The sequence below is a fragment of the Pogoniulus pusillus genome, chromosome 30 (assembly GCF_015220805.1).
Source record: "Pogoniulus pusillus isolate bPogPus1 chromosome 30, bPogPus1.pri, whole genome shotgun sequence".
Taxonomy (NCBI): Eukaryota; Metazoa; Chordata; class Aves; order Piciformes; family Lybiidae; genus Pogoniulus; species Pogoniulus pusillus.
Genome location: NC_087293.1, coordinates 18,193,499 through 18,322,766, shown reverse-complemented (window position 1 = coordinate 18,322,766; position 129,268 = coordinate 18,193,499). Strand labels below are relative to the sequence as shown.

Sequence of the window (129,268 nt, the reverse complement as noted above, 5' to 3'; positions counted from 1 at the left end):
TCCCACTCCCTTCCCGTTCCTCTGAATCCCACCACTCACTCCCAACCCCTTCCCAGTCCCTCACTATCCATTACACTCCTTTCCCACTACATCCCACTGCCTCCTAGTCCTTTTCAGTTTCTCCAGTCCCAATCCAGTCCTTTCCAGCTCATCCCAGTCCTTCCACGCTCTGTCAGTCCTCCTAGTCCCTTTCTATTGCCATTCCACTCACTCACAATCCATTCCAGATCCATTCCCAATCTCTCCCACTCCATCCCACTATCTCCCAGTATATCCCAGTCCCCTCCACTAACTCCGAGCCCCTATCCCTCTCTCCCAGGCCCTCCACATCCCTCCAAGTCCCTCCACTCCATCCCTCATCCTTTCCCACTTCCCTCCACTACCTCTCAGTCCCTCCAAGTCTTCCTCCCACGCCTCACCAGTCCCTCCAATCCCATCCCACTTCATCAGTCCCTCCCATTCCCCTCCCTGTCCCGTCCCAAGACCTCCCAGGCCCATTCCTCTCCTCACCACCTCTCAGGCCCCTTCCAGTCTCACCCAATCCCTCCCAGACCCACTCACTCCTTCCCAGATCCCTTCCCAGTCCATCCCACCCCCTCCATCCCCTCCCAGTCTACTCACAATCCATTCCAGTCCTACCCAATCTCTGGTCTCCTTCCAGTCTTCCTCAGTCCTTTCCAGGCCTCTCCCAATCCAAATCCAGTCCTTACCAGCCCTTCCACTCCCCTTCCATCCCTTCCCTTCCACCAATCCCCTCCAGTCTCTCTGCCCCTCCCAGTCTGATCCATTTCCTCCCAATCCCTCCAGTCTCACCCAGCCCCCTTCCAATCCTTCCCAGTCCATCCCACTCGCTCCCAGTACATCCCAGTCCCCTCCCAATGCCTTCCAGGCACCCCAAAGACCTTTCACCCTCCACTACCTTCCCAGTCCCTCCCAGTCACTCACATCCATTCCAGATCCCTTCCCATTCCCTCCAATGCCCTCCCCAGGTCACTCCTCCCTGACACCTCTCAGGCCCCTTCCACTCCATCCCACTCCCACTCCATCCCAATGCCCTCCAGTCTCCTCCAAGTCCTTCCCAGTTCCTCTCAATCCTCCCACTCCCCCTCCCAGTCCCTTCCTGGCCTCTCCAGTTCCCTCACAGTCCTCTCCCAGTCCCAATCCAGTCCTTATCAGATCCATCTCAGTCCCCTCCCAGTCTCTCTCAGTCCCTCCGGTCCCGTCCCAGTCCAACTCCAGTCCCGTCCCAGTCCTCTATCACTCCCACCCAGCCCATCCCAATCCTTCCCAGTCCATCCCACTAGCTCCCAGAATATCCCAGTCCCTTCAGTCACCTCCCACTCCTTCTAATCCCTCCCAGTCACTCACAATTCATTGCAGATCCCGTTCCATTCCATCTCATTCCTCTCCACTTCCCATCAGTCCCTCCCATTCCCTCCTGTCCAAATCTCAGCACCTCCCAGTCCATTCCCTCCCTGACACCTCTAAGGCCCCTCCCACTTTAGCTCAGTCTTCCCAGATCCCTTCCAGTCCATCTCACTCCCTCCCACTCCTTCCCCGTGCCTCTGAATCCCACCCACTCCCTCCCAGTCCCATCCACTCTCCAATCCCATTCCACTCATTTCCAGTAACATCCCACTCAACACCCAGACCTTTTCAGTCCCTTCAATCCTCTCCCATTTCCCTCCAGTCCTCTCCCAGTCCCAATCCACTCCTTTCCACGTCCATCCAGTCCCTTCCCAGTCTCTCTTGGTCTCTCCAGTCCCTAGTGCCATTCCATTCCTCTCCAGTCACTCACAATCCATTCCAGATCCCTCTCCATTCCCTCCAATCCACTCCCACTCCATACCACTATCTTCCAGTATATCCCAGTCCCCTCCACTAACTCCAAGCCCCTATCCCTCTTCCTCCCACATCCCCTCCCAGGCCATCCCAGTCCCTTCCAATCACTCCACTCCATCCCTGATCCTGGGGGGCAGGTCCCAAACTGGGACGCACTGTTCCCAAACTGGGACGCACTGTCCCAAACTGGACGCACTGGTCCCAAACTGGGACGCACTGGTCCCAAACTGGGACGCACTGGTCCCAAAATGGAGGTACTGGTCCCAAACTGGGACACACTGTTCCCAAACTGGGGGGGACTGGTCCCGAACTGGGACGCACTGTTCCCAAATGGGGGGACTGGTCCGAACTGGGACGCACTGTTCCCAAACTGGGGGGGACTGGGTCCAAACTGGATGCACTGTTCCCAAACTGGGGGGACTGGTCCCGAACTGGGACGGCAACTGTTCCCAAACTGGGTGGGGCTGGTCCGTACTGGGACGCCACTGTTCCCAAACTGGGTGGGCTGGCCCAGCGCAGCCAATGGAGCGCTGCTGCCCGAGCCCCACTGGCCAATCAGAGCGTGGCCTGGCCCTCCTGCTCTGTCAGCGCCGGGAGGGAGGGAGGGAGTGAGGGGGAGGGAGACCAAACGGCAGCAGGGGCACAGAGGAGGCTCCCAGCGCCCGGGGCGGGGGGGGGCCAGAGCAGCTCCCAGCGCCTCCAGGTAAGATTCCCAGTCCCCATCAAGCCCCTCCAGTCCCCCTCCCAGTTCCCTTCCAGACCTCTCCAAATCCTTCCCCAGCCCTCCCCAATCCTCTGCAGTGCCTCCCAGTTCCTTCCCAGACCTCTCCAGCCCCTCTCTAATCCCATCCCCGGTCCCTGCCCAATCCTGCTCCAGTCTCTCCCAGACCCCTCTCAATCCTCCCCAATCCATCCCAGTTCCTACTAGGATCGCTTTCAGTTCCCATCCAGGCCCTTCCCATGCCTCCCCTTCCAGTCTTTCCCAGTACAACTCACAGTCCTCACCCAGTCCCAATCCAGTCCTTACCAGGTCCATCCCAGTCCTCTCCCATTTCCAACCCAATCCCCTATCAGTCCCATCCAGCCCCCTCCAAATCCTTCCCAGTCCATCCCACTAGGCTCCATACAATCCAGTCCCCTCCAGTTATTCCAGGCCCTTCCAACTACCTTTTAGACCTCCCAGTCCTTTTCATTCCCTTCCCAGTCCCTACTAAGTCCCTCCCTCTCCCGCCCAGTCCCCTCCCACTCACTCACAATCCATTCCAGCCTTTCCATTCCCCTCCCACTCTCTGTCAGTCAATCCATTCCCTCCTGTCCCCTCCCACTCCCTGTCAGTCAATCCCCACTCCCCTCCCTGTCAGTCAATCCCATTCCCCTCCCTGTCTCACCCTCCTGTCAGTCAATCCCATTCCCCTCCTGTCCCACCACTCTCCTGTCAGTCAATCCCATTCCCCTCCCTGTCCACGCCCACTCCTGTCAGTCAATCCCATTCCCCTCCTGTCCCCGCCCACTCCCTGTCAGTCAATCCCATTCCCTCCCTGTCCCCACCCACTCCTTATCAGTCAATCCCATTCCCTCCCTGTCCCCACCACTCCCTGTCAGTCAATCCATTCCCGCCCTGTCCCGTCCCAGTTCCTTTCCATTCTTCGCACCATATCCAGCCCTTCCAGTCCTCCCTTCCCTTCCCAGTCCTTCCAAATCCCCTCACAGACTCTTCCAGGCCCTTGAGTACCTTTCAGACGTTTCCATCCCCCTCCCCTACCTCCCAGTCCATCCCAGTCACTTCCAATCCCTCCACTCCATCCCTGATCCTTCCCACTCCATCCAATTCCACTCCTTTCCCAGTACATCCCCCCCTCTAGTCCTTCTCTGTCCCTTCCAGTCCTCTCCCATTGCCCTCCAGTCCTAATCCAGTACTTTCCAGGTCCATCCAGTCCCAGTCCTCTCCATTTCCTCTCAATCACTCCAGTCCCACCAGCCTCACCCAATCCTTCCTAGTCCATCCCACTAGCCCAGTATGTCCCGCTCCCCTTCCATCACCTCCCAAGTCCCTCCCAGTCCCCTCCCACTCCTCCTAATCCCCTCCAGTCCCCAGGCCCTCCAGTCACTCACAATCCATTCCAGATCCCTTCCCATTCCCTCCAATCCCTCCACTCACTCCCATTCCTCCCACTTCCACCAGTCCTTCCCATTCCCCTCCCTGTCCATCCCAGCACCTCTCAGTCCCATTCCCCTCCCTGACACCTCTCAGGCCTTTCCCAATCCTCTCCCACTTTTGCTCAGTCCTTACCAGATCCCTTCCAGTCCATCCTACTCCTCCACTCCATCATCCTCATTCCTCTGAATTCCACCCACTCCCTCCAAATCCCCTCCCAGTCTCTCACAATCTCATTCCTCCTTTCCCAGTACATCCACTCCACCAGTCCTCTCTCAGTCCTTCCAATCCTCTCCCATTTCCCTCCAGTCCCAATCAGTCCTTTCCAGGCCCATCCCACTCTCTCCCAGTCTCTCCAGTCCCCAGTGCCATTCAGTCCTCTCCCAGTCACTCACAATCCATTCCAGATCCCTCTTCATTCCTCCCAATCTACTCCCACTTCATTCCACTATCTCCCAGTATTCCCAATCCCCTCCACTAACTCCCAAGCCAGTGCATCCATTCCTCTCCCAGTTCCCAACAGTCCTTCCATTACTCTCCTGTCCCTCCCAGTCCCATTCCCTCTCTGTCACTATCAGTCTCCTTCCCAGAGCAACCACTCTCTTCACTCCCTCCCAGTACCATCCCAGTTTCACATAATCCAATTCCACTCCTTTCCCAGTACATCACACTCCCTCACAGTCCTCTCCCACTGCCCTCCCAGTCTAAGCCAGTCCTTTCCAGGTCCATCCCAGTCCAGTCCTCTCCCATTTCCTCTCAATCCACTCCCAGTCCCACCCGGCCTCACCCAATCCTTCCAGTCCATCCACTAGCTCCCAGTATGTCCCACTCCCTCCAGCCTTCCAATCCTCTCCCATTTCCTCCCAGTCCAATCCAGTCCTTTCCAGCTCCATCCCAGTCCCCTACCGTCTCTCCCAGTCCCTAGTGCCATTCCAGTCCTCTCCCAGTCACTCAAAATCCATTCCAGATCCCTCTCCATTCCCTCCCAATCCATTCCCAATCTATTCCACTATCTCCCAGTATCCCAGTCCTCCACTAACTCCCATGCCCCTCTCCCTCTCTCCCAGGCCCTCCACATCCCTCCCAGGCCATCCAGTCCCTCACAATCCCTCCACTCATCCCTCTCCTTTCCCACTTCCCTCTCAGTCTCCTCCCACTCCTCCCAGTCCCTCCCAATCCCATCCACTTCCCAGCTCTCCTCCCATTCCCCTCCCTGCCTCTCCCACTCACTCACAATCACCCTAGTCTGGAAGGGGATGGGGATACAGGGAGACATGGGAAGGACTGGATTGGGACTGGGGGTCTGGGAGAGGACTGGGAAGGAATGGGGCAGGACTGCGAGGGACTGAGGACTGGGAGGGGACTGGGATGAGTCCTTTCCAGTCCAACTCCAGTCCCTCACAGTCCTCTCCCATTTCCTCCCAGTCCTCTATCAGTCCCACCCCGCCCCCTCCCAATCCATCCCAGACCATCCCACTGGCTCCAGTATATCCAGCCCTCCCATGCCACTCCAACTACCTTTCACACACTCCCCTACCTGCCCCAGTCCCCTCCCAGTCACTCACAATCCTTTCCAAATCCCCTCCCTGTCCCATCCCAGTACCTCTCCAGTCCAATTCCCCTCCTGACACCTCTCAGGCCCCTTCCAGTCCTCTCCAGTTCAGCTCAGTCCTTCCCAGATCCCTTCCCAGCCCATCCCCACTCCCTCCCACTCCATCCACTCCTTCCCGTTCCTCTGAATCCCACCACTCACTCAACCCCTTCCCAGTCCCTCACTATCCCATTACACTCCTTTCCCAATTACATCCCACCGCCTCCTAGTCCTTTTCAGTCTTCTCCCAGTCCCAATCCAGTCCTTTCCAGCTCCATCCCAGTCCTCTCCCACTCTGTCAGTCCCTCTATAGTCCCTTTCTATTGCCATTCCACTCACTCACAATCTATTCCAGATCCATTCCAATCTCTCCCACTCCATCCCACTATCTCCAGTATATCCCAGTCCCCTCCACTAACTCCGAGCCCTATCCCTCTCTCAGGCCTCCACATCTCCCAGTCCCTCCACTCCATCCCTCATCCTTTCCCACTTCCCTCCCACTACTCTCAGTCCTCCAAGTCTCCTCCACGCCTCACCAGTCCCTCCCAATCCATCCCACTTCCATCAGTCCCTCCCATTCCCCTCCTGTCCCGTCCCAAGACTCCCAGGCCCATTCCTCTCCTCACACCTCTCAGGCCCCTTCCCAGTCTCACCAATCCCTCCAGACCCACTCACTCCTTCCCAGATCCTTCTCAGTCCATCCCCCTCCCAATCCCTCCCAGTCTCTCACAATCCCATTCAGTCCTACCAATCCTCCTGGTCTCCTTCAGTCTTCCTCAGTCCTTTCCAGGCCTCTCCAATCCAAATACAGTCCTTACCAGCCTCTTCCCACTCTCCTTCATCCTTCCCCTTCCCGCCAATCCCTCCAGTCTCACCCAGCCCCCTTCAATCCTTCCCAGTCCATCCCACGCGCTCCAGTACATCCAGTCCCCTCCCAATGCCTTCCAGGCCACCAAAGACCTTTCACACCCTCCCACTACCTTCCAGTCCCCTCCAGTCACTCACAATCCATTCAGATCCCTTCCCATTCCCTCCAATGCCCTCCCAGGTCACTCCTCCCTGACACCTCTCAGGCCCCTTCCCACTCCATCCCAATGCCCTCCCAGTCTCCTCCAAGTCCTTCCCAGTTCCTCTCAATCCCTCCACTCCCCTCCAGTCCCTTCCTGTCTCTCCAGTTCCCTCACAGTCCTCTCCCAGTCCCAATCAGTCTTATCAGATCCATCTCAGTCCCTCCAGTCTCTCTCAGTCCCTCCTGGTCCCGTCCAGTCCAACTCAGTCCGTCCAGTCCTCTATCACTCCCACCCAGCCCCATCCCAATCCTTCCAGTCCATCCCACTAGCTCCTACAATATCCCAGTCCCCTTCCAGTCACTCCACCCTCCTAATCCCCTCCAGTCCCCAGTCCCTCCCAGTCACTACAATTCATTCCAGATCCCTTTCCCTTCCCTCCCAATCCCTTCCACTCCTCCCATTCATCTCATTCCTCTCCCACTTCCAGCAGTCCCTCCCATTCCCTCCTGTCCCATCCCAGCAACCCCAGTCCCATTCCCCTCCTGAAATCTCAGGCCCCTTCCAGTCCTCTCCAGTTCAGCTCAGTCCTTCCCAGATCCCTTCCCAGCCCATCCCACTCCCTCCCACTCCATCCCACACCCTTCCCGTTCCTCTGAATCCACCCACTCATCCCAACCCCTTCCCAGTCCTCACTATCCCATTACACTCCTTTCCCAATACATCCACCCCCTCCTAGTCCTTTTCAGTCTTCTCCCAGTCCCAATCCAGTCCTTTCCAGCTCCATCCCAGTCCTCTCCCGCTCTGTCAGTCCCTCTAGTCCCTCTTCTATTGCCATTCCACTCACTCACAATCTATTCCAGATCCATTCCCAATCTCTCCCACTCCATCCCACTATCTCCCAGTATATCCCAGTCCCTCTCACTAACTCCGAGCCCCTATCCCTCTCTCCAGGCCTCCACATCCCCTCCCAAGTCCCTCCACTCCATCCTCATCCTTTCCACTTACTCCCACTACCTCTCAGTCCCTCCAAGTCTCCTCCCACGCCTCACCGTCCCTCCCAATCCCATCCACTTCCATCAGTCTCCCATTCCCCTCCCTGTCCCGTCCCAAGACCTCCCAGGCCCATTCCTCTCCCTCACACCTCTCAGGCCCTTCCCAGTCTCACCAATCCCTCCCAGACCCACTCACTCTTCCAGATCCTTCCCAGTCCATCCACCCCCCATCCCTCCCAGTCTCTCACAATCCATTCCAGTCCTACCCAAATCCCTCTGGTCTCCTTCCAGTTCTCCTCAGTCCTTTCCAGGCCTCTCCCAATCCAAATCCAGTCCTTACCAGCCCCTTCCCACTCCCCTTCCCATCCCTCCCAATCCCCTCCAGTCTACCCAACACCCTTCCAATCCTTCCCAGTCCATCCACTCGCTCCAGTACATCCCAGTCCCCTCCCAGGCCACCCAAAGACCTTTCACACCTCCCACTACCTTCCAGTCCCCTCCCAGTCACTCACAATTCATTCCAGATCCCTTCCCATTCCCTCTCAATGCCCTCCAGGCCACTCTCCTCCTGACACCGCTCAGGCCCCTTCCCACTCCATCCCAATGCCCTCCCAGTCTCCTCCAAGTCCTTCCAGTTCCTTCAATCCTCCCAGTCCCTTCCTGGCCTCTCCCAGTTCCCTCACAGTCCTCTCCCAGTCAGTACTTACCAGGTCATCTCAGTCCCTCCCAGTCTTCTCAGTCCTGCCCAGTCCCCTTCCCAGTCAACTCCAGTCCTGTCCCAGTCCTCTATCACTCCCACCCAGCCCATCCCAATCCTTCCAGTCCATCCCACTAGCTCCCACAATATCCCAGTCCCCTTCCTCTCCTCCCACTCCCTCCTAATCCCCTCCCGTCCCCAGTCCCCTCCCAGTCACTCACAATTCATTCCAAATCCCTTTCCCTTCCTCCCAATCCCTTCCACTCCTCCCATTCCATTTCATTCCTCTCCACTTCCCAGCAGTCCCTCCATTCCCCTCCCTGTCCCATCCAGCAACTCCCAGTCCATTCCCCTCCTGACACCTCTCAGGCTCCTTCCCAGTCCTCTCCCAGTTCAGCTCAGTCCTTCCCAGATCCTTCCCAGTCCATCTCACTCCCTCCCCCTCATCCATCCTTTCCCGTGCCTCTGAATCCCACCCACTCCCTCCCAGTCCATCCACTCTCTCACAATCCCATTCACTCCTTTCCCAGTACATCCCACTCGTACCCAGTTCTTTTCAGTCCTTCCAATCTCTCCATTTCCCTCCCAGTCCTCTCCCAGTCCCAATCCAATCTTTCCAGGTCCATCCAGTCCCTACCAGTCACTCCCACTCCCTCCTAATCCCTCCCTGTCCCCAGTCCTCTCCAGTCACACAATCCATTCCAGATCCTCTCCATTCCCTCCCAATCCACAATCTATTCCACTATCTCCCAGTATATCCCAGTCCCCTCCATAACTCCGAAGCCCCTATCCCTCTCTCCCCAGGCCCTCCTCCCCTCCCAGTCCTCCACTCCATCCTCATCCTTTCCCACTTCCTCCCATACTCTCAGTCCCTCAAGTCTCCTCCACGCCTCACCAGTCCCTCCCAATCCCATCCCACTTCATCAGTCCTCCCATTCCCCTCCCTGTCCCGTCCCAAGACCTCCCAGGCCCATTCCTCTCCCCACACCTCTCAGGCCCCTTCCCAGTCTCACCCAATCCTCCCGACCCACTCACTCTTCCCAGATCCCTTCTCAGTCCATCCCACCCCTCCCAATCCCCTCCAGTCTCTCACAATCCCATTCCAGTCCTACCAATCCCTCCTGGTCTCCTTCCAGTCTTCCTCAGTCCTTTCCAGGCCTCTCCCAATCCAAATCCATCCTACCAGCCTCTTCCCACTCTCCTTCCATCTTCCCCTTCCCGCCCAATCCTCCAGTCTCTCTCTGTCCCTCCCAGTCTGATCCCATTTCCTCCCAATCCCTCCAGTCTCACCCAGCCCCCTTCCAATCCTTCCAGTCATCCCACTCGCTCCCAGTACATCCAGTCCCCTCCCAATGCCTTCCAGGCACCCAAAGACCTTTCACACCCACTACCTTCCCAGTCCCTCCAGTCACTCACAATCCATTCCAGATCCCTTCCCATTCCCTCCCAATGCCCTCCAGGTCACTCCTCCCTGAACCTCTCAGGCCCCTTCCCACCATCCCATCCCACTCCATCCAATGCCCTCCCAGTCTCTCCAAGTCCTTCCCAGTTCCTTCAATCCCTCCACTCCCCCTCCCAGTCCCTTCCTGGCCTCTCCAGTTCCCTCACAGTCCTCTCCCAGTCCCAATCCAGTCCTTATCAGATCCATCTCAGTCCCCTCCCAGTCTCTCTCAGTCCCTCCGGTCCGTCCCAGTCCAACTCCTGTCCCGTCCCAGTCCTCTATCACTCCCACCCAGCCCCATCCAGTCCTTCCCAGACCATCCCACTAGCTCCCACAATATCCAGTCCCTTCCAGTCACCTCCCACTCCTCCTAATCCCCTCCCTGTCCCATCCCAGCACCTCTCAGTCCCATTCCCCCTCCCTGACACCTCTCAGGCCCTTTCCCAATCCTCTCCCACTTTTGCTCAGTCCTTACCAATCCTTCCCAGTCCATCCTACTCCTCCCACTCCATCCCTCCTCATTCTTGAATTCCACCACTCCCTCCAAATCCCTCCCAGTCTCTCAATCTCATTCCCCTCCTTTCCCAGTACATCCCACTCCACACCCAGTCCTCTCTCAGTCCCTTCCAATCCTCTCCCATTTCCCTCCCAGTCCCAATCCAGTTTTCAGCCCATCCCACTCCTCTCCCAGTCCCAGTGCCATTCCAGTCCTCTCCCAGTCACTCACAATCCATTCCAGATCCCTCTTCATTCCCTCCCAATCTACTCCCACTTCATTCCACTATCTCCCAGTATATCCCAATCCCCTCCACTAACTCCAAGCCCAGTGCATCCCATTCCTCTCCCAGTTCCCAACAGTCCTTCCCATTACTCTCCTGTCCCTCCCAGTCCATTCCCTCTCTGTCACCTATCAGTCTCCTTCCACAAACGCAACCACTCTCTCTCACTCCCTCCCAGTACCATCCCAGTTTCAATAATCCAATTCCACTCCTTTCCCAGTACATCACACTCCCCTCCCAGTCCTAAGCCAGTCCTTTCCAGGTCCATCCCAGTCCCAGTCCTCTCCCATTTCTCTCAATCCACTCCCAGTCCCACCCGGCCTCACCCAATCCTTCCCAGTCCATCTAGCTCCCAGTATGTCCCACTCCCCTCCAGTCCCTCACAGTCCTCTCCCATTTCCCTCCCAGTCCCAATCCAGTCCTTTCCAGCTCCATCCCAGTCCCCTACCAGTCTCTCCCAGTCCCTAGTGCCATTCCAGTCCTCTCCCAGTCACTCACAATCCATTCCAGATCCCTCTCATTTCCTCCCAATCCACTCCCAATCATTCCACTATCTCCCAGTATATCCCAGTCCCCTCCACTAACTCCCATGCCCCTCTCCCTCTCTCCCAGGCCCTCCACATCCCCTCCAGTCCATCCCAGTCCCTCACAATCCCTCCACTCCATTACCTCATCCTTTCCCACTTCCCTCTCAGTCTCCTCCCACTCCTCCCCAGTCCCTCCAATCCCATCCACTTCCAGCTCTCCCTCCCATTCCCTCCCTGCCTCTCCCATCACTCACAATCACCCTAGTCTGGAAGGGGACTGGGGCATACTGGGAGACACTGGGAAGGACTGGATTGGGACTGGGACGGTCTGGAGAGGATGGGAAGGAATGGGGCAGGACTGCGAGGGACTGAGGACTGGGAGGGAACTGGGATGAGTCCTTTCCCAGTTCAGCTCAGTCCCTCACAGTCCTCTCCCATTTCCTCCCAGTCCTCTATCAGTCCCACCCAGCCCCCTCCCAATCCTTCCCAGACCATCCCACTGGCTCCCAGTATATCCAGGCCCCCCCACGCCACTCCAACTACCTTTCACACACTCCCCCTACCTGCCCAGTCCCCTCCAGTCACTCACAATCCTTTCCAAATCCCCTCCCTGTCCCATCCAGTACCTCCCAGTCCAATTCCTCCTGACACATCTCAGGCCCCTCCCATTCCTCTCCCAGTTCAGCTCAGTCCTTCCCAGATCCCTTCCCAGCCCATCCACTCCACTCCATCCCACTCCCTTCCCGTTCCTCTGAATCCCACCCACTCACTCCCAACCCCTTCCCAGTCCCTCACTATCCCATTACACTCCTTTCCCACTACATCCCACTGCCCTCCTAGTCCTTTCAGTCTTTCTCCCAGTCCCAATCCAGTCCTTTCCAGCTCCATCCCAGTCCTCTCCCACTTGTCAGTCCCTCCTAGTCCCTTTCTATTGCATTCCACTCACTCACATCCATTCCAGATCCATTCCAATCTCTCCCACTCCATCCCACTATCCCAGTATATCCCAGTCCCTCCACTAACTCCGAGCCCTATCCCTCTCTCCAGGCCTCCACATCCCTCCCAGTCCTCCACTCCATCCTCATCCTTTCCCACTTCCCTCCCACTACCTCTCAGTCCTCCAAGTCTCCTCCACGCCTCACAGTCCCTCCCAATCCCATCCCACTTCCATCAGTCCTCCCATTCCCTCCCTGTCCGTCCCAAGACCTCCCAGGCCCATTCTCTCCCTCACACCTCTCAGGCCCCTTCCCAGTCTCACCAATCCTCCCAGACCCACTCACTCCTTCCCAGATCCCTTCCCAGTCCATCCCACCCTCCCAATCCCCTCCCAGTCTCTCACAATCCCATTCCAGTCCTACCCAATCCCTCCTGGTCTCCTTCCAGTCTTCCTCGTCCTTTCCAGGCCTCTCCAATCCAAATCCAGTCCTTACCAGCCCTTCCCACTCCCCTTCCCCTTCCCTCCCAATCCCTCCCAGTCTCTCTCTGTCCCTCCCAGTCTGATCCAATTTCCTCCCAATCCCCTCCCAGTCTCACCCAGCCCCTTCCAATCCTTCCCAGTCCATCCCACTAGCTCCCAGTACATCCCAGTCCCCTCCCAATGCCTTCCAGGCCACCCCAAAGACCTTTCACACCCTCCCACTACCTTCCCAGTCCCCTCCAGTCACTCACAATCCATTCCAGATCCCTTCCCATTTCCTCCCAATGCCCTCCCAGGTCACTCCTCCTGAAACCTTCAGGCCCTTCCCACTCCATCCCACTCCCACTCCATCCCAATGCCCTCCCAGTCTCTCCAAGTCCTTCCCAGTTCCTCTCAATCCCTCCACTCCCCTCCCAGTCCCTTCCTGGCCTCCCAGTTCCCTCACAGTCCTCTCCAGTCCCAATCCAGTCCTTATCAGATCCATCTCAGTCCCTCCCAGTCTCTCTCAGTCCCTCCCGGTCCCGTCCCAGTCCAACTCCAGTCCCGTCCCAGTCCTCTATCACTCCCACCCAGCCCCATCCCAATCCTTCCCAGTCCATCCCACTAGCTCCCACAATATCCCAGTCCCCTTCCAGTCACCTCCCACTCCCTCCTAATCCCTCCCTGTCCCCAGTCCCTCCCAGTCACTCACAATTCATTCCAGATCCCTTTCCCTTCCCTCCCAATCCCTTCCATCTCTCCCATTCCATTCATTCCTCTCCCACTTCCCAGTAGTCCCTCCCATTCCCCTCCCTGTACCATCCCAGCAACTCCCAGTCCAATTCCCCTCCCTGACACCTCTCAGGCCCCCTCCAATTCCTCTCCCAGTTCATCTCAGTCCTTCCCAGATCCCTTCCAGTCATCTCACTCCCTCCCACTCATCCCACTCCTTCCCGTGCCTCTGAATCCCACCCACTCCCTCCCAAAACCCCTCCCAGTCCCATCCACTCTCTCACAATCCCATTCCACTCCTTTCCCAGTACATCCCACTCCGCACCCAGTTCTTTTCAGTCCCTTCCAATCCTCTCCCATTTCCCTCCCAGTCCTCTCCAGTCCCATCCAATCTTTCAGGTCCATCCCAGTCCCTACAGTCACCTCCCACTCCCTCCTAATCCCCTCCCAGTCCCCAGTCTCTCCCAGTCACTCACAATCCATTCCAGATCCCTCTCCATTCCCTCCCAATCCACTCCCAATCCATTCCACTATCTCCCAGTATATCCCAGTCCCCTCCACTAACTCCCATGCCCTTCCCTCTCTCCCAGGCCCTACATCCCTCCCAGGCCATCCCAGTATCTCACAATCCCTCCACTCCATCCCTCATCCTTTCCCACTTCCCTCTCAGTCTCCTCCCACTCCTCCCAGTCCTCCCTCCAATCCCATCCACTTCCCAGCTCTCCCTCCCATTCCCCTCCCTGCCTCTCCCACTCACTCACAATCACCCTAGTCTGGAAGGGGACTGGGGCATACTGGGAGACACTGGGATGGACAGGTAAGGACTGGATTGGGACTGGGACGGTCTAGGAGAGGACTGGGAAGGAATGAGACAGGACTGCGAGGGACTGAGGACTGGGAGGGGACTGGGCTCTCTCAGTCTCTCCCAGTCCAACTCCAGTCCTTCACAGTCCTCTCCATTTCCTCCCAGTCCTCTATCAGTCCCACCCAGCCCCCTCCCAATCCTTCTCAGACCATCCCACTGGCTCCCAGTATATCCCAGGCCCCTCCACGCCACTCCAACTACCTTCACACACTCCCCTACCTGCCAGTCCCCTCCAGTCACTCACAATCCTTTCCAAATCCCCTCCCTGTCCCATCCCAGCACCTCCAGTCCAATTTCCCCTCCCTGACACTCTCAGGCCCTTCCCAGTCCTCTCCCAGTTCAGTCAGTCCTTCCCAGATCCCTTCCCACTCCCTCCCCGTTCCTCTGAATCCCACCATCACTCCCAATCCTTCCCAGTCTCTCACAATCCCATTCCAGTCCTACCAATCCCTCTGGTCTCCTTCAGTCTTCCTCCGTCCTTTCAGGCCTCTCCCATTCCAAATCCAGTCCTTACCAGCCCCTTCCCACTCCCCTTCCATCCCTTCCCCTTCCCCCCAATCCCTCCCAGTCTCTCTCTGTCCCTCCAGTCTGATCCATTTCTCCCAATCCCCTCCCAGTCTCACCCAGCCCCCTTCCAATCCTTCCCAGTCCATCACTCGCTCCCAGTACATCCCAGTCCCCTCCCAATGCCTTCCAGGCCACCCAAAGACTTTCACACCCTCCCACTACCTTCCCAGTCCCCTCCCAGTCATCACAATCCATTCCAGATCCTTCCCATTCCCTCCTAATGCCTCCCAGGTCACTCCTCCCTGAAACCTCTCAGGCCCTTCCCACTCCATCCCAATGCCCTCCCAATCTCCTCCAAGTCCTTCCCAGTTCCTCTCAATCCCTCCCAGTCCCTTCCTGGCCTCTCCCAGTTCCCTCACAGTCTCTCCCAGTCCCAATCCAGTCCTTATCAGATCCATCTCCGTCCCCTCCCAGTCTCTCTCAGTCCCTCCTGGTCCGTCCCAGTCCAACTCCAGTCCCGTCCAGTCCTCTATCACTCCCACCCAGCCCATCCCAATCCTTCCCAGTCCATCCCACTAGCACAATATCCCAGTCCCCTTCCAGTCACCTCCCACTCCCTCCTAATCCCCTCCCAGTCCCTCCCAGTCACTCACAATTCATTCCAGATCCCTTTCCTTCCCTCCCAATCCCCTGCCACTCCCTCCCATTCCATCTCATTCCTCTCCACTTCCCAGCAGTCCCTCCCATTCCCCTCCTGTCCCATCCCAGCAACTCCCAGTCCAATTCCCTCCTGACACTCTCAGGCCCCTTCCCAGTCCTCTCCAGCTCAGCTCACTCCTTCCCAGATCCCTTCCCAGTCCATTCTCACTCATCCCACTCCTTCCCGTGCCTCTGAATCCCACCCACTCCCTCCAGTCCATCCCACTCTCTCACAATCCCATTCCACTCCTTTCCCAGTACATCCCACTCCACACCCAGTCCTTTTCAGTCCCTTCCAATCCACTCCCATTTCCCTCCCAGTCCCAATCCAGTCCTTTCCAGGTCCATCCAAGTCCCCTCTCAGTCTCTCCAGTCCCTAGTGCTACCAGTCACCTCCCCTCCCTACTAATCCCTCCCTGTCCCCAGTCCTCTCCCAGTCACTCACAATCCATTCCAGATCCCTCTCCATTCCCTCCCAATCCATTCCCAATCTATTCCACTACCTCCCAGTATATCCCAGTCCCCTCCACTAACTCCCAAGCCCTATCCCTCTCTCCCTCCACTCCCCTCCCAGGCCATCCCAGTCCTCCCAATCCCTCCACTCCATCCCTGATCCCTTCCCGCTCCATCCCATTCCCTCCCAGTCCGTCCCAATGCCCTTCAACCTCTCCCAATCCCTCCCAGTCTCTCCAATCCCCACACAGTCACAACCAGTTCCCTCCCAGTCCCTGACAATCCCTCACAGTCTGCACCCTGTGCCCATCCCTGCCTGTCACACCAGTTCCATCCCAGTCCCTCCCAGTTCCTCCCAGTCAGGCTCCTGGGAGGGGCTGGGAGGGAAATGAGAAGGATTGGGATAGAATTTGGAGGGCCTGGGAAGTTGTGGGATGGAAATGGGAGGGGACTGGGCGGGGGACTGGGAAGGAAGTGGGAGGCATTGGGAGGGAGTAGGAGAGAACTGTTAGGGACTGGGAGCGAGTTGGGAGGGAATGGGGGTACTGGAAAGGGTTTGGAGGGACTGGGAGGGGAGGGCTGGGGACTGGAACCGAAGTGGTAGGGACTGGGACAGACTGGGAGGGGACATGAAGGTGTGTTGGAGGTACTGGATGGAATTGGGAAGCACTGGGATGGGACTGGGCAGGAACTGCGAGGAAACTGGGGGGTGTGGGAGGGAACTGGCAAAGACTGGGAGGGACTGGAGGGGACTGGGAAGAACTGGATGGGGAGTGGGAGGGACTGAAACAGAAGTGGGAGGGAATGGAAGGGACTGGGAGGGAACTGGACCCAACTGGGGCAAACTGGGCCCAAACGGGGACACACTCAACCCAAACTGCAGGGGAGTGGTCGCAGACTGGGGGGGTCTGGTCCCAAACTGGGGGGGACTGGTCCCAAACTGGGACGCACTGTTCCTGAACTGGGGGGGACTGGTCCCGAACTGGGATGCACTGGTCCCAAACTGGGGGGGACTGGTCCCAAACTGGGGGGGACTGGTCCCAAACTGGGGGGGACTGGTCCCAAACTGGGACACACTGGAACAAAAACTGGGGGGGGGCTGGTCCGAACTGGGACACACTGTTCCCAAACTGGGAGGGGCTGGGCCCGAACTGGGACGCACTGTTCCCAAACTGGGAGGGGCTGGTCCCAAACTGGGGGGACTGGTCCCAAACTGGGACACACTGGAACAAAACTAGGGGGGACTGGTCCCGAACTGGGACGCACTGTTCCCAAAACTGGGGGGACTGGTCCCGAACTGGGATGCACTGTTCCCAAACTGGGAGGGACTGGTCCCCAACAGGGCACACTGTTCCCAAACTGGGAGGGACTGGTCTCAAACTGGGGGGACTGGTCCCAAACTGGGACGTTACTGGAACAAAACTAGGGGGGACTGGTCCCGAAGGGATGCACTGGTCCCAAACTGGGGGGGGACTGGTCCCGAACTGGGACACACTGTTCCCAAGGTGAGGGGACTGGTCCCAAACTAGGGATGCACTGGAACAAAACTGGGGGGGCGGGTCCCAAACTGGGACGCACTCTTCCCAAACTGGGGGGCTGGTCCCAAACTGGGACGCACTGTTCCCAAACTGGGGGGGCTGGTCCCGAACTGGGACGCACTGTTCCCAAACTGGGGGGACTGGTCCTGAACTGGGACACACTGTTCCCAAACTGGGGGGCTGGTCCCGAACTGGGATGCACTGTTCCCAAACTGGGGGGCTGGTCCTGAACTGGGACGCACTGTTCCCAAACTGGGGGGACTGGTCCCGAACTGGGATGCACTGTTCCCAAACTGGGAGGGACTGGTCCCGAACAGGGACACACTGTTCCCAAACTGGGAGGGACTGGTCTCAAACTGGGGGGACTGGTCCCAAACTGGGACGTACTGGAACAAAACTAGGGGGGACTGGTCCCAAACTGGGACGCACTGGTCCCAAACTGGGGGGGACTGGTCCCGAACTGGGACACACTGTTCCAAGGTGAGGGGACTGGTCCCAAACTAGGGATGCACTGGAACAAAACTGGGGGGGCGGGTCCCAAACTGGGACGCACTCTTCCCAAACTGGGGGGGCTGGTCCCAAACTGGGACGCACTGTTCCCAAACTGGGGGGACTGGTCCCGAACTGGGACGCACTGCTCCCAAACTGGGGGGGACTGGTCCCGAACTGGGACGCACTGTTCCCAAACTGGGGGGACTGGTCCCAAACTGGGATGCACTGTTCCCAAACTGGGGGGCTGGTCCTGAACTGGGACGCACTGTTCCCAAACTGGGGGGCTGGCCCAGCGCAGCCAATGGGAGCGCTGCTGCCCGAGCCCCACTGGCCAATCAGAGCGTGGCCTGGCCCTCCTGCTCTGTCAGCGCCGGGAGGGAGGGAGGGAGGGAGGGAGTGGGGAGGGAGACCAAACGCAGCAGGGGCACAGAGGAGGCTCCCAGCGCCCCCAGAGCAGCTCCCAGCGCCTCCAGGTAAGATTCCCAGTCCCATCAAGCCCCCTCCCAGTCCCTCCCAATTCCTCTGCAGTGCCTTCCAGTTCCCTCCCAGACCTCTCCCAGCCCCTCTCTAATCCCATCCCAGTCCCTGCCCAATCCTGCTCCAGTCTCTTCCAGACCACCTCCCAGTCCCTCCCAGTCTGTCACAGTTCTTCCTAGGAGCACTTTCAGTTCCCATCCAGGCCCCTTCCAAGTCCTCCCATTCCAGTCCTTTCCCAGTACAACCCAGTCCTCACCAGTCCCAATCCAGTCCTTACCAGGTCCATCCCAGTTCCTTTCAGTCTCTCTCTGTCCCTTCCAGTCCCTTCCAACTACCTTTCAGACCCCCCTGTTCCTTTTCATTCCCTTCCCAGTCCCTTCTAAATCCCCTCCCAGTCCAGCCCAATGCCCTCCCAGTCACCCACAATCCATTCCAGATCCCTTCCCATTCCCTCCAAGTCCCCTCCCACTCCATCTCAGTCAATCCCATTCCCCTCCCTGTCCCATCCCAGCACCTCCCAGGCCCATTCCCCTCCCTGACACCTCTCAGGCCCTGCCCAGTCCCACCCAATCCCTCCCAGTCCCCTCCCCAGTTCCGCTTAATCCTTCCCAGTCCATCCCACTCCCTGCCACTCCATCCCAATGCCCTCCCAGTCCTTCCCAGTCTCCCACAGTTCCTCTGAATCCCACCCACTCCCTCCCAAATCCCTCCCAGTCCCATCCCTGTCTCTCACAACCTCATTCCACTCCCTTCCCAGTACATCTCACTCCCACTCCTCTCCGATTGCCTCCCAGTCCTCTCCCACTCACAACCATTCCAGATCCCTTCCCATTCTCTCCCAATCCCATCCCACTTCCATCAATCCCTCCCATTCTCTTCCCAGTCCCATTCTAGGACCTCCCAGTCCCATTCCCCTCCCTGCCACCTCTCAGGCACCTTCCCAGCCTCACCCAATCCTTCCCAGTCACTTCAGTCATTCATAGATCCCTCCCCAGTCCATCCCAGTCCTTCCCACTCCCAGTCCTCCCCGCCCCTTCCAGGCCTCTCCCAGTTCCCTCGCACTCCTCTCCCAGTCCCAATCCAGTCCTTACAGGTCCATCCCAGTCCCTCCCAGTCTCTCTCAGTCCCTCCCGGTCCCTTCCCAGTCCAACTCCAGTCCCCTCCCATTTCCTCCCAGTCCTCAATCACTCCCACCCAGCTTCCTCCCACTCCTTCCCAGTCCATCCCACTAGCTCCCAGAATATCCCAGTCTCCTCCCAGTCACCTCCCACTCCCTCTCAGTCCCCTCCAAGTCCCTTCCAGGTCCCTCCAACTACCTTCCCATTCCCCTCCCAGTCTGCTCCCACTCTGGCCCAGTCCCCTCCAGTCACTCACAATCCATTCCAGATCCCTTCCCATTTCCTCCCAATGCCCTCCTACTCCAGCCCAGTGCATCCCATTCCTCTCCCAGTTCCCAACAGTCCCTCCCATTACCCTCCCTGTCCCTCCCTGTCCCATTCCCTCTCTGTCACCTCTCAGTCTCCTTCCAGTCCCAACCACTCTCTCTCACTCCCCTCCCAGTCCCATCCCAGTCTCTCATAATCCAATTCCACTCCTTTCCCAGTACATCCCACTCCCTCCAGTCCTTCTCTGTCCCTTCCAGTCCTCTCCCACTGCACCCGAGTCCTAATCCAGTACTTACCAGGTCCATCCCAGTCCCAGTCTTCCCATTTCCTCTCAATCCACTCCCAGTCCCACCCGGCCTCACCCAATCCTTCCCAGTCCATCCCACTAGCTCCAGTACATCCCAGTCCCCTTACAGTCACCTCCCAAGTCCCTCCCAGTACCCTGTCCCCTCCCAGTCACTCACAATCCCATTCCTCTCCTTTCCCAGTACATCCCACTCCCCTCCCTGTCCCTTCCAATCCTCTCCCATTTCCCTCCCAGTCCCAATCCAGTCCTTTCCAGCTCCATCCCAGTCCCCTACCAGTCTCTCCCAGTCCCTAGTGCCATTCCAGATCCTCTCCCATCACTCACAATCCATTCCAGATCCCTCTCCATTCCCTCCCAATCCTCTCCCACTCAATTCCACCATCCTCCCAGTATATCCCAGTCCCCTCCACTAACTCCCAGAGCCCCTATCCCTCTCTCCCTCCACATCCCCTCCCAGTCCTCCCACTCCATCCCTGATCCTTCCTACTCCATCCCATTCCCTCCCAGTCTGTCCCAATGCCCTCCCAGTCTCCTCCCAATCCCTCCCAGTCTTCCCATCTCTCCCAAATCCCCACACAGGTCACATTCAATTCCCCTCCCTGACACCTCTCAGGGCCCCTTCCAGTCCTCTTCCAATTCAGCTCAATCCTTCCCAGAATTCCCTTCCCAGCCCATCCGACTCCATCCCCACTCCATCCCCATTCCTCTGAATCCACCCCACTCACTCCCAACCCCTTCCCAGTCCCTCACTATCCCATTACACTCCTTTCCCAATACATCCCACAGCCCTCCCAGTCCTTTTCAGTCTTCTCCCAGTCCCAATCCAGTCCTTTCCAGCTCCATCCCAGTTCCCTCCCACTCCCTCCTAGTCCCTTTCCATTGCCATTCCACTCACTCACAATCCATTCAGATCCATTCCCAATCTCTCCCACTCCATCCCCACTAGATCCCACTATATTCCAGTCCCCTCCACTAACTCCTGACCCCTATCCCTCTCTCCCAGGCCCTCCACATCCCCTCCCAGTCCAGCCCAGTCCCTCCACTCCATCCTCATCCTTTCCCACTTCCCTCCCACTACCTCTCAGTCCCTCCAAGTCCTCCTCCCACCCTCACCAGTCCCTCCTAAATCCCATCCCACTTCCATCAGTCCCTCCCATTCCCCTCCCTGTCCACATCCCAAGGGCCTCCCAGGCCCATTCCTCTCCCTCACACCTCTCAGGCCCCTTCCCAGTCTCACCCAATCCCTCCCAGACCCACTCACTCCTTCCCAGATCCCTTCCCAGTCCCATCCCACTCCCTCCCAGTCTCTTCCAGTCCTACCCAATCCCTCCTGATCTCCTTCCAGTCCTCCTCAGTCCTTTCCAGGCCTCTCCCAATCCAAATCCAGTCTGTACCAGCCCCTTCCCACTTCCCCTCCCATCCCTTCCCCTTCCCTCCCAATCCCCTCCCAGTCTCTCTCTGTCCCTCCCAGTTTGATCCCATTTCCTCCCAATCCCCTCCCAGTCTCACCCAGCCCCCTTCCAATCCTTCCCAGTCCATCCCACTCGCTCCCAGTACATCCCAGTCCCTTCCAGTCACCTCCCACTCCCTCCTAATCCCCTCCCAGTCCCCCGTCCCCCTTCCCAGTCACTCACAATTCATTCCAGATCCCTTTCCCTTCCCTCCCAATCCCCTTCCACTCCCTCCCACTCCATCTCATTCCTCTCCACTTCCCAGCAGTCTCTCCCATTCCCCTCCCTTCCCACCCCACCACCTCCCAGTCCCCACCCAATCCCCCCCAGTCCCCTCACAGTTCCACTCACTTTTTCCCAGATCCCTTCGCCAGTCCTTCCCAATGCCCTCCTGGTCCTCCTCTCAGTCTTTCCTAGTCTCTCCCAGTCCTCTGAATCCTACCCACTTCCCGTCCCAATCTCCCAGTCCCTTCCAGGCCACCCAACTACCTTTCACATCCTCACACTACCTTTCCACTCCCTGCCAGTCTCTTCCCAGTCCCTCCCGAGTCTCTTCCCAGTCCCCTCCCAGGCACTCACAATCCATTCCAGATCCCTTCCCATTCCTTTCCAATCCCCTCCCACTCTACCTCCTTCTTCTTCTTCCTTCCCATCAGTCCCTTCCCATTCCTTCCCTGCCACCTCTCAGGCCCCTTCCCAGTCCACCCAATCCCCCACAGTCCCCCTCCCCACTTCTGCTCCTTCCCAGATCCCTTCAGATCCCTTCCCACACCATCCACTCCCTCCCAGTCCATTCCAATGCCCTCTCAGGCTCCTCCCTGTCCTTCCCCGTTCCTCTCAATTCCACCACTCTCTCCAATCCTCCTCCCAGTCCCTCCCAGTCTCTCACAATCCCACTCCAGTCCTACACAATCCCTCCTGGTCCCCTCCCAGTCTCTCACAATCCCTTCCAGTCCTTTCCCAACACATCCACTCCCCTCCAGTCCTTTCCAATCTCCGCCCAATCCCGCTATCAGTCCCACACAGCCCCACCCAATCCTTCCCCACTCCATCCAACTAGCTCCCAGTATATCCCAGTCTCCTTCCAGTCCCCTCACACTCCCTCTCAATACTCTCCCAGTCCCATCCCAGTCTCTCACAATCCCACCCCAACTACCTTTCACACCCTCACACTGCCTTCCCATTCCCCTCCCAGTATCTTCCCTGTCCACTCCCACTCTGGCCCAGTCCCCCCAGTCACTCACAATCCATTCCAGATCCCTTCCCATTCCCTCCCAATGCCCTCCTACTCCAGCCCAGTGCATCCCATTCTCCCCCAGTTCCCACCACTTCCTCCCATTACCATCCCTGTCCCTCCCAGACCCATTCTCCTCACGCCACCTCTCAGTCTCCTTCCCAGTCCCATCCCAGTCTCTCATAATCCCACTCCAGTCATTTCCCAGTACAGTCCCACTCCCCTCCTAGACCTTCTCTGTCCCTTCCACTCCTCTGTCATTTTTCTCCCAGTCCTAATCCAGTCCTTAGGCAGGTCCACCTCAGTCCCCTCCAGTCTCAGTCCAACTCCAGTCCCTCCCAACCTCTCCCAGTTCCTCTCAATCCACTCCCAGTCCCACCCAGCCTCACCCAATCCTTCCCAGTCCATCCCACTAGCTCCCAGAACATCCCAATCCCTTCCAATCCCCTCCCACTCTGGCTCAGGTGCCCTCCCAGTCACTCATAATCCATTTCCAGACCCTATCACATTCCATCCCAATCCCCTCCCACTCCCTCCAAGCCCAGCCCATTCCTTGTTCTAACTTCCCATCAGTCCTCTCCCATTCCCCTCCCTGCCCCCATCCCCACTACCTCCCAGTCCCATTCCCTCCCTGGCACCTCTCAGGCCCCTTCCCAGTCCCCTCCCAGTTCAGCTCAGTTGTTCCCAGTCCCACCCACTCTCTCTCAGTCCCCTCCCAGTCCCAGCCCAGTCTCTCACAATCCAATTCCACTCCTTTCCCAGGACATCCCACTCCCCTCCTGTCCTTTTCAGTCCCTTCCAGATCTTTCCCAGTTCCCTCACAGTCATCTCCTAGTCCCTCCCAGTCTCAGTCCAGTCGTCATCAGGTCCATCCCAGTCTTCCCAGTCCTCCCAAGCCCCTGTCAGTCCCACCCAGCCCTCCCCCAATCCTTCCCAGTCCATCCCACAGTCTCCCAGTATATCCCAGTCCCCTTCCAGTCCTTTCCCATTCCCTCCCATTTCTCCACAAGTTCCCATGAGTCCCTCACAATCTCCTCCCTATCCCATCCCAGTACCTCTAGTCCCACTTCCCTCCCTGCCACTCTCAGGCCCCTTCCCAGTCCCATCCAATCCCTCACAGTCCCCTCCCAGTTCCACTATTCCCAGTCCACCCCACTCCCAGTCTCCTCCCGGTCCTTCCCAGTACCTTTGAATCCCACCCACTCCCTACAACCCCCTCCCAGTCCCACCCCAGTCTCTTTCAATCCCTCCCACTTCCTTTCCCAGTACATCCCAGTCCCCTCCCACTTCTTCTCAGTACCCTCCAGGCCTCTCCCAATCCAATCCTCACCAGTCCCTTCCCAGTCCATCCCAATCCCCCCTAGTCCCCATCCAGTGCCCTCCAACTACCTTTCACACCCTCCCACTACCTTTCCACTCCCCTCCCACTCTGGCCCAGTCCCAATCCATTCCAAAACCCTTCCCATTCCCCCCAATCCTCTCCCGGGCCCAGTCCCCTCCCTGCCACCTCTCAGTCCTCCTCAGTCCCTTCCAGGCCTATCCCAGTTCCCTCACAGTCCTCTCCCAGTACCTCCCAGTCCAAATCCAGTCCGTACCAGGTCCACCCTGGTCCCTTCCCAGTCCCATTCCAGTCCTCTCTCCATTTCCTTCCAATCCTCTATCACTCCCACCCAGCCCCTCCCAATCCTTCCCAGTCCATCCCCCTTCTCAGACCCTTCCAGGCCTCTCTTAATACCCTCCCAGTCCTCTCCAGTCCCAATCCAGTCTTTAACCAGGTCCAACCCATTCCCTCCCATTCTCTCTCTGGGCCTTCCCCCCCCTTCCCAGTTCCACACCAGTTCCTCCCAGTCCATCCCATTGCCCTCTCAGTCCCTTCGCAGTACCTCCCAGTCCCCATACCCCTCCATGCCACCTCAGTCCCCTTCCCAGTCCATCCCAGTCCCCTCGAGTCTCTCCCAGATCCCTTCCCAGTCCATCCAACTCTCTCCCAGTTCCTCTGAATCCCACCCACTCCCTCCCAGTCCCTCACAATCCCATTCCACTCCTTTCCCAGTACTTTCACATTCCCATCCTTCCCAGTCCCTTCCAGGCCCATCCCAGTTCTCTCCCAGTCCTAATCCAGTTCTTGCCAGGTCCATCCAGTCCCCTCCCAGTCTCTCCCAGTCCTTTCCCAGTTCTCTATCACGTCCCACCCGTCCTCTCCCAATCCTTCCAGTCTATCCTAATGGCTCCCAGTATACCCCAGTTCCCTTCCAGTCCCCTCCATCAGCTCCCAATCCCCATCACTCTCTCCCAGTCCCTCCAAATCCCCTCCCAGTGCCTTCCCACTGCCTCCCAGCCCTCCCAGTCCCTCATCCTTTCCCACTTCCCTCCCACTACCCTCGCAGTCTCCTCCCACTCCTCGCCATCCCTCCCAATCCCATCCCACTCCCCATCCGCCCCTCCTGTTCCCCTCCATGGCTCTCCCAGTCACTCACAATCACTCCCAGTCCCCTCATTCAATCCCTTCCCACTCCATCCCACTCCCTCCCAGTCGTCCTCCCAATCCCTCCAGTTCCTCTGAATCCCCCCCCAGTCTAGCCTGGTCCCCTCCTTGTCCTTCTCAGTGTCTCCCAAACCCCTCCCAGTCTGGCTTAGTCTCTCCAAGTCCCTCCCAGACCATCCCATTCCTCTTCCAGTTCCAAGTAGTCCCTCGCAATCCCCTCCCAGTCACTCATTTATTCCTTCCCACTCCACCCCAGTCCCTCCCAGTCTCTCTGAATTCCTCCCACTCTCTCCCAATCCCTTCCAGTCCCTCCCAGTCTCTCCAAACTCATTCCACATCCCTCTCACTCTCTCCCAATCCCTTCCAGTCCATCCCAGTCCCCCTCCCATTTCCTCCCAGTCCCCATCAGTCCCACCCAGCTCCCTCCCAGGTCCATTCCTCTACCTCCCAGTATATCCCATTCCCCTTCCAGTCCCCTCCAGGAACTCCCAATCCCCTATCACTCTCTCCCAGTCCTCTGCAGGCTTCCCACTCCCTCCCAGTTCTTCTCAGTGCCTCCCAAACCCCTCCCAGCCTGGCTCAGTCTCAGCCTCTCCAAGTCCTTTCCCAGTCCCTCCAAGTCCATCCCATTCCTCTCCCGTGTCCCATCAGTCCCTCCCATTCCCCTTCCTGTCCCATCCCAGGACCTCCCAGTCCCATTCCCCTCCCTGACACCTCTCAGTCCCATTCCAGTCCATCCCACTCCTTCCAGTCCATCCCAGTCTCTTGCAATCCCCCCAGAGCCTTTCCCAATACCCTCCCATGCCAAATTCCCTCTCAGTCTCTTCCAATTCCTTCTGATCCCTTCCAGATGCCTTCCCACTCCCTCCCATTGCCAGGCCAGTCCCCTCTCAGTCCAGCCCAGTCTCTCTCAGTCCTTCCCAGTCCCCTTCCAGTCCACCCAGCCCCTCACAATCCCTCCCTGTCCATTCCACTATCTCCCAGCATATCCCAGTCTCCTTCCAGTCCCTCAGTAACTCTCAATCCCCTATCACTCTCCCAGTCCCTCCAATTCCCCTCCCAGCCCCGTCCCAGTCCCCTCCCACTACCTCCCAGGCCTTCCCCATCCCAATCCCTTCAGGCCATCCCTGATGCCTTCCCAGACCCCTCCCTCTCCTCCCAATCCCTCCCAGTCACTCTCAGTTCCACTGAATCCCTCCCACTGCCTCCCAAACACCTCCCAGTCTGGCTCAGTCTCTCTCAGCCTCTCCAAGTCCCTTCCCAGTCCCTCCCATTCCACTCCCAGTTCCCATCAGTCCCTCCAAATCCCCTCACAGGGCCCTTCCCAGTCCATCCCACTCCTCCCACTCCATCCCAATGCCCTCCCAGTCTCCTCCCAATCCCAGTCTCTCCCACTTCCACTAAATCCATCCCAATCCCTCCCAGTCTGGCCCTGTCCTCTCCCACTTCCCTCCCCATTGCCTTCATTCCCATTCCTGTCCTTTCCTCCTCCATCCCATTCCCCTCCCAGCCCCTCCCCAGTCCATCCCAGTCTCTCTCAGTCCCAGTCCCTTCCAGTCCTCTCCCATTTCTTCCCAACCCCCTTCAGCCCTACTCATTCCCCTCCCAGTCACTCACATTCCCTCCCAGGCCCTCATGCATCCCTTCCCACTCCATCCCAATGCTCTCCCAGTCTCCTCCCAACCCCTCCTGGTGTCTCCCAGTCCCTCTGGACCCCTCCCAGCCGGGCAGCAGAAAGGCAGCAGCAGGAGCACATCCCAGCAGTAAAAGGATGTTAAATCCACCCCGACACAGGCACACAAAAGCCTCTGCAGGCAGCACAGCCTCGGCCCCTAGCCCAGCCCCTGCTCAGCTGCCCTGGCACCACTGCCTCTGGGGCTCCACTGCCATCAGCCCAGAGCCAAGCAGCAAAGGCTGCACTGCACCAGCACCAACTGCACTGCGGCACAGGCTGCTGGCACAGCTGCCTCTCTGCCCAAGCACAGCCCTGAGCAGCAAGTGGCACAGCTGCACAAGTGACCTGCTTTGGCCAGCACAGCAACGAGGCCCAGGCAGCTCTGCTGCCTTCTGGCTGCCACCTCCTGCACAGTGCCCCCAGAGTGCCCCTGAGGGGAACAGCTCCCCGAGGGAGACCTTAGCTGCAGCAGCACTGCCCAGCAGCCTCTCCAGGGGCAGAGGCCTCTCCCCACACCTGAACACCCCCTTCAGTTTTCACTCCCTCACACCCTGAGCTTCTCCTCTGCAACCATCAGCACACTGAAAGGCCTAAGAGAAGGCTTTAAGCAAGGCTGGCACTTGGCACCAACTCACCACAGAGACATTTCTGCCCCCACAGCCACAGGAAATCCATTTCTGAACCAGCTGCAAGCAGCAATTGCATTTCAAAACAGCTCCACGGCCTGGTACCAAAGCATCCCACCCTGCCAGGGCTTGGGGCTGAGGCTGAGTGCAGATCTGCAGCTGGGCTGGGGCAAAGCAGTTCAGCTCCCTGCAAAAAGAGAGAACAAACACAGCAGAGAACTCTCACCCAGGGCACAAACAACAGAGACAGAAAGAGGGAGGCAACCTCCAGAGGACCCCAGGCCAACTTAGATGCCCACAATGCCCCTTCTGATGCCCCTGAACCCTGCGCATCACCCCAGGCCCATTTTACCTGTCCCCAGACCCTTTTGAGGGCCCCCAGGCTCACTGCAGATGAGCCCAGAAGCCTCTAGCACAGCCCCAGACCCTTCTAGAAACCCCCAGAACCCCTCCCAAATCTCTCCCAGGGGCCCCCCCATAAGGCCCCCCAAATCCTTCCCCAGGTTTGTCCCCCCCAGGGACCCCCAAACTCCTCCCCAAGACCCCTCCAAAGCCACCCAAGGACCCCCAAATCCAACCCAAGGACACCCCCAAAGACCCCCCCCAGGGACCCCCAAATCCCTCCCCAAGACCCTCCCCCAAGGAAACCCCCCCCCCAAGACCCCCCCAGGTCCCCCCCAAAGAGCCCTCCAGGGACCCCCCATACTCCTCCCAAGGACCCCCCACAGAAACCCCCAAATCGCTCCCCAGGTCCCCCTCGAAGACCCCCCCCAGAGACCCCCAAACCCCTTCTCAGGTCCCCCCCAAAGAAACCCCCCCAGAGACCCCCAAATCCCTCCTCAGGTCCCCCCCAAGGACCCCCCCCAGAGACCCCCAAATCCCTCCCCAGGTCCCCCTCGAAGACCCCCCCCAGAAACCCCCAAACCCCTCCCCAGGCTCCCCTCCAAAACCCCCCCCCAGAGACCCCCAAATCCCTCCCCAGGTCCCCCTCGAAGACCCCCCCCAGAGACCCCCAAACCCCTCCCCAGGCTCCCCTCCAAACCCCCCCCCCAGAGACCCCCAAATCCCTCCCCAGGTCCCCCCCCAGGGACCCCCCCCCAGAGACCCCCAAATCCCTCCCCAGGTCCCCCTCGAAGAACCCCCCCACAGACCCCCAAACCCCTCCCCAGGTCCCCCCCAAAGACCTCCCCCAGAGACCCCCAAATCCCTCCTCAAGTCCCCCACAAAGACCCCCAAATCCCTCCCCAGGTCCCCCTCGAAGACCCCCCCCAGAGACCCCGAAACCCCTCCCCAGGTCCCCCCCAAAGACCCCCCCCCAGAGACCCCCAAATCCCTCCCCAGGTCCCCCCCACAGACCCCCAAACCCCTCCCCAGGTCCCCCCCAAAGACCTCCCCCAGAGACCCCCAAATCCCTCCCCAGGTCCCCCTCGAAGACCCCCCCCCAGAGACCCCCAAACCCCTCCTCAGGTCCCCCCCAAAGACCCCCCCCCGAGACCCCCAAATCCCTCCCCAGGTCCCCCTCGAAGACCCCCCCCCAGAGACCCCCAAACCCCTCCCCAGGTCCCCCCCAAAGACCCCCCCCAGAGACCCCCAAATCCCTCCCCAGGTCCCCCCCAGAGACCCCCAAACCCCTCCCAGGCCTCTCCGCCCCCCCCCCCTCCCATCAGGCCTCAGCCTCTCCCACCCCTTCCAGGCCCAGGCCCAGGCCCCGCGGCCTCGCCCCCAACTTCGACTCCCCAAAACTCCCCCACGGCCTCCCGGACCCCCCCCCCCCGGGTATGTGTCCCTGCCCCTCCCCCTCCTCCCCTCCCTGTTCCCTCCAGGCTGCTGGGGACGCTCCAGGCCCTCCCCCCACTGCCCCCCGCCCCCCCCCCAGCGGCCACCCCCACCCCACACAGACCTCTCCCCTCCCTCTCCGACCCCCACTCACCACCTCCGGGGCCCAGACGCCCCCCGGGCAGCCTTCAGAGTGGCTCTATCCCCTGCGCCCCTCCCTGCGGCCTGGCCTGAGCGCTCTGCGCATGCGAGAGGGGAGGGGCGGCGGGAACCGCCCCCGGAGCCACCTTGGTGAGGTCACCGCCGAGCCTGCGCTGCCGGCGGCGCCGTCATGGTGAGGGCACTGCCAGCCTAAGAGCGGGCGGTGCCAGCTCACGGAGGGCGGCGCCAGCTTGCAGAGGGTCACTGCCAGCCTACGGCGAGCGGTGGCGACTCGGTGAGGGCATTGCCAGCTTGCTGCGGGCAACGCCAGGACCGCGGCGTTGAGCGCCATATTGGTGAGGTCACCGCCGCTTGCGGAGTTTCGGCGCTTATTGATGAGGTCACTGCCACTCGTCGCGCTTTGGCGCCATCTTCATGAGGTCTTTTCAAACCGGTCGCACTCGGCGCCATCTTGGTAAGGTCAGACCAACTCGACGCGCTCGGCGCTGCATTGATGAGGTCACAGCAAGTCCGTCGCTCTCGGCGCCTTCTTGGTGAGGTCACTACAACTCGGTGAGACTAGTGCCAGCTTGCAGAGGGCCACTGCAAGCCTGCGGCGACTGCTGGCGACTCAGTGAGGGCATTGCCAGCCTGCCGCGGCCAGTGCCTCCAGCCCCCCGGGAGACCCAGAGCCTGCGGGGGGAGGTCTCCTCCTTCCTGGAGCTGCTGGGGCTGTGCTGGAGACCATCGAGCGCTTCGGAGGGGCGGGGCAGGGGCAGGCCCCGCCCACGCCAGAGGATGCACCAATCAGCTGCTGACCCTCCCGATCCTAACCAGTTTCCCCCCCCCCAATAAAGCACCAAACTCCGCCAGGTGGACCCTGCCTTCATTTATGCAAACGAGGGAGCGGGGCACAGGGGTGACCATGCCCACAGCCCCCACAGGATCCACCAATCAGCTGCTGACCCTCCCGGTAACCCCTCCCCAACCCCCAACCCATCTCCAAGGTACTCAAAGGCAGAGCCTGATATTGAAATGTATGCAAATGAGGGAGGCAGAACAAGCGGCAAACCACGCCCACCACAATCCACCAATCAGCAGCCACCTCCTGAACTCCTCCTCCAAAGGAAGCTCCAAATCTGTCACCCCGAGCCGGCCCGAGCGCCGGCCCGCCCCCCCTGCCTGCCGCCTTTAACTCCTCACTCCAATACTTACAAATCCAAACCAGCTCTCAGCTCTCCCTCCCACCTCTCACCTTCCCCTCCTCTCCTCCCCTCCCCTCAGCTTTCAGCCACTTCAATCGTGCACGGCCTTTAGAGACGAGGCAGGAAAATGGGGGACCGCCGCGGCTGAGGAAATGCAGTGTGGACAAGCAAACACACGGTGGCAGCACTGAGCACCGGCGCCACACCGCAGCCGCCACACAACTGCAGTACCCACGAGCAAACACCGGGGGGCAGCACACACAACCGAGAGCGCCTCTGCGCCCGGCCGGGGGCAGCGCCTTCAGCCCAGCGCCGCTCTGCCTATTGCCTTTGCCAACAGCACACCGCACGCAAGGCACAGCCCACGCTCTGCCACTCCTACACACTCAGTTTATAGGGACAGCTCTCAACTCCAGCTGGGGCTACTCAGCACTTCCTTGATCTACTCTTGAGGGATTTAGAGACAGCAGAGGAGACACAGGGGGAGCTGCTGACACCAGAATTAAGGCCGTTCTGCAGGAGCTAGAGGAAAAACACAGCTCTTCTGCCAGATGAGGGCCACAAAGAGGAGCAGAGGACTGCAGCACCTCTCCTGGGAAGCAGGACTGAAAGAACTGGGGCTGTGGAGGCTGCAGAAGAGAAGGCAGAGCTTCGAGCTACGCTGCAGTATCTGAAAGGGACCTGCAGCAAAGCTGGAGGACTGTCTAAAAGGGCCTGTGCTGATACTCTGTGCATTTAAAAGGATTGCAGTGAAGCTGCTCCAAGAAAAACTTTAGAGACTGAAGAAATCAAAAACCAAACTGCCAGATTCCCTCACACAACTTCCTACATGACCTCAGCAAACCCCTTTCACTTCACATCGCTTCTGACACCCACTCTGGGAGCTGGACACTCCTTCTCTCCCTGAAGCCGGGAGAAAGATCTGGTGAACGTGGCAGCACGTGGCAGAGGGTCAAGACTTAAGCAGACACCTGATTGCTATCACAGCTCAGAAACGACTGAGACACATGCCCTCCTCCCAAACCTAGCAGTTAGGAAGTGCTACAGCTGCACCAGATCACACTGGGATCTGCTTCTTGCACAGGATGCAGCAGATTCTGGTCCATAGCTCAGAGAGGATTGCTTAGCTACTGCTGTTTATAAACACGAACCAAAAACAACCACAACAACAAAGGCTCAGAGCTGGAAACAGTTCTCAGCAGTGCAGCAAAATCCCTTTCTTTTATTCCATAGAGAGGTGCTGCAGTGACCTCAGGGGTTTTTAAGTCAAAAGCTGCTTGCTGGAATCATAGAATCAGTCAGGGTCAGAAGGGACCACAAGGACCTCGTTCCAGAGACACTTCACACTAGCCCGAGCCAAAACTAGAACGGTAGGAAAAAAGGCAAATCACAAAACACAGGACTGCCTTAACTGTCCTACATTGTAACTAGCAGCACCAAGTCCCAATCAATTCAGAGCCTTGGCACTGTTTCTCCTTGAAGATTTTAACCCTGGACACAAAGGAGTCCTGCTCTCAGCCATGGGATTACAATAAAAGTGACTCAAATGACTCAAAAGGGTAACACAAATGCCTTTTCCTGACCAATCTCTCTACATGTTCCTATGATGCTCCACTAACTCCCTCCTTCAGAGTGGCTAACAGTCTCCAACAGACACTGCACCAGCAGCTGCCTTGAAGATCTGTAACCAGCTGAGTGAAGGGCTGTAAAACAAATTCACCTCCTTCAGAAAGCTTCTCATCAGTTACACAGAGCAGTCAGAGCCTGCTTCCATTCACATCTTTCTTTATCAGGTTCCACTGTGGAGTCAGAACACTTAAAGTTCACTTAGTCACAGGTTAAGTCGACTCTGCTGTTGGTATCCAACCCCATGCTGCTGGCTGAAGCAAAGTATTCCAGGGCTTGAAGTTGAGACTGCAACACGAGAGACCTCCTGTGCCAAGTGCTGCTTTGGGTTTCTGGGGTTGGGGTCAGGAGGGGATGGGTGGCAGGTGGCTGACTCCTGCTTTCTGCAAACAGAAACAGGCTAAGGTAATTGTGCACTGCAGGATCTCATTTTGTATTTACCTCTTGATCTCAACCCAGAGGGTTTTTCCTTGGCTGTGTTACTTTTGCCTCACTTCTGTGTTGGAGGGAAACAGGAGGCTAAGCCATTACAGCACTGCAAGTTGTTCAGGCACTGGGAAAACAATTCAACAGGCCCCTGCGTTCCAGGAGGTTTATCAAGTAGCCTGCCAACATTTTCAGGTGCTAAAGAACTAATGAACATTCCATTTAGGAAACAGCTCCCTCAGCTCATAGCAAGCAAACATTCCCCACTGTCACTAATCCTAGGAGCTGATAAAAGACTTCATTGAATGGTTTAGGTTGGAAGGGACCTCAAGGATCATCCAGTCCCAACCCTCTGCTCTAGGCAGGGATACCTCCCACTGCAACAGGCTGCTCAGGGCCTCATCCAACCTCAATTCATATTCATTTACACCAAAGCTGAGAAAATAGAAAGGTCTGGGGCAGTTGTTTTGGCTTTGGCATCAAACCAATGCACAACAGGTAGAATGGGACTTCTTGGGGAAACTAAACTGTCTTTAGCTATGAGGCTGAGAAAGACTTTTCCTATCTCTTCAGCCTTCATTTCACCTGACTCTGTGTTCAGCTGGGCTGTGTTAGGAGCAGTTCACCACATGCAGCAAGGCCAAGGGGCACTACCTTGATCTCGCTGGCAATGACCAATTCAAAACTCTCCAAACAGGGTCACAGAGTTGTTACCTGCAAAGCTCTTTCAGTCGCACTTGCTCTTGGTTTATCTGTTAAAGACAACCAAGAGAACATCCATGGGTTGGGGTTTTCCCCCCCCATCAATTTCTGAGGGGCCTGGAGTTACAGGCAAGCCCAAACCACCCTAACGCAAACCAAAAGGTCCTCTCTCATGATGACAATGACCAACAAATGACTCCCTTCAATAAATAAGCGACTTGGGAAATTCCAGAGAGTACTTTTGCTAAACAAGTTAGTCTCTTTTCTTTTCCATCAGGTCTTTCTGTTGAAGCTCAGCACCTGAAAGCTCTGTACCTCTTCCCTGCCCTCCTGCCGCTGCCCTCCACCTTTCCCCGGGCAGCCCCTGCCGTCCTGCCCCCACTCTCTGCCTTCCCCCGGGCAGTCTCTGCTGCTTTCCTCCTCCTCCTCTCCACTCTACGTTACCAGCTTCTGCTCCATTACCAGTTCCATTACCAGCTGCTGCTGCTGGTCCGTTACCAGCTCCAGTTAGTGCTCCTGCTCCATCTTTGCCTCCATCGCAGAACCCAGAGCAAAACCCTCGAGGATCCAACCTCCTAGAGAAACCTCAGCCTCAGTAGCAACACAGACTTAGCACCCGTGAGCTAAGGGGGATGTTGCAGTGGGTCAGTAGCCCAGCCCTAAGGTGGCCCTAGCTAGCCAGGGGGCCAGCCAGGCCCCCCGGCCTTTGAAACCCTCCACCACGCACCGGGTGCTCACCCGTGCACACTCACCAGGGATGCCAGGCGGAGGATCCCTTGGCCCGCAATGGGCCCAGCTTGGGGCTGGGCTCCTCCTGCTCTGCTTATAAAGGGCACTGAGCAGGGAGGGCAAAGTGGCCACAGCTGGGGTGGGAGGAGACTTCAATTGACCTCCCCTTTTTAAGCTGCCCCAGGAGAGGCAGAAGCCTTTGCTGATCCCCTTTGCGGGGGTAGGTTGGCTGTGTCCTTTGTGGGGTGGTGTTTTGGCTGTGTGCTTTGTGGGGTGCTTTTGCTTTTCTCTAAGCCACTCCTCCCCTTTGCTCTGCTTGGGATTTCTGTTCCTCCTTGGTATGCTGTGCTTAAAGCTGTGCTTGAAGTTGTGCTGTTTCCTTCATGAGAGAGGTTTGCTTTTGTGCTTCCTGCCTTGCTCCTCTCTTGTTTTCACCTGTTGGGGGCCAGACTCTCCCTTCCTCTTGTTGCAGCCTGGCCGCAAGAGTCAGAGTCCCTACAGCATCTCGTTGCCTACTTTGCCCTTTGCTTGCTGAGACAGCACAGCTCTGGCCTCTGGTGTGGCTCTCGTTATTGTGGGGGGGAGAGCGAGAAGGAGGGGGGTGGGGGGGAGAGCGAGAAGGAGGGGGGTGGGGGGGGAGAGCGAGAAGGAGGGGGGTGGGGGGGAGAGCGAGAAGGAGGGGGGCTGTTTAGTGTGGGGAAGAGAAGGGATCTCCTTAACGTCTATACATTGCCGAGGGGCAGGGGTCAGCACCAAGGTGCCAGCTGCTGCTTGGTGGTGCTCAGCACTAGGACAAGTAACAACAGACAGAAGCTGCTCCGCCTCACCAGGAGCAGAGATTTCTTGGCTGGGAGGCTGACAGAGGACTGGGACAGACTGAAACCAAAACATTGCTCAGAACACAAAAGAACCTCTGAAGCGATGGCAAAAAGCTCAAGGAAAAGAGGTTGGATTTTCATGATTCTGTCCCTTAAAATACATCAGACTAACAGCAGAGTGAAAAACGTGAAATTCATGCAGGTGGAACAGTTAGAACTGTGGCAGACATGATTGGCTGTTTTAATCCAGAAGTTCATTTGGTTTAAGCCTAGTTCTAAATAGTGACAATAGATACACTAGGCACAGCATAGCAACAAGCTTACATCAAAGCATTTCTAAAGCCTCTGCAACTAAGTCCTTCTTGACTGACAAGAGCATCACCTCACTGAATAAGCAATGAACTCTACCATTACAGCAGCCTTGGCCTCACAGAGGACTCTCTTGCTTCGTTGCAGAAGTCCATCACCAGCCTGTGCCTGCAATGTCAAATGGAACCATGTCAAAACTGCTGACACTTTGCAGTTATGATCCCAACAGTTCATTCCTCAGACCTCCCAACCCTTAAGTCCCTTAAGAAGGAAGTGAAAAGCAATTGCTCTTGCATTTCATGCTGCCCAGACGCTCCCAGCTCCTCCAGTAAGGCTAAGCATTCCAACAGGCTCAGGCCAAACTCTCCCACAGTTGTTTGAGACCATCACAGCAAACTAACAGCAAGTTGCTGCTCTGCTCTCAGACCACAGAGGCTGCCTAGGGAGTCGCCGTCCCTGCAGCTGCTCAAGAAAAGCCTGGATGAGGCACTTAGTGCCATGGCCTAGCTGACTGGAGAGGGCTGGGGCTAGGTTGGGCTGGATGAGCTTGGAGGTCTCTTCCAACCTGGCTGATTCCATGATTCTAAGTGTACAAATACCCCAGCTGTGTGCTTTGAACCTTGTCAATAAGCTTTCTGCAGAGACTGAATGATAAGAAACAGGTTGGTTGTAGTTATTAACAACCTTTGCCTGGATACCAACATTAATATTGGTTATTAATTGTGCATCACTCATAACGCACCCATTCCATGGCTCTTGGAGTTCCCACAGTGAGAACAGCAAAGGATGGCACACCCCAAGCACTCCTCACCACGTATTCACTGCCAGCACCCAGCACGGGAAGACAGCCAGGACAGGAAGATAAATCACACGGCGTAACAATCGGAGCCACCGCAGCTAAGGGGGGAAAAACCAAACACCAACCAATATATCTCAAGCCACAACAAAGACTTACTTCAGCAGCACCATCCAAGATATCCTTCATGAACTTAACCATGTCCTCTGTCTTCTCCAGGTGTCTGTCTGGCAGCAAACACTGCTGGTTGGAGGCATTCAAGGCGACGGTAGTACGGATGGTCAGCTCGCTGGCAATGGAAAGCAGATGGGTTACAGGTTTGAAGAGCCACAGTGTAAAACACTGCAAAGCAAAGAATTCCTACAGCATGTCAGAGGGCGCTCAGTGAGCTTCTCCCTGTGTGTGTTCCCTTAAAGGCAAGAGGGGAAGGGGGAAGAGAATGGTACAAAAAAGCTTCTCAGCAGTACTTTGTCCCCTCACATCCGTGCAGGCAACGCGATGGAAGCTTACTGCATTTCACACCCCCACAGGTAGCTCATGACTTCCCCAGCAGCAAGAGATCACAGACAGGAACCTTGCACATGAAACGTACTACTAAGGTAACACAGGAAGTCTTTCAGCATGCAAAGGCAAAAGCACAACCCAAAACATTCCACATGGCCACATCCAGCTGAAGAACGAAAAACTGCTGGAACCAGTTCAGAGCAGGACCACGAGGATGAGCCAAGGGCTGGAGCACTTCTAAGAGGATAGGCTGAGGGAGCTGGGGCTGCTCAGCCTGAAGGGGACAAGACTCCAGGGAGACTTTAAAGCTACCTCCCAGTACCTGAAGGGAACCTGCAGCAGGAAGGCTGCAGAGGGACTTTTTCCATAAGGGTGTCTAAAGACAGGGCAAGGGGAATGGTTTGAAGCTGAGGGAGAGCAGGGCTGCTTAGAGTGGATCTGAGGAAGAAGTTCTTCAGCATGAGAGTACTTTGGCTTGCAGAGACAGAAACACTGTAATGCCTGTTCATGAATTTACAGCCAAGGTCACAAGCGTGCTTCTGTCAGCAATTACTGCTTCTATGCCCACCAATCACACAGTAGTGTGTCCTTTGTGAACAAACAGCATCTGAGGCCAGCTGCACCAAGTATTCAGCGACAAAACAAAGCAAATCAACAAAACAAATCTCCTACTTACCCAGCCCAAAAAGCAAACACTTCTCTGCCAGAGAAACAGGCAGAAACATCTCAGCAGACAGACAGAAGAGCTTGCACAGGAGAAGCAGGTGAAGAAGGTCTCCTTTTTGGCACCTATAAAGCACCAGATCAGTCACATCACTTTAACTTCAAATGAGAGACAGCTGCTTTTAGATTCACTGCACTCAGGTGTTCATCTAGAGACAGCCCACAGAAATCCAGAACTTGTGCTCCCTGAGTCCCCGTGAAGCTCCTAGAATCTTCCAGAGCACAAGCACAGGATGTTGTGCATGCTTTGATCACCCAGAGAAAACTTACAGAGCTGACATCTTCAACTCTGGTTTTTCCCTTCCTTCACTCCAAAGGCCAGAGAAGAAGTAGTCAACTGCAAATGCCAAGCAACTTCACTCCCGAATGATGCATTTGAAGACAATGACCATTAAGGGCAAATGTCAAGCATCTTGTTAACCTACTCCAATGTGCCTTGTCTGTACTGAGTGCAGCCAGCATCCTTCATGCACTTCATGCTGCTTCTCTGAGGGAGCTCAGTTGTATGCCTCTCTTAAAGAAAGCATCAAGAATGAAATGGGACTCTCCTGAAATCAGAAGCACAGGCAATGCATAACCATTCTTTACAGCCCCAGTTACAAACTGGGCAGGCTGCAGAGGTGCGCCCAGGCCAACCTCATGGCATTCATCAAGGCCAAGTGCAAGGTCCTGCACCTGGGTGGGCACAATCCCAAGCACAACTCCAGGCTGGATGGGGAACGGCTGAGAGCAGCCCTGAGGAACAGGCCCTGGGGGTCTGGGCTGATGCAAAGCTCAAGAGGAGCCTGCAGTGTGAGTGCAGCCCAGACAGCAACCCTGTGCTGGGCTCCAGCAAGAGCAGTGTGGGCAGCAGGGCAAGGGAGGGGATTCTGCCCCTTGCCTCTGCTCTCCTCACACCCCATCTGCAGTCCTGGGGGCAGTTCTGGAGCCCCCAGCACAAGAAGGACATGGAAGTGTTGGAGCCAGTGCAGAGGAGGCCACCAAGATGCTGAGAGGGCTGCAGCAGCTCTGCTCTGAGCACAGAGTCTGATCAGTGACCTCACTGCTGGCTGCAGCTACCTGGAGGGAGGAAAAGTCCTACAGCTGTGCTGCTCAGGGACATGCTTTAGGGGTGACCTGGCAGTGCTGCCTTAAGGGCTGCCCTGGATGATTTGGAAGCTCTTCTCCAACAGCAACCACTCCATGCTTCTACTCCTCAGAACCGGTGCACCTGACTGCCAGAAGGAGCACAAACTCCACACAAAGCCTTACCTGACCCAGCCTCTTTGGCCACCTGCGTCTCGTGGGGGATGTTCCTCAGCATCTGCTCCTCCCGCATGAGCTGGTGCTGGGCTGAACCCTCCTGCTGCCTGGGGAACGGCCATGCTGCTCCTGCTGCTCCTTCAGCTCATGCCATGCTTGCTGGAGAGAGCTGCAGAACCCAACGGCAGCACAGATTGACACGGAGGGGCTCTGGCAGCAGCAGCAGCTTGAGTGCAGGCAAATCCATCCCTGCAGCTGAGCACAGACATTGCTTTGGCCCAGAGCCGCTCGCAGTGGCGCCTGGAGGACCTCGGCAGGCCTAGAGCGGCTTTGACCAGCGAGAGGAGAGGCCCAGAGCGTCGCCTGCCAGCCGGAAGTGACGGCACGGAGGCAAGATGGCGGCGCGGAGCGAGCTGCTGCGGCTGTACCCAGCCCCGGGGGGGTCTTAGGCGGAGTTGGGGGGTCCCGGGAGGGGTCCGAGAGGGCTCGGGGGGGGCGGGGGAAGGGGCTGGGGGGGTTTGAGGAGTCCCGGGAGGGGGGATGAGGTGGCTGGGGGGAGGCGAGCAGTGGGGGGAGGGTCTGGGGATGAGTCAGTGGTTGCCAGGGGCGCTTGGGGGGGTCGCAGGGGGATTTGGGGGGGGTCCGAAGTGGCTGAAGGGGGTAGGGAGAGGGTCTGGGGGTGTTGTAGGCGGCCCCGGGGTTGGGGGGGTTTGGGGGCGCCTTGGGAAGCGTCCGAGGTGGCTGGGGGGAGGGGGCAGTGGAGCAGAGGAAGGGTCTGGGGGTGCCATGGGGGTCCCCGGGTGAGGTTTTGACGGGGGTCAGAGGTGGCTGGGGGGGAGGGGAAGGGTCTGTGGGTGCCGTAGAGAGCCCCAGGGGCCATCTGCAAACACGCTGCCAGTGCACCTCTATCTCATTTGGGACAGTCACACTTTAGAGACACTGGACAAAAGTGTCCTGGAGCCAAAGAACTCCTTCACTGAATGCAGACACCTACAGACCCTCCACACCTTTAACAGACCACTGCAGAACTCTGTAGAGCCCTCCAGACCTCCACAGACCCATTAAAAGGCACCTCCAGACCCAGCAGACCTCTACAGAGAACTAACAGAGCCCTGCAAATCCCTACAGGCATCTACGGACCCCTGCAGCTGCCTGCAAACACATACAGACCCCTACAGAGCTCCCCACACCCATCCAGACCCCTCCAGATATTTAACAGACCCCTGCACACATCTACAGACCCCTCCAGAGCCTTCAATGATGCCTGCAGGCACCTACAGACCCACACAGAAACCTCCAAACACCTACTCAACTCTACAGACCTCTGCAGACTCTCTCAGACCCTGACAAATAGCTACAGACCCCTTCACACCTCTGCAGACACCCACACTCACCTACACACCACCACAGACATGGACAAAGCTCAACAGGCACCTGCAGACCCCTCCACACCTTTAAAAGCTGCCCAGAGACTCCTACAGAACCCTGCCAAAATCTACAGACCCTGACAGAGCTCTGCAGACCCCTCCAGACATTTGAAAGGTGCCTGCAGACCTCCACACCCCCCTAGAGACAGCTGCAGGCACCCACATTCCTCTACAAAGCTCTAGAGACCTCTACAGACAGCTACAGACCCCTCCAGACATTTAAGAGGTGCCTGCAGACCCCTGCAGCACCCTAGAGACATCTACAGACAACTTCAGACCTTTCCAAGGGGTCTGCAGACCCTTAGAGATCCCTGCAAATTCTTCACACCCCTCCACTAACTCTAACCTGTCAGCACCTCCCAGCAGCAGGGAACAGAGAGAAGCACTCCACAGCCGTTTGCACGAGAGGCTTTCTGCTCATCCAGCTGCTCTGTCAGCATCTGCACTGGACAGAATCTTCAGCTACTAGGTCAGAGCTCTGACTGAGCAATCTCCTTTTCAACCCTTCCCTCCTGGCAGACACAGACAAACCCTACCTGGAGCCCACAGGAGCCGAGCCAAAGGAGATCACCCTGCCAGGCTGCAGGGCCAGGCTGCAGCGGCACCAGCGTCCATGCTGACGGATTCACCGCAGCAGCTGGGGCCCTCGTGCCCATCCTGCTGCTGCTGCACATCTGGCTGGCTTGGCCAGTGGAGTGGAAAGCAAAGTGCAAACCTGCCAAGAGTGAAACAACCAAGGACAAAGCTCAGTTACTCACACTGTGAAGGTGAGGGCACGCTCCTATGCCCCCAGTAAAAACACTGCCAAAGCATTTCATTTTCCACTGCCATGCACTGACCTTGCAGAGCTCTGAGCTGATCCCACTCCAACACTCCACCTCCAGTGCACACAGTCAGCTCTGACTGCAGGGTGCTGCCATGTGGGCCATGCACACACAGGAGGGACGCCTGGCCCCCAGCACTGCCCAGCAGACATGCTCCTGAGCTGCCAGGGACACGTACCAGTGACAGCCAGACAGAAATAAAGCACGTCAGAGCACCCCACCAGAAGATGGGAAAGACAACCCCTGACACTTGGTTGCCTTTTTCACACACACAACAAACGAGCTGCTCCGAGAGCCCTGACAAAGGCTTTGCTCTTTGGCAGTGGCTGCTCAAGCCATGCAGATCAGGCTGGAAGTGACACGACTGTAACTTTTTTGGTAAAGCTTCATTTATGACAGAAAAGGGATCAGTGAGATCAGAGACGGCCCAGATGCTTTGGCACCTGGGAAAAAAACAACCAAACCCAAACCAACCAACCCAACACAAACCCACCCTCAAATTAGTCCTCAGTGCTGCAGTCCCCAGAGGAGCGGTGGATCTGAAACGTTTGGCCCCACTGGAGCACGGAGAGGAGCAGGTGCTGGTGACAGCTGCACTCTCACAGCCATGCCCTCACCTCTGAGCCGAGGCTGTGCTTAGCTCCGATGGGCAGCTGCTGAAATGCAGGCACTGCTGCGGGGCCTGTGCCTCTCCGTGGCAGGGTTTCAGACCTGCTCGGGCCTGTGGGAAGAGTGAGATTTGTCTCAGGGCCACTGCTTTGCATTTCCTCCCCTCTCTCGGCATGGCTCAGTTACTCCACTGGCATGACAAGTGCCAGGACAGCTGCCACATGGACGAAGCAGACAGGAGGAGGCTCCACGCTGCTCTCCCTGTGTCTGGGAGGCAGACACCATTTGATCCTCCTGCAGCAGCTCCAGCACGCTGCGGAGCTCTGAAAGCTGCTCTCTAGCACTGTGACGAGCAGAGACAGCTGAGCTCTCCCTGTGCAGGCAGACAGACCCCCAGCTCCCTTCACACCTCCCACAGATGCGCTCTACCAACCAACACCTTCCCAGGGGCTGCAGAACGCAGCTGGATGGAAGATGCAGCACAAACCTTCCAGAGCTGCTTTCTCTACTTTAACTGCACCAACGCTGCAGGAAGACTCCAGATACTCACAGCAGCTGCTCTGAAAGGTGTCTCAGATCCATCTCACCTGCTCAGCTGACCTCCCGAATCCTTGCAGGCACCCAGGGCTGCTCCCAACCCTTCCACACGCTGAGTCTTGGGCTCCCCGGGCCGCGGCTGCCTGCAGCCACCACAGGCCATTGGAGCAGCACTGCAATCCAGGGACCTGTCCTCTGAGCGTGTGCTGCAAGGAGAAGCAGCAGCTCTGCAGTGCTTCGGCTGGACAGCAGCACACACTGACTGCACCCCAGAGCAAACCACACCTAAAGCACACACACACAAGCAGCCTTGCACAGCAAGCACAGCCTCCACCTTTGCATCTCGCCAGACCCACTCTAGGTGCCCACGGACCCCTTTACGAGGGTCCCTGACCCCTCTACATGGCCACAGGCCTCCTTTAGATACCCACAGACCCCCTCCAGCTCACCCCTGACGCCTTTAGATGCCCCCAAAGGCCCTTTCGATACCCCCAGACCCCTGGAGCCGTGGCTGGGGGGGCCGAGCCAAAGGGGACACCGAAACCCAGAGTGAGACCCCCCAGAGCCTGCCAGAGCGCAGAGGCTGAGCGCTTCCCGCCCAAACGCCGCTGGCCAATCAGAGCACGGCCTGGCTTTCCCGCTCTTTCCCCTCACGGCGCCGGGAGGGAGGGGGGAGGGAGACAAAACGGCCGCAGGGGGCTCCGTGGCGGCTCCCAGCGCTCCCAGCTCAGCTCCCAGCGCCTCCAGGTATGGATCCCAGTACCTCCCAGTGCTCCAGGACAACGCACAGTGCTCACAGGATGGCTCCCATGCTCTCCTCTGCTCCCAGGCCCACACAGATACCGCCCGGACCGGCCCAGTCCCTCCCAAACCCCTCCCAGTTGATCCCAGCCCCGTCCCTATCCCTTCCAGTCCCGCCCAGATCCCAGCCCCGTCCCTTTCGTTCCTCCCCATCCCTTCCAGTCCCTCCCAGTCGCTTCCAGATCCGATCCCTGTCCCTTTCGTTCCTCCCCATCCCTTCCAGTCCCTCCCAGTCGCTCCCAGATCCAATCTCAGTCCCTTCCGTTCCTCCCCGTCCCTTCCAGCCCCTCCCAGTCGCTCCCAGATCCAATCTCAGTCCCTTTCGTTCCTCCCCATCCCTTCCAGTCCCTCCCAGTCGCTCCCAGATCCAATCTCAGTCCCTTCCATTCCTCCCCGTCCCTTCCAGCCCCTCACAGTCGCTCCCAGACCCGATCCCAGACCCCTCCATTCCTCCCCGTCCCTTCCAGTGTCTCTCAGTCTCTCCCAGATCCGATCCCAGTACCTCCCAGATCCACTCACAATCAATTCCAGTCTCTTGCAGATCCCCTCCCAGTCCCCGACACTTCCATCCCTGGAAGGACTGGGAACGACTGGGAGGTGACTGGGAGGTAGTGGGATGGAAATGGAAGGGGCCTGGTAGAGACTGGGAGGTAGTGGGATGGAAATGGGAGGGGACTGGGAGGGCTTGGGATGGAAGTGGTCCCATACTGGGACAAACTGGGCCCAAACCAGTAGGAACTTGGCCCAAAGTGCACACCAAGTGGGGGAATTGGGCCCAGCGCAGCCAATGGGAGCGCTTCCCGCCTAAGCCCCGCTGGCCAATCAGAGCGCAGCCTGGCTTTCCCGCTCTTTCCCCTCACAGCTTCAGGGAGGGAGGGAGGGAGACAAAATGGTGGCAGGGGACACAATGGCGGCTCCCAGTTCAGCTCCCAGTGCTTCCCAGATGGCTCCTAGTGCCTCCAGGATGGCTTCCCAGATGGCTCCCAGTGCCTCCAGGTACGGATCCCAGTCTCAACAAGTCCTCTCCCAGGCCCATTCCAGACTTCTCCGAATCCCTCCAGTCCCTCCCAATTCCCTTGCAGTCCCTTCCACTTCCCTCCCTCTGCATCCCAATTCCCTCCACTAACTCCCAAGCCCCTATCCCTCTCTCCCAGGCCCTCCACATCCCCTCCCAGGCCATCCCAGTCCCTCCCAAATCCCTCCACTCCATCCCTAATCCTCTCCCATTTCCCTCCCAATCCTCTCCCAGTCCCAATCCAGTTCTTTCCAGCTCCATCCCAGTCTCTCCCAGTACCTAGTGCCATTCTAGTCCTCTCCCAGTCACAATCCATTCCAAATCCCTCTCCATTCTCTCCCAATCCACTCCCACTCCATTCCACTATCTCCCAGTATATCCCAGTCCCCTCCACTAACTCCATGCCCCTATCCCTCTCTCCCAGGCCCTCCACATCCCCTCCCAGGCCATCCCAGTCCCTCCCAATCCCTCCACTCCATCCCTCATCTTTTCCCACTTCCCTCCCACTACCTCTCATTCCCTCCAAGTCTCCTCCCACGCCTCACCAGTCCTCCCAATCCCATCCCACTTCCATCAGTCCCTCCCATTCCCCTCACTGTCCCATCCCAAGACCTCTCAGGCCCCTTCCCAGTCTCAACCAATCCCTCCCAGTCCCACTCACTCCTTCCCAGATCCCTTCCCAGTCCATCCCACTCCCCCCCAATCCCCTCCCAATCTCTCACAATCCCATTCCAGTCCTACCCAATCCCTCCTGGTCTCCTTCCAGTCCTCCTCAGTCCTTTCCAGGCCTCTCCCAATCCAAATCCAGTCCTTACCAGCCCCTTCCCATCCCTTTCCCTTCCCACCCATTCCCCTCCCAGTCTCACCCAGCCCCCTTCCAATCCTTCCCAGTCCATCCCACTAGCTCCCAGTACATCCCAGTCCCCTCCCAGTCCCTCACAATGCCTTCCAGGCCACCCCAAATACCTTTCACACCCTCCCACTCTGGCCCAGTCCCCTCCCAGTCACTCACAATCCATTCCAGATCCCTTCCCATTCCCTCCCAATGCCCTCCCAGGCCACTCTCCTCCCTGACACCTCTCAGGCCCCTTCCCACTCCGTCCCACTCCCACTCCATCCCAATGCCCTCCCAGTCTCCTCCAAGGCCTTCCCAGTTCCTCTCAATCCCTCCCACTCCCCTCCCAGTCTCTTCCTGGCCTCTCCTAGTTCCCTCACAGTCCTCTCCCAGTCCCAGTCCAGTCCTCACCAGGTCCATCTCAGTCCCCTCCCAGTCTCTCTCAGTCCCTTCCCAGTCTCCTCCCAGTCCTCTATCACTCCCATCCAACCTCATCCCAATCCTTCCCTGTCCGTCCCACTAGCTCCCAGAATATCCCAGTCCCCTTCCAGTCACCTCCCACTCCCTCCTAATCCCCTCCCTGTCCTCTCCCAGTCACTCACAATTCATTCCAGATCCCTTTCCCTTCCCTCCCAATCCCCTGCCACTCCCTCCCATTCCATCTCATTCCTCTCCCACTTCCCAGCAGTCCCTCCCAGTCCACTCCCTGTCCCATCCCAGCACCTCCCAGGCCCATTCCCCTCCCTGACACCTCTCAAGCTCCTTCCCAGTCCTCTCCCACTTTAGCTCAGTCCTTCCCAGATCCCTTCCCAGTCCATCTCACTCCCACTCCTTCTCCGTGCCTCTGAATCCCACCCACTCCCTCCCAAACCCCTCCCAGTCCCATTCCACTCTCTCACAATCCCATTCCACTCCTTTCCCAGTACATCCCACTCCGCACCCAGTCCTTTTCAGTCCCTTCCAATCCTCTCCCATTTCCCTCCCAATCCTCTCCCAGTCCCAATCCAGTCCTTTCCAGCTCCAGCCCAGTCCTCTCCCAGTACCTAGTGCCATTCCAGTCCTCTCCCAGTCACAATCCATTCCAAATCCCTCTCCATTCCCTCCCAATCCACTCCCACTCCATTCCACTATCTCCCAGTATATCCCAGTCCCCTCCACTAACTCCCATGCCCCTATCCCTCTCTCCCAGGCCCTCCACATCCCCTCCCAGGCCATCCCAGTCCCTCCCAATCCCTCCACTCCATCCCTCATCCTTTCCCACTTCCCTCTCAGTCTCCTCCCACTCCTCACCAGTCCCTCCCAATCCCATCCCACTTCCCAGGTCTCCCTCCCATTCCCCTCCCTGCCTCTCTCACTCACTCACAATCACCCTAGTCTGGAAGGGGACTGGGGCATACTGGGAGACACTGGGATGGACAGGGAAGGACTGGATTGGGACTGGGACGGTCTGGGAGAGGACTGGGAAGGAATGGCACAGGACTGGCAGGGACTGAGGACTGGGAGAGGACTGGGATGAGTCCTTTCCCAGTCCAACTCCAGTCCCTCCCAGTCCTCTCCCATTTCCTCCCAGTCCTCTATCAGGCCCACCCAGCCCCCTCCCAATCCTTCCCAGCCCATCCCACTGGCTCCCAGTATATCCCAGTCCCCTCCCATGCCACTCCAACCACCTTTCACACCCTCCCACCACCTGCCCAGTCCCCTCCCAGTCACTCACAATCCTTTCCAAATCCCCTCCCTGTCCCATCCCAGCACCTTCCAGTCTCATTCCCCTCCCTTAACACCTCTCAGGCCCCTTCCCAGTCCTCTCCCAGTTCAGCTCAGTCCTTCCCAGATCCCTTCCCAGCCCATCCTACTCCCTCCCAATCCCTCCACTCCATCCCTCATCTTTTCCCACTTCCCTCCCACTACCTCTCAGTCCCTCCAAGTCTCCTCCCACGCCTCACCAGTCCTCCCAATCCCATCCCACTTCCATCAGTCCCTCCCATTCCCCTCCCTGTCCCATCCCAAGACCTCTCAGGCCCCTTCCCAGTCCATCCCACTCCCTCCCAATCCCCTCCCAATCTCTCACAATCCCATTCCAGTCCTACCCAATCCCTCCTGGTCTCCTTCCAGTCCTCCTCAGTCCTTGCCAGGCCTCTCCCAATCCAAATCCAGTCCTTACCAGCCCCTTCCCACTCCCCTTCCCATCCCTTTCCCTTCACTCCCAATCCCCTCCCAGTCTCACCCAGCCCCCTTCCAATCCTTCCCAGTCCATCCCACTAGCTTCCAGTACATCCCAGTCCCCTCCCAGTCCCTCACAATGCCTTCCAGGCCCTCACAACTACCTTTCACACCCTCCCACTACCTTCCCAGTCCCCTCCCAGTCACTCACAATCCATTCCAGATCCCTTCCCATTCCCTCCCAATGCCCTCCCAGGCCACTCTTCTCCCTGACACCTCTCAGGCCCCTTCCCACTCCGTCCCACTCCATCCCAATGCCCTCCCAGTCTCCTCCAAGTCCTTCCCAGTTCCTCTCAATCCCTCCCACTCCCCTCCCAGTCCCTTCCTGGCCTCTCCCAGTTCCCCCACAGTCCACTCCCAGTCCCAGTCCAGTCCTTACCAGGTCCATCTCAGTCCCCTCCCAGTCTCTCTGAGTCCCACCCAGTCCCTTCCCAGTCCCATCCCACTCTCTCACAATCCCATTCCACTCCTTTCCCAGTACATACCACTCCGCACCCAGTTCTTTTCAGTCCCTTCCAATCCTCTCCCATTTCCCTCCCAGTCCCAATCCAGTCCTTTCCAGCTCCAGCCCAGTCCCCTCCCAGTACCTAGTGCCATTCCAGTCCTCTCCCAGTCACAATCCATTCCAAATCCCTCTCCATTCCCTCCCAATCCACTCCCACTCCATTCCACTATCTCCCAGTATATCCCAGTCCCCTCCACTAACTCCCATGCCCCTCTCCCTCTCTCCCAGGCCCTCCACATCCCCTCCCAGGCCATCCCAGTCCCTCCCAATCCCTCCACTCCATCCCTCATCCTTTCCCACTTCCCTCTCAGTCTCCTCCCACTCCTCACCAGTCCCTCCCAATCCCATCCCACTTCCCAGCTCTCCCTCCCATTCCCCTCCCTGCCTCTCCCACTCACTCACAATCACCCTAGTCTGGAAGGGGACTGGGGCATACTGGGAGACACTGGGAAGGACTGGATTGGGACTGGGACGGTCTGGGAGAGGACTGGGAAGGAATGGGGCAGGACTGCGAGGGACTGAGGACTGGGAGGGGACTGGGATGAGTCCTTTCCCAGTCCAACTCCAGTCCCTCCCAGTCCTCTCCCATTTCCTCCCAGTCCTCTATCAGGCCCACCCAGCCCCCTCCCAATCCTTCCCAGCCCATCCCACTGGCTCCCAGTATATCCCAGTCCCCTCCCATGCCACTCCAACCACCTTTCACACCCTCCCACCACCTGCCCACTCCCCTCCCAGTCACTCACAATCTTTCCAAATCTCCTCCATATCCCATCCCAGCACCTCCCAGTCCAATTTCCCTCCCTTGACACCTCTCAGGCCCCTTCCCAGTCCTCTCCCAGTTCAGCTCAATCCTTCCCAGCCCATCCTACTCCCTCCCACTCCCTCCCCGTTCCTCTGAATCCCACCCACTCACTCCCAATCCCTTCCCAGTCTCTCACAATCCCATTCCAGTCCTACCCAATCCCTCCTGATCTCCTTCCAGTCCTCCTCAGTCCATTCCAGGCCTCTCCCAATCCAAATCCAGTCCTTACCAGCCCCTTCCCACTCCCCTTCCCATCCCTTCCCCTTCCCTCCCAATCCCCTCCCTGTCACTCTCTGTCCCTCCCAGTCTGCTCCCATTTCCTCCCAATCCCCTCCCAGTCTCACCCAGCCCCCTTCCAATCCTTCCCAGTCCATCCCACTAGCTCCCAGTACATCCCAGTCCCCTCCCAGTCACTCACAATGCCTTCCAGGCCACCCCAAATACCTTTCACACCCTCCCACTCTGGCCCAGTCCCCTCCCAGTCACTCACAATCCATTCCAGATCCCGTCCCATTCCCTCCCAATGCCCTCCCAGGCCACTCTCCTCCCTGACACCTCTCAGGCCCCTTCCCACTCCGTCCCACTCCCACTCCATCCCAATGCCCTCCCAGACTCCTCCAAGGCCTTCCCAGTTCCTCTCAATCCCTCCCACTCCCCTCCCAGTCTCTTCCTGGCCTCTCCTAGTTCCCTCACAGTCCTCTCCCAGTCCCAGTCCAGTCCTCACCAGGTCCATCTCAGTCCCCTCCCAGTCTCTCTCAGTCCCTTCCCAGTCTCCTCCCAGTCCTCTATCACTCCCATCCAACCTCATCCCAATCCTTCCCTGTCCGTCCCACTAGCTCCCAGAATATCCCAGTCCCCTTCCAGTCACCTCCCACTCCCTCCTAATCCCCTCCCTGTCCTCTCCCAGTCACTCACAATTCATTCCAGATCCCTTTCCCTTCCCTCCCAATCCCCTGCCACTCCCTCCCATTCCATCTCATTCCTCTCCCACTTCCCAGCAGTCCCTCCCATTCTCCTCCCTGTCCCATCCCAGCACCTCCCAGGCCCATTCCCCTCCCTGACACCTCTCAGGCTCCTTCCCAGTCTTCTCCCAGTTCAGCTCAGTCCTTCCCAGATCCCTTCCCAGTCCATCTCACTCCCTCCCACTCATCCCACTCCTTCTCCGTGTCTCTGAATCCCACCCATTCCCTCCCAGTCCCATCCCACTCTCTCACAATCCCATTCCACTCCTTTCCCAGTACATCCCACTCCACACCCAGTCCTTTTCAGTCCCTTCCAATCCACTCCCATTTCCCTCCCAGTCCCAATCCAGTCCTTTCCAGGTCCATCCAAGTCCTCTCTCAGTCTCTCCCAGTACCTAGTGCCATTCCAGTCCTCTCCCAGTCACTCACAATCCATTCCAGATCCCTCTCCATTCCCTCCCAATCCACTCCCACTCCATTCCACTATCTCCCAGTATATCCCAGTCCCCTCCACTAACTCCCATGCCCCTATCACTCTCTCCCTCCACATCCCCTCCCAGGCCATCCCAGTCCCTCCACTCCATCCCTGATCCCTTCCCACTCCATCCCATTCCCTCCCAGTCCGTCCCAATGCCCTCCCAGTCTATCCCAGTCTCTCCCTATCCCCACACAGTCACAACCAGTTCCCTCCCAGTGCCTACCAATTACCTCCCAGTCCCTGACAATCCCTCACAGTCTGCACCCTGTGCCCCATCCCTGCCCGTCACACCCAGTTCCCTCCCAGTCCCTCCCAGTCAGGCTCCCTGGGAGGGGCTGGGAGGGAAATGAGAAGGATTGGGATAGAATTTGGAGGGCCTGGGAAGTTGTGGGATGGAAATGGGAGGGGACTGGGCGGGGGACTGGGAAGGAAGTGGGAGGCATTGGGAGGGAGTAGGAGAGAACTGTTAGGAACTGGGAGCGAGTTGGGAGGGAACTGGGAGGTACTGGAAAGGGATTTGGAGGGACTGGGAGGGGAGGGCTGGGGACTGGAACCGAAGTGGTAGGGACTGGGACAGACTGGGAGGGGACATGAAGGTGTGTTGGAGGTACTGGATGGAATTGGGAAGCACTGGGACGGGACTGGGCAGGAACTGCGAGGAAACTGGGAGGGTGTGGGAGGGAACTGGCAAAGACTGGGAGGGACTGGAGGGGACTGGGAAGAACTGGATGGGGAGTGGGAGGGACTGGAACAGAAGTGGGAGGGGAATGGAAGGGACTGGGAGGGAACTGGACCCCAACTGGGGCAAACTGGGCCCAAACTGGGACACACTCAACCCAAACTGCAGGGGAGTGGTCGCAGACTGGGGGGGTCTGGTCCCAAACTGGGGCACACTGGAACAAAACTGGGGGGGGACTGGTCCCGAACTGGGACGCACTGTTCCCAAACTGGGAGGGGCTGGTCCCGAAATGGGACACTCTGTTCCCAAACTGGGAGGGGCTGGTCCCGAACTGGGATGCACTGTTCCTAAACTGGGGGGACCGGTCCTGAACTGGGACACACTGTTCCCAAACTGGGGGGGCTGGTCCCAAACTGGGACGCACTGGAACAAAACTGGGAAGGGCTGGTCCCAAACTGGGACGCACTGGAACAAAACTGGGAAGGGCTGGTCCCAAACTGGGACGCACTGGTCCCAAACTGGGAGGGGCTGGGCCCGAACTGGGAGGGGCTGGGCCCGAACTGGGAGGGGCTGGGCCCGAACTGGGAGGGGCTGGGCCCGAACTGGGGGGACTGGTCCCGAACTGGGATGCACTGTTCCCAAACTGGGGGGACTGGTCCCGAACTGGGATGCACTGTTCCCAAACTGGGGGGGACTGGTCCTGAACTGGGACGCACTGTTCCCAAACTGGGGGGCTGGCCCAGCGCAGCCAATGGGAGCGCTGCTGCCCGAGCCCCACTGGCCAATCAGAGCGTGGCCTGGCCCTCCTGCTCTGTCAGCGCCGGGAGGGAGGGAGGGAGGGAGGGGGGAGGGAGACCAAACGGCAGCAGGGGCACAGAGGAGGCTCCCAGCGCCCCCAGAGCAGCTCCCAGTGCCTCCAGGTAAGATTCCCAGTCCCATCAACCCCCCTCCCAGTCCCTCCCAGTTCCCTTCCAGACCTCTCCGAATCCTTCCCAGTCCCTCCCAATTCCTCTGCAGTGCCTCCCAGTTCCCTCCCAGACCTCTCCCAGCCCCTCTCTAATCCCATCCCAGTCCCTGCCCAATCCTGCTCCAGTCTCTCCCAGACCACCTCCCAATCCCTCCCAGTCTGTCCCAGTTCTTCCTAGGATCACTTTCAGTTCCCATCCAGGCCTCTTCCAAGCCCTCTCATTCCAGTCCTTTCCCAGTACAACCCAGTCCTCACCCAGTCCCAATCCAGCCCTTACCAGGTCCATCCCAGTCTCCTTTCAGTCTCTCTCTGTCCCTCCCAGTCCCTTCCAACTACCTTTCAGACCCTCCCAGTTCCTTCTCATTCCCTTCCCATTCCCTCCAAGTCCCCTCCCACTCCATCTCAGTCAATCCCATTCCCCTCCCTGTCCCATCCCAGCACCTCCCAGGCCCATTCCCCTCCCTGACACCTCTCAGGCCCCTGCCCAGTCCCACCCAATCCCTCCCAGTCCCCCCCCCAGTTCCACTTAATCCTTCCCAGTCCATCCCACTCCCTGCCACTCCATCCCAATGCCCTCCCAGTCCTTCCCAGTCTCCCACAGTTCCTCTGAATCCCACCCACTCCCTCCCAAACCCCTCCCAGTCCCATCCCTGTCTCTCACAACCTCATTCCACTCCCTTCCCAGTACATCTCACTCCCACTCCTCTCCGATTGCCTCCCAGTCCCCTCCCAGTCACTCACAAACCATTCCAGATCCCTTCCCATTCTCTCACAATCCCATCCCACTTCCATCAATCCCTCCCATTCTCTTCCCAGTCCCATTCCAGGACCTCCCAGTCCCATTCCCCTCCCTCACACCTCTCAGGCACCTTCCCAGCCTCACCCAATCCTTCCCAGTCACTTCAGTCATTCATAGATCCCTTCCCAGTCCATCCCACTCCTTCCCACTCCCAGTCCTCCCCAGCCCCTTCCAGGCCTCTCCCAGTTCCCTCGCACTCCTCTCCCAGTCCCAATCCAGTCCTTACAGGTCCATCCCAGTCACCTCCCAGTCTCTCTCAGTCCAACCCGGTCCCTTCCCAGCCCAACTCCAGTCCCCTCCCATTTCCTCCCAGTCCCTCACTATCCCATCACACTCCTTTCCCACTACATCCCACTGCCCTCCCAGTCCTTTTCAGTCCTTTCCAGCTCCATCCCAGTCCCCTCCCACTCCCTCCTAGTCCCTTTTTATTGCCATTCCACTCACTCACAACCATTCCAGATCCATTCCCAATCTCTCCCACTCCATCCCACTATATCCCAGTCCCCTCCACTAACTCCCGAGCCCCTATCCCTCTCTCCCAGGCCCTCCACATCCCCTCCCAGGCCATCCCAGTCCCTCCCAATCCCTCCACTCCATCCCTCATCCTTTCCCACTTCCCTCCCACTACCTCTCAGTCCCTCCAAGTCTCCTCCCATGCCTCGCCAGTCCCTCCCAATCCCATCCCACTTCCATCAGTCCCTCCCATTCCCCTCCCTGTCCCATCCCAAGACCTCCCAGGCCCCTGCCCAGTCTCACCCAATCCCTCCCAGTCCCACTCACTCCTTCCCAGTCCCCTTCCCACTCCATCCCACTCCCACTCCATCCCAATGCCCTCCCAGTCTCCTCCAAGTCCTTCCCAGTTCCTCTCAATCCCTCCCACTCCCCTCCAAGTCCTTCCCAATCCCTTCCTGGCCTCTCCCAGTTCTCTCACAGTCTTCTCCCAGTCCCAATCCAGTCCTTACCAGGTCCATCTCAGTCCCCTCCCTGTCTCTCTCAGTCCCGCCCAGTTCCTTCCCAGTCCAACTCCAGTCCCCTCCCATTTCCTCCCAGTCCTCTATCACTCCCACCCATCTCCCTCCCAGTCCATCCCACTAGCTCCCAGAATATCCCAGTCTCCTTCCAGTCACCTCTCTCTCAGTCCCCTCCAAGGCCCTTCCAGGCCCCTCCAACTACCTTCCCATTCCCCTCCCAGTCTGCTCCCACTCTGGCCCAGTCCCCTCCAGTCACTCACAATCCATTCCAGATCCCTTCCCATTTCCTCCCAATGCCCTCCTACTCCAGCCCAGTGCATCCCATTCCTCTCCCAGTTCCCAACAGTCCCTCCCATTACCCTCCCTGTCCCATTCCCCTGTCTCCTCTCAGTCTCCTTCCCAGTCCCAACCACTCTCTCTCACTCCCCTCCCAGTCCCATCCCAGTTTCTCATAATCCAATTCCACTCCTTTCCCAGTACATCCCACTCCCCTCCCAGGCCTTCTCTGTCCCTTCCAGTCCTCTCCCATTTTCCTCCCAGTCCTAAGCCAGTACTTACTGGGTCCATCCCAGTCCCAGTCCTCTCCCATTTCCTCTCAATCCACTCCCAGTCCCACCCGGCCTCACCCAATCCTTCCCAGTCCATCCCACTAGCTCCCAGTACATCCCAGTCCCCTTACTGTCACCTCCCAAGTCCCTCCCAGTCCCCAGTCCTCTCCCACTCCGACCCAATCCCCTCCCAGTCACTCACAATCCATTCCAGATCCCTTCCCATTCCCTCCCAATCCCCTCCCAGTCTCTCACAATCCCATTCCACTCCTTTCCCAGTACATCCCACTCCCCTCCCAGTCCCTTCCAATCCTCTCCCATTTCCCTCCCAGTCCCAATCCAGTCCCCTCGCAGTCTCTCCCAGTCCCTAGTGCCATTCCAGTCCTCTCCCAGTCACTCACAATCCATTCCAGATCCCTCTCCATTCCCTCCCAATCCTCTCCCACTCCATTCCATCATCTTCCAGTATATCCAAGTCCTCTCCACTAACTCCCAAGCCCCTATCCCTCTCTCCCTCCACATCCCCTCCCAGGTCATCCCAGTCCCTCCCAATCCCTCCAGTCCATCCCTGATCCCTTCCCACTCCATCCCATTCCCTCCCAGTCCGCCCCAATGCCCTCCCAATCCCTCCCAGTCTATCCCAGTCTCTCCCAATCCCCACACAGTCACATTCAATTCCCCTCCCTGACACCTCTCAGGCCCCTTCCCAGTCCTCTCCCAGTTCAGCTCAGTCCTTCCCAGATCCCTTCCCAGCCCATCCTACTCCATCCCACTCCCTCCCCATTCCTCTGAATCCCACCCACTCACTCCCAATCCCTTCCCAGTCCCTCACTATCCCATTACACTCCTTTCCCACTACATCCCACTGCCCTCCCAGTCCTTTTCAGTCCTCTCCCAGTCCCCTCCCACTCCCTCCTAGTCCCTTTCTATTGCCATTCCACTCACAACCCATTCCAGATCCATTCCCAATCTCTCCCACTCCATCCCACTATATCCCAGTCCCCTCCACTAACTCCCGAGCCCCTATCCCTCTCTCCCAGGCCCTCCACATCCCCTCCCAGGCCATCCCAGTCCCTCCCAATCCCTCCACTCCATCCCTCATCCTTTCCCACTTCCCTCCCACTACCTCTCAGTCCCTCCAAGTCACCTCCCACGCCTCGCCAGTCCCTCCCAATCCCACCCCAGTCCTACCCAATCCCTCCTGGTCTCCTTCCAGTCCTCCTCAGTCCTTTCCAGGCCTCTCCCAATCCAAATCCAGTCCTTACCAGCCCCTTCCCATCCCTTCCCCTTCCCTCCCAATCCCCTCCCAGTCTCACCCAGCCCCCTTCCAATCCTTCCCAGTCCATCCCACTAGCTCCCAGTACATCCCAGTCCCCTCCCAGTCTCTCCTAATGCCTTCCAGGCCACCCCAACTACCTTTCACAACCTCCCACTACCTTCCCAGTCCCCTCCCACTCTGGCCCAGTCCCATCCCAGACACTCACAATCCATTCCAGATCCCGTCCCATTCCCTCCCAATGCCCTCCCAGGCCACTCTCCTCCCTGACACCTCTCAGGCCCCTTCCCACTCCATCCCAATGCCCTCCCAGTCTCCTCTAAGTCCTTCCCAGTTCCTCTCAATCCCTCCCACTCCCCTCCCAGGCCCTTCCTGGCCTCTCCCAGTTCCCTCACAGACCTCTCCCAGTCCCAATCCAGTCCTATCTCAGTTCCCTCCCAGTCCTCCCCCACTTCCTCTCAGTCCTCTATCACTCCCACCCAGCCTCATCCCAATCCTTCCCAGTCCATCTCACTAGCTCCCAGTATATCCCAGTCCCCTTCCAGTCACTCACAATTCATTCCAGATCCCTTTCCCTTCCCTCCCAGTCCCCTTCCACTCTCTCCCACTCCATCTCATTCCTCTCCCACTTCCCATCAGTCTCTCCCATTCCCCTCCCTGTCCCACCCCACCACCTCCCAGTCCCACCCAATCCCCCCCCAGTCCCCTCACAGTTCCACTCACTTTTTCCCAGATCCCTTCCCAGTCCATCCCAATGCCCTCCTGGTCTCCTCTCAGTCTTTCCTAGTCTCTCCCAGTTCCTCTGAATCCTACCCACTCCCTCCCAATGCCTTCCCAGTCCCTTCCAGGCCACCCCAACTACCTTTCACATCCTCACACTACCTTTCCACTCCCCTGCCAGTCTCTTCCCAGTCCCCTCCCAGTCACTCACAATCCATTCCAGATCCCTTCCCATTCCCTCCCAATGCCCTCCTACTCCAGCCCAGTGCATCCCATTCCTCCCCCAGTTCCCACCACTTCCTCCCATTACCATCCCTGTCCCTCCCAGACCCATTCTCCTCACTGCCACCTCTCAGTCTCCTTCCCAGTCCCACATAATCCCACTCCAGTCATTTCCCAGTACATCCCACTCCCCTCCTAGACCTTCTCTGTCCCTTCCACTCCTCTCCCATTTTCCTCCCAGTCCTAATCCAGTCCTTAGCAGGTCCACCTCAGTCCCCTCCCAGTCTCAGTCCAACTCCAGTCCCTCCCAACCTCTCCCAGTTCCTCTCAATCCACTCCCAGTCCCACCCAGCCTCACCCAATCCTTCCCAGTCCATCCCACTAGCTCCCAGTACATCCCAATCCCTTCCAATCCCCTCCCACTCTGGCTCAGTGCCCTCCCAGTCTCTCATAATCCATTCCAGACCCCATCACATTCCCTCCCAATCCCCTCCCACTCCCTCCAAGCCCAGCCCATTCCTTTCTAACTTCCCATCAGTCTCTCCCATTCCCCTCCCTGCCCCATCCCACTACCTCCCAGTCCCATTCCCCTCCCTGGCACCTCTCAGGCCCCTTCCCAGTCCCCTCCCAGTTCAGCTCAGTTGTTCCCAGTCCCACCCACTCTCTCTCCGTCCCCTCCCAGTCCCAGCCCAGTCTCTCACAATCCAATTCCACTCCTTTCCCAGGACATCCCACTCCCCTCCCTGTCCTTTTCAGTCCCTTCCAGATCTTTCCCAGTTCCCTCACAGTCATCTCCTAGTCCCTCCCAGTCTCAGTCCAGTCGTCATCAGGTCCATCCCAGTCTCTCCCAGTCCCTCCCAAGCCCCTATCAGTCCCACCCAGCCCTCCCCCAATCCTTCCCAGTCCATCCCACAGTCTCCCAGTATATCCCAGTCCCCTTCCAGTCCTTTCCCATTCCCTCCCATTTCTCCACAAGTTCCCACGAGTCCCTCACAATCTCCTCCCTATCCCATCCCAGTACCTCCCAGTCCCACTTCCCTCCCTGGCACCTCTCAGGCCCCTTCCCAGTCCCATCCAATCCCTCACAGTCCCCTCCCAGTTCCACCCTCTCCTTCCCAGGTCTATTCCCAGTCCACCCCACTCCCAGTCTCCTCCCGGTCCTTCCCAGTTCCTTTGAATCCCACCCACTCCCTACAACCCCCTCCCAGTCCCACCCCAGTCTCGTTCAATCCCATCCCACTCCTTTCCCAGTACATCCCAGTCCCCTCCCACTTCTTCTCAGTACCTTCCAGGCTTCTCCCAGTCCCAATCCAATCCTCACCAGTCCCTTCCCAGTCCATCCCAATCCCCTCCTAGTCCCTTCCAGTGCCCTCCAACTACCTTGCACACCCTCCCACTACCTTTCCACTCCCCTCCCACTCTGGACTAGTCCCCTCCCAGTCCCAATCCATTCCAAACCCCTTCCCATTCCCCCCAATCCTCTCCCTGGCCCAGTCCCCTCCCTGCCACCTCTCAGTCCCCTCCCAGTCCTTCTCAGTCCCTTCCAGGCCTATCCCAGTTCCCTCACAGTCCTCCCCCAATACCTCCCAGTCCAAATCCAGTCCATACCAGGTCCATCCCGGTCCCTTCCCAATCCCATTCCAGTCCTCTCCCATTTCCTTCCAATCCTCTATCAGTCCCACCCAGCCTCCTCCCAATCCTTCCCAGTCCATCCCCCTAGCTCCCAGTCTATCCCAATCCCTTCCCAGTCCCCTCCCACTCTCTCACAATCCATTCCAGATCCCCTCCCATGCCATCTCATTCCTCTCCCACTTCCCATCAGTCCCTCCCATTCCCCTCCCTGTCCCATCCCAGTACCTCCCAGTCCCATTCCCCTCTCTGACAGCTCTCTGTCCTCTTCCCAATCCCTCCCAGTCCCCTCACTCCTTCCCAGATCCCTTCCCAGCCCAGCCCACTCTAAGTCCATCCCAGACTCTCCCAGTTCCTCTGAATCCCACTCACTCCCTCCCAATCCCCTCCCAGTTCCATCCCAGTCTCACAATCCCATTCCAGGCCTTTCCCAGTACATCCCAGTCCTTCTCAGACTCTCCCAGGCCTCTCCTAATACCCTCCCAGTCCTCTCCCAGTCCCAATCCAGTCTTTAACCAGGTCCAACCCATTCCCCTCCCATTCTCTCTCTGGCCTTCCCCCCCCTTCCCAGTTCCACACCAGTTCCTCCCAGTCCATCCCATTGCCCTCTCAGTCCCTTCGCAGTACCTCCCAGTCCCATACCCCTCCATGCCACCTCAGTCCCCTTCCCAGTCCATCCCAGTCCCCTCGAGTCTCTCCCAGATCCCTTCCCAGTCCATCCAACTCTCTCCCAGTTCCTCTGAATCCCACCCACTCCCTCCCAGTCCCTCACAATCCCATTCCACTCCTTTCCCAGTACTTTCACACTCCCAGTCCTTCCCAGTCCCTTCCAGGCCCATCCCAGTTCTCTCACAGTCCTCTCCCAGTCCCTCCCAGTCCCTTCCCAGTCCCTCCCAGGTCTCTGTCACTCCCACCCAGTCCTCTCCCAACCCTTCCCAGTCTATCCTACTGGCTCCCAGTATATGCCAGTCCCCTTACAGTCCTCTCCATCAGCTTCCAACCCCCTATCACTCTCTCCCAGTCCCTCCAAATCCCCTCCCAGTCCCTTCCCAGTCTCCTCCCACTGCCTCCCAGTCCCTCCCAGTCCCTCATCCTTTCCCACTTCCCTCCCACTACCTCTCAGTCTCTTCCCACTCCTCGCCAGTCCCTCCCAATCCCATCCCACTCCCCATCTGCCCCTCCTGTTCCCCTCCATGGCTCTCCCAGTCACTCACAATCACTCCCAGTCCCTCATCAATCCCTTCCCACTCCATCCCACTCCCTCCCAGTCTCCTCCCAATCTCTCCCAGTTCCTCTGAATCCCCCCCCAGTCTAGCCTGGTCCCCTCCTGGTCCTTCTCAGCGTCTCCCAAACCCCTCCCAGTCTGGCTCAGTCTCTCCAAGTCCCTCCCAGACCATCCCATTCCTCTTCCAGTTCCAAGTAGTCCCTCGCAATCCCCTCCCAGTCTCTCCCAATCCCTCCCAGTCACTCATTTATTCCTTCCCACTCCACCCCAGTCCCTCCCAGTCTCTCTGAATTCCTCCCACTCTCTCCCAATCCCTTCCAGTCCCTCCCAGTCTCTCCAAACTCATTCCACATCCCCTCCCACTCTCTCCCAATCCCTTCCAGTCCCTCCCAATCTCTCCACATTCATTCCACATCCCCTCCCACTCTCTCCCAATCCCTTCCAGTCCCTCCCAATCACTCCACATTCATTCCACATCCCCTCCCACTCTCTCCCAATCCCTTCCAGGCCCTCCCAGTCTCTCTGGATTCCTCCCAATCCCTTTCACTCTCCCAATCCCTTCCAGTCCCTCCCAATCTCTCCACATTCATTCCACATCCCCTCTCACTCTCTCCCAATCCCTTCCAGTCCATCCCAATCTCTCCAAATTCATTCCAGATCCCCTCCCTCTCTCTCCCAATCCCTTCCAGTCCATCCCAGTCCCCTCCTATTTCCTCCCAGTCCCCATCAGTCCCACCCAGCTCCTTCCCAGTCCATTCCTCTACCTCCCAGTATATCCCATTCCCCTTCCAGTCCCCTCCAGGAACTCCCAATCCCCTATCACTCTCTCCCAGTCCCTCCAATTCCCCTCCCACTCCCTCCAAATCCCCTTCCAGTCTCTCTCAGTTCCTCTGCAGGCTTCCCACTCCCTCCCAGTACTTCTCAGTGCCTCCCAAACCCCTCCCAGTCTGGCTCAGTCTCAGCCTCTCCAAGTCCTTTCCCAGTCCCTCCAAGTCCATCCCATTCCTCTCCCTGTTCCCATCAGTCCCTCCCATTCCCCTTCCTGTCCCATCCCAGGACCTCCCAGTCCCATTCCCCTCCCTCACACCTCTCACTCCCATTCCAGCCCATCCCACTCCTTCCCAGTCCATCCCAGTCTCTTGCAATCCCCCCAGAGCCTTTCCCAATACCCTCCCATGCCAAATTCCCTCTCAGTCTCTTCCAATTCCTTCTGATCCCTTCCAGATGCCTTCCCACTCCCTCCCATTGCCAGTCCAGTCCCCTCTCAGTCCAGCCCAGTCTCTCTCAGTCCTTCCCAGTCCCCTTCCAGTCCCACCCAGCCCCTCACAATCCCTCCCTGTCCATTCCACTATCTCCCAGTATATCCCAGTCTCCTTCCAGTCCCCTCAGTAACTCCCAATCCCCTATCACTCTCTCCCAGTCCCTCCAATTCCCCTCCCAGCCCCTTCCCAGTCCCCTCCCACTACCTCCCAGGCCTTCCCCATCCCGATCCCTTCAGGCCATCCCTGATGCCTTCCCAGACCCCTCCCTCTCCTCCCAATCCCTCCCAGTCACTCTCAGTTCCACTGAATCCCTCTCACTGCCTCCCAAACACCTCCCAGTCTGGCTCAGTCTCTCTCAGCCTCTCCAAGTCCCTTCCCAGTCCCTCCCATTCCACTCCCAGTTCCCATCAGTCCCTCCAAATCCCCTCACAGGCCCTTCCCAGTCCATCCCACTCAATCCCAATGCCCTCCCAGTCTCCTCCCAATCCCAGTCTCTCCCACTTCCACTGAATCCATCCCAATCCCTCCCAGTCTGGCCCTGTCCTCTCCTAGTTCCCTCCCCATTGCCTTCATTCCCATTCCTGTCCTTTCCTCCTCCATCCCATTCCCCTCCCAGCCCCTCCCCAGTCCATCCCAGTCTCTCTCGGTCCCAGTCCCTTCCAGTCCTCTCCCATTTCCTCCCAACCCCCTTCAGCCCTACTCATTCCCCTCCCAGTCACTCACATTCCCTCCCAGGCCCTCATGCATCCCTTCCCACTCGATCCCAATGCCCTCCCAGTCTCCTCCCAACCCCTCCTGGTGTCTCCCAGTCCCTCTGGACCCCTCCCAGCCGGGCAGCAGAAAGGCAGCAGCAGGAGCACATCCCAGCAGTAAAAGGATGTTAAATCCACCCCGACACAGGCACACAAAAGCCTCTGCAGGCAGCACAGCCTCGGCCCCTAGCCCAGCCCCTGCTCAGCTGCCCTGGCACCGCTGCCTCTGGGGCTCCACTGCCATCAGCCCAGAGCCAAGCAGCAAAGGCTGCACTGCACCAGCACCAACTGCACTGCGGCACAGGCTGCTGGCACAGCTGCCTCTCTGCCCAAGCACAGCCCTGAGCAGCAAGTGGCACAGCTGCACAAGTGACCTGCTTTGGCCAGCACAGCAACGAGGCCCAGGCAGCTCTGCCTTCTGGCTGCCACCTCCTGCACAGTGCCCCCAGAGTGCCCCTGAGGGGAACAGCTCTCCGAGGGAGACCTTAGCTGCAGCAGCACTGCCCAGCAGCCTCTCCAGGGCAGAGGCCTCTCCCCACACCTGAACACCCCCTTCAGTTTTCACTCCCTCACACCCTGAGCTTCTCCTCTGCAACCATCAGCACACTGAAAGGCCTAAGAGAAGGCTTTAAGCAAGGCTGGCACTTGGCACCAACTCACCACAGAGACATTTCTGCCCCCACAGCCACAGGAAATCCATTTCTGAACCAGCTGCAAGCAGCAATTGCATTTCAAACAGCTCCACGGCCTGGTACCAAAGCATCCCACCCTGCCAGGGCTTGGGGCTGAGGCTGAGTGCAGATCTGCAGCTGGGCTGGGGCAAAGCAGTTCAGCTCCCTGCAAAAAGAGAGAACAAACACAGCAGAGAACTCTCACCCAGGCACAAACAACAGAGACAGAAAGAGGGAGGCAACCTCCAGAGGACCCCAGGCCAACTTAGATGCCCACAATGCTCCTTCTGATGCCCCTGAACCCTGCTGCATCACCCCAGGCCCATTTTACCTGTCCCTAGACCCAAGACCCCTCCAAAGCTACCCAAGGACCCCCAAATCCAACCCAAGGACACCCCCAAAGACCCCCCCGCCAGTGACCCCCAAACCCTTCCCCAAGACCCTCCCCCAAGGACCCCCCCCCAAGAGACCCCCAAAGACCCCCCAGGTCCCCCCCAAAGAGCCCTCCAGGGATCCCCAAACTCCTCCCAAGGACCCCCCCCAGAGACCCCCAAATCCCTCCCCAGGTCCCCCCAAAGAACCCTCCAGGGATCCCCCCAGAGACCCCCAAGGACCACCCCAGAGACCCCCAAATCCCTTCCCAGGTCCCCCTCGAAGACCCCCCCAGAGACCCCCAAACCCCTCCCCAGGTCCCCCCCAAAGACCCCCCCCAAGAGACCCCCAAATCCCTCCCCAGGTCCCCCCCAGGGACCCCCCCCCAAGAGACCCCCAAATCCCTCCCCAGGTCCCCCCCAGGGACCCCCCCCAAGAGACCCCCAAATCCCTCCCCAGGTCCCCCCCAGGGACACCCAAACCCCTCCCAGGCCTCTCCCCCCCACCCCAGCAGGCCTCAGCCTCTCCCACTCCCCCCAGGCCCAGGCTCAGGCCCCGCGGCCTCGCCCCCAACTTTGACCCCTCAGGACCCCCCCCGCCAAAACCAGGCCCTTGCCCACTCCCCACCCCCCCCGGGTACGTGTCCCTGCCCCTCCCCCTCCTCCCCTCCCTGTCCCCTCCAGGCCGCTGGGGACACTCCAGGCCCTCCCCCCACTGACCCCCGCCCCCCCCCCAGCGGCAACCCCCACCCCACACAGACCTCTCCCCCCCCGCTCCGACCCCCACTCACCACCTCCGGGGCCCAGACTCCCCCCGGGCAGCCTTCAGAAAGGGGAGGGGCGGCGGGAACCGCCCCCAGAGCCACCTTGCTGAGGTCAGCGTCGCAGGCGGGACGTCGGCGCCATCTTGGTGAGGTCACCGCCGAGCCTGCGCTGCCGGCGGCGCCGTCGTGGTGAGGGCACTGCCAGCCTAGGAGCGGGCAGCGCCAGCTCACGGGGGGCGGCGCCAGCTTGCAGAGAGTCACTGCCAGCCTGCAGCGAGCGGTGGCGACTCGGTGAGGGCATTGCCAGCTTGCTGCGGGCAGTGCCAACTCGGTGAGGGCATTGCCAGCCGGCCGCGGCCAGTGTCAGATTGCTGCCTGCAGCAGCAGCCCGCGGCGCCATATTGTTAAGGTCACCACCGGCTTGCGGTGTTTCGGCGCCGCATTGATGAGGTCACAGCGAGACCGTCGTGCTCAGCGCCATCTTGGTAAGGTCACATTCAGCCTGTCGCGCTGGTCGCCATATTAGTGAAGTCTCTTGCAGACCTTCGCCCTCGGCGCCATATTGGTGAGGTCACCGCCGGCTTGCCGCCGCTCGGTGTCAATTTGGTGAGCTTAATGTCAACTCCGTGAGGGCAGTGCCAGCCTGTGGCGAGCGGTGGCGACTTGGTGAGAGCATAGCCAGCCTAGCAGCGGGCAGCGCCAGGACCGCGGCGTTGAGCACCATATTGGTAAGGTCACCCCCGGCTTGGGCGTTTCGGCGCCTTGTTGATGACGTCACAGTCAGACCGTCTCGCTCGGCGCCATCTTGGTAAGGTCACATGCTGCCTGTCGCGCTCATCGCCATATTAGTGAGGTCACATCCAGGCCGTCGCTCTCGGCGCATACTGGTGAAGTCACACCAACCCGTCGCGCTGAGTGCCATATTGGTGAGGTCGCTTCCAGTCCGTCGCGTTTGGCGCCATATTGGTAAGGTCTCCTCCAACCCGTCGCGCTCAATGCCATCTTGGTGAGGTCAGTGCCCACTCGGTGAGGGCAGTGCCAGCTTGCAGATGGCCACTGACAGGCTGCGGCGAGCGGTGGCGACTCGGTGAGGGCCTCAGCAGCACCCCCAGGCCAGGCTGAAGTGCTGCGGGGACAAGCTGAGGGCCTGAGTGGGCACTGGGGGGCGCTGGGCGGGGACAGGGAGGGGCTGGGGATTAGTGGGGGCATACAAGGAGGTGAGTGGGGGTCTCTGGGAGGCCAGTGGGCGGGTCTGCGGGTCCCTGGGTGGTCCCTAGGAGGGTCTGGGGGTCCCTGAGCCCTCCCCCCGCAGGCTCTGGGTCTCCCGGGGGGCTAGAGGCCTGCGGGGGGGTGTCCTCCTTCCTGGAGCTGCTGGGGCTGTGCTGCAGACCATCGAGCGCTTCGGAGGGGTGGGGCAGGGGCAGGCAGGGACTAGACACAGCATGGGGAGAGGGCGTGGCTATAGAGGGGGCGGGGAATAAGCATTGCACTGAGTGGGCGTGGCTAAGGAAAAGGGGCGGGGACCAGACACAGAACAGGGAAGGGGGCATGGCTCAGAAAGAAAGGGGCGGGGACTAGACAGCAAGGGGACAGGGGGTGTGGCTATGCAAATAAACAGGCAGCAACCAGAGCCAGGCAAGAAAGGCCAGGGAGGGGGCGTGGCTCCGCAGCCCGGGGGGCGTGGCTCCGCCAGCCCACTCCTCCCGCAGCAGCAGACCTCTGCAGAGCCCTGCAGTGCCCTAGAGACATCTCCAGACTCCTGCAGACAACTTCAGACCTTTCCAAGGGCTCTGCAGACCCTTACAGACCCCTGCAAACTCTTCACACCCCTAAGACCTCTACACACAGCCACAGCCTCCTCTGCAGAGCCCTGCAGCCCCCTCCACACCTTCAATGGATTCCTGCAGACACTTAACAGATGCCTGACAGAGCTCCACAGACCCCTGCAGACCTTTACAAGATGCCTGCAGACACCTGCGGGCCCAGAACAGAAACCTCCACACACCTGCTGAATGCTACAGACACTTGCACACCCCTCCAGCCTCCTAGAGACCTCTAGGGACCCCTCCCGACCTTTCCATAGAGCCCTGCAGACCCCTGCATGTCTTTAAGAGGCCCCTAGAGACCCCCACAGACCTCTACAGACTGCCAGAGAACCCTGCAGACCCCTACAGACACCTCGAGACCTTTGCAAGGCACCTCAAGACCTTCACAGCCTTTTGAGACACCTACAGCACCACAGACACCCCTACAGACCCCTAACCACCTCCACAGACACCCAGAGAGCCCTCCAGGCCCCTAAGGGTACCTACAGATGCCTCCAGACCCCCGCACACGTGCAGACAGCGCCGCAAAGGCTACTTACGGCAGCTGCGCTAAAACGCGTCTCCGATGCGGCGCCGCTGCCGAGCAACTCACCTGCCCGAACTCCTCTGCTGCGAGAGACAAAGAACGCAGCTCTGCCGGGGAACGCGGGAGGCTTCCCTCTGGCCCGAAACGCCCTGCCCGCCTGCCTGCCTGCCGCTCTGTGCTCGCCGCCATTCCGCTGCAGCCTGCTCAGCGCCACTGCGGCCCGCCCCCCGAGCGCCGGCCCGCCCCCCGAGCGCCGGCCCGCCCCCCGAGCGCCGGCCCGCCCCCCGAGCGCCGGCCCGCCCCCCGAGCGCCGGCCCGCCCCCCGAGCGCCGGCCCGCCCCCCGAGCGCCGGCCCGCCCCCCGAGCGCCGGCCCGCCCCCCGAGCGCCGGCCCGCCCCCCGAGCGCCGGCCCGCCCCCCGAGCGCCGGCCCGCCCCCCGAGCGCCGGCCCGCCCCCCGAGCGCCGGCCCGCCCCCCGAGCGCCGGCCCGCCCCCCGAGCGCCGGCCCGCCCCCCGAGCGCCGGCCCGCCCCCCGAGCGCCGGCCCGCCCCCCGAGCGCCGGCCCGCCCCCCCTGCCTGCCGCTTTTAACTCCTCACTCCAATACTTACAAATCCAAACCAGCTCTCAGCTCTCCCTCCCACCTCTCACCTTCCCCTCCTCTCCTCCCCTCCCCTTCCCTCAGCTTTCAGCCACTTCAATCGTGCACGGCCTTTAGAGACGAGGCAGGAAAACGGGCGACCGCCGCGGCTGAGGAAATGCAGTGTGGACAAGCAAACACACGGTGGCAGCACTGAGCACCGGCGCCACACCGCAGCCGCCACACAACTGCAGTACCCACGAGCAAACACCGGGGGGCAGCACACACAACCGAGAGCGCCTCTGCGCCCGGCCGGGGGCAGCGCCTTCAGCCCAGCGCCGCTCTGCCTACTGCCTTTGCCAACAGCACACCGCACGCAAGGCACAGCCAACGCTCTGCCACTCCTACACACTCAGTTTATAGGGACAGCTCTCAACTCCAGCTGGGGCTACTCAGCACTTCCTTGATCTACTCTGGAGGGACTGCGTGAACACTGGGGCCACACTGGAAGCACTGGGAAAGAGATATGTGGGTTACTGGAAGCACTAGGAGAACTGGAAGGGCACTGGTAGCATGAGGAAGAGCATCTGGAATTACTGGGAGGACACAGGGGCCATACTGGAAACACTGGGAGAGATGTGGATGGCACTGTGTGTGAGAGCACTTGGAAGGATTTTTGATGTTAATGGCACAGACTGTAAGGGACTAGAGCACTGGAAAGCAGATTTTTTTGCTCACAAGAACACTGGGAGTCACTGTGTCATACTGAGAGGCACTGGGAAGATTTTGGGGTTACTGCGAGGGCATTGGAAGCACTAGGAATGAAATTTGAAGTTACTGAGAGTATACTGGGAGTGACTGGGATGACACAGGAATACACAGGAGCACTAGGAAGGGTATTTGGGGGTTGCTTGGAGCACTGGGAGGGACTGAGAGAACACTGGAGCCACACAGGGAGTACGAGGATGGACTGGGAGTGCAGGTAGTGTTAGTGGGAGGACTTGGATGAGATTTTGGAGTTCCTGGGAGCACTGACAGGTCTGGAAAGGAACTGGGAGGTCTGGGAATACTGGGAAGGGATTTCGGAGTTACTGGGATCAGTGGGGCAGGCCAGGGGGCACTGAGTATTAATGGGAGCCCTGGGAAAGAGTTTTGGAATTATTTTGAGCACTGGGATGGACTGGGGGGCATTGAGTTTGGGATATTGGGAGAAACCAGGAAGTCACTAGGGTCACACTGAGAGCACAGGGAAGGAGATCTTGGGGTTAACTGGGACTGCTAGGAAAAATGGGAGGGCATTGGGACCACTAGGAAGGCAATTTGCAGTTACTGTGAGGGACTGGGACGACACTGGGTGTTACTGGGAGACCTGGGAATAGGTTTTGGAATTACTGGGAACACTAGGAGGGACTGAGAGTGCAAACAGTGTTACTGGGAGGACTGGAATGTGATTCTGGAGTTACTAGGAGCATCGTGTGGGACTGGGGGGCACTGGGGCCACACTGGGAGGCATTGTGTGTTACTTGGAACACCAGGAGGGACTGGAAGGCACTGAAGCCATACTGGGAGCACACATAGTGTTACTGGGAGCACTTGGATGAGATTTTGGAGCTCCTGGGAGCACTTGTGGCTCTGGGAGTACTGGGAAGGGATTTTGGAGTTCCTGGGAGCAGCGGGAATGACTGGAGGGCACTGGGTATTACTGGGAGACCTAGGAAAGGATTTTGGAATTCCTGGGAGCACCAGGAGGAACTTGAGGGCACTGGATATTACTGGGAGAGAAAGGACAGCACTTGATCTTACTGGTAGCACCAGGAAGAGAGTTTGGGATACTGGGAGGAACACTGTGGCCAAACTGGGAGCACTGGGAAGGAATTTTGGGGTTACTGGCAACAGTAGGCACAACTGTGTAGTATTGGGAGTCATCGGAAGGCACTGGATAATACTGCGAAACAGCACCAAATAATGAAAACCTGCCGGGTCTGGTCTGGGCAAACTCAACCTGAATCTGCAAACAGCCTGGGGCTAAAATTACTCTTTGAGAGTGCAGAGCAGTACAGCTGGCATGCGGCAGAGCTGTGTCTTCCCCGCCCCGCTCTCGGCCACACGGCGGCAGCAGTGAGGCGGAGAGCACGAGGCACCGGGGCACATGCGCTGCGTCCGCAGCAACGCTCAGGGCTTCAGCACTGCCGGCAGGCGGAGCGCCTATTTGGGCCAATCGGTCCCGAACCGGGACGGCAAAAGAGAAAAATGAGAAGTGTGAGCTTGTGAAACGGCTTCCCTACCGGGGCCAGAGAAACATTTAAAGGGGAGGATTAAGGTTTTAAATCCTTGCTATAAATACCATTTATGGGCAGTTTAGAAACCCCCTTAAAATTAGGAATTAGGCTGTTTAGGCTGTCTAGTTAACACTTATCTACAATCTCTGGGCTGCACAGAACAGCTGCTTAGACTGACTACGGAACACAGGAAGCGCAGACAGCTCCGTTCCTGCTGTTTTTCTGTTGAAACTAAAAGGAAGCTCTCTGTGGAGCAATTTCAAAGTCCATTACTTACGCGAGCTGTTCCAAAACGTGTCTCAGATCCGCCGCTGCTGATAATTGATTCGCTGAATCTTCCTGCACGAGAGAAAAAACCCCAAATCTCTCTCAATAAATACGCGAGCTTTTCCTTTACCCCCGAGTGGACGGTGGCTCCATGCCGCTCGCCTCCTTCGGTTCGGCTAGGCTCCATCCGTAGTGACTCGGGCTCGCTCCTTCATTCGTTTCGTTTCGTTTCGTTTCATTCCGTTCCGGCTTCGCACGGCTCAACTCAGCTCTGTCCGTCGCCGCGTGGGGCCACCGGCTCGGCTTGGGCTCAGCTCCGTTCCGCTCGACTCGGCTCAGGCTACCTCCGCCTCCAGAGCGCATGCGTGAGTACGCACTGCTCTAGGACGCATGCGGCGAATCCATAGCACTGCGCCGCTATACAACGCATGCGCGGAGACCCTAGCAACGCGCCGCTCCGCTCGCATGGCAACGAGGGCTTCTGCGGCGCACGCGCCAACTCGCTCGGAAGGCGTCGGGCCCCGTGCAGCAGGGGTTTCGATCTTCTAAACTCCTTTTTGGCATACAGTAGATACAGACTTGTTATTTTTAAATCCTTTTCAACTATAAAGGAATCCAAATTTTTATTATCCACACGCAGACGTCTGATGGGACAGCACTCTCCGCCGCAGAACTGCAGTGCCAACAATTTAACACTAGATGGTAGCACTGAACGCCGATGGGACAGCACTCTCCGCCGCAGAACTGCAGTGCCAACAATTTAACACTAGATGGTAGCACTGAACGCCGATGGGACAGCACTCTCCGCCGCAGAACTGCAGTGCCAACAATTTAACACTAGATGGTAGCACTGAACGCCGATGGGACAGCACTCTCTGCCGCAGAACTGCAGTGCCAACAATTTAACACCGGGTGGCAGCACTGAGCCGCTCAGCAGGCTCTGTTCCGTTTTGCCATTTACATAAATCAAACGAAGTATTTAAAAAAACACACACAAAGGAAAATCCACTATTTTTAATCTCTATATATACACGATTCATACTTATATCAACTGGATGATCTTAGGGTTGGACTGGACGATCTTTGAGGTATCTTCCAGCTGGATGTATTCTGTGAAATCTACAAGCCTCTATACAAAGAGGAGATATCGGGGAGTAATTTCAAAATCTTTTTCACATATAAATTAGTACAATTCTTCAATATCTGGATAAAAATGAGATATTTTTCTCTACTGGAACACGTTGCACTAATTCTTACAATTTCAAATCTTTTTTTTTCAATCCCCTCCAAGAATTTTCATTAATTTGGAGCATCTAGGTCTGCAACCACCATTTTTGGGAGGCTGCTCCCTCACCTGCTCCTCTGCTGCATCACCCCTCCCCCAATATGACATCATCACTCCAGGAAGAACATCCGCAATCCCTTTTATTCACTCTAAAAAAAGGCACAACATGAGGGAAATGGCCCAGTCAGCAGCTTACTACGTTAACTCTTTTATACATGTACACATTCCCTTTCCCCCAGACAGGGACCTCCGCTAGAGAGTGGTAGAGGCAAGAGGAACAACACCTTCCCAGCCCAGAGAAAAGGTGGTGGGTGAGATGAGGGAGCAAGCTAATAGCAGGCTCACAGTATTTGCATGGTGACTAATGAGAAGGCAGGCACAATGGTGTATGGGGAGATGATAAGGAGCGATGGATGTAAAGTGGAATAAGAGAGATGTGTATTTCATATAAGAAGAAATCTTTTCATAAGGAACATTGAGCACTAGAACAGAGAAACCAGAGAAGTTGCACAGTCTTTATCTTCATCCTCAGTTTTCAAGGCCAGGCTGGATAAAACCTTGATATACCTGGTCTGATCCCATAACTAAACTTGCTTTAAGCAGGCAGCTGGACAAGAACAACCTTCTGAAGCCTCTTCTGACCTGAATTATTTTGTGATCCTATGCCTTATACCTATTTTTTTTCTGAAGTTGGGCCCACTGCTGCCATTGCACATCCTTTACCTGAATACCTTTCCATTTAACAGTATGCCTTATTTTCCCCCACTGATTCAAGTTTTGATGCATCTATAGAAAAAGTACAGGCAACAGTGGTCTTACATGATACTGCTGGTATCTTGGTCTGAATAGCCTTGTTTCCCAAAATTCCCCTGCCAGACTACTCTACCTTTGATCTTCTACCCAGCTAAAACCAAGTGGAAGGAGGTTCTTACGCATTGGTATTTTACATGCCAGTTCATTAGAGTATGCCTTGCACTCCTTTCAGTACCTCCCACAACTCCCTCTATCATTAACTCCTGTGCTGCTATTGGAACAGATAGTTACACTGCAGCTGTTGCTACGTCAGCTCTGCCCTTCTTCCTTACCTGAATCTCATTGTGCTTCTATCAGAAGGCTTCTAAACTCCTTGTCACTGCTCTTCCACCACAACACCTCTTTCAGTTATACCCTCCTCAGAATCTCTTTTTCCCTCTCTCATTTACATTTGTCATGCTGGCATGTACTGTGCAGTAAACATGCATTCTCAATGTCTCATTATCACTTGAACAAAACTATACTGTCAGCATCTATTCTTTATTGTTTCTCTTGCTGATAACAGTTTCTAGTTCCTCCAATAAAATGCAAACATATACCTTGTGCCAGTGATCCCATGGTCTTGAACTTTGGAGCAGCAGTGCATCACGTTCCATTTCAGGAAAACATAACTATTAAAATACTGTGCAGGAGTTCTGCTGACTACTACCCCACCCCCCCAGTCCCCATTCCCTCCATCTTATCCTGAATCAGAGATGACCTCTGAGAAGGTGCATCTCCTTTCCTTCCATTTGCTTTGCTCCAGTAATTTACAACAAACCTTTGAACAGTGAGTGATTTGCTCATTTCTGGACACATGCTTCTATAAAAGGCTTTTCCTGGGCACGCACAAAGGCTATCCTGAATCATCTGGACAAAATATGAAATTTGTTGGAACAGAAGTTTCTTTCTTCATTCTCTTCACCCACACTGCTCTTTGGAATGCAGGTGAGTGACTTTCAAAAATTTTGCTTCTTTTAACTACAGATTTCATTGACTTCCGAACTTCAGAATGCACTCCTTGGTAAGAAATTACTGACACCACTTGTGCAAGCTAAAACAAAGGCATACAAACTGGCTTTTGCCAGAACCAAGTCTCTTTAACGCCTTCCTCTGTAATTTCCAAAGGATAGTGGGTCTTTCTTTTCTGTAAATAAAAGACAATCCAGAGAACGTACAGAACAGCTTTATCTCACCCTATATTGAACAAGCATCATGGGCAAGTTTTCTGCTGTAGAATGAAGGCTGACATTTATTTCTGACTCACTACCGTTCTTGCTCTTTTCTGTCGATCTCTCACGTGCTATTGCAGGATATAGAAGGAGGGCCAGCAAAGAGAGAAAAACAAAGATTTTACTATTTTTCAATTTTCCTGATCTTTCAATCCTACCAGAAACCCCTAGTCTCCCACAGTGCCAGCAATCTCCTGCCCCCTCCCCCCCAACACTCAGCAATATTTTCTGATTTCAGCAGAAGCTGCCATACCTGGAAGTGCAAGCATTTGCTCTTCAGCAGCCCCATGAGGGCTGACTCTAAATTCTTTCTTCTTCTCATAATCTTGTTCATACGTTGTTAATGACCTTTAAGGACTAGGTGAAATCCTCCAGCTTTTGGGACACAGTAGATGTCTCATTCCCAATCCACTAGTGTCATATCTACTGTCCTCTCAGATTCAGGAAATTCCTCTGGTCTCAGACCCACAGATGTGGATAGTGCTGTCCCTGCTTGTAGGTACAGTCTGGAGGCTGAACCTCTATTGCAGCAAGGCAGATACACGTCCGGAACCATCACATTAACAAAGCCAGCGAGGCTAAGCCAGAGCAGTGCTTTTTACAGGCATCCAAATAAACACAGATAGCACTCTCATAAATCTATGTGACACTCAGTTCTGTTCCTCCTCTCCTGCTAATGCAGGGTCACTAGCAAACCCAGAAATATACCATTTCTCTCCCCATTCACAGGCCCACCACAGTCACTGACACCTTGTGTACTAGCATAGGCTTTAAATATGCCTATTAGCTAAGCCCAGATCCCAAGTCCCTTATGTGGTCACAACAGTTCAGACCTTAGGTGTTTCCAAGTGCAGGTGTCCTTCTACTGACTGGCTGGTTCATGTATGAAAACATGTATGTGCGTGCACACACAGGAGAGAGAAGCGATACAGAAAACAGCACCAGGATTTAACAAATTGGCTGTGGTGATCAGGGGCAGGAGTCAGTCAGAGAAGCACACAGGCCAGTAGCTTGCTTATGTGTGGTTGGCTCCTTTTGTGTTCCCTTCTCTCCATTTTCTAATGCTAGTTCTTCAGCAATCACCTAAACTAGCACAACCAGTCTACTTCATTTGTTTGCAGTAGTCTTTTAGATGATGTACTTCTGTTTCAGGGAACATCTAGAAGAGTCCAATAACATTCCTGTTTGTATTTTTCTTTTCCTTTAACAAGGAGCTCAAGACTCTTGCTCACATCGTTGTGGGGAGCTGCTTGATACCTGTTCCTGCCAGGTGACATGCCAGTCCTTGCAGATTTGCTGCCCTGATTATAAAGAATTCTGTCTTCAAATTTCTCCATACTCAGGATCTCTGATGGGAGGCAAAGACTTTTTGATTGAAAATACAGCTTTTAATGCCTCTTCTGTGCTAACATGCAGGTGGGCCATGATTTTATGTTCCTCTGCCAAAGGGAGGTGAGCCTTTCTAATGTCACTTTCCAATAACAGCTAATTACCATAAAACAAGACTAGTTTATAAACTAGTGAAAACTTTCTTTGCAAAGCTGTCAGAATCCTGAAACATGCAAAGGTTCTGCTAACCTTCACCCTCAAGGGCACGTGTCATCTCTGTTTCCACACAGGATCATTTCATCTAGGTCAAGTTATTGTGCAATGCAATGATGACTCTGCTAGTTTCTCCATTAATATATCAAAGCAGCGACTTATCAGAGAGTTTTCTTGTGGGACTCTTTGTTGCTGACATGTTCCAGGATTTCCCTGTTGTGAAAAAAAAAAAAGAAGTATTCAATTTTTAATGTGAATGAGAAAGCAATGAGAGAGAAATGTAGGTAGGGCACCTCATTTTTCTCACGTAAGGTGAGACTGCAGATCTTACACATGCCATCCTGTGGCACGCTCAGGTGCATGTGTCACACGTGCGATACTTATGCACACTGAATTTGACTGACCCCACTCAATGTCCTGGCATTCTTTCTGCAGAAGAATCTGAGTGAGGTTTTGGAACTCTTCTCATCTGGATAGCAGCACCTGAAAGGGTTTTCAGTTCTTCATTAGGAAAACCCAGGCGTTCATTCTGTTAGACCACAACTACAACTGTTTAATTACTTGCACAACTGTATCATCACAGCCAGCATAACCTTCAGTGCATACAGCAGGCCCTGCCTCCTTATGGTACTAGAAGTAGCTGTACGGTCACCCTGCATCAGCCCTGAAAAACATGGTGAGGTTGCATTTTAGCACACTGGCCAAGAGCCCTATCTGGAAGCAGATGCTTAAATAATGGGCAATGACTTCTGAGTTAATCTTTGCAACAGAAATTCTAGAACAGTATGAAATAACTTTTGTTGCAGTCACAAGACTTACCAGCAAAAAAAATTTCACAACACCAGAAATGTGCAATGCCTGCATATCACGGTCCATGCCAGCCACTCTGTAATCCTGTTAATCCTATAATGTGACATTTGCCTTTCTGATGGGCTTTTTGTTATTTGTTGCTAATTTATCACACATCCCTCCCCCAGAAATTAAATAGTAGGTCTAAGGCACACAGATTGCTGTGCATTAGTGCAGTGCACAGCAGAATCCACATTGGTGTAATAAGCACAAAGTACACACGTTATTCTTCTAGTTTGTGTTCACTGATACAAGCTAAACAGCCACAGGACTTGGAATGATCTACATATAACACAAGGTTCTTTCTTGAAACACAGCCAAGACATTCAGAAATTTCCTTCTCTCAGTGGTGACACTAAAAAGTGTTGTCAACATCAACAGGTTCAAGCAGGAAATTGAAACCAGTGGCTATGTTGATAAGAATGGAAAAGCCCACTGCATCTCCCCATTGCTGTATGAGACTGGTTTCATCCTTTTTGAAGTTTCTACAGATGGTGGGCAGACGTTTCCATACTCTGGAACTTGGCTATCAGGTTGGTTACTTAAATCTACAGTATGTACCTTCTTTCTATATTCTTGCTCCATGGATGCAAGTATGATATAAGTCTTTCCCTTCTGACCACTTTTCTTCTTCCCGAGCAAGTCATCTGACCTCACAAAAGTCATTCTTACTGCTTCGTGTTAATCCAGATTTTTAGAGATGAATTTTCACAGCAACTGAGTTCTGCTGCTATACAGCAGCAGCATTAACTCATGAAATTATCCTGCTTAAAAACGAGGTTGACCCAAACAGTAACCTTATATAACTACTCTTGGGAAATAACTGCATCATAGCGTAGCAACCTAAGGACTATACACATTAGTAAAGGTTGCATTCTTGCAGCTTCAGCTTACTCTCCTTATATTGTGCACCACATTAGAAAACATACACAGGGGAAATACTGCTAATTCTTAAATAACATACCGGCACTGTCTCAGAGCTCTGCCAAGCAGAAGTGTCACTGGTCCTTCTTTCTGTTCTATAATGCAGTACATCACAGCAAAGCTTCAGAAGGAGAAAAATGCACATTGGTAAATGAGACAAAATGGCAATACTATGGCACTCCCAATACTGATGGAAACTTAACTGTCATCTGGACACAACAGACACTTGTAGCAACCCACGTCAACATAGAAGTCTGGGGATATCAGGAAACAGGTAAAGTGACACTTTTCCTACCTGCACACAAGCAGTCAGCACATGTAAGTCACATGCAGAGGTCTGCACAGCAAGCAACCACTTTCACTGCAGTCTCAAGAAAAGATATGCAAGTATAAATAACTCATGGCTATAATGTTTCTGTCTCCATTTACATGGAGACACCTGATTTGAATCTTGTGATAACTGCACTCAAAACAATTTGTTTTCTCTATGTGACAGGTGATAGTTACTCAGAAAATTGGTTGGCTGAATGGAAATATCTTTATACTTTGGCAAGAGAAATCCCCAATAGTGGGGAATTTTCTTTCATTCCCATACCAGCTAAAGGAGATTACAGCATATGGGACTTTGGAATTTTGAGGATTACACACGGCAATTATTCTGATGGGCAGAGGCAAGTCATCACAATGTTATTTTACCATGGGTGCCCTATTGCTTCCTGTATTAAAGCTGTCATCTCCTTTGATATTAAATCTGAGACTCATGCTCCATTTCACATGGAAAAAATGGAGGGAGAATTGGAAGGGCAGAAGTGAGAAACACTCTAGGGTTGAGATAAAGACAGTCTACTAAGTAAAGAGGTGTGTAGGCATGGAGGAAGCAATACAAAGGCAATTGTTCACCATCGACCACAAGCAGACCAACGTCCAGTTAGTCACCCACTAATGGCTGCTCTGGAACAACTTCCCCATGCTTTTTCAGCCAGAAATGGTGGGTTACAGCAGGGAATATACCTTGGTCATTTCGGGTTGACTTTCGTGTCCTGACCTCTTGCCAGCCACTATCCTACTCCCTGAGAACTAACATGAGAAACAGAGAAGGCCCTGACACTGTGCAAGCACGGTTCAGACACAGCTGAAACATTGGTGAGTTATGCCACACATCGGCACCGTTTGGGTCCCAGATCCAGGGCACAGCACTGTATGGACTGCTGCGAAGAAAGTTACTCCATCCCAGCCAAATCTCATGCCCTCAGCAAAGTGGATCTTACAGGTTTTTTTTGTTGCAACTGCAGAGGGGGCCCTAGGCATGGAACTTTTCTTACTGCAGCCTCTGCATTTAATGTTTTTCTCTTTTGCAAGCATGCTTTTGCATTCCTACATATTTTATGCCCACTTCCTTATATTTCATTGTATATTTCCCCATGACTTTTGGTGATTTACCTCGTTAAGTACTCCATACATATTCTGATCTTGCACAGATGTTGCTTTGCAGTTCTTCCACAAGTCTGCAGTTTTTGATGCAGATGACATAGCCTCTGTCCATACATGAATGCCACCTCTTTGGTGCCAGAACATACTACTGACACATCTGAACTTTCTTTAAAATCTTGGAGTTGCTGCCATGTGGGAATGCAGAATGCAGGAGAGCTGTGGGAACAGAGTGAAGAGAAGTGACAACAGGCAGATCCTTGTAATAACAGACCTTGGTTCTCACATGCAGCTGGCCACCTTATCTCAGAAGGGGTAGATAATGGACCTTCGCTAATGAGAATATCAAGGCGTGTATGTATGCAGATGCAGTGGGTTGTCCCTGACTAATTATGCTAATGTGTAGGCCTGTGCTCCACTGGCTGAGTGTATATATTTGAGCTGATACAACAATAAAATCGGCTTCTGCATAATTCACATTGAATCATCTGGAGACCCTTGTGGCTGGCCCACGACCATACTGGTCTATGGGCTTGTTTACTGTGGTCCCGCAGCAAGCAGAGATAGCAGGCAGCATGGCCTGCCACGCTACCGCACAGAAGGTTAATGCTTTTCTCTCTCTAGAGTGACTTTTTGTTACACTTTGTGTATGGCATTTCATCATGGGTTTCTGAATGGTTTGTCCCCAGCTGTTGCCATCAGTCCTGATACTACTGGGGCACGGGGTCAGGTTTTGATAGAAAATCCAGACGTTCTTCATTTTGGCCTAAATGGCACTACAATGTGATAAGGCATGAACAGAAAATCTGTCTATCAGAAGACCCATGTAAGCCAGAATCGCAAATCCTAGAATGTATTCTAATCATTGTACACTTGCTGCATGCTCTCATGTCACCTTCTACATCAGGAAAATGTCAATTTGCTGTACCTTTCTTCACAGAAAAGCAAGCAGTGGCCTTGCTAATGAAATAACATCTCACTAGTGGAACAGTTCCTTGTAATGGCAGTTAGCAAGACCCTGTTACTGTCAAAACTGCTCTTTCAGCCACCAGATCTCATTTTTGGCTGGTGTTTTTTTTTTCCTTTCCAGCAATATTCCATCAATCTGGAGCTCAGAGCATGCACTGGCTTGGCACCTTGGGGAAGACTTCAGAAATAACCCAAGTGCGTGGGCAACTGCTAAATGTATAGAATGGGACAGAAAGGAGGAGAAGCTTCCAAACTTCATGGAAGAAATTATAGATTGCCCCTGCACTTTGGCACAGGCAAGAGCTGACACTGGCAGGTTCCATGTAAGCTATTGATTGATGCCTCTGGATTTTTATGACTCCAAGTAGAAGCTTAGGGAATGTCATAGTCCACATACAGCCCTGTTCCCTCTCTATAAGTCATTACATAGAAATGAAATTCAATTTGCACAAGCAGCACAGCAAATGGCAGAGACAGCTACATCTTATCCAGGTAGTATGAATAAAACAAGTGCTTGCAGGATGGAAAATGGAAATCACTTTTAAACAGGAAACAAGTCAGTAGTTCCTGTGGCATACAGAAAACACCCAGCAAGGGCAGTGAGTTCTGTGGAGCTGGGAACAGAGATGACTTCTTTGAGATTCTACAGGGTGTCAGTCTACATTTGTAGCTAATATCACATGCAGGAATAAGTCGGCTGCATATATTATCATCTGCTGCAAACGCTTCTGCCTTGTATTTCAGAGCTCAAGTCCACAACCACGGTAGTGAGAGGATTGGGGGGAATGGAGCAAAACTAGAAGTGGGTAGATTCAGACTGGATGTTTCAAGGAAGTTTTTCATGATGAGGGTGGTGAGACACTGGAACAGATTGCCCAGGGACGTGGTGGAAGCCCCATCCCTGGAAGTTTTTAAGACCAGATTGGATGTGGCTCTGAGCAACTTGATCTAGTGGAAGGTATCCCAGCCCATGGCAGGGCAGTTGGAACTGGATGATCCTTGAGGTCCCTTCCAAGCTTGGCAATTCTGTGGATCCATTATTTTCTGTCTCCTGCTTCTTTTCTCCTTCCCAGCTTTGCTTTTAGCAAGGAACTGACAAAAGCTAAGAAATTAATTGGCATGTAGCCTGTGCTTTCTTTTAAAGCACTGACCTGGGGGCCAGATAGGGTAACTTCCTCTCCTTTTTTATGACAGTAAAATATGACAGTTTATGCATTTATTTATATTAAATTTAAACGAAAAAAAAAAAAAAGGAGGGAGAGAGGCATTTTTGGTTCCTATTCCTTCCTGATGTGCATTTTAAAAGGTATGGGTAAAAGCATGTGAGAAAAGAAGTAGCCCTACTACACTGTTTCTCCCTAAGAAGACAGAACAAAAGTTAAAGTTAGTACAGCATAATCTGTGTTCATTTTGCACTTACAGCTGCATTCCTCACCTAGATGCATCTGTTCCCTAAGGTTTGTTGTAACAGAATGCAACATGCTCAGGTGCACCATTAACATAGTGCTTCAATCACCTGAGCATTAATTTCACTGGTTTTCCGGTCATTCTATGCTTCTCAACATGCAGCCATAACCAGTTCCTCCTTTAGACTTTACACATAGAGACAAAAGGTGGGGAGAGAAAATTAAAATAGAAAGGACAATGTAGAAAGAATTCCACTGAGCATGAGCATTGATCTTTTTCAGACAGACTATGGCTGTGACATTGAAAAGGGAAGTGTGTGTACTTACCACCCTGGTGCTGTGCATTGTGTAAGAGCCATTCAAGCCAGGTAAAGATTTTTTTAACTGCTCTTTTTAAATTGTTTGTTCCACCTCAGCACAGCATCACAGAAGTCACAAAGCTGACTCACAGAGAACTCACAATTCTCATGTCCATAGCAACCGCCTCTAAACTCTAGGATACCCAAACAAGGGCTAATGTCTAAAAGAGATTTGATTAATTAAGCCTTTCCTGTATTGGTCAACAAGTTGTTCTTTGCAGTCTTTTATTGGAACACTATTAAAGAGTGCTATGTTCATGCAGCTGTAAGGCCCACAGAACCTTTTTGCTGCCTTGGTTACAAACCACTCTCTCCCTGTCCCTAACCTCATCTAATTTCTAAGAGCAGAGGAGAGGTGAGAAAGAAAGTTTAACTGGGTGTGTCATTGCTGGACATCTTACAAACCTTGGCAACCTAAACATTTAGGTATATCCATTAAAAGGCAATAGCTAACCTCTAAATAAGAATGGATTTCGCAGAGCCAAATCATTACTTTCTTTTATCTGCTTTCCTCATCAGTCTCCAGTACGCAGCAGGACAGCAGTGCTGCTATGACTCCACAGGGATCCAAATCCTCACACTTGACTCCAGAGGAGGCAGCACACCTGATCGAGGCCATGACTGGGGTTCACCCCCTTTCATGAAGCCTCCCCGGATACCTGGCTTTTCCCATTGGCTTTATGATGTCATCAGCTTCTATTACTGCTGCTTATGGTCTGATAACTGTCACGTCTACATGAAAAGGCGTCCCTCCAGTGACTGCAGGACTTACAGCCCACCGCAAGCTGGTGAGCGCCTCAGAATTTCATTATGGTGTGCAGCTTTTTGATACCTTGTTGGCTTTTAGAGTACTTGTGTACTAAGTCAGTGGACAACAGTGAGGGTACAATGTCCTGTGGAAAATTTCCGTAGAAGCTTTCTACTCATCTAGTGGTGCCAAGATCTGTATGTTTGCAATTGTCCTGCAAGATTTACTGCTGTTGAGCATCTCATTAACCCCTGGAACCTAAACAGCTAAAGTTTAGTAGTCGATGTCCCATGACTTCCTATTATCAGTACACACTTTCTCAGAAATAAGGTGGTTAGAGATGGTTAATGACAGCCTGTGTTTTCTCCTTTGTTTAAACACCAGTCTTTGGTGCATCACAAGGAGATTTTTTTTTTCTCGTGAACCTAAGAAGAGGAGTAATGTGTTGTGGTTTTTGCTTGTTCTTCTTTCTCTTTCTTCTTTTAAAACCAGCATCTGCTTTTGGGGATCCCCACTTCATCACATTTGATGGTGTGAATTTCACCTTCAAAGGCCAAGGAGAATACACGTTGGTAGAGTCCAATCTAACATCCCTAAGAGTGCAAGGGAGGACACAGCAAGTACGAATGTACAATGGTAAGTTGGTAAGACAGGAAGCAGTAGTGGCAAACAAAGGCTTGTGGGGTTGCATGATTTACATTTTACAGAATTCCTCCTATCTTCTCTATTTTCCCCTTTTTTGGCCATTTGTGAGAGGTCAACACTTTTGAAGCTAATGGGAAGGCCGACAAAATGTTCAGGAAAAAATTAGCTTTCTAATAAAAGATTATTTGCTACTTTTGTTGTGTATGAATAATGAAAGTATGAGGTTTGCTGTTGTCTTTAAGAACTGAGTAAAAAATTCCACATTTTTCTCTATGCTCATTCCCATCTATAAGGGAAACAAAAGGTTAATTGTAGGAATCAGTCAACAGGCACAGCTCCCAGCTGATGCATTTTAGTAGTGTATGCCCCACTTCATATTCTTTTTGTTAGGCATATATGCATGCAAAAATATCCCAGAAGAACCTGAGAAGACATAGTTTGGATGGGGAAAAAAATTCCTTCTGAGTACCTCAAGCTAGCAGAAAAGCACAGAATGTCTGGTGAGAAAAGCTGGTTGAGGAGATCCTTTTTGTTTTTTTTTTTAAACTGATCCAAAGGGCCTGGTTGTCCTGGTCTTTTGACTTCTTGTCAAATGAAACCTAGGCCAGAGGAAGCTTTCTGGAGGCACCTGTGGTCTTCATGATTTGAATAGGCAGATTGCACAGCAGCCTATAAGAAGAAGATGGTCATACACCTGCATTTTAAAATTAGTGGAAAAGTAGAGCCTGACACAGCAGAACAGGATCGTACTTCCTATGACAACCTGAAATGTCTTATGTCAGGTACTTTGGTTAATGCTTTTCCTGTACCTAGTGCTATTTTATGGTGTACAAAATAGCAGGCTTGCCTCGGGAAAGAATATTCCAGCTGGCCTCACAGATGCACATCTAAGATCTGGTGCTTCTGGTACGACTATAAGTGGACCCAAACTGTCATGTAGACTTGAGTGAATGCTTATACTAAATATGACATTGGATAGGGTGAAGATTATTAAGAAAATATTTTGTCCTTGGTAGATTTTACTGTGTTTGTGGTAGAAATGGCATGAGGCACTCAGCAGTTCATTCTGAAAATAATTTTCTTGCATTTTTGTTCATTCTCTTTTTTCCTGCCATGCTGCCCCTGATATTATTTTTAATTTCCCCACGCTTTACTCACAGTACTGACTGTAAAAACAAGATCAACCAGTCTTAGCTCAACCACTGCCATTGCGACGAAGACTTCAGAATCTCCACACTTCTTTTAGCATTAGATGTTCTGCTTTCAATTCTTCATCCAAATACCAGCAGAAGACTTGCACTGAGGAGTTTTATGTGACTTAAATTCTTTGCAATTCCCTCAAATATAAATATTATCATTTAAACAGTTTTGGGAAATATTTAGAGTTTATTTTTGCTTTACATGTTTGTTTGTTTGTTTGGTTTTTAATATATCATGTTGGGCATTTTGGGGGTGTGTTTTCTTCTTCGGAAGGAACTGGGGCTCAGGTGACAGGCTTGTCTGCAGTGGCCATGAAGGAGAACAACTCTGATGTGATTGAAGTACGCTACTCAGAGGATTTGAATCTGGAGGTCCTATTGAACCAGAAGGTTGTCAACTTCTCTGAGCAAAACTGGATGGACCTGCAAGGTCAGTTACAAATATCAGCCTTGTAAGCTATTGTATTCCAACAGAGCTCAGGTGTAGTTAGAAATATCTCTAGGTGCACTGCTTTTTGACTCTCTCTTCAGTAAGTCTCCTATTCAGCAGAGGAAGGGATTTCTTTCCTGGCAATTAGTATGCCTCAGATGACTGGAAAATATTATGAAAAGCATAGGGAAGGCTACGCTGACAAGGCACTGAAGAAGCAGGGATATGCAAGAAAGGAAAAACAAATTTGAGAGCCAGTGATAGGGCTTGGATAAGAAGCCATATTAGGGAGGTCTTCACAGGACAATCAGGAAACAGAGGAAACCCACGACCATTGGGAGCAGTGCTTTCAGATTACAGCCACTCTCTGATGCAATCATCTCATATCTTGAATGTTCTGGTCTGGGATGCTGATGAAGGGCAGTGCAGTTTATATCTGCCTACCTATTTTTGCTACTAGTCTACAATAACTATCTTAACAGTAATTGTAGTAGGTATGAAGGTGTGTCCTCCCCTTAAAGGCTTCTAAGAATATAACACAAAGTAGAAGACAGGAGGTGGTTTACAAAAAACATTTAAAACTGATGATGCAGCTATGTATAATTAGCTATTTTGTTCTCCTCCCCTCACTGTTTCAGGTCTCTTTCTCCATTCTACCACTGATCAGAACATTACAGTGATGTTTTCTTCTGGGTCTGGAGTGGAAATAAGGGGAAATGGAGGATTTCTGACCCTGACGGTTCTGCTTCCACCAAAGTTTATGAATCATACACAGGGTCTCTTTGGGGTAATGAATGGCAATACAGAGGATGATTATACCTTTAAGAATAAAACCATCATGCCAGTTCATGCAAGTCCCCAGCAGCTGTTTGAGTTTGGCGCTAGCTGTAAGTAATTTATTCAGTCTATTTACATTTTCTTCACAATTCAAAGCAGCATGTTGTTTACAGACTAGCTAGCTAATGGAGTCTGTGCTAAGCAACCTATACTGAGGGAAGAGATGGGAGTAAGAGAAGTACACACTCCTTTATCCAAACGGGTAATGATTGAAGCCAGAACCAAGATGGAGCACCCTGCATTTTGTTCCATCAAGAGTCAGAGCTCGTATTTCATGGCTAACACTTTCAGAATTCCAGCTATTATGATCAGCTGTACACAGCATCACCAGACTGAGGTGTGGCAACAGCCAGACACAGGTATCTTTTTACCAGGATATTAGCAATGTTTCCATCAAGTACTTTGATAACATTTCAAAACATCATTTATTAAATCACCACTCAGTAACTGTCCCTTTACAAAAGAAAGGGTGTACATCTGTGTTAAAGAATAACTGCTTTCATTTAAGGAAAGTGATGAGGCTGCTATACCCTAGCCTGCAGCATTAGACTGGTCAAAATTCTCCCTAACATCAGATTAGGAAGATGGGCCAGAAATATGATGCAAAATATTCTCCAGCTACCAGTTGGTGTCTACATGAAGCAATGTAGCTATACTCCAGATCATACTTAAAAGTCCCATGGCTCCTATTTTGGGATGTTTCTGATTTAGCAGAGTGAAAAAAAAAGAGCAGGGCCACAGCAGACATGATAAATTTAGGGCCATGCAGGATCAGGATTTCTGTTGCTTGTCATGTTTGCTTTAGCCAGCTCTGTCTGAGGTACTTCTTTATCATCATTTGGCATGTAAAACCATTTTTATGTAAAATTATAGCTACACTACTATTTGGATCTAATTTTAAGTAATCGATCAAACACCACATTAACCAAAGACTAACTTTAATGCTAATTAAGATGCTGCATATGAAAAGGAAAATAATCTTGAGATGGAGGGAAACTGTGAGCTCCACAGATCTCTTCCAATTCTAGCTACATTTATGTCAAAAAGCTCTTGGTCTAATATCAGAAGGTGGGATAGGGCTGCAGACAATGTTACATACTAATCTCTCTCTCTTTATTTCTCCTCCCAAGGGGCTGTTGAAAATGGAACTTCTCTCTTTAGTTATGATACAGAGTACTTGCTGAACAATTTTTTTTATGAAGAAAAGCACAATGCTTCCTTTCTGCCTGTGTTCTTTCCATATGAAGACCCTGAAGATTACCTGGTGAAGGAGATGGTCTTGCTCTGTGGCTCTGACCCTTTCTGCAGATTCGATGTTCTGACAACAAGAAGCCTTCAAGTGGGAAGTTCCACAAAAGCATCTCACCAGAATCACAAACTGCTGATAGAAAATCTAGACCCAGGTGATAAAACATTCCACAGAGTATCCATCACTACAGTTCCTTCTAACATGGCATCTAAACAGCACAGCTGTAGGTGCATCCACTTGCAATAACTCTTAACAGGAGAAATTTTATCAGGAAAACTGGTAGCATACTTAGACAAAGACAAAATAATTTCCTTTTCTTCCACTAGTACACTACTGTGTAGAACACATAGCTTTGTTCCTTGTCTTTTGCCTGCCTTCCTCAGATACAAAATTAAAAAAACCCAAAAGACCCCAAATAGAAAGTATTGTCTTTCATCTAGCTTAAAAGTCTTTGTCTTTCCATGACAGTTGAATCATTGTGATGGAGAGTTTCTAATCCAAATCCAAGGTACTTTAACCAGATACTCTCTTTTATTAGTGATCTCTTGTGGCTGGCTGGATCATCCAGCCAATGGAAGAAAGAATGGAACTAATTACCTGCTGGGCTCAACCATTGGCTTCACCTGCAATCAGGGCTATGACCTCACTGGGTCAAAGGAAAGAATTTGCCAAGTGACAGGGGCCTGGTCTGGAGACACATCCAGCTGCATCCCAAGAACAGGTCTGTTTTCTTTTAAATGTTACAAACTGACATTAAAAAAATATTATAATGAACAAGACAATCTCAGTATGAGATGATGGGCCTTGACAGGAGCACTTTGTCTGATTTGAGAAGACATTGGATATGAGATCCCTGGGGTTCTAGAAAGTCTAATAGTCAAATCTAAGTAAGAGATGGTTTGCGGTGGGTTTTTTTGTTTCTTTTATTTCACATATCTACTCTTATTAAGGGATTAGGGTCACCTGGTTCCCTTTCTCTAGGTTTGCCTGAAAGGAGCTCATAGGCTTAGACTCAGTCTTACAAAAACAGGAAAGCATAGTACTGCACTAAAAATTATTCTGTAGCACAAAAATACAAAGCCTACAAAAAGAATCTTTATATGCAGCACAACTTTAATGCAATTTTCTAATGTAAATGTACTTTTAGCAGCTTTATAAAGATATGATTTATGCATACATGCATACACCTAGAGAATTAGAGGTTACTGAAAACCTTTAGCATCCATATCATTTGAGCCACTTTTCAAGTACAAATGATGGCACAACCCCTCACCATTTCTTGTCATCTCTGATTCTGTCACTGCTATTACAATTTTTACTTTCTTTGCAACTAATTGAGGCAAACATATGTCCAGTCTGAGCCATCTGAGGGGTGGATTATGAAGTCAGTCACACATTATAAAATGAGTGCCTTAAGAGGAAGTTTGCAGATAAGAACCTGGAGGTCCATTACATGTCTAGACGAACCTTAGTCAGCAATGTGTCCTTGCGATAGAGAAGGTTCATGGTGTCCCTCATGGGAAAGTATTGCCAGCAGGTTGAGGCAAGTGATCCTTCTCAGCACCGGTGAGGCCACACCTGCAATACTGTGTCCAGCAAGATGTGGACGTGATGGAGAGAGTCCAATGAAGGTGATTAGGGGACTAGTGCATATCTGCTGTAAGGAGATGTATAGGGTTAACACTCCAGGGGGAGTAACCCTGAACCTGACCCTAGGGGTCTTGACCCCTCCCCAGGGGTGGGTTACACCACCAGGTGATGGTTAGCCCACTCGCCCCACTTCCTGTCCTATAAAGGTGGGGGGCTTCCTGTTCCTCTCTCTCTCGCCATATATACTTCACTCTACCCACCTCTGCCTGCATACCAGCATACCCCGTGGCAGACACGAGGCAGACAAAACCTTCATCACACAACTCGGGTTGTATTTATACCTTTTGTATTTTGCTATTTTCCCCTTCCCTATCCTTTGTAAACTTCCCTACCTCCAGTACCTTTCTAAGTTATTGTTAAACTTCTCCTTTTAACTTCCAAATTGAGTAAGATTGATTTATTCGGGTGTGTTTACCTCTCTCTCTCCCTATATTTAATCCCCTTCCTTTGGGAAAGAAGGGGAAGAGGGGAGGACACTCTACAAATTGTTATTGGGTCTATCAAATTTATTAGAGTCTCTGGGAATTTGAATTAGAACCCAAGACAGGAGAGAATGAGAGAGCTGGAAGCTGTTCAGCCTGGAAAAGTCTTAGGGTTGCAGGGTGGGGCTGGGCTGGGGTATTAGGGTCTTATCGATGTGCAGAAATACCTGAAGGGAGGGTGCAAAGAAGACGAAGCCAGGCTCTTCCCAGTGGTGCCCAGGGACAGGACCAGAGGCTATGGGCACAAACTGACATACAGGAAGCTGCCTCTGAACATCAGGAAATGTTTTTTGGCTCTGTGTTTGATTTAGCACTGGCACAGGCTCCCAGAGAAGTTGTAGAGTCTTCCTGCAGATACTCTAAAGCCATGAGGACAAGGTCCTGGGTAACTGACCCTGGGTCACCCTTCTTGAACAGGGGATTTGGAAGATGGCCTCCAGGAGTTACTTCCCACTTCAAATATTCTGCAATTCTGTGATTCAAGAGCAGACACAGGCCATGTTCGTTGCACTCTTTGGTTCTAAAGGATGATGTTATCTCAAAACATAATGTATTAGTCCCTAGCAGTAAAATTATTGTGAACCATGTCAAGGTGTTTGGTATAAATAACATAAATTTACTACTGCTCATGTGTCACTAGTATTAGATTATCAATGATCCCGGGGCTGTGGCATTGAGCAGCAGTTAGGCTGTCTCTAAGGTTTACAGGAAACTGCCCAATGTTTTCTGTCAATTTCAACCGTTTCATTTATGTGTCACATAGACACCAAATAATATCCTCAAGATGGCAACGTTTCAGAACACCAGGGTGATGCAAGGCCACGTGGCAAGTTGAAGAGTTTTTACAGCTGAGTTAATTGCTCCTGAAAGTATCCAGCACATAATTCACAGCAACAGATTGTCCATTCTGAGCACATTCCAAAGAAACGTAGAAAGCGCACAGCACATCAGCAACAAATTTTTGGCCAGCTGACACATTTGATCAGCCCCTGCCAGACTGCACCAACTCTTGCTTATTTCCAATGCACTTCCACACAGTGATAACTGCGAGAAGAACTGCAGAGAGTTCAGGCAGCAAAGTGAGGACTTTAGCATGAAAAAGAATTGGAGGCTTGCACGTATGAAACAGGGAATGCTGCTTAATTTCAAGTGGATGAGTGAACACTTATGGAATGTGTTCTTAAGCCAGCCACTGTTAGCAATCAATATGCAACTGACTGTGTTCACAGGGACCAATTTCAGTAGTGATGCTGTTTTGGAAAGAGTGAAACTAGAATTATTTCCAAATATTTATTATATTTAATATGATAGGCCAGAGCATACGGAGCACTTCAACCATTAAAAATAGGAGGGATTCAGAAGTTTAGTAGGAAATTTAGGATGCTTCATAGTTCACAGTAATAGTAGATGATCTGTCAAAAGCCTGAGCAGATTGAAATCTTTACAAACTAAGGACAGATCTTAAGAAGTCAGTAGCAAAACATTTTGCCAAGATGAAAGCTAACACTTTTCCACTGCTGCCATCAGCCGCACACATACTGGATAGGAGCCAGTGGGTCTCAATAAACAAACCAGACGCTGACATTTGCACTAGAGAAAGGGGTCAAAAAGACAGCCCTGAAAGGCTGAACGGGATAATATGCAGAGAGTAACTGCATTCAGGATGACAGAGATACGCTGTAGCTTTATCAATAAGCAAACAGAACAGCAATGTTTTCCAGCACATGGTTTCCTGAAAGATGACACAGCAGAAGAGGATGTGGAAGAATGTAATTGATCTGATTCTGGCAAAGACCTTCCTTGCCATTTAAAACTTGGGGTTGTAGTTCATTTGTAAAGTGAGCCAAATATGATGATTTTTATCAACCTCAAGAAGCTGGATAGGACAATGCTGACCATAGCATCAGAATATTGACAGTACTGACAATAAACAGAGACAATGTAAAATACCAGTTGTACACACAGTTCCTGTACCCTAATAATGACATTCATATCTAGCTGCCTTCTCCCTTTTGCATCATAAGATATCTAGTCCCTGTCTGAGAAGGTTATTTTATTGACAGGTCCAGGTCTCTCCAGTGAAGATTAGCAAAACAGTTCAAAGTTCATCTCAAATAAGTCTGACCCTCTAGTATTTTTACAGCATGGACAACTAGCACTCATTTTCCACTACAAAACATTTCTGGGTCCTGCCTAAGATACAGCTGAAATCCAAAGCCAGCTTTCCTTGCACTGAATCTGAATTCAGCATAAGTACAGAGAAGGCCTTTGTGTTGTCAAAAATCTGTTCTCACTGAGGTCAGTTTTCCTCACTGTTTTCCTCTGTCACATGCTGCTGTTTCACCGGCATCTGTTTATGAAGCCTTGTCACAGAAAAGTCTTCTTGATGCCGGGAAAATGCTGACAAAATTAATGGACAGCTCTTCCAAATTTCTGGGCACCTGACCACTGACCTAGCCACTGTGATTAGTGGTCACATTTTTACTTCCAGCGTGACCTTTTTAAAAGATGCCTTCTCAAACTATTTCTCATGCCTGTCAAGTACACAGGGTCTAGGCCTCTGTTATTCTCAGCTTCTAGGGATGCTTCTTGACAGTGCTGCACCCATTTCTCTTGCTGCAGATTTGTGCCACATTGCATCCAAACTCTGTATTGCAAATCATTGCATTTTTTAAGTTGCTTTATGTTTCTGATTTCCAAAAGCTAGAAGAGTTAAAATAAAGGCATGAGGACTTTGAAAGCCAAATAGAGAGAGAGATGGAAACAAGAAAATTGAATGCCAGTTATTTTGCAAAATCCATTACTGTATTTGAAATTTCAAACACAAATGATGTTATTAGGACTGCATATTGTTACTTTCGAGTTTTGCTTCCTCGAATTAAAGTTGCCATGGAAATCCTCTGCTAATAGTTATTTTCCTATGCTTCTAATTACAAACCCACTGCAAGTCTTGCCAGCACCACAGCATTCATTTCCAGGAAAGTGAAAACAGAACTTATAAAATCAAGAAATATGATTGGAGATTATAAACTAAATAAGAAGATTTCCCAACAGAGGCAAATGACCACCTGAGCAAACCACTGAGGCCAAAGGCGGGCCCTCATCACTTGGCAGAGATATGGTACCTGCCTGTAAGGAGTGTGTCAGCCAAACAGGAGGTTTTGAGCCTTGTACAGAAGTTACTGGATGAAGGACTAATTCCTGGGAAACAGTTTATGTATCCCTTTTTTTTTTTTGCTTAAACTTAAGCATAAACCAATTTAGGAATCAAATTATCTATTCTAGGATCACAGAAGGGTCTGTTACATCACTGCTGTCACTGTGTGCTAGGCAATTCTTCCTGTAGGCACAACAAAGCAATGGAATGAAGGGCTGTCAAAAATGCATCCCAGAACCATTAAAGCTTGGATGAACCACTGCTCTCCTATTCCTAAAGATGCTATAATGCTCTTGAGTAATCATTGTTTCTCCCAGACAGTTGAATCCAGATGCTTGATCACCTAACCTGTGTTACGAAAAATTCAGCTGTGTGACATCTTCAGCATCTGCTGCTCTCCTCAGTCACAAAGCATCCTGCCAGCTCTGTCCTATATCAGTGGGAAAGTGGCAGAACTGGTAACCTGCAACTCTTTAAAATAAGAGGAGGTTATTCAAAAATTGGTTTATATCTGGTTTCTCTCTCTCTTTCATGCATCCTTATGCAACTGCAGAATCAAATTGGCACTTTTAGCCTGGTCATACTGTATGATACCGATCACCATACTCACAACACAACAGTCACTTTTGCTCTCATTAAGCAGCAGAGGTAGCTTCAAAACTTTTAATCTCAAAATAGGGGCAAATTTTAAACCAATCTCAGTTATTGGGATTGGCAGTTCTGCACAAATATTGTACGTTCATAATGCTTGCTAACCACTAAACATCCTTTCTTTGTATTGGAACAGCTTTTGTAGCTGTCAAGTGAATTACATGAGTTCTTACTCTTTAGCAGTTTATTCCACAAAGAACAGTAAAATTTACAGTATATGTACATTTTTTAAAATGGCACTTGTGACAACATTAAAAATAAATAAACTAATAAATAAATGCACCAGCATCTTCCTGCTTTATTGTGTTTGATTCCTGTCTTTCAGATATAAGACAAGTAATTCTCCTTGGCTGTGTATTTGGAATAGTTGGTCTTGCAGTCCTGGCACGTCTGACTTTCTTATGTAGAAAGGAGAGGTAAGACTATGTTGAGCTGAAAACACAAATGAACCTGCAACTGTGATGACTTTTTAAATGGTTTTTTTTTTCAGTGACAAATCAACCATAGTATTCTCCTGTCACTACCTTCTATGAAAAACATTGTGTCTGCACCCTATTGAGAGGCTATGAAGTCTGAATTGTATTATCACAACATGAAAACGCAATCGATCAATTGATTGGTTGCTTGCTTGGCTGGAAAGGAACAGGACTTTTCAGTCAGAATAATTTATTTGTTGAGTGATAAGGCTCCCTGATTTCAGAACAGGTGTGCTCATGTTAGCACACATCTTTGAATATAGACCCACTTTTAGGCATGCACGAATTTGCTTAGAGAATGCTTCTACGTCTCTTGTGTGAAAGAGTTAAATAGAATTTTAAAGCTCTGTCAGCTTGCTGCCCATTCTTGGAATCTTTCTACCACGCAGAAATAAACGGAATATAAAAATGGCTAAGTTTAAAAAACAAATATCTAGAAAATGTTAAGTGCCTAATAAATTACTTCCTTGAGGTTTCAGTCCTTTGCTTTAAAAGGTCATTATCATTTCCTATATTCTCTATATAATTCATTCTGTTAACAGTGCTAACAAGACACTTAAAATCTTTTGACTGCATGCCTTTCTAACAGCTTCATCATTGCAGAGACTCTTCAAACAATCCAGTATAGTAGCCAGTATAACTGTCCGTTGATTCTGAGCTCAATTAACTGTGTCTGCCAGAGGGACAGAAATATTGCTAAATGTTGCCCCTTCCCTTTAAATCACGTAAGCATTGTTTTCTACACTTCACAGAGAATGCTCTGAAGTGAAACAGCTTTTCTTCCTCCCCTGTACAATAAAAACATGGATACTCAATGCAGAGTAGATAACTGCAGAGATTAATGTTTCTTGCATACATAAAAATGCACAAACAAAGGACACCTCCTATATTTGCCAAATATTACACATCAAATTCCCATTAAAAAAACATAGAAATAACTGGCTTAAAACTATTACAGCTGCATAGAGTTTTCACATTTGGAAGCAGCTTACAGAACTGCTACTCTAAACTCAGCATTTTACATAAAAAAATAATAAAAAAAAACAGAATGAGGCCATCAACCCTTCTAAATGTGTATTTTGTAGATCTCTAGGTGATTTTCGTAAGTATCAAAAGCTTATAATTTATGAAAAAGTCCATAAGAGTCAGTGGGACTGTATATCTGGGTAGCAACAGAATAATAACAGTAATAGATGGTGAACAGGTAAATTTTAACTATGGACAATTTGACAACTGTCTAAATGAGACTGAATCATGAAAGTCTGTCATCTAATGTATACTCTTCTGAATCTCAGGGTAAATATAACTCTATGACACGTGGCAGAAAAGGAGCTGCTCTTGGTGTTCGCAGCCAGAACTATGCTTACACAGTAAGAAAGGGTGAAGTACCTTAAAAAGTAGCAAGTCCAACACCAATATACAAAAAATCTAATCATTGAATGCTATATGTTTTTCTATTTCTTTGTCCCTTAACAAACAGAAAAACAAGTAGGGGGTATCTATTCAAGCTTTCCCCAGCCACCTTTCTAGTCTAAAAGTGAAAGATAAAATTCTCACAGAATCATATGATACTATGGGAAGAGATGGAATGTGTGTGTGCAGGAACATAATATAAAGAACAAAAATTTCAATAAATCAAGATACCAAGGCTCCTCCATCTCAGTTAGTTGTGAAGGTTGCTAAGTGGTCACAAATCTATCTGTTAAGATATTAGTGAAGCATTTATCTCAGAAAAAAAACAAAACACCAACATATGGACCAAAATTTACCACTGATTCTTGAGTTCACTGCTTACTCAGATGTTTTTCCACTGTCCTTTTACAATCAAAAAAACCCAACCTTGTCTCTAGACCCTTTACTATCAGTGTTTTCAAACCTGTGACATTTGTCCCATTTCTCCTTAGCTCCTGTAGTTTATACCATCAGAACAGAATTGATTGTTGCAGAGGGATAACAGCAAACCTCCAGTATTCTCTAATTTCATCAAAGGTTGTTCAAATAGGAGTGCTACACATGTGCCAGTCACTACGTTAAGCAATCTATGTACTTTGAATGCTTAATAGTGTATGAAAGGAAGGATATTGTTCCTTGGGGAAGTATGCACTGGAATTACACAGAACTGTGCAACATTACTATTCTGTCTAACCCATTATTCTTCTCATCCTGATCTAACGACATTAGGATAACAGCTACCCTCTAGCCTTTAATTTTGTTGTTGTTTTTTAAAAACAAGCAAACAAAAACTTCTATTTGTCTTTTCTTCCAAAGACACAAAGACAACCAGAAAAATGTTTCAGAGGTTCCAGTTGTATCTGAACAAGAAACAACAAAACTGCAGAGGAGTTTTTAATGAAATGCAGAAAAAGCACAGCAGAAGACTAACTCGTGGTAACAAAGATGGACCTTTGAAACACAAGCAATAGTTTTGTATAGGACAACATGATTTGATTTCTGCTTTCATTACAATGAATGTTGAATTGTGTGCAAAACACTAATCATCCTGCCAGGATTATATCATCGCAGGCTCAGACTACTGTCTATCATGAATGAAGGATAATGCCTCTGAAAACATCTGTCTCAAAGTTAAACACATTAGTTTCTTCTAGTGGCCACATCTCTGCCAGAAGAACCAGGGTTCTGATGAAACCAAAAGAGTTTGTGATTTCTCTGCACTTTTCTTTTACGTGAATGCTGGTAAAATGAAAAGAATCCTCACCCATTATGCTAGCCATTATCAGAGAAACATTTGCCTTCTCTGCAGCTGTGTAAGGCTGATTCAGATAGATTTGAAGTGGATTCACAGTCAGATGGACTATTTAGCAAGCCAGGTCAAATTTGTATATTGTTGAGATTATTTAACAGGGAGGGAGAAATACTGGATATTTAAACATCAAACATTGCATTCTTGTGTTTTGGCAAATCTCTGAATACAGACTGAAAGTGTCTTTTTTTTTTTTTTTTTTTTTTTTTTTTTTTTTTTTTTTTTTTTTTTTTAGTTCTGACCTAAATTTACAAGGGTACAATTAGAGGAAAGGGAGGGAAAATATTCAGAAAATTAAGCTATCCTTTCAAGGTTAATTCAGAAGGTTGTGTTTTGTTTGGTTTGGTTTTGTTTCATTTTTTTATTTTAATTCATCTTTATTTAACTGTGCAGTTAGAGTTACCTGCACTGGAAATGTTTTGCAAAACTTGCAATGTTTTCCTTCAATGACTGCGTGCATATTCTTTCTTGATATCTAGCTATTTTACAGTGTGTTTAATTCATTAAAAAGTAGTTTCTGAGCTACTGCCTTGTAAAGAATCATTTTACAAAAAAAAAAATCACCATAAGTGCCAAAGGATTTGTGAAGTCAGGTATGCATTGTGCAATTCATTTCAGTGGTGAATAACTTTTGTAGGCCATTTGGTGTGGGTTTCTAAGTTCTTTAACACATCAACTACCAGAGAACCATGCTGGTTTCAGAAAGCAAGGACAAACTATGTGCCAAATATACAGGAAAATCAAATACGTGACACAGTACAGATTTTACCATATAAAAGGAAGAAGACAAATTGAAAGGAATGCCTCAGACCATTACTTACTAGCCACTGTTGCTGTTACCACTGCTGTCATCTGTGAAGAAAGACCACAAACCACAAGCAGAAAATTACAAAACAGGAATGAGTGATCTTGAATACAGTAAGTTGAAATGCAAACCACTCTGTACAACAGAAAGAAAAAAAATCTTGTGAAAAACAAAACAAAACAGCTTTGAAAGAGAATTGGGCAATGACCATTAGCAACAAACCATCAGCCCATTGCCAATGTCTTGTGTTTTCACAAAAGCGCAACTGGTGTAGACACACTTCAACAGTGTGTGCAACTCATTGGTGGAGAAGGTAGACAGCAGCATAATTGTGCCTAGGAGTACTGGAAGGCTGAAGTGGCCTCCTGGAGATATGTCAGGTAGATTCTGTGAACATTGTTATCAATACAGTGTTAAAAAGAGTATGTCAGGTAAGAGGGCACTGAAATCGGGTGAACAGGCCACACAGTCCCCGGGGGCTATTATGGATCATTAAATTACAAACAGCAATGCCTCATAGGCTGTTAGAACGCACAACAAAGTGCTGCATGCATACACAGTGAATTGAAAAGGAATGCTAGCAGCACCTGATGTCAGTAGCTCAGACTGGGAAGGGAATACAAGGAATCAGTCAAAACCTCACTTCACAGCTGATTTCTATGAATCAGAATTATTCAACTTAGCCCATCATAAACAAAGCACTGGTAAAAACAACACCCACCCTCACAAGCTGTTCTGTCTAATCGATGTTGGTAACTCCTCCCTCATACATGAGAAGGAACTCAGTAGTTCTGCATTTATAATTTAATAATAATTTTTAAAACCATAACCAAGCTAATGGAACACTGCTATTGCTTTTCAGTATTTCAGCAGCCTAAAACTTCTATACTAGGAATTCAGCCTAAAGAATTAATAATCACAGAATCATTAAAGCTGGAAAAATAGCTTTCAGATCACCAAGTCCAACCATAAGTGAACTACCACGACCACTAAATGATATCCTGAAGCACCATATCTACAGCATCTTGAACTCTTCCCAGGCATGCTGACTCTACCACCCCCTGGGCAGCCTGTGCCAACCTCTCACCTCTCTCTCAGTAAAGAAGTTTTTCCTAATGTCCAGTCTAAACCTCCCCTGGCACAACTCAAACCCATTGCCTTTCATCCTATCACTGGTTACTTGGCAGAAGAGATCAACACCAGCTTCACTCCAACCTCCTTTCGGGTAGTCATAAAAAGCAGTAAGATCTCCCCTCAACCTTTTCTTCTCCAGACTAAACGTGGTACATTACAGCACACCTCTGCTTTGAGGACAAGCTGAGGGAGCTAGGGTACTTCAGCCTAGAGAAGACTCCAGGGGGACCTTACAGCTGTCTTCCAGTACCTGAAGGGATTCTACAAGAAGGCTGCAGAGAGACTTTTTCTAATGTTGTCTAGTGATAGTATAAGGGGCAATGGTTTGAAGCTGAGAGTAGGTTTAGACTGGACCTTAGAAAGAAGCTCAGCAGTACAACGTTGGCGGGGCACTGGAACACATTGGCCAGGAAGGTTGTGAATGCCTTCTTCCTAGGTGTTTCAAGGCCAAGCTGGATGAAGCCTTGCGCAGCCAAATGTAGCTGAGAGGCATCCCTGCTCACGATGGGGAGGTTGGAGCAGATGATCTATAAAGTCCCTTCTAACCTTAGCTATTCTATGATTATTATGCTGTCATATTACCACATACATAAAAGTCATGCTAGTATATGTTTTTCCCCGTTTATATATATTGCAGCCACCAAAAGAAATGTAAGCATGTTTTTTTCCCCTCGAAGTAACTGCACAACTTCACATGATAGAAGGCTTCTGAATGCTGAGATATATTGATACAATGGTTAAATCCTACGAAATCTATTTTGTTGCTTCTTTCAGAGTAACAAAACCACTCTCTGGCTTTTCCAGGTTTCAAAGTGCCATCCCACGATATAACAAAGCTACTGCAAGGACAAAAAAGTTTGTCCTCTTTCTGCTCCTGGCAAAGCAAGCACAAATTTCTGTATGTGTATTTTGCTGTTTGCGTGGTTTTAACAAAGCAGCACTGCCACGGCTAACATGTCTTCCAGGTCAGATAATGAAGCTTTGCAGAAGTTTAGACGATACCTTTGTAATGTAACACCCTGTCTGCACGGAGATGTGGAAAAACGCACCACCAGCAGCTATCTCTCTCTCTCTGTGCATTCACCGTGCCCAACAAACAGTACTGCTCTTTTCCTTCCCCTTCCGCGGTCTGCTTGCTGCCGCGCTGCCGTGTTTGTACCTCTGTAAGTGCGTGGCACTGTTCGTGGGCGCCTCCGTAACTCCAGCCCATGCTGCAGGGGGGGTGTGGTGCGGTGCCTGTCAGCCCGATCGCGCCCGAGCTGCTTTCTCCGAGCGCACACTGTGCCCGTGCAGCACCAACAGGGCTGCACCGTTCAGCTCTTTCTGCCGGGAGGGAGGTGCCTTCTCAGTTCTAGAACGATGCCCGAAATCGCGGCGTGCGGCACCCGGCCACCCGCTGAGCCGTAGAAAGGCTCTGCCTGGGAGAAGCCCTTTGACGTGTATCCCCGTCCTCACCGCGCCAGCGCAGAGCGGTTGTGCGCGGCCAGGAGCTGCACCGGGCTGGTGCCGAGTCTGTGGCGTTCTTCCCTCCCCCCAGCAAGAGATGTGAGATCGCGCTGCACCTGCGCCAGCGGGCAGCCCCTGCGCCAGCGGGCAGCCCCTGCGCCAGCGGGCAGCCCCTGCGCCAGCGGGCAGCCCCTGCGCCAGCGGGCAGCCCCTGCGCCAGCGGGCAGCCCCTGCGCCAGCGGGCAGCCCCTGCGCCAGCGGGCAGCCCCTGCGCCAGCGGGCAGCCCCTGCGCCAGCGGGCAGCCCCTGCGCCAGCGGGCAGCCCCTGCGGGGCCCCAGCCGGGCGGAGGGCAAGCGCAGAGCGGCACAGCGGCCGGCCTCAGGCAGAGCCCGCGCCTAGGCCCACTCTGTCGCGACTATGGCGCGGGATAGGGTGCGGAAGGGCAGATGGGAGAGACGAGAGCGGGACGTGGGCTCCTGTGGGGGGCAAAGCGTGGAGGTGAGAGGGGTCGCTGGGCCGCTGTATGGCCGATGGCGGGGCCGCCCTGCATGTGCGGGGGACTCCGCAGAGCCCCTGTGCTGGCCCCGTAGGGAGCATCGCTAGCCGAAACCTACCGGTGTCAAACGAAAAAGCGACAGCAGCGGTGCCGCGCTACAGCAGGTTGGGATGTTGGTCTCTATCCTTTCCTGTCACATGGCTGGTAATAGGATCCTTCATCTGCCACTCGGCACCTCGCCGGAGTGCAGTTACAGGACACATGCTGTAGGGCCTCAGCTTCCCGCACTTCGCGCTCTTCCCTGCCGTCCGGGACCACCTCTGCCCCTGGAGCGCTGGGGCAGCTGCCTGCCAGCGCGGTGCGGCCCACCGGCCGCTGCCCATGGAGCCCCCCGCCCTCGCCGCCGTCCTGGCCTTGTCAGGGCTGACGCTGAGCTGCTGCCGCGAGCCCGCTCTCTCCGGTGAGTGAAGCGCCGCGGGACGCCGGGAGCGGGGCGCGTTTGGGGCTGCTCGCCGATCTCGCAGGGCTGAGGGGCAAAGGAGCTGGGCACTCACTCCCCGAACTGCGATAATGCCCAGCTGGCGCGCAGCGGCTGCGGAAGAGTTCAACCGCCCGGCAGCACCTCTTCGAGGTCGCCGCGACAGCCCTTCCTGGTCGGTGCACGACTCGAAGCAGTCCTGCAAATGTGCAGGGGGTATTTTCGCGGGCTGTTTACAGCGTGTGTGTATTTGAATATCTCTCTCTGCTTGCTGAGCTGCGTGCTCGGAAAACTGCATGAAAGCAGGAGGTAAGGGGAAGGACATTGCCAAACAAGTTTGGTAGCTGCATCCGTAGAACAGAGGCGTCTGCAGGGAGTGTGAGGCGTGGGTGCAACCAGTGGCAGCAGGGCAGAATCGGGGCTTCAGAACCAAGAGTTTGCAGTGTGGCCGTCTCGCTTGAATGCAGCGTGCTTCCCCGGCACCTTATCAAGTACAGACTCTTCTGACCATTCTAGTTCTTAGCCAAGGAATCTGGAAAGCCTGAAGCTTCTTTACCTGTTACTGCGGTTTTTCGCTTAAAACTTCCCTGTACCCTTTTGTCCTCATCGCAGTCACTACTGATGATTTCAAGTACTGTATTTCTCATTTGAGAAACGTTTAGAACTGCTTTGCAAGATCTGAGGTGGCTGTTAGGGATAATCAGTGTCACAGATCAGATGCATTGTCCTCATGGATTTATGTTGCATATTCCAACTATTATTGTTCCTTATAACATAGCATTTCCTCTACTTTCTTTTGCCGTGAACAGATACTTGCTGATCAAGTGTTGTAGATGCATTTAATTATATTTGGAAAGTGCTTACTTTGGAAAGCCTTTCTTGGGGTGGGGAAAGTGCCTTTTAACAGAAAGAAAACTCGGAAGATAGGCTTCACAACTTCTCAGAAGTTATTTGAAAATATTGAGAGTATTTTCAGATAAGCCTGTTGAGAGCTGCCTAGAGCGGGACATAGCTAGACTATGTCTAACAGTTTGTCTGTGCCTAGTACCATTAGGACGTGTTTGGCGCTCACAGTAGTTTGCTTAAGTTGAGGAGTATCTTGTAAGGTTTCTGGGCAGAGCTGCAGACAGAACTGTGACCGTGTCCCTTGCAGCAAGCTGCATGATAGCAAGTGAAGGATAGATCCTAGGGTGAATGTTTGGTGCATAGGCTGTTGAGAGGATTCTACCTGTTTATGCACCTGTACTTCCTTTCTCTAGCCAACTTCTAACTGCATGCAGTGGGAACCACTAAAGCATACAGAGATATATGAACATGAGCAGCTGGGGCAGGGGAAGGAAAAAGGTATAACACCTCTGGATGAAGGGGTGACAAAGGAGAATGGATTTAGAAAGTAGTGTTGCTTGTGTGTCTGCTAAAGAATCTGGAAACAGGTCAAAACTACATTTCAGGGGCCTGTAATTTGTATAGCACATACAAAATCTGCAGCTGCTAATCTGCACAAACTGTACCTCGGGATCTCCTTGACCCTAGGTCCTGCAGGACTGAAGTGGATTCAGGTGGTACTTCAAGCTCTCGTAAGGTGGTTTGTCATATGGTATGTTTTTAATGCTTGTTCCTTTTTTGTCAGTTTTATGTCCCAAATTCATTATAAACTGCAGTTAAAATACAAACTGCATCATGCTGTCATTTGCTAAGTTAGGAGAGAAACTTTAACTTCTGGAGCTGCCTTTGGAAAAATTACTTGGATTGGCAGAATTAGAGTAACAGTTGGTTTTGTACATTTTACTGTGCTACTTCTCCGGAATGATTCTGTTTTGCTGTGTGGTAGACATCTAACAGTTTCTAATCTGAACACTGACATTTGTAGCACTCAAGCTGCGGTCAGACCACATTTCTTAGTCCGGAGAATCAGAAATAAGAAATGGGCAAAGAGATTTTGTAACATTAAAGGGTTGTCAGAATTTGGTGAGTTTTGTATTGCAAGGCCAAAGCAAAGTGGAATACTTCAGCAAATGTTAGTTTCTGTGAACAAATAATTTGCAGTAAGTTCTCGCTTCCAGTTTCTGTATTTGTGTTAATTAAATTTCCTCACCAGAAATGTATATGATTATCAATGTCTTTTTTCCTTTCTCTGCTTCCATTCTGCTTAGCAATACTGTATCACACCATGTCCTTGGTTTGCTTTCCAGCTGAGGCTGTCCTTTCAGGTGCTATTTAAGCCTTCTCTCGCAAACCTTGTATTGTTGTCTTTTCTGCCTTTGTCTTCCTGATTCAGAGAATGGTTCTACTTAGTATGCCTTAAGCAGTTGTCATGGCAATACCTGAAAAAGGCATTTCTATAACCAGACAGGTAGAACATGTAGTAGTCAGACACTTCAGCGTGTCATGCTTGTACATGCTTAGAGCATAACTCAAAATTTAGTTATGTGAATGGCTTAATGAGGATGGAGCCAAAGAAGTGGAAGGGAGGCAGCTGCAACATTGACATTTCTTTGTCATATCATGCCATAATGGTTGTGCAATTGACCACTCCCTCCATGTGCACAGAGGCTGTGGCCAATCCTGATAAAATTTCCAAAGGCATTCAATCTGCCCTGCTTGACAATGGAGAAACAGTTTTGGAAGTCACTAATAAAGCAAGCAAATGGGTGTGTTAAGGAACTGAGGTCTGATGTTGCCACGTCATTCAGTTCTATGTCCAGTGATAAAAGTCAAAAGATGAGCATGTTTGTGTCTTGCAGCTGAGACCAGCCAGCAACTGCAAAGCTATGGTTAATATAACATGCTTGTATTTTATGAATAAAAAGAAAGTAGGTACAAAATACATACTTCTAAGCATTGGAAGTAATGGTAACCACCTCTCATGCTCCTCAGCTAATTTGCCTGCTTCCAACATATTCCAAAAGGGTCTAGCAAATGAGATAGCTTTTTTTTTTTGTTTTTGCACAGAGTCAACAACAAACAAAACAAAAAAACCAGACAAAAACACCCACACAAAAACCCCAAACAAAGAAATGCTCTGCTCTCCACCCCCTCCTTCCCCCCCCAAAAAACAACAAACCACCAAAAAATCCCTAAACAAATCCATAAAGTGACGAGTGATGAAAAAGTGATTACATTGAAGGCTAGTAATCAAAGTTTCACAAGAATGGCAAGTTCACATATGTAAAATTCACACTGACAGCACAAGTGTAGAATTCCACATGTCTGTACAGTCCCAGGAAGGCACATTCTTACAGGAATGCTTAAGACAGATGCTTAAGTTGAGGCTTGATCAAATGTGAGGTGAGCATTCACTGTGGTTATTGTCTGGTTTGGACCAACCTGAGTAAGGCTCTAGTTCTGATTAGCAAAAATGTTTGCATTTGAGGGCTTTAATTATATGTGTGTATCTATGTGGCTGAACGAGAGATGTTTTTTAAATGCACGCAGAGTGCCCCTACACTGCGAAAGAGAAATGGTCAGCTAGCCATGTGCCCCCATAGCATCACATCAGATTTGTGATCACGTCTGATTTGCCAAATGGGGAGTTATTTTGTAGTGATTTTGAAAGTTGCAGTTTTAAACAAAGATAATTCTTTCTTTTCTTTTTTAATGTCAGCTGTTGTGGGGTTTTCTACAGTTAGAGCATAGACAAGATGGTTTTGATGAGGACTTATGTTAATATTAATTGAAGTAGTATTGAAATGTAAAAGTACTACACTGTTTTTTCACTTGGGCTAAACCAGCCTTTTACTTGCCAAAAGCATTTTTTTGGTATCATAACATAATCTGGAGTGAGGACTGTTCCTGGCCAATCATGGTGCAGTATGCAGATGGCCTGTTGGTTCACTCCGTGAAACTGCAGCTTCAAAGAAAACCAGCACACTGCTAAAAATATTTTTAATAATGACCACAGAAGCCATATTTGTGCCTTTGATCTCCTGAATCTTCTTCTGGTTTTAATCAGTGTTCCCACATGAAGAACTGTGGCAACCTATGATAATAGAATCCCTATTCACTTCCATAGGGAAACAAAACTGTTCTCATCTGATGAAGGTAATTTGGTGTTTCGCCCTTCCATCCATCGGCCCCTGCTTCTGTTACTGCTGGGGTATCTTGGCACCAGTAAAGTGGTTTCTGCCCTTTCCTCTGTGCATTGAAGTGCTTCTGCTGTCTAATTATACCCTTTCAATCAAATTAGAGACTGCAGCATCTGGTTAGTGCCTGTAACTGTTGCCATCTGCACCTAGATGCAGTGCTTTCATTTAAGGAGGCGTGTTTAAATTGCAATCTCTAGCAAGAACCAGACCAGCTTATGTTGAATGGAAATGGCTTTAAAGTCTTCTTAGAGCACTATGCAAGCACATGCATCAAGCAGGTGGTGCCTAGGCATTACTGAATCTGGTACCTTTACTTCTATATCTTTATATATGTTTAAGCACTTTCATGGCTTCTGAAAGGCTGAAAGAAAAACAAGTGAGAACTGAGCAAGCAGCTACAACATGCAGATTTGAGGAACCTTTGTTTCTTGTTTACAGAACAGCCTTGCAGAACATTTAATGTTCTGGCTATCACTATCACACCACTGTAATGAAACTCAAGATTTAAACAGCAGCCACTTTAAAAATCTGCAGATCAATAAAAGGTAAATCAAAAGAAAATCTCTCTTCTTGTTGAGCAGTAGCTAGGAGGATGATTTCTGTCCATGGTAGGCTAGTTTCTGTTTGATAAATGTTGGCAACCTTTAATCCCTCTGGCCACTAGTCCACAGTCCAAGTAGCCTTCAGAAAACAAAGTACCTTCCCTAAAACAAACAAAGAAGGCAAGTAACTACTTTTTGTTTTCCAGTGAAATAGCAATGAGTTTGTTTCAAAAGCTACGTACTTGCCCCAAATTTAAAAGAGTATTCTAAGAATTAATTTGAACCATCCTGAAACTTCCATCTCTTCAATCCTTGATTAGTAGTGTCACTAAATGTATGTCTTTGTGAAAACACAGATTTCAAAAAATGCTCAGAAGATTCGTCAGACTTCCCACTTGTCAGCTAGAAAAGGAAGAGTGTTTGAGAAGTAGATAGCTACTTTCTTTGCTTTTCATCTCACTTGTACGGGAAAGACTGCAGATTAAATTCAAATGTTTGTATTATTTCTGTCTACAGCAATGTGGCATGAAGTGAGAATTTCTCAGGTGAATGAGTCTCTTCCTATTAAGGATTTTAGAGATTAAAACTGGTATTTGGAAGCCCATCTTAGAAAATCATTGGGAGCCAGTGCAGACTCTGAAATGTCAGTGTTTTAATCTTCAGTGCTCCATTCAGTAAAAAAGTCAGACTATTATTTTCTGCACTACCTTAATTTTTCAAATTATCCTAAAGTGGCATCCATGTGGATTGCAGACAGCCATAGAGTCCCAAAGTAATGCATAAATGATCATCGTAAGGTCCCTACATTGAAGAAGAAACCAAGACAGATGGAAAAAATTTCTACTACAGCTGCTGTTTGATCTTCCAAATGTTGATCTGGCTCTAATAAAACTAGCTGAACCTGTATCACACACTGAGCATTCACTCAGAGTGGACAGCCGTCCCCATTCTGCTTTCTCTTTACAGCAGTCACCACTCAGTACAGATCTAGCCTCAATATTCATAAAAAAAAGTTACTTTTCTGTCAACCCTGACACCTGATGTGTTGAAAACAAACCAGCCCTGACAACATGCCACTGTGCCTGCTCTTTCACTAAGGCTCGTAAGCATGATCTTGAATGGGGCCTATTGGAACCTTCCAGCTTTTTGTGACTAGAACCACCATGGTGGTTCTGCCTCTGATCAGTTCTGTTTGCAGGCATCCACACGTAACAGTAGAAGCAACAGGGTCATTAGGTGTTTCATAGAATGAAATCATCACAGACACTGAATCATGGGTTTGACACAAAGCCTCTGATTCAGAAATCCAGCTGACTTAAAATCTTAGAAATATGAGATTTGAAACATCAGGATATGCATGGTCACAGCTTTCTCTGTGTCCTGTCTAAAACCCTCGTGATTTAGCATAGGTTTATGGTTGACAGGATAGTTTTAAACTGTCTTAGGTTCATGAACAGCAGCCACATGACATCTGTCAAGCACGGTGGCACTCTGATGCCTTCTGGGAAGCAGTTAGCTTTAGCCTCCATAAAGTGCCTCTTCTTCCCTTGCCATAGCCACATAGAGAGGACTTGGATATGGTACAAATTCTGTCATAGTACACCATATTCTTGCAGAACTTTATAGAATAAGGCTTTCTGAAATTCACTGAACTGGTATTAATTCCCATGAGTCACTGCTCCAATGTTAGATACCAAGTGAAGGGCTTTGTGACCTAAAGGGTAACTTGGGGTATCAACCAACATGAAGCAGTTGTGAGCTCCAGAAAAGGTAGTAGTTGTTGTTTTAATATTTTCCCCCTCCCTTCTACATGATCATAATCTACCCAAAAGAAATTGAGTAACTTGAGTAAGCCCAAGAGTTTTATCAGTAGTGTTCTGTCCACTCTTTTCTGACTGTTTCGTGCAGACAAACCTGACTGACCTTTCTTAACCTCACTTCTTCTCAGAATTATTGCACTGGTAGTGTAAGATGAAAAGGAGGATGAAAATCCAAACCTCCTCTTATCCAGAATCTCTTTGGACTTCTGCCTTTAAAGTACAGCCTACGAACTTGAAATGGAGAGGGCAGTACTTAGTCTGCATATGAGACATTCACTTTGCACTTTCAGCACACTGGAAATGCTAATTTCTTAGTGAGATGGTTAATGCAAGTGTCTTGGCTGTCCTACGGTGAAGCATGCCAAAACCTCTATGCGTGATAAATAGAAGAATTCAGCTGTTTACAGCCAAGATAGGTCTGTATCCATGTTACTAGTAATTGTATAGAGTGCCCTGCAAAATATTCCTCAGCTGATCTTGAAGCTGATTGTTCAGGGTAAAAGTACCTAGGAGTGATGACCTGAGGCTTAAATGCCACTATTTACTTGAAAAGATTGTACTCCAACTCTATGGCAACATTATTGCTAATCATTATGACATAAAATTTTTTAGCAAATTCCTTGTAACAAAAAAAGTTACTATTTAATTTGATAAGAGTTGCTAAATTCCATAAACCGCAGTTTTAATTTCTTTTTTTCTGGGATAATCAATGATTTTGTGTGATACCTCACTAGCTCTCCCCTTTCCACATCTAGAAGCTAACAAAGCCAGCGTAGCCTCACTGTAACTCAGCTGGCAAATTTTCCCCAAATCTCTTGGTAGTTCAGAAGAACACACAAGGCACTGTTACAGCTACCTTTTGTCTTGGGAACAAAAAGCTACAGCTCAGAGAAGGAAGAGAGCTCTCACTCTTTAACTCTTCCTTTCGTGCAGCATCCTTTAAGCACTAGTGCCATGAAGTTCGAAGAAAATCATTTAAAAAGGCAACAGCTGACATGAAAATGAAAAGCAGTTGCTACTGCAAGTTAGAGCATGGCCCAATCTTAGAAGATCCTACAATGGGCTGATGATAAATTTGGTTGAGTCCGTGTGCCAGATTACATTCAGGTATTGCAGCATTCCTTACGTTTCTATTTGTGCACACCATTTCTCCTTAGAAGCAAAAGAAGTCATAGCACTGAGCTGAAGTAGACATATTCTCTGCATGTGTTTGTCACTTCTCATAACTGCTTATTTGTATTATATATTCTTTTGTTTATCTGGTTTTCCTCTCTTCTGCCAAATTCATCAGCCTACAGTTTTCAGCTATGACATGGAAAAAAAAATTACATTAACCACAAATCAAGAGAGGTATTGAAGAAAGCTGCAGCACTGTGGTGTCTTTACTGTGAAGGTTTTTTTCATATGTTTATGCAACTATCTGTCATGGCCTGAATACTGTAAAATTCAGATTTGCTTTTTGAAGGAAATGTATGTAGCCCACCTACATGGCTAAGGCAGTCAGGTCAGTTATCGTAAGGAGGAGCACTGACTTGAAGCCTGGTTTTGTGTAGATAGCTTTCTATCCATGGATCATAGCAGAGACTTCATGGGCACAACCACACTGCTGTCATGACTGCATGGGCACTGAACCAATAGAATCAACCAGGTTGGAAGAGACCTCCAAGATCAGCAGTATACATTAAGGGCTGTGCAAACACTTCTTCTGTGTGCTTTCAGCAGCAGAATTTCATTTAATAGAAACTTTAACTTGCCTGGGCATGAAAATGTGTAGCCAAGGGAGAAAAATTCAGCTTTCATCTGCTGTGTAATAGAACTGCGAAATCATCATTATAATTGCACCATTCTGATATTCCTGAGTCCAGACTAAATTAATTTCAAAGACTTGGTTTTAATAATACATCTCCTCTTCTCTCACAGTATCTCCAAATACAAAAAAGCTGTTAATATCAGGATTTGAGCTGAGGGTGAGTTATTTTTTTCCCCTCTTCCAACTGCAGCCACACAGGTATTTGTAGCTTTGTTTTGTAAGGTACATCTCATGAGGGATACCTATGATGAGCATACTCTGCTTAAGAGCACTCTTCTTTTTCCTTAGGGCAGTAAAATTTCTCTGTGACTGTTGCATGGTTTCTACAGAGAATATTATCATACAAAACAGAAGGTTGCACAGCCTGCAGTTAGTAGGAAGCATTTGTGACTTTCCCAGCAGTGCCACTCAATACAAGGAAACATTTAGTGCGGTTTTAAGTCTGTCATGGACTGTTGTAGTTTACTATTATTTAAAAATAAATGATGATAAACAGTCCCAATTATTAATTGTAAACAGGATGGATTTTTTTTATGGTGCACTGATTGTAATGACTACTTCCGAAAGGTATCACAGATTCACAGAATTGTTGAGATTAGAATTGACCTCTGAAGGTCATCTTGTTCAAGCCCCATGCTCAAGCACCATCATCTAAAGTGGGTTGCTCAGAATCATCTCCAGATGTTTTTTTTAATATCTCCAAGGATGGAGATTCTACAACCTCTCTGGTCAAACTGTTCCCATCCTTTCTCACGCTCACAGTGCATAATTTAATCAGCAACATTTTGTATTTTTAGTAAAGGTAACATTGGTCATGTGTGTGAACGTTTATTTGCTCAGAAGATTTTGTTAATATGACACAGCAAAGCCAGGCAACGTGAGATTTGTCATTTAGCTGAGAGGGCAATAGAGCATTTAATGACTCTGCTTTCATTTCTAACTTGCTGAGCATTAGAAAGATAGGAAAACAAAGATGAATGGGAGAAAATATGAACAAGGCAGAAGAATAAGATAGAGAAGAATACCTGCAAGTTTTAACCAGAAAATATAAATGCTTTAGTAGCAAGTCACAGTATCTGGAGCCAAGGAGGAGGTCCCTTTCTAAGGCAATTGAGGCCAGAGGAAAAAATGCTTAATAATTTTTCTCAATGGGGTTGTAAATGTTGGTGAGATCCATGCCTACATGCTTCCACTTTTTAAAAGTGCTGATACTCACAGCTTTAGTTACAGTGGCATGAGATTTTGTGTAGTAAGTTAGTAAAAATTATCAAGTTACAGATTCATCCTGATGAGTGATACACAAGGAAAACAGTGCAATTCAGGAAATAGTCATAAAATGCATGTTAATTCTGTTAACCACTCTTCAGACATAACTGCTTTGTACATTGTTTAGTAAAGTAATGAAATCATAATCTCTTCAATAGATGTTTGACTGAGAGAAAACTTAAATCCCAGACAGCATCTTTAGGTGCCTGAACAATACAAGAAACAAGTTAGTGAAAGGAAACCTGGTCTCTTGGGGATGAGGTGGCATGTGAGGGGAGAACCCAGCACTAAACCTACAGACATTCTTCCTGTTTTTCCATTTCCGTTTCTTCCCAGAATGTTACACTGCAAATGGGGCTGACTATCGCGGCACTCAGAACCAGACCTCCCAGTATGCAGGGAAACCCTGTCTTTTTTGGAATGAGACCTTTGAGCACCCTTATAATACTTTGAAATATCCCAATGGGGAGGGAGGGCTTGGAGAGCATAACTACTGCAGGTAAGAAATATCTTGTTGCTTCTAACGTTGCCTGTAAAATGAATGTTTCTTTGAACAGTTGACACAACATGGAGAAACTTCCTATCACACAGGGAGGATTGTCGGAATGGTGGATATCTAACAGGTTTTGTTTTATCCTCTAATCAGTACCCTGGGTCTACAAGCACTGTTAATGGAATAACTTTTTCTATGCAACTCTTACCCATATCATATATCCAATCTGTAATTTCCCAAAACAGAGAAAGACTATAGATTGCTTATATGAGACCTCCAAGATCATTCAGTCCAACCTATCCCCCAGTCCTATCCAGTCAAGTTTTTATGTCCATCTATGCTTACCGTGGAAAAAGGTAGATATGATAGATGCATTCCTTAGTGATAATTGTGACCTCATCTAGGATGCCTATAAAGATGAGTGGTGTCACTTACTAATGGTGACAGAGATGTTTAGAAAAAGACATTGAGAAATTAATTACCTGGGGAAAGCAAGGAAAACTTTAATGACTCCTCCCCGAGGAGTTTCAAACCATGTCTCACTTCTCCTGGAAGATGCTTTTACTTGCCACCTTCACATTGAAACCATTCCACTGTAAACATTATATATAAGGATGAGTCAAAATTAATACACAGGAGTTCAGCAAAATTGCTGTGTTGTGAACACAGGAGCCTGGTTCTTGACTCAAGAACTTCTCTGTATTTAATCAGACCTGGACAGAATATGACAGAGACAGCCAGTTAATGGGGAGACAGTAAGAAAATTCAAAAAGAGGTCTCATGACATGCAGCAGACACATGAGCACACTGATGAAAGGAGTAGGTGGCATTTTCAGAGTATATGATGACTCAGAACAGTATTTCTCATTGAGAAATGTTGGGGAAGGACAGAGAAGAAGACAACTTACTTGCTCCAAGGTAATACTGCTCAATGTATTGCACTGGTGGACTGTTCTCAGCAACAGGAGAAAGCAGTATTGCCATGTTTTGAATTGACTCTCTTTTGAATCATTTCAGCATCTTACAGGAGCAAATTAAAACACACAACCAACAAGAGAAACTCCATAGAAGTTGAGCATTCTCTTTAGAAAATGGCCTGGAGACTATATAAACGCATCGAACTGTCTAGTTTCGGACTGGCATGTAAGCACTGGAAGGACTTTCCCCATCAAAAACATTTCATACCAACTTTACATACTTCCTCAGCCCAAGAGCAAATGCACAACAATTTTATTGACATCAGGAGCAATGGATAGAAGCTTCAGCACAGGAGTTTCCACCTCAACACAAGGGGGAACTTCTTTACTATAAGGGTTCCAGAGCACAGGCTCCCCAGCGAGATTGTGGAGTCTCCTCCTCCGGAGACCTTCAAGGCCTGTCTGGATATGTTCATCTGTGACCTGAGCTAGATTGTCTGGTCCTGCTCTGGCAGAGGGGTTGATCTTGATGATCTCTTCGAGTCCCTTCCAATCCCTGACATCCTGGGATCCTGTGACGTGTAGAGAGTTGTCTCTCCAAGTACTCATGCTAATCTAGAGCTATAAAATCTCCTTTGATACAAGTACCAGAATCAAGAGCATAACTTTGTTTCTCTGTGGCAATATTGTAGATAGACTATCTACAGGGTCTTACTTTTGGCTGTCATCTCTGGCTAATCTTTAACTTTTGGCACAAATCAACCCATGCACGAGCTATGCAAAAATATGCAACACCAAATGAATGCTTATTCTAAAGTAACCCTTACTAGAATATCACTTTGCAAATGATAATTAGGTGTTACAAGGAGCAAGATGCCTGTAATCTTGTATAGAAGCCTGAGAAATGGCTTGATTACCAAACACATCTTTTTAACATCAATCTGCTAGGTGTAGACTATCCTGTTTGAGATGGAGTTTGACTTGGCCCAGGAATATTGTCGCAGATGTATGGAAGGATGGTTAAGCTCTTCCTCTGCTTTTCTTTTCCTTGGCCCCAATCAACAAGTTGATCTTCCCTCCTCCGAGGCAACACACATCTTACAAAGCTTTTTTTTAAAGGCATAATACACTGCTCTGAGGCTGAAGTTTAGGCACAACATTTGAATAATCTAATTTTACGCTAAAGAATTAATCAGAAGCATGTTATCTCTCCATGGGTGGTCCTTACTTGGAATACTTTGTTTGCAGCAAGACACCCTGGTAAGATGGAAATGCCTCATAATGTTCCACGTTTTGGCCATAACAAAATTAGGCAGACCACAGGTTTTGGAAATTTTGAAAGACACTCAACTGTTTTGCATCTGTACAGACTTCTGAGGTTCAAGGCAAAGTTTTCTACAGACATTCATTACACTTCTCTGCAATTTCATTGCATTTTAAGGCATTTTTATGTAGAATACCATTACCATGATTCAGTTGCACATACCTTGTTTCTGCCCTGCAGGTGTCAATGCAGAATATTCTGTACCTGTAAAAAGAAGGAAAACTGTGTTATTTTGAGTACAGACGTCTTGATTTTAGTCTTATATGTTCTTTACCCACTGGAAGCTCTGTCATTACACCCAAATTCCTAGCACAGCAATCTTAGTCTTTCCTTGTCCGCTACTTTTGCTAGTTCATTTGAAAGCCTAACTGACAGCATTTCAGTCAGCTAATTCACTGCCTTTGGTGTTTGCTTGTCTGACAAAAAAATATTCCCAGCAGTTCTAAGGCTGGATCTGCCACAGAGAGTTGATAATATGTCCGAATGATTACATGCAGCTGAACCGACACTTCTGAGTCTCATTAATAGAATTAATGACAAAGTACATGATAAAAAGATTACAGTTGGCCAAAAAAAGACCATATTTCAACCAGACTGTCCAAAATAACAGTTTGTTTTCTTAAATTGATCTGTTTGTTGTGAAGGTTTTTTTCAAAGTGGTCTGAGAAAAAGCTTTTAAATAACCTAGTGATTAATTAGGTATGCATTTGTAAGTGGTGCTACGCAACAGCAAAGACTAATCATGAGAGTGAATAACCAGAAAATCACATAAGGACGTATATCACCCCTCGGTGTTTCAGACCGCTGGAACACATGTGTTCACCTTGCCTGAAGAAGAAAAGACCTCAGTCTTTCCTAGTTTTTGCCATCTCATACTTACAGAAAGTTGAGGTCTGGACTATTTTGTACGAAAGCAAAAATCAAATTTAGGAGTCTGAGGAACCTGTAGATGGGATGTGGGGATAAAAAGTTTCCTCTCTCTTAGTACTGTCCAGAAATATCTCTGCACCTTTAGACTTAAAAAGAAGCTAAGTTTTAGAGAGTGCTAGCGTTTTATGCTGGCCAGGTCCTGTAATGACTCAAGTTATCTGACCCTCTTGGCCACTTTTGCATTTTTCTTGCTACGTAAGTCCAACAGGTTAAATATTCGATAGATATTAGAGCAAAAGTAGTAACAACGCTAAAGCTTAATAAGATTTATTTTTATGTAGATTTTGAAACTATTTGATGACTTTTCACTCAGTCGCTTATCTTTCTTTCAGGAACCCTGATGGAGATGTCAGCCCATGGTGCTACATTGCAGAGCATGAGGATGGAATATATTGGAAGTACTGTGAGATTCCATCCTGCCGAAGTAAGAGCACCATGCCATTTTTTAGGCCTGCATCTCTCCTGAGCAGACAGTGGCAGTTACAAAGCAGTGGGTAGTGATTTTCCAACAGAAACTAGAATCGAGCAAATCATCTTACTTTCATTTGCAGACCAAGTAATATTTTTAATGGGTCTCTAGAGTTAATGATAAGCTCACTGAGCTGTTTCTTCACTGCTGTCCTTTTCATCTTGTCTTAGAATTACTGGATTTTTTTGTTTACAAGTAATCACAGAGTGCCACTGAAAACTTACGAAGTACTGCTAGTTTTTTGAATCCATAGAAATATGTCATTTGTGTGTTAAATTGGAGGACAAAAATGGAAAGGAAATGTAAAAGGTACATGTGTCCCTCATTTGCAACTTAGCTCATAAACCAGACGGCCTTAGTTTACTGTGTGTAACGCATCATGTACAGAATTGCTCAGAAGAAATAAAGACAGTATGAGAGTACATAGGGGAAAGGTGGCTACTTGTTTGGTACAGGGAAGCTCTGGGCTAACATTCTGTTCCTTGCAAGTGCATGTTCTTAGCATTGCTCTGAAACTACAAACTGGGCTTCGATATTTTGGGTTTTTTTAACAGATAATTCATAAGCTATTTATCTGAAGTGTCTTTCCAATATTTGATATTTAAAATGTATTATATTACTTTGTGCAAAATATGGAAGTTTTGTCCTGATTTGTATCAATATGCTACAAAATTTTTGTTCTAAGAAGCGTATTCTTTAAAATATGCCTAAATATTAAAAAGAGATTCAGTTCTGCAAGCTAACTAGCAACCAGAACTACGTATTTTAAGCCTAATTATCCATGCCTTTACTTGCTTTCCAAATGGTTTCCATGCAAGTACTCTGTTCCTGAGGTACCTTATGCAGAGACTGTTACATAGCAGAGCAGCTGTCTTTAGGTTTGTTTTTTTTATTAGAAGCAAGTACATTTTGATTGAAGTTAAGAACAAAACCAAACAAAGAAAAATTAATCAAAAGTTAGTTTTACTTTTTCACAGCTTGCTTTATTTATGAATGCAAGCAAATGATGCACAGCTTCAGGCAAGGCAAACAAGTACATAAGTGTAACCTTAAACAAAGTCAGTTAACTTACCTAGTCTAATTTAAATAACACCAAACTATGCAACACTGCAATACTCATTGTTCAGAGGACATCTTACTCTTAATTTTCTAATATACACTAGCTTCTATTTAGGAAGCATGACCCTCCTAATTAAGAAATATAGCTTGGTCTAAAATGAAAGAATCTGCATTTTCTTTAAAGACCACAGATGTTAACAGATCTCTGGATGTGGCACCAGCAAAAAAGCTGAAAGGCAAATTCTCTCCACTCCATTTGTTCTACACAAAGGATCCTTTTTAAACAGCTTCACTCATTTTCTCTGTGGTGGGGAGCAGAGGATTTAAACTTGGACACTTACTTGCACAGATAGTGCAGACTTAGATTTACAAAATGTCCTTTTGACCAGTAGCAGCTGCTTCAAGCATTGCACTGAAACTGGATACTAGAAAAAGGAATTGCAGCAATTTAGAACAAACTGTACATTGCAGACCCTTCCAAGCCTTAATACAAACCTCATGGTTTGTGAAGCTCTGGAAGTAAAGAAAGACTTTTGTTCTTTACCAGATTTTGTGTTTTCAGTAAGCATGATGCTAAATCACAGGACAATCAAGACCAACTTGTGAAGCGTGTAATAAAGGATATAGTTTTGTCATTGCGCAAGAAAAAAACCTGTGTAAAGAAATCCTATTTAAATTCTTAGAAAAGTAAAAATGTCTTATATAAGCTTCATTTCTGCAATTATATTTACTACTAGAATAGACAAGTATCTGGAGCATAATTTACCTATAAACTATACCCACGTAATACTGCCACAATGCCAGAAACATGAAGCATCTTGATTGCCTGGAGAGATTTGCATGCAGTGATTCACTGTAACGGTAATTAGGAATCTACACTTAAGTATTTTTCATTATGATGATGATTTCACATGATTATATCATGTGTCTTGTTCACTAATATTTATGTGTAACACTAAATGGTTCGTTCAGAAATGTGTTCTAGTATGCTGCATGTGTAAACACGCTACAGAGAGCTGAGCTGTTAGGTGAGGATGGATAGGCGTAATGACAGAAGACAGGAGCACTTAGCCCAGCAAAAAGCTAGTTTTCTTTGCCTCCCTCTCCTCTTCATAATGGCTTGTCTGCTGAGCAGACTGGAATGGACATAAAGTTAAAGGCAAGAAGGCAGCACGAGTCCTGAGAGAACATGTGCATCTCATGGGGAGAATTCAGAACTTAATGCTTCAGGTGGTTTGTTTGCAATGATGCAGCTATTCCTGACTCTTTTTTGACTTTTTTTAATGAGGTTAGGCTGAAATTCAAAAGAAATAACAACTTAGACTCCAAAAAGGTAAAAGAAAGAAATGCCTGCTGTCCCACTTAGCTGCATTGCCATGTTTGTGGCCTGTGTGAGCCTCTTACCATAAACAGATTTCATTACTGGAATAATTATTTCTGATGTACCTGTATGTCATGTAATAAATTCGACTGAAATATCGATGAAGTGTTACTTGGCAGAGCCGGAGCTGTAGTGATCACTCTCTAAAGCTGCCCTGTATACATTTTAACACCAGATCAAAGGGTGTGTCTCATGCTACGTGGAAGGACTCATAGGAGCATATTACCACCGCAAAATGCCAGGAGGCTCTTGAGAAACAGCTAGATGAGCATAGCTGGAACATGTGTTCGAGCTCAAAACTGGACATAACAGTCTTCATGTGGTCCTAACAAGTGTTGAGTAGAGGATCTATCACTTCCCGTGACCTCCAGCTGCACTCATTTTAATACAGGCCTGTTGTCCTGCTTTGCTGCACGCTCTGGGCTCATGTTCAGCTCCCAGTTTGTTGGCATCTCCAGGGTCTTTTCTGCAGTGCTGCTGACATACAGAGATGTACACTGGTTTGTGTTAGATTTTTGTTGAGTGGCTCTCTATACATACATCTTGATTCAGTTTAATACAGGAGGAATGAGAAGCAGTGTGCCCAGGTGGGCAGCAGAGCCAATGGCATCCTGGCCTGGTTCAGGAGCAGTGTGGCCAGCAGGACAAGGGAGGTTCTTCTGCCCCTGTGCTCAGCACTGCTCAGGCCACCCCTGGAGTGCTGTGTCCAGTTGTGGGCTCCTCAATTCAAGAGAGATGTTGAGGTGCTGGAAGGTGCCCAGAGAAGGGCAGCAAGGCTGGGGAGGGGCCTGGAGCACAGCCCTGTGAGGAGAGGCTGAGGGAGCTGGGGGTGTGCAGCCTGCAGAAGAGGAGGCTCAGGGCAGAGCTCATTGCTGTCTGCAGCTCCCTGAATGGAGGTTGTAGCCAGGTGGGGTTGGGCTCTGCTGCCAGGCACCCAGGGACAGAACGAGAGGACAGTCTTAAGTTGTGTCAGGGGAGGTCTAGGCTGGATGTTAGGAGGAAGTTGTTGGCAGAGAGAGTGACTGGTATTGGAATGGGCTGCCCTGGAGGTGTTCAAGAAAAGACTGAATGAGGCACTTAGTGCCATGGTCTGGTTGATTGGATAGGGCTGGGTGATACGTTGGACTGGATGAGCTTGGAGGTCTCTTCCCACCCGGTTGATTTAATGATTCTATTCTATGATTCTAATATGCCAAAAATATCATTGCAAAAGAAGTAATTTGTGATCACCATCAATCTGATACACAAGTAGTGTCATAAAAGACATTTTCAAACTACTTGGTCTAGTTTCTTAGCATGGAACATAACTGTGACTGTCATTCTGTGATAGTGGAGTGCTAATTTTCTGGAGGCAAGGTCGAAGGGTCTCACCAATAAAGCTATTTAAATAAAACAAAAGTGTTTTTAGGAAATCTCAGGTCTCCTAGAAAAATAAGCTAGGTAGGTTAAGGCTTCCTAGAAGCCATTTGAGAACAGCGAAGTGGCTCAGTGTACAAAATACCTGAGCTCTCTGAGTTATCTGCCCAGCTGCGCTCAGCTGGGGTGGGGCTGCAAATGGGGATTTCCAAAGGTATGTTAAATCAGGCCGTAACTTGCAGTCTCAGTACTCATATGCATGTTGCTTTAGGGCACATCAAAGCCATAGCTCCATGCAAGCATCTGTAATGGAAATTGTATCGTTTTTAGAAAACAAAGTATTTTATGAACAATATTTGAAGCAACATTACTTAATTTTTTAAAATGTATATATTAATTTCATTCATAACTTGATTAATTCTTCATTATATTGCTGTAGTCATCCTCTTAAAGAGTATGACCATACACACACCAGTGTTACTTGGTGGTCACCAATAGATATGCTCTTCCTCAAGATAAGAAAGCTACTGTAGAGAGCACAGGCTTAAGTGGGAGCAAGTTCTCAGAACTGTTAACTCTTCCAGATGTCAGGATCATTCAGATTTTAATGGTAAGATGACATCAGTTTGCATGCTCAGTATATAATTTTCCAGAAGGACAGGGGCAAGATCATCTTTGTCAGAATTAGACAAATAGAAGTTCTGGGTTCAAGGCATTTTTCAATGGCTGCTGCACATGGACATGCATGAGAAATCCCAGAAATGTGCCTTGCAGAATCCATTTAAGAAATACTGGCAAGCCTGCTGTACAGGACCACATCATTGCAATCCTGTTGTACTTATGTGAAAGTGTAATAGTACAGAAGCAGTTGATTAGCACACAGGTTATCCGATCAGAGAGAAGAGCCACCTGTGTGAGAGATGATTAGTCTGGGAGCTAACCCATGTGCTGTCAGGCATTAGAGCTGCGAAAGTCCCAAACTGAGCACTGCCTCCCAAGAAAACCCAGTTGGTAAGGCAAAACCCTGACATAGTGCTGTGCCACAATAAAAGCGATCTCAGGGTTTACTGAGCACTGAAATAACCAATGCCTGAATAAATACAATTCATATAATTTTCTGGGCACTTCACACGTTGTGCAGAGCTGTGGAGATTAGGTGGGCATAAAAATAAAATCCTTGCTGCTCTGCCAGAGGGATAAAAATCATCTGACAACAGAGCTGGCAATAGATTTAATTCCATGAGTGTGAGCAGATACGGTAAGTAGGCAAGGGGTAGTTTCATGCCATAAACACAGCCCTGTATTGTATGCCACATCCTCTTTCCAGTAGTCATGGCTAAATGCCAGTGCTTTGATGAAAAGCGCAAAACCAAAGCAGAGAACAAAATATATGCACTGAAGGGAGAAAATTTTCTGGCCTCTCATAGTGACCATGGAGCCTCGCCATTGTATCGTAGAATATAAGTAGATGTTTCTTTAAAAAGGTAACACTGCTCATTTTGAATCTGTACATACCATAAAGTATGATACATAGAATTTGTATCAGAATTCATGTTTTAAAGACAAGAAAATTGCCTTATGTAAGTCTGTAGTCTGACTTGCCAGGCCCTATCCTAAAATGGTTTAGGTTCCCTGTTGAGAAAGCTTTCAGAATATTTTTTGAAGATCAGACAGAAATTATATTGTTTAATTTACATTGTTAGAATATTCATGACTGTGGCCAAGAAAACCTCTGAATCCACTTGATGCCTTTTGAGGCTTTTGTCTCTATTGAGAGAAACTAATCAGGTATTTTTCTTGTCTGTATTGCTGCAGCTTACTAAAACCAATTGCAGAGTACTGCAAGTATATTGCTAAGAAGATTTGATGCTGTTTCACCATCTGTCATTTATCCCTGGGCATGTTTGTAAAAGTATGTCAAGGATGTAGCATAAAGTAACATTTCCCATACTGCAAAACCAAGACAAGAACATGGAGATAACTGCTTAGCAACCAGGTAGTGCATAGAGTGGCCTGCGTGTGGGTGTTTGTAGGCACACCTTTAGAATGACTGTTTTCTGTTATGCTTGCCAGTGCCAGGGAATCTAGGGTGCTACAAGGACCATGGGGAGCCACCACCTTTGACTGGTGCCAGCGAGACCTCCAATAAGCTGACTATTCAAACGTGCATCAGTTCCTGCCGAAGTCAACAATTTAAGGTGATTTCTTTGACATACATAAACAAAATATTTTCAAAGACTAAAGATGGCAATATGCTGAGAGCTCTCTAGCACGTTTCTTCCCCCTCCACAGCTTTGTTTGTTGTTTTTTTTTTTTAAACCTTTAGTAGATCTAAGGTGATTTTACTCCCAGTCCAAGGGACCTAGCGCTCTCTCTGTGTTCAGAAGCAGTCTGGGCAGATGAGCAATTACTGATGCCAGGAGAAACTCTGCTTGTTTACTACAGTTATGAGTGATAAGGTGAACTAATTGCCCTCCATTCCATGTCCTTCACTAGTCTTGTGAAGCGTCCTGACAGCTCAGACAAAAACTGTTTGTGGTGGGGCTGCTGACTGATCATACTCCTCCAACACAAACAAACACACACACACACACACTCTCTGCTGGCGGCATTTTTGCTCATACAACTTCCTGCTGTCATTCCTTTAAATATCATCATGCTTTTCCTTATGCATCTTTGTTGTCAAAGTTTGCAGGCATGGAATCAGGTTATGCTTGTTTCTGTGGAAATAATCCTGACTACTGGCGGTACGGGGAGGCAGCCAGTACAGAATGCAACAGTGTTTGCTTTGGAGACCATACTCAGCCTTGCGGTGGGGATGGAAGAGTCATTCTTTTTGACAGTAAGTATGGAGATAGGTTCAGTTTTTCCCAAAGGCCTCCCATGTTCAGCAAACTTAGGGAAGAGGGGTTAAATTGAGCAAATTTAGGGAAGAAGGTTTAAGTGCATACAGAACAGCAAAGCACCTAAATTCAGTATAAAATAAAGCTGCTTTCCATCTCGCATAAAGTTCACATCCATTAGTTAATGTGAAATACCTCTTCCAAGAAATTATGTCTGCTCAGGCACATGACTCATGCTCCAGAGACAGTCTAATACTTCCCCACAAATGGTACCAACTCAGCTATTGCAGACAGCATGCCATGGAAAGCCTCCTTCAGAACTGCTTGTGAGTAGGTCTATGATGAAGTTCTCGCAAACAGGTTAGGTTGCTATTATGACTGCTGCTGATTTCATAGGTTTTTATAGTTAGACACTCTTGTAGTGGTACCCAGTTGTCTGGCTGCAGTACAGGCTCTCAGTATAGCTGGGAGTACTGGAGGAGTTCACAGTATGCACCAATATATTGATGCTGCCTCTGATGTAGAAGCTACTTGAAGCCTAAAAGTTGAAGTCCAGAAGCTGTCTCTCTGAAACTAAAAGTGGTATAATTTTCTGCCTTCTGAGCACACAACCAAACTTCCTGTCCGCCTACTGTGAAACTCTGATTCCTAGCTGTCAAGACAGGACATTTCATTTGAGACAGGCAGGCTACTCACTCCCAAATTCTCCCCAGGATATGAAATGAAGCACCAGAGCTGCACAGTGGTTTCAATGTTGAGATAGTGTGTAGCTTCACACTGCAGTGTCCTCTGTTTCCTTCTGCTCTTGGCCTCTCAAATCCCTGATGTATAAAGGCTTCCTTTGTATCTTTCCTTTTCTGGAATGACCAAGAGCTTACCACGATGTTACCTTGAGGACCCATACCATTTTCTCTGGTAAGCAGCAAGGGAGCTGGCGCCAGGTGAGAGAGGTCATCTTGGTAACTGTCACCTGTTTTCCTTTGCTGATGAGCAACAGCTGCTCACCTCACTCTTGCCCAGCTTGTGTCATGCACAGAACCTTCACTCAGATCCCTGTGCACACCCACCCTCACACACTCCATTAACCTTGTGTTTTTATGCACTGTTGTCATGGCCTGGACCTGGAACATTCAGACCTACAATGCAACTCTGTTAGCTCTAGAGGGAAATGAGAGAGAGCATTCCCATTCCATATGGGGCAGTGCTGTACTTTGTTAGGCATTCATGGAGCACTAGTCATTAGCATTCTTAATTAGTATTGCTGGCTTGAAGAACATCTTGTTGCTGAGCAATTACAGACAGCCCAGCCACAAGGACAAATCTCAATTTTATCATTTCAGTCTATTCAAACAATTATATCTGTTTGATGAAATAATCAGCTCTGCTATCAAGGAGAAAATCTCAAACACAAATCCCTCTGTGGGCCTTAGTACCTCTGTGAGATCTTTCACATTCTCTTCTTTTTTCTGTTTCTTTCAGTTCCTCTATAAGCTCTTTTGTAGCAAGGCACTGAAACGTGAGGTTTGCTCAGGCTATGAATGAGCCCTGCTCCATAAAAATAAATGTTTTGACATGATTTTTCTGGCAGTCATATGCTAATTCTTGTTCTCACTCCCTGAAGTCCCTTTTAGTTTGTACTTATTAAAGCTCTTTCTCAAAGGCCTGTGAAAACTGATACACTGCAAAACACTTCACCTCCTTTACTTCCATTCTCACAGGCCTTTATCACAGGCTTTATTAAGCTTTGATTCTGCTTTGATTCTTTAGTTCTTCAGGCTAGGATAACTCCAATCTGCTCTGTCATTAAATACATTATAATATATAATACTGTGTAATTAGAAAATATGTAAGACTACATATATACACTTCTAAACAATACATTCACAGTTCCATATGTGTACCTGTCGATATGCATCAAGACAGTTGGCTGGCACTTGAGTTTCTCTCTGGATTCATTTGAAATCGGTTTGCACTGGGAATCTGGATAGATTCCAAGAAATAGGAGGATTTACTAGGTGTGTGCTTGTACAGGGTCTTGAAGTTACTTAGTGCATGTAAGCTCAGGCACTAATTGGACAAGCTCAAAAGACAAAATGCTTGAAAAACACATAAAAATGGCCACAATGGTGTTGAAGAGATTACAGCATCATTCATACAGGGAGAGGTTGAGGCATCTTGATTTGTTCAGCTCTGAGAAAAGGCAGCTCAGGGGATTTTTTTTTTTATAGCTGTCTAAGTAACGATGGGAGGGTATAAAGGTGAAGCCAGACTCTCCTCAGTGTCATCCACTGACCAGGCTAGGGGAAACAGGCACAATATGAGATGCAAGAAAACCCATTTAAACATACAATACGGCGTCCAGTTCTGGGCTCCTCCCTTGAGAAGGACAAGGAACTGCTGGAGAGAGCCCAGTGGACAGCCACTGAAATGACAGGGGACTGGAACGTCCACATTGTGAGGAAAGGCTGAAAGAGCTTGGTCTTCCTAGCCTGGAGGAGACCGAGAGGGATTTCATTAATGCCTATAATAAATATCTAAAGGGCAGCTGTCAGGAGCAGAGACCCAGATTCTTCTCAGTGGTGCCCTGTGACAGGACAAGGGGCAAAGGACAAAAATTGGAACCCAGGAGATGCTACATAAATATACTGAAAAACTTCTTCACTTGAAGGGTGGCAGAGCACTGCAACAGGCTGCGGAGTATCTATCTCTGGAGGCATTCAAACCCCATCTGGATGTGTTCCTAGGTCATTTAGGTAATCCAGCTCTTAGCTACAGGGTTGGACTGCTTGACCTACAGAGGTCCCTTCCAACCAAACCACTACCATTCTGTGATAAGAGATTTTCTTTATGAGGAGAGTAACACTAACAGGTTGTCCAGAGAGATTGTGGAGCCTCTATACTTGGAGACTCACAACTAGAAAATGTCTTCTGCTTTGTTTAGTCTAATCCCCCTACTCAATGTCCAGGGGTCTCTTCCAAGCTCTGCTCTTCTGCGAAGTTTTGGGTTTTTTTCCGGTTTTCTAAGGCTGTGAGGAAATTGCAGTAATTCAGTAGTGAGCGTTAGGGTCACTAATATGCTTGCCTGTTAGGGATCACAGGATGTCAGCGGTTGGGAGGAACCGAAAGAGATCACCGAGTCCAACTCCTCTGCCAGGGCAGGACCATACAGTCTAGCTCAGATCACACAGGAATACATCCAGACAGGCCTTGAAAGGCTCCAGAGAAGGAGACTCCACAACCTCTCTGGGCAGTCTGTGCCAGTGCTTTGTGACCCTTAGAATAAAGAAGTTCCCTCTTGTGTTGAGCGGGAACCTCCTGTGCTGCAACTTCCATCCATTGCTCTTTGTCCTATCCCAGGGAGCAGGTGAGCAGAGTCTGCCCCCCGCCTCGCAACCCCCAGCCCTCAGATACTTATCGACATTGATTAAATCCCCTCTCAGTCTTCTCCAGACTAAAAAGCCCCAGGTCCCTCAGCCTCCCCTCATAAGGCATAAGGATGGAGTAGAAGTCACTGAATCAGTGACTTGGGTTTATTCCTGTCCTTGCAGGGATGCAGGGAAGGGTGCATGGTACATACAAGGACAAAGGATCGTTGAAGCATTCAAGATTTGATACCTAAGTCTTAAAGTAATGAAAGAGAATGTGTGTATTCCAAGCAAATAGCGCACCATAGCTATGCTCCCACTGCTGTGGAAGGTAAAGAACACTTGTTTGAGATGCAGTGCATCCTGCTAGGGTAGCAAGTCTGTATCTTCAAGTCACATTTGAGTATTGCACACTGTTAAAGCCATGCATAATGAATCTCTCGTTTTTCTCCCTCCTTTTTGCAGCCCTTATTGGCGCCTGTGGAGGGAATTACACTTCTGCTACAGCTGTGATTTATTCCCCAGATTTTCCTGATACATATGGCACAGGCAAAGTCTGTTACTGGACCATACAAGTTCCAGGAGCATCTCGAATCCACTTCAGCTTTGCCCTTTTTGAAATTAAGGATGCTGCAGATATGGTGGAATTTCTGGATGGCTACACATACCATGTTCTAGCTCGTTTTAATGGCAAGAACCGGCCTCCCCACACCCTTAACATCTCTTTGGATTTTGTAATTTTATACTTTTTCTCAGATGAAATCAATCAATCCCAGGGATTTGCTATCAGATACAGAGGTAAGAGGCTGCCTTTGCCGTTTATCTCTTCCAATGATTGGTTAAAGCATTTAGATCAGACAGAAGATTTCTGAAGAAGCAAAAAAAGAGCAACTATCAATTCTCCAGTCTACTGGTGTTTCATCCCTCTTGTTGCCACTGCTCAGTGAGTAAAAGCTTAGCTAAAATTTCTCTCCATTTGGAACACTCCTCTCAGCTATGTCATAAATTTCAAAATACAATTTTTCAACCTGCCTGTCAAAATAGATTGGAAAATGACAAAACTGAGACAAACCAAAATAAAGCAGCAGTCCATCTGCATCTTGATTCTTTCCCATGGTCTATTTCACTCATACCAAAAAAGATGTCAGGAGAAAACATTAAGTTTCATTGAATTGTACCTACTTTTATCACAAACAATTGGCTTCCAGAAAAATTCTCAGGGTCCCAGCTTGGTGCAGTATAGGCTTTATCTGTCATCACAGATATCTGTCATCACAGGTGAAGCCAGTTGTTTGTGATAAAAGTAGGTACACCTCAATTTGATTACTGGAGTTCTCTAAGTAAACCAGAGAGCAGCACACACCCATTCACACTGAGTAAAGTCCAATTACACCTGCTAAGAAATTGTTACTGCAATGCACTGTTGTGTTTTCAGCTGTGAAGGACAGTGTGCATCAAAACAAGGTTTCAGTGAATCAGACCCTTTCCGAGAAGATAAATGAACAAGCAAATCACAGCATCACTGCAGCCCGGTCGTCAAAGATCCTTTATGTCATCACAACCAGCCCAAGCCATCCTAGTAGCTCCATGCCTGGTAATATTACAAGAAAATGCAGTAACAGAAAAAAACATTCTGCCAAGTTGCTATATCCTTTGCCTCCTCCAGATTATCTGATCCGCTGTGTCTCTTACTAATAGATACATTTTCACTTAGTCTAATTACCATTAACTGGGCTCCTGTTATTAATTTCAAAACTCACTTCTCAGCATAAATCAGTTAGAAACAGTGTGAAGATGGTGAGCCTATGAGAATGAAAGTACATCAGAATAAGAGGTCAGACAGAGCAGCCTCCTTACTAGAATCAGCTTCACTGACCGGTGCCACAGAGGTAGGTGGCAAAAGGTGCTGAGAAAAGGACAAGGTTTTGTAGAGTCTGAAAGAGCCTGGTGACCCCAAGTCAGGAAAGCTGCAGCAATAACATAAAGAGGGCTAGACAAGGGTGAAACAAGTTAATGGATGAGAACTGTGATGTGTTTTGAACTCACCTGCAAGGCATTACTTCGTTCAGGAGATTGATGTCGTAAATAATTTAAGACTGGAAATGTACTCCTGGCGAATGTTACTGTTGGTCTCTCCTATCTTTAAACTACTCTGGGCATCTGCTTTTACTTATTGTTGAAGCTGGGCCTTGGTCACACCATGGATGCTGCAGTAGCTCTGTAGTCCTGAAGCTGTCTGCATTCCAAGTCTGAAGTGTAAGGGCTTGACTGTACCTGAGCTGGGCTGCAGAACAGGATGTGGGCAGATGTGCTGGCACTATGCCCAGGCCAGGACCTGAGTTACCACAGTTGCATTTAGTGTTAAACTGCTGCAGCCATACTGACCTAAGGTGAGCCTGTACCCTGGGATTGTATGCAGTTAGAAAATTACTGTAAAAACTCAGGAACAGTCAGTGCCCTGGGGGAGGGGCATTAGGTGGGAGGGACCTTGAGCTTCCTTGGTTTGCTGCTTTGAGCTTCAAGAGTTTCAGGTCCTTGCAAGGCTGTTCAGTGTGCTAACTATGTCTCCTCTCCTCTTTTCCTTTCCCTTTTCCTTCACAGAGTGGACAATATACAGTCTCACAGCGCTGCTCATCCTAAGTTTTACAGCCATAACAGCAAAGATATTTTTCCACATTACCATGAGGTGAGTATGGAGCAAAACTGCCCCTGAAGAAGTCACATCTCAGCTTTGTACCAAATGTGGTAAACTATTTCTCTGCCTTCTGATACCATCAGATTGGTCACATTAAAACTCAAGTTATGTATTTACATCCTCATAAATGATACTGAATTAGAACATATTTTAACTTTCTGGTCTGTTAGGATACCATTTGTTGCTAGAATCTCTTTTCTGATATTCTTTTGAGAAGATTTGTATTTTAAGGAATAAAAAGGTTTTTTTCTACTGATCAATGCTGTCTAGCAAAGTGGAAGATGGTGGAAAGAGCTCAAATTTTGGTAATACTCTGCAGGAAAAAGAAAAAAGTCAAAACCTCATCCCAGATGGGGAAGTGAGGAAAACAAAGTCAGACAAAGGCTTGTTAATACATACTTTTCTTATACAGAAATACTGAAAATGGTTCAAAAAGAATCACAAAAATGAAAAGATTTGTTTCATGGTGTGACACTTAACTGGTTTGATTTGGGTTTTTTTGCCTATTGAAACCACCGTAACTTTATTACTAAATTTCTCTCCATTTATACCAGATAATTTTTGTCATTTCTAGATGGACACTTACTGAGTGAAATGGTGGATGATCTACAAACTACAGATGATGAATATTGTATTTACTTACCATAACCAGGTTTAAATATACAATGAAATTAATTTATATTAATAGCAACTAGAATAAGTACAGACTTAGCTTAATGTCACCAAAAGTAGGGTAGCAATGGAATGCCTAGCTTTTCATTTGGGCTAGAAACAACCACCCTCATAAGAAAAGGCATCACAGATGTAGTGGAAGCCACTAGCATTATCAGTGTAGCAGTGTTGTGGAGGCAGGGAATGAATGCGGCCGAGGCAGGAATTTTATAGAAAAATAGAGTTATTTTATTTTCCCAACACCCGCCCCCAAAACTATATACAGACATTAATTTAGTTTCAATTAGCAGATTCAGTTAGGTTGAGAAGATCTACAAGTAATTTGACTATTTTGGAAGTCAGAAGTTGGAAAAGGACAAGCTGTTAAATAATAGCGTCCCCCACTATAAGCAGGCTGAGCCAAAGTTACTCACAGGTGAGCCGGGCTGGCTGAGAAGGGCGCTCCAGCTGCTTGTCCCCTGGCTCTCTTTCAGAGGCAGTCAGAGGGTCGTTAAGGCCTATTGAGCCTGCATAAAGGCTGCTTAAGGTGGGAAGCTCCTTCGGAGCAGAGCGACAGGGGCTCCATCTGCAGAAGCTATCCAGGCGGGGGAGAACTCTCAGGCGGGGACCCCAAGGCCGGAAGCACCCCAATATTTATAGCTTCCTAGACACAGAGCAGAGTTAGCACTGCCTGGGCACGAAGAGCACAGCGGCTCCCAGCCCGATCCCAGCGCGGGCACTGGAGGGCACCCCTCGTGCTGCAAGGGCCCCTTGCTCCCTGCCTCCACGCCTGCAGGGCAGCGCGGGGGGGGGGGACAGGTCTTTTCGAGCCTTTTCCTCTCCCATTCAAACCACAGAGGGAGAGGAACTTTGGGGTATACCGGACTCCAGGACAAGCAGTAATGCAGACATAGTGCTAAGAGTAGCTTCCCAAGCACCTTAATACTTACACTTGTTTCCTAGATCCCATCAGACACCATCTGCAATAGAAAGAGAAGATTCCAGTGAGGTTACTACTGCTGGTGAGATCTGGAGTATATTGTACCAGCCATCCACATCCATATCCATCTTCAAGAAAAAGCTCCAAAGTCAACAGGACGACTGCAGCCCACTGGTGGGAAACTGAAGTCTCGTCTCTTTTACAAGAATCAATCTTAAAATCCAGGGTGACTTGGGAATAATCCTTCCCCCCAGCCCCCCCCCAAAAAAAAACTCTTTCCCAGAAGTCTGTTTCCAAAGGCCTTTGAGTGACTTTGCATATCTGCTGTTCTCTCGGGTATACTAGTGATAACAGATTTAATAGGGCAATAGTTTTAGAGTATCTGGTGCTCATCAAATCTGCAGTGCTATTAATTATTGCCTTTACACCTTAAAATACTTGTCAAAACCTGTAAAATTCCAAAAGTTCTCTACCCTTGCCAAAAGTAATTGAATGAGTCTCTGCAGGTTGAGGACTTACTATGTCTGTTCCCCTTTGCTGTACTACTGTATTATATCAATCTACTTAGTCCTTTAGTCTCAAGGCTAAACAGAGAGGTGAATGCTGATAACTTCTTTAGCTGTCACAGCAACTAGAGCTCGCTGGTCTTAATGCAAGCATGTCCAATGAGAGTCACAGACTTTGAGAAACTATCATCCTGGTCATCCTGTGCTCCACTGGTTTTGTACTTTCTGTTTATACAAGCACAATAGAAATCCACTCAAATTGATTACAGAGTTTCAGCTGCAGATGTGACTTTTGATAGTGTAATGCTCACCAGGTTAAGGTCTGTACCTTAGTCACCATTGCAGACCTGTTCTTTTACCTGCAACTAATTATTTCCAGCACCATTTATGTACCACAGATGAGAGCCAGATGCAGCTGAACAATACCACAAAAATATGTTTAACAGAAACAAGATTCCCCTAAGCCAGCAGTTATGGAATTGCTTATATAAAAAAAAAATATCACAGGAACATAGAGTACTGTCATGCATGAGCTGCTGGAAAGAATACAGGAAAGAGATAATTACAGTATTGCCTAAAATCAAGACAGGACAAGTTGTAAAATATGCTGGTTATCTCTTATGTGTCATCAGATTGGACCAAAAAACATTATCTGTTTCAGATCCAACAAGAATTCTTAATTTGACTTTCTGAAAGTCAGGTTTTGCATCATGCTGTGTAGGGGAAAAGTCTACCTCACAGATATGTTGCAAACAAATTGCATTGCTTCCTAAGGATGCTTAACATGGTTCACTACTGAAAAGCCGGGAGGGAGTCAGTCTAAAGCCAGATCCTTAAGAATTATGTTGTGAGCACTTCAATGAAGCTTTTGTTCGCTTGTCTCATCAAATATTCTTGAGTAGTTAAACACATAGTCCAAGGGACTTTCACAAAGCAGTTTGATAATACAATGGATTTCTACCTACTGCAGAAGGAAGAAAAATGCAGAACTGTTAAGCTTCTCTTCTTCAGTGATTTAATTTCACTATGAAATTAGGGGAAGCTCATTACAAACAACAGACTGATCCTACCGATGCAAAATCTAGAGGATTTAGAAACAGGTTTTGCTCCTCAAATACTTTTTTTTATTATAAAGTACTATTTCATGGGCTTTTGTTAGGGAATGCTTATCCAACTTCTGGATGAAAGAGCTACGAACCAAGCAGCTACTGCACATTAACTGGCTGTAGCAACAACGAACATGACTGAGCATAAGGTACTCCACAGTGTGGAGGTAAATGTACTGATAGAATCAGTCGGATCCTAAATACCTTTGATACTAGGAAGCAGAGCAACAGATATTAATGCAGGGACAGGGTCTATTAAATACTCTTCTTACTGTACAGACCCGAGAGGATAAAGGTCTCTGCTATGGATTCTTCAAAATGTGGTATGGCCCCTTGCATTCCTGATATACGGTATACGGCCAACAGCTACCCATTAACATAGCACTTGATGGTCTTTGCAAAAAGGGGTTGGGAAGAGAGAGAAGAAAAGGTCTGACATGCACAACTGTTGTAATCCCACACAATGCAGCATACAGAAACCCCTCTCCGACAGTAGCAGCTGCGTGCTGACAGCTGGAGGGCACGGTCTCCCCAGGATGTCACTGGTACGGCATTCTCTTCCACAAATTGCAAATCTGTGCAGAAGAATTTGGAACTGTATCTGGATGGCCCTCTGACCTTCTACCTAGCAGTTCCCGCAAGAGGCTGGACAGGATGCAAACGTGACCTTGGCCACGATTTTCAAAAGCAACTGTTTCGACAACAAACCAATCAAAGAGGAGTTGCCTCCTCAGACACAGCATCTCAGCCCCTGCTCTGGCCCCCTCCTCACTCTGTTGTGTTGGTACGACCAGCTGTGTGGTGGTGCAATAAACTGATCAGGTTAAAAATTACCATTGTTTTTTTCTTCCCTGAGTTCCTTTTAGCAGAGATGAGTTCTCTCATCTTGCTGACTGAGCTGTGCAGGGAGGCGAGCTGACGCAGCTAAGTGTACAATGAGCCAAAGAGAGTTGTCAGCCTCAGAAGTGGGGGCAATAAGCAACTTAGGTTGGCACTGCCACTGCAGCAATGGTGAGATTTGGCTCCTTTATGCAATTTATCAGTTACAGTAGCTTACAGCATATGTGGACCTCAGGTGGAAGGGGGCCAGGTAGACCAGTGGCCTCCCTAATTCAAAATCTGTTTAAAACTAGTTTAGTTTGTTGACTAAATGATTTTATATGTAATTTTGTCATAATATTGTTATGTGGGGAGAAATAGAGAATGTGTTGTTTCAAAATATGTGATGTGTTATAAAAGTAATATATATATATATATATATATACTTATATATGTATGGGAAATGCATTATTTAATACAGCATATAATGCTTGTATTGTGATAACATTTTATGGGAAGAAAAGATGTTAGTTTACACCGAGAAAGATTTTCTATATACTGTAATGGTAGAAAAAAAATCAAAGATAATTTGTTGGTCTATATGATAGAAACACACAGGGAAGGGAATAACTCAGTTCTGTGGCAGAATAGATGCCAAAAAATCAATTGCTTTAAGATGCACTTTCCTACTTTGAATCTCTTTCCTATCTCTTCTTAGGCTATTCATCAGAGTCTGCACATTTGCGTACTCTCAGGGCCATTTTAGTATCAAACATATTGTCTGCTCTTTGCATCAAGCATCAACATAATCTTTTTTAGGGCTTGTTTCTGCCAGATTTTCTACAGGCAGTAACATGTTGAGGAGGTTTATCACATTGCACGTGCAGACAACCCAGTGGTTTTGCAGAACTACAGTCTCTGTATTCCACCCTCCCCTGGCAGTGGTATAAGTGGGAGGTGTTTTTTTCTAGTGATAGCCCTGGAAACTCCTGAATCTGCAGCCTGCATGACTACAGTCCAAACACAGCAGCAGACAGCTGCCTGCTCCTGCATGAGGATGAGAAGCTAGTCCAGTTTCAGCTCCTGTTTAATAAGCCTTCTCAGACTGTTGCATGTACTGCCAACAGAATTTTCTAGTGCACCACTTTGCCTAAAGGAAGGGTGAACTACAAAAACAACTCCTGACAAATACTTGTCCAGCAAGTTCTTAATGTCTTGCCACAATATTTCACAATCTTCTAAATACAGTCCAGCATATTATTATATGAATATTATTCCAGACATACATGAGCAGCCTCGAGATCATAAGAGCGAAAAACACAACCTGCAGACTGTGATGCTTTTTCTGGGACACTCCTGCCCCTCTACACATGCATTTCAAGCAACTCATGGAGCACTTGTGCTCTGGGATGAAATTTGGCATCCTGAATTTCAGTCTCAAGACAACTTACTGTAAATCCAAAGGCTAGCACACGAACCAAATAAAACTGACAAGAAAACAGAATAAATTAAACTTGAACTGACTCATGGCTGAAATATGTGCTGTGTTTCTACAAGGTCATTTCTGCATTCACCAAATGGCTGTGAGTGATTATTATAAAAGAATAAATACAGTGCATTTCTGCAGGAGGAATTTGGTTGGTACTGCCGAAGGGTAGAGCAGTGTTCACTAAAAGAGGCAGAAACTACTGCAGTTCACCAGGTGGCAAGAGCAGCAGTGTCCGCTGTGGAGGTTAGACTATTTGAGCTGAGAACGCTGAG

The 129,268-nt window shown here is 50.6% G+C and overlaps 3 protein-coding genes and 1 long non-coding RNA gene across 39 annotated transcripts; 2 read left to right on the top strand and 2 right to left on the bottom strand.

Moving 5' to 3' along the window:
• Window positions 1-27,431: 27,431 nt before the first annotated feature.
• Window positions 27,432-68,094, bottom strand: LOC135188796 (protein disulfide-isomerase TMX3-like). 34 transcript variants are annotated; one of them, XR_010307844.1, is made up of 14 exons: window positions 61,079-61,390; window positions 41,814-41,956; window positions 41,222-41,325; window positions 40,620-40,765; window positions 40,317-40,495; window positions 40,127-40,220; window positions 38,363-38,608; window positions 37,537-37,659; window positions 37,065-37,448; window positions 36,083-36,173; window positions 35,831-35,985; window positions 35,188-35,256; window positions 33,245-33,807; window positions 32,247-32,487 (listed from the first exon to the last, which is right to left on the bottom strand). XR_010307844.1 is itself a non-coding variant. In XM_064168457.1 (12 exons), exons 6-12 carry the CDS (start codon window positions 38,427-38,429, stop codon window positions 32,310-32,312), a joined length of 711 nt encoding a protein of 236 aa, XP_064024527.1. In that variant the 5' UTR covers window positions 38,430-38,522; window positions 40,317-40,495; window positions 40,620-40,765; window positions 41,222-41,325; window positions 41,801-41,956; window positions 61,079-61,328; the 3' UTR covers window positions 32,247-32,309. The 34 variants fall into 34 exon arrangements, 10 of the variants coding, with proteins under 10 accessions (XP_064024527.1, XP_064024528.1, XP_064024530.1 ...); XR_010307841.1 differs by lacking the exon at window positions 35,831-35,985 and having other exon boundaries at window positions 36,044-36,173; window positions 37,065-37,177; window positions 37,382-37,448; XR_010307834.1 differs by lacking the exon at window positions 35,831-35,985 and having other exon boundaries at window positions 33,185-33,807; window positions 36,044-36,173.
• A 2,563-nt stretch (window positions 68,095-70,657) lies between these two features.
• SUSD2 (sushi domain containing 2) lies at window positions 70,658-92,359 on the top strand. Its single transcript, XM_064168774.1, has 15 exons — window positions 70,658-70,724; window positions 72,220-72,424; window positions 73,781-73,932; window positions 74,430-74,597; window positions 74,820-74,994; window positions 76,842-77,043; window positions 78,409-78,494; window positions 79,005-79,273; window positions 79,726-79,869; window positions 81,352-81,507; window positions 82,146-82,394; window positions 83,475-83,747; window positions 84,132-84,314; window positions 89,859-89,949; window positions 92,278-92,359. Exons 1-15 carry the CDS (start codon window positions 70,658-70,660, stop codon window positions 92,357-92,359), a joined length of 2,502 nt encoding a protein of 833 aa, XP_064024844.1.
• On the bottom strand, window positions 71,001-96,292 carry LOC135188949 (uncharacterized). Its single transcript, XR_010307897.1, has 5 exons — window positions 95,869-96,292; window positions 93,592-93,622; window positions 75,764-75,970; window positions 74,364-74,444; window positions 71,001-72,763 (listed from the first exon to the last, which is right to left on the bottom strand). It is a non-coding gene; the product is annotated as an uncharacterized LOC135188949 (long non-coding RNA).
• Window positions 96,293-96,410: 118 nt separating this feature from the next.
• KREMEN1 (kringle containing transmembrane protein 1) lies at window positions 96,411-129,043 on the top strand. 3 transcript variants are annotated; one of them, XM_064168775.1, is made up of 9 exons: window positions 96,411-97,112; window positions 106,990-107,152; window positions 110,650-110,741; window positions 116,656-116,780; window positions 117,271-117,424; window positions 121,256-121,588; window positions 122,226-122,384; window positions 123,392-123,476; window positions 125,100-129,043. In XM_064168775.1, exons 1-9 carry the CDS (start codon window positions 97,034-97,036, stop codon window positions 125,260-125,262), a joined length of 1,353 nt encoding a protein of 450 aa, XP_064024845.1. In that variant the 5' UTR covers window positions 96,411-97,033; the 3' UTR covers window positions 125,263-129,043. The 3 variants fall into 3 exon arrangements, with proteins under 3 accessions (XP_064024845.1, XP_064024846.1, XP_064024847.1); XM_064168776.1 differs by lacking the exon at window positions 122,226-122,384; XM_064168777.1 differs by lacking the exons at window positions 96,411-97,112; window positions 106,990-107,152 and adding an exon at window positions 108,187-108,289.
• The last annotated feature ends 225 nt before the right edge of the window (window positions 129,044-129,268 follow it).

Bases quoted from the DNA above. Each gene is read 5' to 3' on its own strand.
- LOC135188796 (XM_064168454.1), bottom strand. From the start codon at position 61,181: ATGCTTTGGTACCAGGCCGTGGAGCTGTTTGAAATGCAATTGCTGCTT. The intron at 40,221-40,316 runs GTAGGGTTTGTC...TGTCCAGTGCAG, and splicing joins TCGGCTCCTGTGGGCTCCAG to ATGCTGACAGAGCAGCTGGA. The intron at 32,488-40,126 runs GTTAGAGTTAGT...TTCTGTTTGCAG, and splicing joins CTGCTGGGAGGTGCTGACAG to AAAGCAGGAGTCAGCCACCT.
- SUSD2 (XM_064168774.1), top strand. From the start codon at position 70,658: ATGAAATTTGTTGGAACAGAAGTTTCTTTCTTCATTCTCTTCACCCAC. The intron at 78,495-79,004 runs GTAAAGATTTTT...TTTCCTCATCAG, and splicing joins GTAAGAGCCATTCAAGCCAG to TCTCCAGTACGCAGCAGGAC. The intron at 83,748-84,131 runs GTGATAAAACAT...CTCTTTTATTAG, and splicing joins GATAGAAAATCTAGACCCAG to TGATCTCTTGTGGCTGGCTG.
- KREMEN1 (XM_064168775.1), top strand. From the start codon at position 97,034: ATGGAGCCCCCCGCCCTCGCCGCCGTCCTGGCCTTGTCAGGGCTGACG. The intron at 97,113-106,989 runs GTGAGTGAAGCG...GTTTCTTCCCAG, and splicing joins CCGCGAGCCCGCTCTCTCCG to AATGTTACACTGCAAATGGG. The intron at 107,153-110,649 runs GTAAGAAATATC...TCTTTCTTTCAG, and splicing joins GGAGAGCATAACTACTGCAG to GAACCCTGATGGAGATGTCA.